Source organism: Bos javanicus, chromosome 7, assembly GCF_032452875.1.
Source record: "Bos javanicus breed banteng chromosome 7, ARS-OSU_banteng_1.0, whole genome shotgun sequence".
Lineage (NCBI taxonomy): Eukaryota > Metazoa > Chordata > Mammalia > Artiodactyla > Bovidae > Bos > Bos javanicus.
The window spans coordinates 11,382,055-11,496,061 of NC_083874.1; the positions used below are offsets into that span (position 1 = coordinate 11,382,055).

The 114,007-nt window shown below is 55.0% G+C and overlaps 5 protein-coding genes and 1 long non-coding RNA gene across 15 annotated transcripts; 3 read left to right on the forward strand and 3 right to left on the reverse strand.

Annotated features, from left to right (window-relative positions):
- The first annotated feature begins 1,795 nt into the window (after window positions 1–1,795).
- On the forward strand, window positions 1,796–8,499 carry PODNL1 (podocan like 1). 2 transcript variants are annotated; one of them, XM_061421913.1, is made up of 11 exons: window positions 1,796–2,937; window positions 3,063–3,111; window positions 3,250–3,477; window positions 4,185–4,278; window positions 4,567–4,631; window positions 4,785–4,894; window positions 5,482–5,551; window positions 5,803–5,918; window positions 6,575–7,232; window positions 7,815–7,963; window positions 8,084–8,499. In XM_061421913.1, the coding sequence occupies exons 1-11, from the start codon at window positions 2,468–2,470 to the stop codon at window positions 8,232–8,234; spliced, it is 2,160 nt and encodes a 719-aa protein (XP_061277897.1). In that variant the 5' UTR covers window positions 1,796–2,467; the 3' UTR covers window positions 8,235–8,499. The 2 variants fall into 2 exon arrangements, with proteins under 2 accessions (XP_061277897.1, XP_061277896.1); XM_061421912.1 differs by having other exon boundaries at window positions 1,797–2,937; window positions 5,395–5,551.
- Window positions 8,500–9,094: 595 nt separating this feature from the next.
- Window positions 9,095–27,148, reverse strand: CC2D1A (coiled-coil and C2 domain containing 1A). Of its 2 annotated transcripts, none has more exons than XM_061421907.1 (29): window positions 27,059–27,148; window positions 25,536–25,671; window positions 23,917–24,032; window positions 23,759–23,824; window positions 23,381–23,515; window positions 23,050–23,284; window positions 18,394–18,518; window positions 17,872–17,944; window positions 17,618–17,689; window positions 17,395–17,525; window positions 17,242–17,314; window positions 15,828–15,961; window positions 15,344–15,455; window positions 15,089–15,261; window positions 14,244–14,366; window positions 14,102–14,160; window positions 13,893–14,009; window positions 12,488–12,561; window positions 12,353–12,411; window positions 12,181–12,232; window positions 11,978–12,077; window positions 11,799–11,889; window positions 10,981–11,118; window positions 10,825–10,886; window positions 10,190–10,253; window positions 9,972–10,098; window positions 9,812–9,888; window positions 9,691–9,738; window positions 9,095–9,609 (listed from the first exon to the last, which is right to left on the reverse strand). In XM_061421907.1, the coding sequence occupies exons 1-29, from the start codon at window positions 27,116–27,118 to the stop codon at window positions 9,589–9,591; spliced, it is 2,853 nt and encodes a 950-aa protein (XP_061277891.1). In that variant the 5' UTR covers window positions 27,119–27,148; the 3' UTR covers window positions 9,095–9,588. The 2 variants fall into 2 exon arrangements, with proteins under 2 accessions (XP_061277891.1, XP_061277889.1); XM_061421905.1 differs by having other exon boundaries at window positions 10,825–10,889.
- A 39-nt stretch (window positions 27,149–27,187) lies between these two features.
- On the forward strand, window positions 27,188–48,274 carry BRME1 (break repair meiotic recombinase recruitment factor 1). 4 transcript variants are annotated; one of them, XM_061421909.1, is made up of 10 exons: window positions 27,443–27,529; window positions 27,797–27,860; window positions 28,390–28,441; window positions 33,621–33,801; window positions 37,596–37,677; window positions 37,893–37,997; window positions 39,373–40,653; window positions 44,509–44,597; window positions 47,172–47,264; window positions 47,611–48,274. In XM_061421909.1, the coding sequence occupies exons 3-10, from the start codon at window positions 28,411–28,413 to the stop codon at window positions 47,762–47,764; spliced, it is 2,016 nt and encodes a 671-aa protein (XP_061277893.1). In that variant the 5' UTR covers window positions 27,443–27,529; window positions 27,797–27,860; window positions 28,390–28,410; the 3' UTR covers window positions 47,765–48,274. The 4 variants fall into 4 exon arrangements, with proteins under 4 accessions (XP_061277892.1, XP_061277895.1, XP_061277893.1 ...); XM_061421910.1 differs by having other exon boundaries at window positions 27,466–27,529; window positions 27,794–27,860; XM_061421908.1 differs by lacking the exon at window positions 27,797–27,860 and having other exon boundaries at window positions 27,188–27,529.
- A 1,898-nt stretch (window positions 48,275–50,172) lies between these two features.
- Window positions 50,173–61,632, reverse strand: NANOS3 (nanos C2HC-type zinc finger 3). 4 transcript variants are annotated; one of them, XR_009737344.1, is made up of 2 exons: window positions 52,079–52,319; window positions 50,173–50,508 (listed from the first exon to the last, which is right to left on the reverse strand). XR_009737344.1 is itself a non-coding variant. In XM_061421916.1 (2 exons), the coding sequence occupies exons 1-2, from the start codon at window positions 61,084–61,086 to the stop codon at window positions 50,418–50,420; spliced, it is 804 nt and encodes a 267-aa protein (XP_061277900.1). In that variant the 5' UTR covers window positions 61,087–61,632; the 3' UTR covers window positions 50,173–50,417. The 4 variants fall into 4 exon arrangements, 3 of the variants coding, with proteins under 3 accessions (XP_061277900.1, XP_061277902.1, XP_061277901.1); XM_061421916.1 differs by lacking the exon at window positions 52,079–52,319 and adding an exon at window positions 60,374–61,632; XM_061421918.1 differs by lacking the exon at window positions 52,079–52,319 and adding an exon at window positions 52,348–59,668.
- Window positions 61,633–75,775: 14,143 nt separating this feature from the next.
- Window positions 75,776–82,812, forward strand: LOC133250560 (uncharacterized). Its single transcript, XR_009737349.1, has 2 exons — window positions 75,776–76,227; window positions 81,526–82,812. It is a non-coding gene; the product is annotated as an uncharacterized LOC133250560 (long non-coding RNA).
- A 1,952-nt stretch (window positions 82,813–84,764) lies between these two features.
- ZSWIM4 (zinc finger SWIM-type containing 4) lies at window positions 84,765–109,398 on the reverse strand. Of its 2 annotated transcripts, XM_061421919.1 has the most exons (14): window positions 107,376–109,382; window positions 104,972–105,173; window positions 102,961–103,317; window positions 101,488–101,636; window positions 101,254–101,404; window positions 99,933–100,100; window positions 98,772–99,122; window positions 97,335–97,472; window positions 96,748–97,002; window positions 95,927–96,062; window positions 91,278–91,432; window positions 89,238–89,401; window positions 87,256–87,337; window positions 84,765–86,821 (listed from the first exon to the last, which is right to left on the reverse strand). In XM_061421919.1, the coding sequence occupies exons 1-14, from the start codon at window positions 107,526–107,528 to the stop codon at window positions 85,962–85,964; spliced, it is 3,321 nt and encodes a 1,106-aa protein (XP_061277903.1). In that variant the 5' UTR covers window positions 107,529–109,382; the 3' UTR covers window positions 84,765–85,961. The 2 variants fall into 2 exon arrangements, with proteins under 2 accessions (XP_061277903.1, XP_061277904.1); XM_061421920.1 differs by lacking the exon at window positions 98,772–99,122 and having other exon boundaries at window positions 107,376–109,398.
- Window positions 109,399–114,007: the final 4,609 nt, after the last annotated feature.

The window sequence follows — 114,007 nt, forward strand, 5'->3', positions numbered from 1 at the left end:
TTATCAGGATCTCCTGTCATAAAACAACTCAAGCAAATGGTTACTATGGTGCCTGGCCAGGGTGGGCGGTTTCAATCAGTGTGCTACACCTAACACCTGGACCCAGCTATGCCTGAAGGACACCCCTTCAACATTTCTGTTCATGAGCTAATAAATACCCTGGTTTGTATTCGTCAGTTTGGCTTGATTCTCTTACTCCTTTGCATCTTTAAGTTTCTTGCCAGAAGCTCACATATTAATAGTTTGGGCCTCATTGTCACGTCCTTGTGGCTAGGATCAGTTCAGTAGTTCTTCAACTCCCTGGGGCTTTATTTACTCTATTACTCTCTAATTACTCTGTTACAGAGACTAAGAAGCTGCTACACAATGTCCAAGCTAGTGCTTGTCAGTCCCACATGGAGAACTTGGAGGCCTGTTGTTCTCTTCTGGTCGAAGCTAAGTCCTGTCTTCTAGCCCTGAGCGTCCCATTTCCGGAGGTCACACAGTTCTAGGAAACATGGTTAAATGACTACCTCTTTGGGTCCAAGTTTCTTCTTCTGTAAAAGAGGGATTAATACATACAGACACCCTCTCTCTCTCCATCATTCTTCCACATCGTGGTCCTTTCTTCCCACTGACCTGATGCACTTCACTTCCATCACCCCATGGCTTGACGACCCCTCCCCCCAAACCCTCCGTAGTTGGTTCTGTCTGGGGCTTACCATGCCCTCCTCGGGCCACACCAGCAAACATCTCATATCTCTTTATTTAAAAAAATATTTATTTATTTATTTATTTATATTCGGCTGCTTTGGATCTTGTTGCCCCACAAGGGAGTTTCACTGTGTCATGTGGGATCTCTCCTCATGGCCCTAGAGTGCTTGTGCTCAGTAGTTCTGGCTCATTGGCTTTGCTGCCCTGTGGCATGTGGGATCTTAGTACCCTGACCAGGGATCGAACCTGTGTCCCCTGCATTGCAAGGCGGATTCTTAACCACCAGATCAGATATTAGGGAAGTCCCTAATATATCTTTAGGAGTGGAACATGCTCTACCCAAACTGCCAGGGAATTCAGGTCCCTTGGGGGTAGCCCTCAACCAGTGACCAATGGAGGGAGTTGGAGGATCAATACCTCAGCTCTCTCACCCCTGGTGTGGGATGACTCTGATCTCCCAGGGCTCCCTTGCAGGACTGAGCTCCAGCTGCCTGCAGTGAAAATTTGCTTGATTATGGGAATGACCAACCATCCCAGTGTGCCCAGGACTGAGTGTTCCTGGGATGCAGGATTTTGAGAGCTAAAGTTGACAAGTTCCAGGGCAAGTTGCTTACTCCAGTGATATCTCATCAATTACTGACTGCTCCCTTCCTTCCTTCTGCCACATCCCTGCTCCCCTACAGCTGCTATCTCTGAGGCAATGGCACTAAATCTTCATCTCCGTCTGTTTTGGAGAGACCCCAACCTCCATCATGCCCTTTAAGCGGCCCATCAGCCACTCCCACCCAAGCTGAGCACTTTTGGGGCAGTTGCTTAGTTTTTTCTTCCCACTATCTGGTTTTCGTCTTGTGACAGCCTCTTTTCTTAAAAATAAATAAATAAATAAATTTAATTTATGTGGCTGCTCCAGGTCTTAGTTGTGGCGTGTGAACTCTCAGTTGCGGCACATGGGACCCAGTTTCCCGATCAGGAAGCAAATGTGGGCCCTGCGCATTGGGAGCTCAGAGTCTCAGACGCTGGACCGCTACGGAAGTCCCTGTCTGGTGACAGTCTTTTGAAAAAGGATCTTCTGTCATCTTCATGTTATGTGGGGGAAAGCAGAGGTTTGGGCAGGGAAATGACTTGTCTGAAGTCTTGCCGTTAAGTGGCACGTCTCGGGGGATGGGACCTGGGGCAGAGATGGGCTTCCTCACCCCTCGGCACACACTGCCACTCTGCTGTTGAGGGCCTGGTATGTGCTAGGTGCTATCTTACCTTTGTCTTTTTTTTTTTTTTTTTAAATTCATGCATTTGGATTTCCCTGGTGGCTCAGTGGCAAAGAACCCGCCTGCCAATGCAGGAGATGCAGGTTCGATCCCTGGGTTGGGAAGATCCCCAGTATTCTTGCCTGGAGAACCCCATGGACAGAGGAGCCTGGCGGGCTCCAGTTCGTAGAGTCACAAAGAGTCGGACATGCCCAAGCGACCAAGCACGCGAACACATTCAAGCGTTTGGCTGAGCTGGGTCTCAGTTGCGGCACATGGGATCTAGTTCCCTGACCGGTAATCCAGCCCACTCCCTGCGTTGACAGCACAGAGTCTTAGCCACTGGACCACCAGGGAAGTCACCTCTCTCACGTCCTTCTTATGCATTATCTCATTTAATCCTTACCCCACTCAGGAGGGCAAGACAATCACTCCCCCACTTTGCAGAGTGGGAAACCAAGGCCAGGAGAGGTGGCAGAGCCCAGGTTCAAGCCCAGGCAGGCTGCCCCTGAGCACACATCCTTAACCACATGGCTGGTGCCTCAATACTTGTAATTTCCTCTTGGCTGAGGCGGCCGTGGCCATTTGGGTACAGGGGGAGTCTAGCTGCCAGTGAGTCCAGCTGGCAGAGGGGAGGAGGGGCCCAGATGGCAGGCCTGACTGGGAGCGCCCCAGGCTGGTGTCTGGACCGGCAGGCTGAGTCTGGGCCTGCCCTGGCACTTGCTCCCAGCCCCGGCTCCTTGGGGACCCTCCTGTGCCCTGAAGTGTCCTCCACTCTTCTGTCCCCACCCCTACTCCTGCGGTCGGCCCAAATACCAGACAGGGCGAATCTCAGCTTTCCCCCAAGCATTCCTCACTCCTGTGGCCCGGCCCAGGCTGGCCGAGGTTACGCAAGCGGAGCTGGGGTGGTTGGGGGAGGCGGGTGGGACCAAGGGGATGGGCTGGCCGGTCCTCACCACCCCATCCGGCGCCTGCCCGCCCTCCGCAGGGCGGGGAAAGGGTGGGCCAGCTCCCCTGAGCCCCTGGGGGAACGGGCTGGGGGGGGAGGAGGGAGGTTTGTGTGAGATGGGGGGCAGTGGCGGCCACAGCACAACCTCCAGAGGTGACCGCCTGGTTTCCATTAAGGAACCCTGGTCAGCAGTTCGGGCGAGACGGCAGAGCGCGGCTGGCTATGGTAAGGTGGGGCGGGGGTGGGTCTGAGGGTGGGGTCTGCCCGCCTGCTGCACACCCCGCACCAGGCGGGGATGCTTCCGTTGCCATGGTGACCCGGTGCCCAGTCTGGGGACACCCTGACCTGTCCCTCAACTCCCAGCGACTGAGCCTATTGCTGCTGCTCCTGCTGCTGCCTGGCCCCCAACCCACCCTTGGCATGGAGGATGACGCCTCCTTCCCCCACCTGGGGGAGAGCTCCCAGCCCCCACCCCGGGCCTGCCCCCCACGCTGCTCCTGCCCCCGGCCCGACACGGTGGACTGCGACGGCCTGGACCTCCAGGTGTTCCCGGACAACATCACCAGGGCTGCTCAGCACCTCTCCCTGCAGGTGGGGCCGGCGTCTGGGTGCAGGGAGGCTCCCAGGGTGGACGGGGAAGCCTGCAGAGTGCTGGGGTTGGGGGTGCAGGGTCCCCGTGCAGGGGTGAGGAGCTGAGCGTGTGGGTTGTGTTGGTCTTGATGAGCACACAGGGGTCTGTGCAGGAGTCAGGTGAGAGGAGGTGGGGGGCACAGATGCTGAAAGTGGGAGGGGCTAAGGGGTGTCGGAGGGGTCAATGTCTGCTGATTACAGGGTTGCTTGAGGTCAAGTGTAACGAGGCATCCGGGGTCAATTGTGGGGGTGGATGGAGCGTTGGGGGTCAGTGTCTTTTTGTTACAGGTTTGTTACGAAGTAATGCCTTTGGGATCAAGTACAGGGTGAAGGTTCAGTGGTAAAGAACCCTCCTGCCAAGCAGGAGACGGGAGTTCAATCCCTGGGTCAGGAAGATCCCCTGGAGGAGGGCATGGCAACCCACTTCAGTATTCTTGCCTGGAGAAGCCCATGGACAGAGAGACGTGGTGGGCTACAGCCCATGGGGTCAGAAAAAAGTCGGATATGACTGAGCGACTCAACAACAAACAACAGGGTGAAAGGGTGTCGGGGCTTCCTGCTTAGGCTGACAGGAAGCTGAGAAGCAGGGCTTGGGGCCATCTGTTGAGGGCCCAGGGCCTCGGGGGTCAGGGTGTGAATGTCGCCCCCCACCCCGGCCTGCCCTGCAGAACAACCAGCTCCAGGAGCTCCCCTACAACGAGCTGTCACGTCTCAGCGGGCTGCGGACCCTCAACCTCCACAACAACCTCATCTCCTCTGAGGGTGAGTTGGGGGGACAACAGGAGGAGGCCCCTCCACAGCCCGGTCCCCGCTGCCCTCTCCCTCCCCAGCTGGGTCTGTGGGCAGCTCTGTGGCAGTTCCCAGAACTGCCCTTTGCTGAGCAGGATGGAAACTCAGGGGATGGGGGGCGGGGGCTGTGGCTTTTGAGGACACAGCGGGGGCGGGGCCTGGAGGAGCCTCTGCCAGCCTCCAGGCTGGATGGGAACACAGGCTGCCCCCTGCCCTTGCCACCCGCCAGGAGGGTCCCCTCACTGCCCACCTCATGCACAGGCCTGCCCGACGAGGCCTTCGAGTCGCTCACACAGTTGCAGCACATCTATGTGGCCCACAACAAGGTGAGCACCCCACCGTGCCCCCACCCCCGCCCCAGGCCGGGCCCAGCAAGGGTGCAGCCAGCTGGGGTCACACAGCGCTGAGTGGAGGTGGGCGGCAGGTGGGAGGGGCAGGATGGGCGTGCCACCGGGACCACTGCGGCTCTGCTCCCGCAGCTCTCTGTGGCCCCCCAGTTTCTGCCCCGCTCCCTCCGGGTGGCTGATCTGGCTGCCAACGAAGTGACTGAGATCTTCCCGCTCACGTTTGGAGAGAAGCCAGCGCTCAGGTATAGCCCCTGGCCCAGCCCAGGCCCCGCTGGGTCTTGTGTAGGCCTGGGGTCACTCTGCACCCTGGGTTCTGACCGGGGTCATGAGCCAACCCTGGGAAGCTCTGGGTGGCGGGGGAGACAGGGCCCCGGATGCTCTGTCTGGAGAATTTCAGACTGGAGGAGGGTGCACACACTCACACATACACTCCACACACATATACACTCACATACATACACCCACACATTCGCACAGGCATTCACACACACACTCATTCACACACGTTCACTCAACCCACCCACCCACTCACACACACCATACACTCAACACACTCACACATTCACATACTCACACTCAAACTCACACACACACTCAACACACACTCACAGCCACACCCACCCACCCATACAAATCACACCCACACCACTCCCACACACACTCTGAAGCCTGCCCTGAGCTCGGGCATGGGGTGGCAGGGAGGCTGGGGCCGGGCTGGTGGCAGGAGCCTGGCTCCCCTCAGGTCCGTGTACCTCCACAACAACCAGCTGAGCAACGCCGGCCTGCCCCCTGACGCCTTCCGCGGCTCTGAGGCAGTGGCCACCCTCAGTCTCTCCAGCAACCAACTCAGCTACGTGCCCCCCAGCCTGCCGCCTTCGCTGGAGCGGCTCCACCTACAGGTGCCCCTCTCCGCCCGACCACCCCCACGTCCCCACTCCCCTCAGGGCCCTGCACCTCGGTCCTGGGGGACCCCTTGTCATCCCAGCAGTCAAAAGTGCCTTTGGGTCCTTTCCTCCGGCATGGGTAGCTCACAGGCTCTCTCTGAGCAGCCTTGCTCAAAAGAACACCTGTCCCTTACTCAGGAGCCCCCTGTGGCTCCCTATTGCCCTCTGCCCTGGACCCGCAGTCTCATTCTCTCCTCCCTTCCCAGAACAACCTCATCTCCAAGGTGCCCCGAGGAGCCCTGAGCCGCCAGACCCACCTCCGTGAGCTTTACCTTCAGCACAACCAGCTGACAGACAGTGGCCTGGATGCTACCACGTTCAGGTGGGGCCTGGAACAGGGCTTTGGTGGGGTGTAGGCTCATGCTGGCAGTAGGGTCTGAGGACTTAGAATCTGGGAGCCCCAGCCTTCCATTTCACCACCCCCCTTTATGGCCAATTCAAAGCCTCATTTGGTGTGTGCCTGTCGTGTACCAGGCGTGGCCAAGCACCTGGCCTCCAACCAGCTGGTGCCTTGGTCTTATTACCCAACATCAAGATGCCACATGAAGATCTCAGACCCAGAACTCTGACCTAGTCACCCCAGACTTACTTCCTGCCCAGATCTCTCAGCTCGTCACCCCTAAATTGAAATCTCCTCCTTACATTTCTCAGGTGTGTGCTTGCATGCTCGGTCATGTCTGATTCTTTGCAACCCTGTGGACTATAGCTCACCAGGCTCCTCTGTCCATGGGATCTCCCAGACAAGAATACTAGAGTAGGTTGCCATTTCCTTCTCCAGGGGATCTTCCTGATCCAGAGATTGAACCTCCATCTCCTCCTCCCCTGGCAGGCAGGTTCTTGATCACTGAGCTCCCTGGAAAGCCCAGACATTTCACAGGACAGCTCCTCAACTGTCCCACCCCAACCTGCCCTGCAGTATCCATCAGGGGCCTCCACTCTGGATGCCCAGCCCGACGCCACCTCTCTCTCTCCTGTCAGCAAGTTGCACCGCCTGGAGTACCTGGACCTGTCCCACAACCAGCTGGCTGCGGTGCCCGCTGGCCTGCCTCGCACCCTGGCTGTGCTGCATTTGGGCCGCAATCGCATCCGCTGGGTGGAGGCAGCCCGGCTGGGCGGCCTGCGGGGCCTGCGCTACCTGCTACTGCAGCACAACCAACTGGGGGCCACGGGGCTGCCAGCCGGAGCGCTGCGGCCACTGCGGGGCCTACACACGCTGCACCTCTACGGCAACAGGCTGGACCGAGTGCCCCAGGCGCTGCCCCGCCGCCTGCGGGCCCTGGTGCTGCCCCACAACCGTGTGGCCGCGCTGGGCGCCCGTGACCTGGCCTCCACGCCCCGACTGGCCGAGCTCAACCTGGCCTACAACTGCCTGGCCAGCGCCCGCGTGCACCTCCGGGCCTTCCGCCGGCTGCGGGCCCTGCGCAGCCTCGACCTGGCTGGCAACCAGCTGACCCAGCTGCCCTCCGGCCTGCCCGCTGGCCTGCACACCCTTCGGCTACAGCGCAACCAGCTGCGGACCCTTGAGCCGGAGCCGCTGGCTGGCCTGCACCAGCTTCAGGAGCTCAGTCTGGCACATAACCGACTGCGTGTGGGTGGCATTGGGCCTGGCACCTGGCATGAGCTGCAAGCCCTGCAGGTCAGGGGCAGGCTAGTTGGCCATACTATCCACAGGGCAGCTCCTTCACCCCTCTGTCTGCTTGCCCAGCTCCTCCCCTGGAAAGCCTTGAAATGCTAGAGAGCCCCCACTGTATGTAGGCTAGCCCTGGGATGCCACGCCCTCCTCCAGGAGATCTCTGACCCAGGGATGGAACCCGGGTCTCCTGCACTGCAGGCAGATTCTTACCATCAGAGCCACCAGGGAAGAATGGGGTTGGCCCCAAAGTTCATTAGGCTTTTCCGTAAGATGTTACGGCAAAACCTGAAAGAACTTTTGGGTCAACCCAATACTGTCTTTGTGAGTGATGAGCTGCATCAGTGGCTCCCATGGCAGGGACCCTATCTGGGCCCCCATCACCTAGAATGAGGCCTGCCCCAGAAGGGACTCAGTTTACCTCTGTGGAGGGCAGGACTTGGCAGCCATGAAGTAGGTGGGGGGAGGGGGCAGAAGAACCAGGTTGGGTATACAGGAGGACCTGGGAGGGGAGCAGGTTGGGGCTTGGCTGAACAGGTGGCCCAGGGCCTGGGGCCACCACGGCGCCATCTCTGCTTGCCTGCCCAGGTGCTGGACCTTAGCCACAATGAGCTGTCCTTCGTGCCCCCTGACCTACCCGAGGCCCTGGAGGAGCTGCACCTGCAGGGCAACCGCATCGGCCACGTGGGCCCTGAAGCCTTTCTCAGCACACCACGCCTGCGTGCCCTCTTCCTCAGGTACCCTGCGTGTGGCCGGGTTAGGCAACTCCAGGTAGACAGGGCAGGGCTGTGGGCTGTTAGAGGGCCTAGGTGGGCCTGTCCCCTGGAACATGCCCTCACACCCATCTTCTGGTCCAGGGCCAACAGGCTTCACATGACCAGCATTGCACCTGAGGCCTTCCTGGGCCTCCTGCACCTACGCGTAGTGGACACGACGGGGAACCCCGAGCCAGTCTTGGTCCGCCTGCCGCCCACAGCCCCACATCAGCCACGGGCGGCAGGCCCCTGAGCCCAGAGGAGCCCGGTAGAGCTATGGACTAAGGAGACAGTGCCCACCTGGGGTCTTGACCTGGCTCTCCTGGGCCTGGAGGGCTGGGCCTGCCCATCCTGTGCTGGCGGGGATACTGGGACGGGCCACCACCCAGACACCCAGGGAGCCCAGGAGACTGGAGCAGCCAAGCGCACACTGGGTGTACAGGCAACCCGGGCCCTGCTGGATGCTCCCCAACTGCCTGTGCAGATGGAGACAACAATAAAGCCTAGACCCGGCCTTCCCTGGTGGTCCAGTGGTCAAGATTCCACACTTCCACTGCAGGAGGTGTGGGTTCAATGCTTGGTTGGGGAACTAAGATCCTGCATGCCTTGCAGCGTGACCAAAAAACAAACAGAAAAACACCCCTAGCGCTTTCAAGTGCTCACTGCAGACCAGGTGCCCTTCCGCTTGTGGCAGGGGCTCTCATTGTATCGTATCCAGCAGCGGAAGCTGAAGCTCTGGGACGCTAAGTGCGTCCGGCAGTCTAGTCCAGGTCCTGGGGCCCCCGAGCGGCAGGGCTGCCTTGCAAGGCCCTGAGACGCACATGGGTCACCAAGCACCACCACGTATGACCTGACCTTGTGTGTAAACCCAGATACGCCCAAGGCCACCAGCTGGAGAGACGCACGCAGATGCCCTCAGGTGCACTGCAGACCCCAAGGACACACGCACGGGCCTTCACACACATCCCTGCAAAGAGTGTGTGCACAGACCATGTCCTTCACGGGCACGCTCCCTGCCAGCCTGCTCCTCTCGCAGGCACCTCTTCATCAGCCCCCTGGGGTGGGGCAGCCCAGCCCAGGCACGGGGGGCAGGAACAAGAAACAAGGGCAGGACAGAGTGAGCCAGGTGCGGCCCTGGCTGTTTATTCCATGTCTGCCCTGGGGGCCCAGCTGGGCCAGAGCAACCCTCTGGGGAGCCTGGCTGACCCTGGCTCGCCTCAGCGGCTTCTTTGGGGTGTGGGTGGGCATCAGGGTTAAGGCTGGGGAGGGACAGGAAGTAAAGTGCTTGCAAGGGCCCTGGGGGCTTGGTCCCAGCCACCCTCCCGCTTTGGAGGCCGGCAAGGGGCTGTGCACCCCTGGGCTGTGCAAACGGACTTTCTGGGGCCCACCCAGCTGCGCCTGGGTGAGGGGCACACATAGGCTGGCAGGCCCTGCCGACGCCCCCCTGCCAGGGGAGGCTCCAGCCGGGCCAGGTGGGCCCAGTGGGGGATGTGTCCGTCCAGAGTTGACTGTCCACTGATTGTCTGCTTGTCTGGTCTGAGGTTGTGGTAGTATTGGGGCCGCAGGCCCGCTCCCAGCTCTCCGGGGGCCGCCTGTCCCTTTGCCCCTCACCGGCGGAGCCGCTGCAGCTGCGGGGAGAAATGGCCTGGGTCAGGATGGGGGACACGACCACACTTGCCCACCTGGCTCTCAATGCCTAAGCTGCTCACCTCACTCTCGACCAGGTTCCGTCTATACAGTGCCTCCTTGGCGGCCTCCTAGTGGGTGAAGAAGGAGTCAGCAGGCAGCCCCTGGTGGCCCTGGCCATGCCCCCACGCCCGCCCGGCTCACCCTGCTGCCATCATTGCCCAGACGCCGGGCGGCCTCCGTGTAGAACTGTAGCTGGCGCTCCAGCTGGGCCATGTACTCTGAGGGATGGAGGTGGCGAGGGGCATCAGGATGGGGCCTGCAGCCCCCACCCCTCCCCCGACACCCATCCCTGAGCTCCTACCCCGCCGCATGCCCGGGCCTCCCTGCTCCAGCTGCGCCCGCTGCCACTGGCTGCGCTGCATGATGTCCTGGTACTGCTGCGCCACCTCGGGGGGCACTGGCCGCCGCGCCTGCCTGAGGCCCAGGATCTGAGGTCGGGGGAGAGGATGCAGAGGGAGCTGTGAGGGACCTGCGGACCCCCCAGTCCTGCCCCACTGAGCCTCGCAGGGCAGTACCCACCTTCCGCTCCAGACGCTCTTGGTCGAAGGCCAGCACACTGAGACTATGCAGGGGCCGTGCTGATCTATGGGGTTGGGGAGGGGTGAGGGGCTGCAGGGAACTCCCATTCCCAACCCTGTTAATTCAACAAACATACTGGGCCCCGGGGAACAGTGGGAATCAAGCCAGGCCCACCCCTGTATTGCTGAATCCACAACCTGACAGGGACAAGGGGTGTACACCCAGGCAACTGTGATGCCAGGTGTCAGGGAGGGCTTCCTGGAGGAGGTGACGGCCAAGCTGGGAATCAAAGGAGTCAGAGTTGGGCAGAGGAGCAAGGAGCAAGTGTGGCGATAGGGGTGCTCAGGGTATTATAACACAGAGTAGCCAAGAGGCTCGTAAAAACTAAATGTAGCCATGAACCAACAGGAAGAAGTAGGGGAAAAAAGGCTGGATTATTGACAGTGGTCTGATCACAAAAGGTCTTAAAGATCAAGCTGAGGAGTTTAAACCAGATGCTCTAGGAGAAGAGGAGCCAGGAAAGGTTTTGAAGCAGGTGAGAGACATGCTTTAATTTGTGCTTGATGATAAGTCATCCAGGAGCGGCTGAGATAAGAGGGGCATTCTCTCCAGCACAGCTGGGCCCAGTCACCTACCTGTTCCCTGGCTCCCTCGTAGGAGCAGGTATGGGAGGAGCCTTCCCTTTGGGCCCAACAACCTGCTTCAGAGAACAGAACTAGTCTTGTGAGTCTCGGCCACCTTGACACAAGCCCCACCTTCCCCCCAGGGCTGCTGGCAGGCAGGGGTCTCACTGTGGGCACGGATGCTGGCACGGGGTCGATGACCAGCCACCTCTCAGTCGTGGTCTCCAACTGCTGGGCCGTCAGTGGCTCGCGAATCCGAACCATCACCTCCAGCCGCCCGCCTGTGGGTCTGCGACCATCTAAGACCTGGGGGGAGTGAGGGGAGGCTGTTAAGAAGCAGGCAGTGGGGATTCCCTGGTGGCTCAGTGGTAAAGAATCCACCTGCCAATGCAGGAGACGTGGGTTCGATCCCTGGTGTGGGAAGATCCCACATGCTGCTGAGCAACTGAGCCCATGTGCCACAACTATAGAGCCTGTGCTCTAGAGCCCGGGAGCTGCAAGTACTGAGCCCCCGTGCCGAAACCACTGAAGCCTGTGGACCCTAGAGCCCGTGCTCACAACAAAAGAAGCTACCGCAACGGGAAACCTGCGTACCACAACTAGAGAGTGGCCCCCGTTTGCCACAACTCGAGGAAAGCCTCTGCAGCAACGAAGACCCAGCACAGCCAAAATAAATAAAATTACCAAAATAAAGAAATAAATAAAAGCAGCAGCAGGCTGTGGCTGGAGGCTCAGGGCTGGGCTCCAGGACAACCAGGGAAATTTCCAAAATATGAGCCCCTGGGTATGGCTGAGACACCAGCTGCTCTTAATGGAGCAGGGTGCAGAGGGTACTTAGGGCTGGGTAGTGGGGAAGCCTGGTATTTCCAGGGAGGGGCTGTGCCAGCAGAGAGGACCTTTGGGAGGCTCAGGGCAGGGAGCATCTGGTTGATGTTCGTGAGTGGCATGGCTATACCCAAGTGTTCAGACCAATGTCCACCTCTCACCTCAAGGACCTCTCGGACCTCACATGCCGTCTCCAGGGCATCCAGTTTCAGCTGGGCTGTGCCCAGGACCCGGTCGGTCTTAAAGAGCCCCCTGTGTGTGTGAGAGGGGACAGGACGGTTGGCCCTGGGCAGCTCCCCCTCCTCTGGAGGCCCAGACAGCACCTGTGGCCCCAGCTCACCCCTTGTGGACCACTTCGAACTTGATGCCTTTGGTCTGGATGGCCCTTCGGAAGCCACGGTGGCTGCGGTTGATGCAAAGCTTGAACTGCTCCTTGAACTCTGCCAGGGGAAGGAGGGAGAGAGGAGGCGCAGGGTCAGCTTATGGTCTCATGGGCTTTCTGCGGGGAGGGGAGGCGGGGGACTGCTTCCTGCCAGGGCTCACCAGGGGAGTCTGTGTTTTTGATCACGCTGGTCTTGTCTTTCTGAGCTTCTTCCTGTGACCAGACAGGAGGTGAAAAAGCTCAGGGCTGGGGCCTGCCCTTGAACCCCTGCCGGAACCACACCCTCCAGGCCTGAGGGGGCTGGAGCCCATCCCCCCTGAGCTCCCCATGTACCACGTTGGGATAGGGGAAGTCGAACCGAACAAAGACATCCAGGTCACCAGGAGACAGCCCTGTGGGAAGACAAGGGTCAGAGTTGGGCAGACGGGTGGACCCCACAGCCCTGCCCCTTGCCTGGTGCCCCCTCACCTGGCGGTGTGGGCAAGCTGATGCCCTTCACGATGAATAGGAGCATGTCGTTGCTGCTGAGGTCAGGGAAGATCCTTCCGGGAGGGAGGGCGGGAGACAGGCACCTCAGTGCCACCGCCCTGCCCGCCTTCTCGGCCCTCCCCCGAGTCTCTTGAGGGTGTCTCAGGTCCTAGGCTTGAGTTTTAGAACCAGACAGACTACAATTCTCTATTGAGGTCTGCCACTGGCTACTTGTTTAGTCCTTTCATAAATATGCACATATTTATTTGGAACCAGCTCTGCACCAGTCAGTGGCCTCACCTCTGTGGGACCTCTTCCCTTGAATAAGATTTCTGGAACCTTCTAGAATTTTCTGGAATCTTCTAGAATTCACCAAGTGCCCTAGCTGCTGTGGGACCTTCTCTTTCTCTGACAAGGTTTTTTGAGCATCTACTATATGCCAGCCAGTGTCCTCACTGCTGAAAATACAGAGGTAAATGAGGCAGACCATGCCTGTGTTCAGGGAGCCCTGGCTAGCTGAGTGAACAGATGACCCCTGAATATATAAACAAACAAAACAAAAACAACTCTGCAGAGGATTAAAACATGGGAGTGTGCTTGGGAGGTGCTGCTCTAGACAGAGCCATCAAGGAGGGCTTCTCAGGAGAAGTAACATCATAGGTGACTCAATGTCAAGAAGAGGCTGCTACAGGGACTTCCCCTAACAGTCCAGTGGTTAAGACTTCGAGTTTCCACTGCAGGGGGCATGGGCTTGATCCCTGGTCACGGAATTAGGATCCTACAGGCCATGCAGTGCAGCCAAAAAAAACTTTTAAAAAAGAAAAAGAAGAGGCTGCTACATGGTAATCTGCTTAAGAGGGTCTAAGCAGAGGAGACAGCCGATGCAAAGGTCCTGAGTGGGAACACGGCTGATGTGTCTGATTGACCAAAAAGAAGTCTGTGTGGCTGGGGGTGAGAGAAGTGGGGTCAGTGAGAGGAGATGAGGGGGTGACAGGGAGCCAGGCTCTGGAAATGTCGGGGAGCCAGGGTGAGGGGTGCAGGTTATCCTAAGTGGTGATGTTAGGTTACCCCAGTGGCCACCCCTAACCTCGTGTACAAGTGGGAAAAATGATCCCAACTCCCTGGAGTGTGAGATGATGCAACAGGAGCAGGACCCACCTCACCACTCCATGAGCTTGCCCAGGCCTTTGCATTCACTAGACTGTCCCCATTTCCAAACGTGTCACTGTCAACGCTCCATTGCCATCCTTTACTTACATGGCATGTCTGCCTCAGGACACTTGCACATGCTCTGCTCCCACCAGACCACCCAAACTCTCCTCCAGAAGCAAGTCCTCTGCTGGCTTCTGGGGAGTGTGAACCCCTCTCTCCAAAAGGGCCAGTGGCAGGGTATAGGGGGCCTTACTTGATGACGCTGAAGGTTCTCTGTTCAAAGCGAGCAGTGGGTGTGGGGAGACCCCGGGCAAAGGCCTGCTTCAGAATCTCCATGCTCCGCTTACAGTCCTCCGCCAGCTTCTCAAATCTGCCAGCGAGAGGGCCCTGCTCAGGTCCCTGGTCCCAGGGGCAGGCTGCGGGGTGCAGAAGTTAGTGGGGCATGGGGGCTGGGCTTCTTACTTGCTGGTTTCAGCGATGTTGCCTAGCTGAGTAAACTGGTTGGAGTGGTTCAGGCACATCTGGGGGAGCAGAAGAGAGTGAGGGGAGGGTTGGAGGGGCACCGTGTGCCTGGTGATGACCTGGGCAGGGAAGCCCCCTTCACCTCGTGCTGCTGCCTTATGAGTTTGGTGAGTTCGCCGTAGCGTCGGGCAGACTCCTGAGACAGACCCGGGCCAGGACGCTGGACCAGGGCAAAATCATCCTTGTTGACGGGGGCAGGCGGCACCTGGGGAGGACAAGGCTTGTGAGGGAGGGGCCTGCTGGACAACCATGAGCAGACCCTCCCAGGGCTCTGTGGAAACATCACACCTCCTTCAAGAGGCCTTCCCTGACTACAGCTTCATCCACAGGCCCTGTTCTTCTTTCCCAAGGAGAAAAGTTATCCTCAAAGAGAAGTGGATGGTCTGTCCCACATGGCACAATTTGTTACCCTGATCTCCAACTCCTCTTCTCTAGTAATGGAGTTCTGGCTGGACACACAGCAGCCCAGCAAGAGACTACATGTCCCAGCCTCCCCTGCAGCTAAGTGTGGCCACATGACTCAATTCTGGCCAATGGGAGGCAAGTAGAAGTGATGGTAACTCCACATCACTGCCCCATAGCCCGGATGAAGATAAGGCATCACTTATCTGGTCAAAGGTCAATCCACTTTGACCACAAGGACAAGAATGACCTCCTAAGGTGTCACAGAGTAGCCAGATGGAAAGAATCTGGGCCCTGAAGGGCTTTTTTAGAGGTCTCTTTTAGAGACCAGAATGCCCTAAGTGTTACATACAGGAAACATAAATGTCTGTCTTATTTCAGCCACTGTCTTGGGCCGGGAAGAGGAGTTTGTTACAGCAGTTTAACCTGGACCCTGATGAATACATTCTAAGTCATGTGACTGCTAAGTGGCAGAAGTCTGAAGGGTGAGTGCCTGGGAAGGTCCAGAAGGCCTAGAGGGTTCACCTTGGTGATGTCCACAGGTAGCCCGTTGCGTGAGGCCTCCAGCATGGGCTCCAGCCCCTTGGCCTGGCGCAGGTGCATCTTGGCGCCCTCCACGTCGTTCTTCTGCTTGGCTCGCAGTGCAGCCTGCAGGAGCTGCTTCTTGCGGCCCTCCAGGAAGGCCAGCTGCTGCTGGGCTGTGGGTACAGGGGTGTCTGCAGGTGCTGCCCCACCCACAGCCAGGCAATTGGCTGCCCAGGTGGGGAGGGCTGTACCTACCTCTGGTGGATGTGCCTTTGGGGGCTGCTTTGGCTATGGGGGCGGATCCCGATGGGGGTGCCTTTGAAGGTGGGGCTTTGGGCTGGGCTGTGGGGGCTGCAGGGCTGCTAAGCTGCAGAGGGATGGAGAGCAAGTCAGAGCTTTCCCAGCACCTGTGATGAGTCTGCTGCCCACAGGGTCGAGGCCTGACAGCGACAACACTGACCATCTCAGTTTCTATTTCCTCAGCACTGAACACAACATGTGATCTTGTTCACACTAACCCTTGGCAACAGCCCCTGGAGGTAGGGACTAGTACTGTGCTCACTGTACAGAGGAGCCCGAAGTTCAGAGGGCAAGATGACTTGCCCATGGCCTCATGGCCAGGAAGTAGCAGGCCCGGATGTGCAGCCGGTTTTTCCTGGCTCACGGCCAGGACTACTGGGGCTTTGCTTTGCTGCCCTGCCACTCCCCTGCCTCACCCCAAGGCCCTGGCCCTTCACACCTTTTTAGGCTCCTCGTCCTCTTCGTCCTCAGGGCCTTCATCCTGGTTGGCCAGCTTCATGGCGGTCTCCAGGACCCCCACCAGGCTCTGCTGGGTGGGCTCGGTGGCCTCCAGGCCCTGGATCGGGGGGAAGCCTAGGTGGCCAGTTGGGACCCGGTCAGGAGGGTGAGGCCCACACTATAATGGTTGAGACACAGGGTCTTCCCCTGCTAAGGAGCTTCAGGCCTTTGAATCTATGTGGGTTGGCCAAAAAGTCTGTTCTGATTTTTAAACCCTGAACAAACTTTTTGGCCAACACAATACTTTGCGTTTTCTTGGTTCTTTCTTTTTTTTGTAGAAGGGCGGGGTGGGCTGCACCGCAAGGCATGTGGGATCTTACTTCCCCAACCAGGGATCGAACTCACGCCCCCTGTAGTGGAAGCACGGAGCCTTAACCACTGGACTGCCAGGGAAGTCCCTGAATCTATTTTGAATGCAAGGAAGGAGCTGCCGCTGGTTTGGTGGAGATGTCAGACCATTCTAACCTCCCTCTTTGCTCTTGGCTCCTCTTGCCTGACCCTGGCTGGGTCTTGGCCAGACTCCATCAAGCAAGCACCATGTGAGGTGGCGTGCTGGGCATAAGAGGTGGCCCTGGGCCTGGAGGGACTCCCAGGGGACCAACGTGCAGAACTGTAATTGCTCTCGTGGTGGACAGACAGGCAACTCTGAGATCCCAGAAGACACCTCCAACCCATTGGCAGGGGTGATGGGAGTCTGGGAAGATCTCTGTAAAACTGAAAGCTGATGACTAGGAAGGAGTGAGTCAAAGAAGAAATGACCAGGGGCTTCCCTGGTGACTCAGTGGTAAAGAATCCGTCTGCCAAAGCAAAAGACATGGGTTTGATCCCTGATCCAGGAAGATGCCACATGCTGCGAAGAAACTCAGCCCCAGAGCCACAGCGTCTGAGCCTGGGTTCTAGAGTTCAAGCCGCACTACTGAAGCCCACGTGCCTTAGAGTCTGTGCTCTGCAACAGGAGAAGCGACCGCAATGAGGCCTGCGTACCACAACTAGAGGGTAGCCCCTGCTTGCTGCAACTAGAGAAAAGCCTATGCAGCAATAAAGACCCAGCACACTCAAAAATAAACATATAATGTTTTAAAATAAATAAATGACCAGACAGTGATGGGATGGTGAACAGAATCTTCAGATAAAAACCTCCTAATTTTTAGTGTTTGCCAATTTCTGTGGTGTAAACATTCCCGTGGTAAATGATTTTAGGGTACCCACTGTCTAACAAGCTTACAGAATTTCTGAAGGTGCAGCCATCAGCTCCCTGGGACTGGAGAGCTGGAGGGAACAGCACCTGTGAAGGCTCAGAGGTGGAGCCTCTGAGTGGAGCCCACTGGTGGAGTGGGGCTGGGGGCAGGGCCTACCTGGAGGCACAGGCAGCTCCGCCACGTCCACCACTCGGCCAGCCTTGTGGGCTCGAATGGCATCTTGGTATTGCTGCAGGGAACACAGGTGTCAGGGCTTCCTGGGCAAGGTCTCTAGGGGTGGCCGACCTGCCTACTTGGGTCTCCACGCACCTTGACGATGCGCTCATGCATGCGAGCCTTCCGCTGGTCCCCCTTGGTCTTGGCTTGAGCCGCAGCCACGTGGTACCGCTCCATCCGCTGCTCTAGTGCCTCCAGGAGAGTCTTTGGGGGTGGAGGAGCCTCTGGGCCAGACCAGACGGTAGAGTTAAGGGTCTTGGTGAGGGGAGATTGTCTTGCTCTGGCCGGCCTACCCCACAGGGTCCCAGGAGCCTACCTGGTGTGGAGGGCACCACAGCAGGAGTTGGAGGCTGCACAGGTGGTGATGGTGGGCCCTGGGGCAGCTGGTCTATGGGTAGAGAGGTCCAGTCCAGTGTGGGGCTTACTTGCGGCTGCCCTTCCCCCGACCAGGCTAGTCTGGCCTGAGGCTGGGGTCCCTGGGGTCCCCCTGACCAAAGGGGTGGCAGCATCAGCAAGAACGTCCTGGAGACCTCCAGCAGTCCTGGAGGATGGGCAGGGTGGGGTCCTCACCAGGTGGAGGGGGCAGGCGCGACAGGTCCACAGGCTCCCCCCGACTCAGGGCCTCCAAGACAGCATCAAAGCTCTGGGAGAAGGAAGATCAGGGGAGGAGGCTGCAGCTGGAGGCTAGGACCCCATGGGGAGCCTCCACGACCTGCCACGTGGCAGATGACTCCCCACTCTGTCCCTTCCTTTGCAGCAAGCATCTTTTTAAAATTTTTATTTTTGGCTGTTCTGTGACCAGGGATTGAACCTGCTCCCCTTGCAGTGGAAGTGCAGACTGACCTGGTGGTCAGTCTCTGGACCACCATGGAAGTCCCTTTGCAGTATTTTGCTCAAGCCTCCTCCAAACATTTATGCCCATTTCACAGAGAGGGTAAACTGAGGCTTCAGGAGGTGCAGGAAACTATAGTCACGGAGTGACCAGGATTCAAATCTGGGTCTGTCTTAACTCCAGAGCCCCTGTTCTTTGCTATCACACAATGTTAGAAGCATCCTGTCCTCTACCTCCAACCCTGACCCCTCTGGACGCACCTTGGCCACACGAAAGTGCTTGGCAGCAGCGGCGGTGTCTCCCTGCTGCTTGGCGTGGAGGGCAGCCAGCTTGTACTCACGCTGGCGGCTCTGCAACTGAGCCAGGGGGCCAGGGCTGCAAGGACCTGCGAGAGGGAATGGTGCACAAACTATTTCTACTTAATTCTCACAACAAAGGCCCACCTTAGAGATTTGAGAACTGAGGCTCAAAGAGGGGATGCTGTTTCCCCAAACCACACAGCCTGAAGGCATAGTGAGGACTCAACCCTATGACTGTCAGTCTCTACAGCCAATGCTATTTTGCCCCCAAGAGAATTCTGGAAAACTTTCTGTACTCTAACACATTTTTAAGTCGACATCTAAAACTTCATTTTGAGTTGAGACAGTGGCAATGGCTGTTGTCCCTAGTGTCTTCAAACACTGACATTTGATAAAGAAAATCATCACACTACTCTTTTAAATCAAATGTATCCTAACTACCATGGTGATCTGAAACTCACCAATATTTCCCTTTTATTTTTTCAGATTGTGGTAAAATACACACAAGATAAAATTTACCATCTTAACCCTTTATAAGAATACAGTTCAATGGCATTAAGGACATTCACATTGTTGTACAACCATCACCACCATCCAACTCCAGCACTCTTTCCATCTTTCCCAACTGAAACTCTGTCCTCATTAAACACTAACTCCCCACCCCCCTCCCCCAGCCCCTGGCACCCACTGGTCTACTTTTTGTCTCTGGGAATCTGCCTCCCCTAGGGACCCCCTATAAGTGAAATCATACAGTATTTCTCCTTTTGTGACTGGCTTATTTCACGCAGCATAATGTCTTCAAGGTTCATCCGTGGTGTAGCATGTGTCAGAATTTCCTTCCCTTTTCAGGGTGAATAATATTCCATTATATGGATGGACCACATTTGTTTATCCATTTACAGGCATAAATTAGACAGTGTAGGTCTGGTTCCAGATCACCTCAATAAAGCAAACATTGTAATGAAGTGAGTCACTCAGTTTTTTGGTGTCCCGGTACATACAAAAGTTACTATACTATACTGTAGTCTGTGAAGCATGCAATACCATTATGACTAAAACAATGTACATACTTTAACATAAGAAAATGTCATTGTTCCACAGGGTAACTAAGCCCACGAACTGCAACTACGGAGCCTGAACACCCTACAGCCCGTGCTCTGCAACAAGAGTCGCCACTGCGACGAGAAGCCTGCTCACCGCAACTAGGGAAAGCCCGCGTGTAGCAGCGAAGGCAGCCAAAGATAAACAACTCATTGGATTTAAAAAAATGTATTGTTAAAAAACGCTAACTACCACCTGAGCCTTCAGCAAATTGTAGCAGTAAAACCGAAAATCACGGATCACAGATCCCCATAACAAGTATAGCAATAATGAAAACCCTTGGAATCCTTCGAGAATTGCCAAAATGTGACAGATAGACACAAAGTGAGCAAATGCTGTTGGAAAAATGGTGCCAACAGACTTGCTCAGAGTACAGTTATCACAAACTGATTTGTAAAAAAAAAAAAAAAAATCACAGTAATCTGTGAATTGCAATAAAGCAAAGCTGAAGAAATCCAGGTGTGCTTTATCTGTCAACAGAAACTGGACACGTGGAAGCTTCTGGGATCGACCAGGGATTGAACACGTGTCCTCTGCATTGGCCAACGGATTTCCAACCACAGGACCATGAAGTCCTACTTTTTAAATATACGCCAGGGTTCACAGCGAGCAATTGGGAACTTCAGATCTTCCCTTATTTACATACACGTTTCCGGCAGAATTGTATCGTAACATGATGCATTTGGGTACTCGAGAGTCTTTAACACCTTACTGTACATTTAAATGTACCTTTCTGCAGTGTATCAGCAAAGTTGGGAAACAGGATTAAATGGCTTTTAAAACACTATGTTAGATACAGATTCAAATAATATACCTAATATGTTCTTAGGAAGTGTTCTTAAATTGAAATCAATAAGTACAATTGTTGGTATTAAAAATAAAATACAATAGATACACCACCCACCACCCAGATATACATCCTAGAAACACCTGGAAAACAGTACAAAGTACCTGTTGTACTTTTTCAGACTGATAACTGGACTCACTGCTTTGTTTTGGTGGACTTGCCTGAGAAGGTGTCCAACTTGAAGCAAAACAACTTGACATTTTTTTTTTTAATTGAGGTATAATTAATTTACAATGTGTTAATTTCAGGTGTATAGAAACCTGATTCATTTATGTATATATATAAATAAGTGTTCTTTCTCAACATATAACTAAGTGTTCTTTCTTAAGTTCTTTTCCGTTATATATATATAAAATATATAAATCCACTGTATAGCATAAGTTCCCTGGGCTATACAGTAGATACTTGGTTTTTTTGGAACTATTTAAAATATAATAAGGTGTATCTGTTAATCCCAAACTCCTAATTTATCTCCCCCTGCCCAATATCGGAGAAGGCAATGGCACCCCACTCCAGTACTCTTGCCTGGAAAATCCCATGGACGGAGGAGCCTGGTGGGCTGCAGTCCATGGGGTCGCTAAGAGTCGGACACGACTGAGCGACTTCATTTTCACTTTTCACTTTTATGCATTGGAGAAGGAAATGGCAACCCACTCCAGTGTTCTTGCCTGGAGAATCCCAGGGACGGGGAAGCCTGGTGAGCTGCCGTCTATGGGGTGGCACAGAGTCGGACACGACTGAAGCGACTTAGCAGCACCAGCAGCAGCCCAATATCTTGACATTTCTTAATGTGGACCATTTTTAAAGTCTTTATTGAACTTGTTACAATATTGCTTCTGTTTTACGTTCTACTTTTTTGGTCCCGAGGTATGTGGGATCTTAGATCCCCGAGCTGAGATTGAACCTGCACCCCCTGCATTGGAAGGCAAAGTCTTAACCACTGGACCACCAGGGAAGTCCTGTAACACCCTGACATTTCATTGGCTTTATCTCCTGCCACTGAAAGTCCCTCTTAGTGTTAAAATTTTTTTTATTTTGGGGCAGAATTACTGTTGGAATTATTTTTTGCACAAAACTGAGCAAAGCTTAACTATATTGAGCTTTTTTGATAAATAATTTTGATATAGTAAGAGTAAAACTGTACTGGCGAGGCAGCTCTTGTTGACAAGGTGGGGGCCGGGTCCACCCACTAGCACGTAGCTCCTGTTTCCTTGTTCATTCTTTTCCTACTTTCCTTTTTTGTCTTTAATGTGCAAAGAAACCTGCTTCACATCATCAAATAGATGAGAAGAGACAGAGTCTTACAGATGTCACATGATTCTCAGGGTCCCTGCACAGCTATATACAAAAAACCCCATTATGAAAAACTGTTGGTGATTTCAGCTGAGAATCTCAGGTTACGACTTCCAATAGTCATCCTTGAGCTTTATTAAAAACAAAAGCTTAGAAACCAGCTTGGCTGAAGCACTCAGAGACTAGGGGTTCACTTTCTGAACCTCAGGGCAGCATTTGGAGTATCTCCTTTGGTTTGCCCCATTTTCTTTTCTTAAGGCGGGGGAAGGGGAGGTTAGGGGAAAGAAAACTTCTTGGGAGGTGTGTTCTCCAGCAAGTGAGTTTTAGGAACGATGGACAAGCTGATGGCTTGGGAACTACTCACTTAACACTCTATGGGTGGGGGCCTTCCCTGGTCATCCGGTGGTCAAGAATCTGCCTGCCAGTGCAGGAGACATGGGGTCGATCCCTGGTCTCGGGAAGATCCCACATGCCATGGAGCAACTACGCATGTAAGCCACAAATATGGAGCCTGTGTTTTAGAGTCCTCGAGGCGCAACTACTGAGCCTGTGCACTCAGAGCCCATCCTCTGCAACAAAAGAAGCCACCACAATAAGAAGTCTGTGCACCACAATGAAGAGTAGCCCTCGATGCAACTAGAGAAAGCCCGCAAGCAGCAATGAAGACCCAACACAGCCATAAATGAATAAAAATAAACAAATCTTAAAAAAAGAAAAAACTCTATGGGGAATTCCCTGGTGGTCCAGTGGTTAGGACTTTGCACTTTCACTGCCGGGACCTGGGTTCAGTCTCTGGTCAGGAAACTAAGATTCTGCAAGCCACCTGGCACACCCAAACCAAAACAAAACCAAAAAACCATAATGCTGTTCAGTTCTAAAAAGGAATGGCGTTCTGACACATGCTGCAGCATTTTGCTAAGTGAAGGAAGCCAGACACAGGAGGACAAACACTGGATGATTCTATTCCTGTAAAATATCTATAAGAGGCAAATCCAGAGACAGAAAATAGAACAGAGGTTCCTAGGGACTGGGCAATGGAGAATGGGGAGTTAATGCTGAATAGGGGAGATGAAAAAGTTTTGGAAACTGATAGAGGTGGTGTTGCACAATATTGTGAGAGTGACAAATATCACTCAATTGCATGTTGAAAAATAGTTAAATGGCGAATGTTTTGTTAAATATATTTTACAGCTACTACAGACAGAAAACCTCTCCTGTGAGCCTGTGTTTCCCTTGGAAAGTAGGATCTGGGGAGGGAAAGGTGTTAACAAATATCTAAATATCAGGGCAGGCCCTGTACCCCCCCACCAAAGGGGCAGCCACTAAATGAATACCCCCTCATCAGCCCACATCAGCCAGCCCTGCCTGTGGCCTACCTGGCGGCAGCTGGGGCTTAGCTGAGGCCAGGGACGAGGATGGAGCAGCGGAAGGAGGACTCTCCACGATGACCCGGGGATCTGGGGCCAGTGGGTTCAGAGGGGCTGGCTGGGTGGGGGCAGGTGTGTGGCTGGGTGTGGCCACTGGACCCTTCCCCACAGCCACAGGCGGCGGGATGTCCCCTTCGTCGATGGCTTTGCCCTTCCGGACCGAGGCCAGCAGGTTTTCAAGTGTCTGGGAGAAGGTGTGAACGTAGGTTTGGGAGGAGCCTGGAGCTGGGTGCAGGGGGCAGTGGTGAGGACCTGGTCACCCTCTTGTCTGCCCACTCACCTTAAGTCCCCGGTCGTAGCGCCGCATCTTGGCACTGTCTCCGGCTTGCCTAGCGCTTTCGATCGCGGTCTGGTAGAGGGCCAGCCTCTCCTGCAAGGTGGCCTCCAGCCCTGGGCTGGGGGTTGTGGCCTTTGGCTGCGGGAGGGGCCAGGTGCACAGTCTGGGTGGTGACCCCTCTCTTCCTGGGTTGAGTACCTACTGTATACCAGGTGTGTTGCCCCCTCTAACCCCAAAGGGGCAGAAATCATCACCCATCTCCCAGGGTGGAGAACTAGGGATCAGAGGCACCCCACCACCTGTGCGAGGTTCTGTGGTTGAGAGGGGAGGAGGGAGCCCTTGAACCCTGGGCTGCACAGACCAGTGTTGTCAGGGGTATACCTGGGCCACAGGAGGGTGGGACTCTGAAGCCTTCTGCTCCTCCCCAAGGACCTCATTCAGTTCCGCCTGCAGGGACACACGGCCGGGGGCCAGTCGTGAGGGCCTGCTGGGTGGACACCAATGGGAGGGAAGTCTCCTGCTCCGCCCCGGGTGCTCACCAGCAGGTCATCATCAGCCTCCACGTCCTCCTCGTCTGTTCCCTCCTCTTCATCCTCATCTGGGTCTCTCATGCATAAGCTGGCCATCTTCTCAATGGCTTCCATGGGTAGGGGACCTGGAGGCAACGGGAGGCCCCAGTTGAACCAGGATCCTTCAAGAGTCCCCAGCCTCTTGTCCCATTCACCCATGGCCGTGAAAATTAGGGTAGCAGGCAGTGGTCAGTATGTCTCCCTCTCCTGGGTCTTCCATGGCACCCCAGTGTCCTTGGGCCAGCAGGCACGATCCTACTCCCTGTCGATCTCCCTGGCCTCATCTCTTCCTCGACAAGCCTGAGTTGGAACCCCAGATCTGCAACTTTCTCACTGTGGGACCTTGAGCAAGTCGCTTCACCTCCCTGGGCCTTAGTCTTCCCATCTGTTAGATGGGGACAATAACAGTTTCTCCCTCACCATAGACTGCAGGGACTAAAGGTAAATGCAGCTCTTAGAACAGCACACTGTCAGCATTTTGTTGTTCATGTAACTCTTGTTATTCACGGCACCCATGTTCTATAAAGTTGGAATTAGTGAATAATGAACCAATTGGCCCTGAAGGAAATACAGCATTAGGTTCCCATGAGCCTCTGGGCACAACACTATTGTCAAACAGGCAATATATATCCTTGTTTTATGTGTGTTTCTACTTAAAGACACCTTCTTTAATATATATTGTTGATTCATTAACACGGAACTCGAGGCCAACAGCACTATAACTGATGCCTGAACGAAGCTTATCTACAAGGTACATCCTAGTCTTCTCATGCTAAGGAATAGGAGACAGCACTCTGGCACTACGCTTGGGGACCGTGTGGATCCACAAAATCAACAAAAAGCACAAACATGAGAAAAGCGTGACATTCAACAGACCAAGAAAAGGACACTATTTGTGCGCTGAGACAAGAAGGCAGAGTGTCGCCTCAGCAGGGAACAGGCACACTGGGTGACTCAAACTTTTGGCAGCTCCATGCATGTCTGTGAATGACTGCAAAAGCGCGACAAGCAACTGATTTGGAGGTTACAAATAAATTTAAACCAATAGATGAATTTACAAATTTGGACTCTGTAGCTAACAAGGATCAACTGCATTAGCTATAAAGTGTAAAGGTTCCATGTGCCCCAGCTCCAGCCCCACTTGAGTCCCCTGCCCCCTGCCACCTCTTCCAGGGCCTGTGCACAAACTGTGATTCACCCCCTCCCCCACTCTTCACCTGGCCCTCCCCATTGCAGGTGCCTCCTCCTGGAATCCCAGTCCAGCTCACAGGTCTCCCCTGATCCCAGCCCTGATCACAGAACCATGGGTTGGAAGACATGCCACATCCATTATTGGTGATTATTGCCATTTTACAGACAGGGAAACTGAGCCCCATATAGTTGCTGAAACTCAGCAAGTCACACAGCCAGTTAGTTGCAGAAGTGGGACTTGAATCCTCATTTGGGGCCAGAGCCGATCGCTTAACTCTTCCCCAGAATTAGGCTGCCAGGCGGACAGGGACCTTCTCTGTCTCCATATTCTCATCACCTCAGTGCCCAGCTTCAAACAGGAGCTCAGAAAATGTTCAGGGGTGTACTGAGAGTCTCACCTTTGCCTTTAAGCTTCTCCAAGGCTTGGGGCTGGCCTCCCACCAAGGCCAAGAACTCAGCCTCCAGTTCCTCATCGTTAACTCCATCTTCGGGGATCATCAGGCCATCTGGGGAGAGGTCAACTAGCAGGCCCAGCTGTGGGAACAATGGGGGTTCAGTCATACCATGGGATGCACCCTGGCTAGCTGGAGGCAGCTATGATGGACCTGGAATCCCCTGGGGAGGAACCCAGGCCTCCTGGGGAAAGCCAGTCAGCTGGAACAGGCCCCAGACACAACAGGTGTCCCAAGATGGGCCAAGTCACTCCTCTGGCACAGATCAACATGGGGCAAAGGGCAGGTAGAGAGAGACCCAACTGCCTGCTCTGAGCCCACACCCGTGATGTATTGCTAGCCAAGTTCAGTGGTGAAATAAGGCCCTACACCCTGCCCCAAAGCAAAGTCACTCTGCACAACTGGGTTTTTCCATTCCAGCATCTTCAGCAGAGGGAGCTGTGCAGGAAGACTGGAGGTGTCAAGAGTAAAAGGAAGCACAGACAGCGCTGAAGTTGGAAGTAAGGTCTTGGCTGTGTGAAATACCTGTCTTCTTATCCTATCCTTATTAATGACCAACCATGATGTGATAATATTAGGCTGAAGTACACAAATTACCCCCCTTTCTTTGGGTCAAAAATGGCCAAGTATCAGCAATCATACGCGCTCCATCTAATGGTAATGATGATGACACCATTTATTGAGCGCTATGTTCTAGCACCCTCTGTAAACTATCACAGATAGTTGTGAATTAAGAGTGTTGTGAATTTTCACAACTATCCTGTGACATACACTCTTAAGGTCTCCATTGTACAGATGAGAAGACTGAGGCTTAGAGGTGAGAAGACTGAGGCTTAGAGGTGTGAAGCCAAGTATCCAATATGCAGAAGCCCGGAGGGAACTTCAGGTCAGCCAGACTAATACCTGGGCACTAAGTTTTGGCCTGAGCTCCTTCCATCAAAGAAAAATCAAACTCTCCCAGTGCCTAGGAAAAAGGTAATGAGGGAGGGAGACAGGGCCCAACCACAATTCTGTGGGCTCACGGCAGGCAGTCTGGATTTGCCCTTAGCTCTGGCCAAGCAGTTGATCCCTATGACCTTGGACAGGTGTCTTCGCCTCTCTGGGCCTCAGTGTCCTCATCTGTACAATGGGGATAAAAAAGTATGACCTGGCCAAGCTGACGCCAGGGTTCCACGAGTGCTCAGTCCAGGAAAGCCATAACTGTCTTTCTTATCCCAGGTTCGAGGCCTTCTCCTCCCGGACTGGAGCTGCTACTGCAACAGGTGGCCCTGAGCCCTGGGCGGGGCGCCAGGAGCTGGGGAGCCCGGGCCAACAGGCCTTACTGTGGGGGTCGAACCTAACCTAGGGGGCGGGGACGTGGGCTCACCTGGGAGTGGAGAGCCGGTTCCCCCGGGGGGTGGGGCCCTCCCTCGAACGTGTGACAAGGGTGGGATGGGATACCTCGGCGGGGCCATGGGATACAGACTCACCTGGCGGGCGGTGGAGGCGCCTCGACCCGGGGGTCCCGGGGGTCCCTTCTTCTTGTGCATCTTCCAGGCTGGCTACTCGGACCACTGGACCCCTGGCCTGGCCTTGCCCTGCCTCCTCCCCCGGGGCCTATGGCAGCGCACACGCCCTTCCTGAGTCCTACGCCCCTTGTCGGCGCCCGGAGACCGCCGACCCCACGCCCTCGGCCCCCAGGTGGCTGCCCCACTTCCGCCTTGGCCCTCGGGCGCCGCGGTACCGGAGCTCAGCCCCTGGACTTGCCGGGCCCACAACACAGAAACTACAATTCCCGGCAGGCAGTGCGCGAGTGCGCAGGCGCGTTGCCGGCGATGGGCGGTGCCGGCAGGTTGCGCGGGAAAGAGGCGGAGCGTGCGCAAGTGGAGAAGCGAGGTTCCGCCATAGCGCGTGCGCGGCAGGGCCTCGTAGTGCGCGGGAAAGAGGCGGAGCGATTGCAGGTGTGAGGGGTGGTGGCGGCCTCTGGGTTCACGGTGTGGCCGGTTCACCTGCGAGCTCTGGTCTTTCCTGGTTTAGGCAGTTCTCACTTTCGGCGCCCAGGGTAGGGTTAGGATGGGCCTGGTCACCAGAAGCCAGGTCCGCAGCACTCGGGCCTCAGACCTCGAGGTGCCCGGCCTCCGTGAGGGACAACTTTGCCTTTAATTGTTTAAAAAAAAAAAACAAACAAAACAAAACCTTACAGAAATAACCGAATTATCCCCCAGCAGGTCCAGGTAGACCTTCCCAGTTCCTGGTAACGACAGAGGGACCTCAACATCTTCTCTGGCCCAGGTCAGTTTGGGCTTGTCTGGCTCCTAGGCTGGAAGGAATGGACCTGTGGTGGCGACTCCGGCCTCCCCCAAGGCCCCAGGCATCCTCCAAAGGGCCTTCCCATCCCTTGAAAGGTCCCCAAGTGTCCCCTCTAAAGCCTTCAGATTACCTTGCAGGCCCCATGTGTCACCTCGAAAATCCTGGGGTGTCCCTGGAAGGGTCCCAAGTACCCCAGCCTGGAGGAAGGGAGCTTCACATAGGCTGCCCCATCTTAGAGACTAGAGGGGCCATACCCCGGCCCAGGTGCTCTCAGATCCTGGGCAGAAAATAGGCAGTTCCCTCTCTGCAGCGTGGAGAAGTTTAAATTCTCACCCCGAGATAGCCTAAGGTAGCTATGATTCCCATCCTCTGCCCTACTGGGGCTCTGTTGACCCCTGGGGCAGCCAGATAGGTCTAGGTGGAGGAGAGGTGGCCTCAGCCAAGGCCACTGGGTCCTGTAACCCAGAGATAGGAACTGCTTGTAATGATGAGGTTTGCTCCTTGTTTTCAGATTTCTCTAGGGAGAGAGAAAATGAGTAAGAGGAAGAAGCTTCGGACCTCAGGTATTTGGATGATCAAATTGACACATTTTTATTGCTGCTTCTGCTTTTAGGAGGAATGTGGGCTTATTGCAGAAATGCTAAGGTGACCACACCAAGCTCCTTAAAATAACAACAATGATTTAATACACATGATGACTTAGTGCAAGTGTAAGTTATGGAGAAGTGCTTATAGTAAAAAGTGAAAGCTTTATGGAGCTTCCTCCAGCCTATAGTGGGATCCCACAGCCTAGGGGAGGCCTGCAGGCTTCAGGGAGGGGTACAGCTTCTATACAGGTCCACTCTCAGAGATGACCTGTGAATAGAGCTTGATGTGCTGGTATGTGGCTTGAGCAAAAAACCTAGATTCATCTCCCTGTGTGATGGCAGATAACTTACTCTTTGTCTCACTTTCCTCCTGTAAGTAGGGGATAATAAAGAGCACATACCATTTTCTTTTTAAAATATTTTAAAATTTATCTTTAATTGGAGGATAATTGCTTTACAATATTGTGTTAGTTTCTGCCACATATCAACATGAGTCAGCCATAAGTATAAGTATGTCCCCTCCCTCTAGAACCTCCCTCCCACCTCCCTACCTTGTCCTTTAGAACAGTGATTCTCATCCTGTTGCGGGGAGCAGTTTGATTCCAGAGGACATTTGGCAATATCTAGAGACATTTTTTTTTAAGTATTGATTCATTTATTTGGCTATGCCAAGTCCTAATTGTGGCATGTGGAATCTTTCAGTTGTGGCCGGTGGGATCTAGTTCTCTGACCAGAGATTGAACCCCCTGCATTGGGAGCAGGAGTCTTAACCACTGGACCACCAAGGAAGTCCCTAGAGACACTGTGGGGTTTTACAACTGGTGTGTTTGTTTGGGTGGGTGAGAGGTACTGGCATTTCATGGGTCGAGAGCAGAGATGCTGCTCAAAATCATAGCATGCAGAGGACAGCACCCCCAGCCCAGAATGACCTGGCCCCAAATGCCAGTAGTACCCCAAATGTCAATAGTACCAAAGCTGAGAAGTTTGCCCTAGAGCTCACATGTGGATTAGTATTTGTAAAGCACTGAAAGTAGATGCATGGCGGGACACAAATATATGCTGCTGTTACGATTGTCCTTTCAGATTATTATTTTTTTCATTTTGAAACAATTTTGAGCTTACAGAAAGGTTGTAAAAATATTTCAGAGTTCAGTCTACCCTTTGCTCACCTTCCGCTAATGTTAAAGCCGCCCATAACCATAGGATGATGGTCAACCACGTTGTTGTTTAGTCACTCAGTTGTGTCCAACTCTTTTGCGACCCCATGGACTGTAGCCCCCCCAGGCTCTTCTGTCCATGGGATTTCTCAGGCAAGAATGCTGGAGTGGGTTGCCATTTCCTTTTCCAGGGTATCTTCCTGACCCAGGGATCAAACCCGTGTCTTGTGCATTGGCACTCAGATTCTTTACCACTGAGCCACTAAGGAAGCCTGGATCAACCACATCGTGTAGCATAAAAAACAGGAAATAAATCTCAGTACCCTACTTCCAGATTTTTCTTTATATACACAAATACAGTGTTTTTACTGGGTGAATATAATCATCAACATACTGATCTGCAACCTCTGATTTTCAGCTTCATGGGTTTTGAAGATCATCTTTACCTCTCAGTACACATAGAGAATTGCCTCGTTCAGAAGGAAAACATCCAGTATTATGTGGTATAGCTCCATTCTGCTGTCATTGGCTAAGGAATTTAAATTTCTTAAAAATTTAAGAATGATCCCTTCACCTAGTGGCTAATGAACTTCAAGAGTAGGATGTAGGGCAGGAAAGAAATCAACAGATCAAAGATGTTTGGTGTAAGGGCTTCCCTGGTGGCTCAGTGGTAAAGAATCCACCTGTCAGTGCAAGAGACAGGGGTTCGAGCCCTGGTCTGGGAAGATCCCACATGCCATGGAGCAAGTAAGCCCCTGCACCAGAACTACTGAGCCTGCACTCTAGAGCCTCAAAGCCCAAACTACTGAAGCCTGTGTGCCCTAGAGCTTGTGCTTCGCAAAAAGGGAAGCCACTGCAGTGAGAAGCTTTCATACCACAGCTAGAAAAAAGCTTGAGCTGGGACAAAGACCCAGCACAGCCAAAAATAAATAAATAGAATTATTAAAAAAAAAAAAAAAGATGTTTGTGCAGAGATGAGTAACAAGCTGCTTGGAGGCACAGGAATTTCTGTGACACTGGAGGAGGAAGCTGGGGCCAGCCAGGCCCACCCACAGCAGGTCATTTGGGGCCTCTCTTGGCAGTGGACTCCTCAGCTCAGTGGACCCTGGGCTGGCCCAGGAAAGTTCTTTCTGTGTGTCCTGGATGGGTGGGGAAAAAGAAAAACGATTCTGGCAGGTGGTGAAAAAACCCTTTCCCTCCTGATGTCTTTGGCCTTTAGTGTTGAACACAAGGTTCTGCTTTCGTTTTTCTTAAATTAATCCTGTGGGGATGGATCACAGGAAGAAAATGGGAGCCTCTTCACTCCTGTTGGTATTTTTGCTTTTTATTTGGTACTAATAAATGTCCATTGGATGAGCAAAGCAAGCTAGTGTTTGGACTTCTTAAGAAACTAAACAAATGAAGCGGCTATATTTTTGCATTTCCTGGCAGACCACAAAATGGAAATGTGTTTGTATAAGAAGCATTCATTGGAGCTTTGCTCTGGGTGCAGTGCCAGGGTGGGTCCATAAGGTGGGCAGGAGTGGGAAGCACGGTGAAGATGAGATCAAGATGAGATTTAGATCCTGCAGTTGATACCTTCAAAGTCTAGTCAAGGGTAAAGGAAAAATGCTTCTGACCAAGGGAGCTAATCAAATACACAGCAGTGGGGTAGAGTTCTAAATTGGCCTGTGTGAACTGTAACGGACAGAATTAGGAGAAATTACAGGAAAGTCACTGTGGTCTAGTGGAACCCAAAAAGCCAAATGGACGCTGAGGAGGCCCCTAGCATTCAGTGTTGGAGGAAAGGAGCTCATTCAATGGATTTGTTGTTTTACTTGTGTCTGACTCTGCAACCTCATGGACTATAGCCCTCCAGGCGCTTCTGTCCATGAGATTTCCCAGGCAAGAAGTACTTGAGTGGGTTGCCATTTCCTTCTCTAGGGGATCTTCCTGACCCAGAGATCAAACCAGGGTCTCCTGCATTGGCAGGCGGATTCTTTACCACTGAGCTACCTGGGAAACTCTCAGTGGGTTTACTTCAAGATATATAAGGAGGATAAGGGGACAACAGAGGATGAGATGGTTGGATGGCGTGACTGACTCAATGGACATGGGTTTGAGCAAGCTCCAGGAGATGGTGAAGGACAAGGAAACCTGGCATGCTCCAGGCCATGGGGGTCACAAAGAGTCGGACACAACTGAACAACAATATAAGGAGCTGAGTTTGGAAAGGTCTTTGTGACAACCTCCAGAAAAATCAGACCTGAGTTTGGTTTATCTTTTTGTTCTCACTGCCTGGTCAGAGGAGATGCAGTATATAGTAAGTGTTCAGTAAGTGTTTGGGTACACTTAAGTGTGAAGGCTCTGGAGCTGGACTGCGTGAATCCCATTTCAGAGTCTTTGATCTCTCCAGGCCTCAGCTTGCTCATCCGTAACATGGGCATAACATGAAGACTCTACCTCGAAGTTTTATCATAACATACCTGACTCCTCAGGACAGTGTCTGGCATGGAACTGAACTAGAGTCAACCCTTATTATTTGTTCATTGAATAAATGGTTCATTTGGGGCCAGATTTTGGAGCATTCTGCCAAGTCAGCCACTACTGGCAATTTCTATATAAGGGAATTCCCTTCATTAAACAAATAGAAGTTAATAAGCACCTTTAGGCTCTGAATTGCTTTCAGTGATGGGAAAGGTATTTTTAGGAATGTAGCAGGGACCAAGAGGCAACCGAGCTGAGAAGTCAGCTCCTTACCGCTCGATGACTCTGGGTCCCAGTTTTCCCAGGTTGGATATTCTGCAAGTGTCATGGAAAACCAGAGTGGTACATAAAATTTAATGTCATCCGCATTTTCTGGGAGGTGATCTGGATTTTCTCATGCGTTTACTCAGTCATCTTCCAAGTATTTATTGAGCGGTTCTCGACCCAGGAATGAAACCAGGGTCTCCTGTATTGCAGGCGGATTCTTTACCAACTGATCTGTCAGGGAAGCCCCATTTATTGAGCACGAACAGTTTATTAGGTGCTCATCTAGCCACTAATAAATGAGGCCCCTCTTTGCATGGACATGTTGTAGTGGAGGAGACAGTAAATGACCTAGTACATCGGACGCTTGCAGAAAAGATGTAAAGTGAATATGACAGAGCATGGGTTCTAGAGGAGTTGCTCTATAGAAAGGGCAAGAATGGCTCCTCCAGGGATGTCTCTGGTGGTCCAGTAGTTAAGACTCTTGTGTTTCCACAGGGGGCACAGGTTTGAGCCCTGGTTGGGGAACTAAGATCCCACATGCCCTCTCACCAAAAAAAAAAAAACAAAAAAATGGCCCCTCTGTAGGGACAATTTGAGCTGAGATCCAAGGGAACCAGCACACACCTCTCACCACTTCCCCAGAGAAACAGTCAGCTGGACAGGTTGTCTTGTGATTCTGAGCCAGGCCAGGTCACCTCAGGATTCAGCATCTGTCATGACTAGACCACAAGTTAAAAGCCTTTGAATCCCATGGCCCCATAAGTTCGTGGGTCCCACCTGGATGACAGTCCATCCCATCTCTCACTCTCCAAGCAAGCATCAGAGCAGGAATTTCCTGCCCTTTGCACAAGCCTGCTCATGTTGCATCAGCGACCCAGATGTGTTTGGTTGTTGGTCATGGCAGTGTGTGCTCCCACTGTCCCCCACCCCTTCAATTCTTTTTTTTTTCTTTTCATTTGTTTATTTTTGGCTGTGCTGGGGCTTCACTGATGAGTGAGGGCTTTGGTCTAGTTGCAGCGAGCAGTGTCTGCTCTTCATCGCGGGGCACAGGCTTGTCATTGTGGTGGCTTCTCTTGTTGGGTTCCACTAGACAACACTGACTTTCCTGTAATTTATCCTAATTGTGTCAGTAGTGGCCACGTGACACGTAGGATCTTCCCAAAGCAGGGATTGAACCTGTGTCCCCCCTCATTAGCAGGCAGATTCTTAACCACTGGACCACCATGAAGGGAAGCCTTCTTAATCTTCTTTTGTCTCCAAACCAGGAAGGGAAGGACTCCATCTTCCGAAACTTCCAAAGAACCCAAGGATAGAAGACTCTGATGGGGCCACCAGCCAGAGTTCCCTGTTAGACTCTTGGCGTCACCCTGAAGAATCAGAAGGTGGATCAGGACTCACTCCTTCTGCAGAGCAGAGTAGGGAGGAACCAGGACAGGCAGCCTCCAGGTAGGTGGCTCAGAACATCCAGCAAGCCTCTCCGCTGATGGTGGGCACAGCACAGTGACCTAGTGGACAGGATGCAAAGGACGGGGAACCAGCCAAGATGACCCAGCCAGTGCTATGCCTCCCCGACAGGGGTCAGGGCCCTTGGATTGAGGTTCTTGAAGTTTTGCTTTAGAGACTCCTCTCTAGTGAGAAAAGTATATATATATATATATATTTTTAAATTAAATTTTATTTATTTCTTGTTTACTTATTTATTTTTGGCTGAACTGAGTCTTTGTTGCTGCGTATGGGCTTTCTCCAGTTGCAGACAGCGGAAGCTACACTTCGTTGCAGTACATAGGCTTTTCATTGCAGCGCCTTTTGTTGTGGAGCACAGGCTCTAGGCATGTGGGCATAAGTAGTTGTAGCACACAGGCTCAGTAGTCGTGGTGCACAAGCTTAGTTGCCCCATGGCAGGTGAAATCTTCCTGGACCAAAGGTTGAACCTGTGTCCCCTGCATTGGCAGGCAAATTCTTATCCAGTGTGCCACCAGGGAAGTCCTCCCATATTCCTTCTTAATGGGACTGAAGGAGTTGTGGGTCTGTGAAATAATAACCTATAGGAGAGGATTAAGCATCTTTATGTTCCAGGAAGTGTGCTAATAATAAATACTTTACACACATCCATTTATTTAATCCTCATGGCACTGTGACACAGGTTTTTAACCCCATTTGACTGATGAAGACTCTGAGGGTTCAAGCAATCAAATGACTTACCCAGGGCCACTAAGCTCATACAGGGTGGGCTGTGGTTCTGGCTTCGTCTGGTTCCTGTGCCTTCACTACTATGGCTTCCCAGTTCCCATATATTTTCAAGAAATATGTAATTAAACACGGTGGGAAGAAAGGAAATCTCTGGCGAACCATTTAGTCTCCATGGGGGTAAGCCATATGTAACTGCAGCAAAGTAGAAAGGGTTATTAGGAGTTGGGAGAAGGAAAGTTCCTGCTTTCCGAAGTCTTCAGAGAAAGCACTGTGGATTGGTATAGCACATTTTCTGCATGAAAAAGTAAGGCATGCGGTCAGGCTGACAGGACCATTTTCTGGGGTGCATGTCTGATCTCAGGACTTGGCAGTCTTAGGGCTAAAGCTGCATGTGTGATAGGAAGAGAGGGGCCACATGTCACAGCTAAGCCACTCTCCCAGACACACACGATGGTGTCACCATGTCCCTCACCCCAGAGAGGCCATCAGGTCTGATGGGGTCATGGCTGCTGCCCACCCTGCTGTCTGAGTCCAAAAGAATAATCAGAACCCGCAGAAGTGGGTTCCAATCCCTTTGTTTCTGTTTTTTTAATGTTTTATTAAGAAATACCGCCTGTGCGGAAATGTAGCAGAAAAAAAGCAACATGAATCAATCAGCCTAGCACATTTATGTTGAGAAATGAAACCTTGCCAGTACCCCAGAAGCCGCCCAAACAACCCATCCCAATTAAAAAATTTTGAGCAGACGGTTGCTCTCAGTATCTAGACTTATTCTGTCTCCATAACCTCCCTTGGCACGATCCAAGCCCATTAGCGTAGCTTCGTGCTTTATCCTGCTCTACTTCTAAAGTTGAAATCATGAAGTTTCAGTTCCAGATTCTGATTTTTTTTTTTTTACAATATATATATCCACATTTGTTTGGATATAACCGTAAGTCTCACCAGTTTTTAAAAAAGACTTTATTTTTTTAGAGCAGTTTTAGGTTTACAATAAAATTGAGAGGAAGATGCAGTGATTTCTGATATACCCTCTGCCCTCCCACATCCCTCGTGACCGCCATCACTCACCAGAATGGTACATTTTTTTTACCAAGGATGAAGCCACAGTAATGTGGCTTGTAGCATGTGGACAGGGAAGCCTGGCGTGTTGCAGTCCACGGGGTCGCAAAGAGTCGGACACGACTGAATGACTGAACTGAACCTACACTGACACATGTTAATCACCCACAGTCCATTGTTTACTTCAGATTTTTTTTTTATTGTTTAATTTTGGTTGTGCTGGGTCTTTGTTGCTGCACTGGCTTTTTGCTAGTTGTGGCAAGTAGAGGCTCCTCTGTAGTTGCGGTGCATGGGCTTCTCATTGCAGTGGCTTCTCTTGTTGCAGAGCGTGTTCTCTAAGGCATGAGGGCTTCTGTAGTTGCAGCTCCCCGGCTCTAGAGCACAGGCTCAGAAGCTGCGGCACTCACACTAAGTTGCCACGCAGCATGTGGGATCTTCCTGGACCAGGGACTGATCCCGGGTCTCCTGCATTGGCAAGTGGATTCTTATCCATTGGACCAGCAGAGAAGCCCCAAAGTTTACGTTCTGTGTGTTGTACACTCTGTGGGTTTGACTAGAGGAATAATAACAGGTATCATTACAACATCATGCATAGTTCTTTCACAGCCATAAAAATCCTAGTCTACTCATCTTCCCTTCACCACACCCTGGGTAACCACTGGTCTTTTTCATTGTCTTCATAGTTTGCCCTTTCCAGAATATCGTATAATTGGGATCATACGATACATAGCCTTTTCAGATCAGCTTCTTTCACATGGTAACATGCATTTAAGGTATCTCCACGTGTCTTCATGGCTTGAGAGCTCGTTTATTTTTTTTAATTTTATTTTAAAAAGCAGATAGCATAATTTTGTTTGTTTATTTTTAAAAAGTTTGGACTTACTGGTGATCCAGTGGTTAAGACTCCACCCTTCCAGTGCAGGGAATACCAGTTCGATCCTTAGTTTAGGAAGTTCTGCATTCCTTGGGGTGTGGTCAAAAATTCAAATTTTTTTATTGGAGTCTAATTGATTTACAGTGTTGTGTTAGTTTCAGGTGTACAGCAAAGTGAATCAGTTGTACACACGTGTACTCTTTTTTAGGTTCTTTTCCCATATAGGCCATTACAGAGCACTGAGTAGAGGAGAGCTTGTTTCTTAGCACTGCATGCTGTCCCACTTCATGTACCAGAGTTTATTTATTTTGAAAATTATTTTATTTATTTATCTATCTTTGGCCATGCTGGATTGGGTCTTTGTTACTGTGTGTAGGCTTTCTCTGGTTGTGGAGAGCAGGGCCTCCTCTCTGGTTGTGGTGTGGGCTTCTCATTGCTGTGGCTTCTCATGTTGCGGATCACAGGCTCTAGGACCCATGGGCTTCAGTACTTGCAACGCATGGGCTCAGTAATCAGGCTTTAAATCAGGGGCTCAGTAGCTATGGCACATGGGCTTCTTGTCCCCTTCGGTATGTGGGATCTTCCCAGACCAGAACTTGAACCAGTGTCCCCTGCACTGGCAGGCAGATTCTTTACCACTGGACCATCAGGAAAGGCCTACCACAGTTTAGTTATCCAGTCACCCGCTGAGGGCCTCTCAATTGCTTCCACATTTTGGCAATTATGAATACACCCGTGTTTTTAGACACTGCATGTTTTTTTTTGTTTTTTTTTTTTTGTATCTGCAACTTTTTAGCATTTGTAGAATTGGGGGCTGGGATGTCAGTCCAAATGAGAATCCCTGTTCTTATTCCAGGAGCCAGTTACTGGGATTAGAAGAGTAAAGTGCTGCCAGAGAAGGCAGCTTGGCTTCTAGGCATGGGACTCTGAATGGCTTCTTGGCAGTCATGCGTCCCTTCTCCACCCCGCCCTTTCTCAGCAGGTGCTCCAGGGCAGCCCTCTTTGGAGACTCTGAGCACTCCTCTGCCTTTGGATTCCATTGTTTGTCTCGCTACACAAGTTAACGGCGGGGTAGGAGGACTTGAGAACCTCCCCTGTTTTGTCTTTCTCCTTCCAGCTCTCCTGATAATGAAGCAGACGCTCCCTCCGGGCTCCTTGGGCAGCCAGAAAGGGAGCCAGTTCCCCTTCCTCCTTCCCAGGTGAGCCTGCTCTGTAGCCTCACATAGGCACAGAAGATGCTGGGGAGCTGGTTTGTGTCCAGCAGCAGCAGCTGCTGGTGGGAGTGTGCACTGGGGCTGGAAGGCACAGACTGCAAGACAGAAACCGGTTTGGGGATTTTCGCGCTTGATTTCCAAGACCTCATTCCTCCTTTATCTTTACTGCTGTTTTGTTCTTGTTGTTATCTGCTTCACAGAACTCAGTGGGGAAGTTTGTCCCCCAGTTTGCAAAACCCAGGAAGACAGTGACGAGACAAGCAGAGAGGAGGGAAGAGGGCCTCAGGATGGGGGTGTTCAGCTCGGTAAGGTCCTACCATCAGCCAGGCTGAGCTCTGTAGGTGTACCACCTCTTGGCCCCACCTCAGCAGCCAAGTTCAACCTTGGTTTCCTTTGACAAATGACTAGGCTTCCCAGGTGGCTCAGTGGTAAAGAACCTGCCTGCCAGTGCAGGAGATGCAGGAGACACGTGTTTGATTCCTGGGTCAGGAAGATCTCCTGGAGAAGGAAATGGCAACCCACTCCAGTATTCTTGCCTGGGAAATCCTACGGATGGAGGAGCCTGGCGGGCTACAGTCCATGGGGTCGCAAAGAATCAGACACGATTGAGCATGCACACAGCCCTGCACCTCTCCACAGCCCCACCACCACCATATTTAGCACTAAAGGCATCTGTGGACAGCAGGGGCTGTGTCAGCAGCCTGCAGGCCTGTGAGAGGCACTCGGGGCAGCGTGCCTGCACTGAAACTGTGGAGGCCAGAGCTCTGTGCCCCAAATTGGGTGAAAGTAGCGAAACTCAGAAAGGCAGCCCGGGCATAGCACAGGGAGCTCACCTCAGGGTTCTGTGATGACCTAGAGGGCTGGGGTGGGGGACGAGGTAGGAGGGAAGGGATTTTATATATGTATATAGATAAAATTACAGCTGATTCACATTGTTGTATGGCAGAAACCAACACAATATTATAAAGTAATTATCCTCCAATTAAAAATGAATTAAGAAAGGCAGCCTGAATTTCTGTCCCTAAACCCCTTTGCCTCTCAGAAGCTTTTGCATGAGCCGAGGGGGCTTTTACAGCATGCTGTCTTGTCCTTACCCCTGTGAGCTCCAGGGGTCACGTTCGCTGTCTCTGGAACACACTCCCCTAAAAAGTGATTGGTAGGCGTTCCCAGCAGCTGTGTTTGTAATTTCCCCAGACCAGAAACACTCCACGTATCTTTCAGCGGGTGAATGGTTGAACAAATCGTGGTTCATTGACACCACAGAACACAATTTCCAAAAAAAAGGAGCAAACTAGTGTGATACGCATAACCACTTGGATGGATCTCCAGGGCATTAAGTAGACTCAGAGGAAGGTGTAAAAACCATATGGCCACAAGTGTCTGTTGATGGATGAATGAATTAAACAAAACATGGGTAACATCCATAAACAGAACAGATATTTGTGTATCCATGTTCACTGCAGTATTATTCACCTTGAACTTAGGTCTCCTGCGTTGGCAGGCAGATTCTCTACCGCTGAGCCACCAGGGAAACCCACCCAGGATCCACACAGATCCCTGTTTGGGGGCACTGTCAGCCTCGTGGCATCTGAGGCTTCATACAGGGGCAGTGATGGCTAGAAAAGTCTTCAGAGCAGTTGATTATTAAAGGCCCAAGGCTGAGTCTTTCTCTCTCTACAGGGAACACTGCCAGAACCCAGTGCACAGCAGACCAGGAGCCAGCCTCAGAAAGAGTCCCCAGGACTTGCCCTCCAGGAGGCCAGGGACCCAGGACACCAGACCCAGGCAGATGGCACCTGCACCGAGCCCAGTGGCCTAAGCCCCATGACCCCTGGGCCCAGTGATGCAGATCCTCAGCCCTCCTTCTCCACCAACGCCTCCCCAGAGTCGGGGACGGTGCCCTCGGCCTCAGAGAGAGCTGGCCAGGACTACCTGTCAGAGCCTGGGACCAATGTGCCCAAGAGTGGAAGCACGGAGGAGGGTTGGGCTCCAGGCAATCAGGGCCAGAAAGGGCCCCTGCCAGGCAGTGACTCTGGAGAGATGGGGCCAGAGCGAGGAGCCCCCCAGCAGGGAGGTGCCCAAGGACTAGCAGGTGCTGACCAACTTGAGGGGCTCCGGGAAGAAGGAGGTAGCCTCCTGAGCCCAGAGCCCCCATCTGCAGCCCTGGGCCCTCCTCTCCCCCTGCAAACCCTTGGCAGGGAAGCAGAATGGAGCTGGAGCGGCCCTCGGTGCCCACCACTTGGGGCCATTGTTATCGCAGATGTGAACACAGACCCCGCTGAGCCAGAACACAGGGCTCTGAGGGTGGCTGGGTCAGACGGGGAGGTCAGCACCAGGGTGCCCGCCTCTCCCAGTGGGAAGGCTCCTGACGCAGGCTGCAGCGGGGCACTGCTCAGCAGCACACCTCTCACTGGGGTGACCAGTGGAGGCAGAGGGGAGGCACAGTGGGAAGACGAGCCCCCTGGTGACATCCTGGGGTGCTTTGCAGCCTCCCTGCCTCTGCCTCATGAGACCCAAGAACCCACACTAGGAGCTGGGGATCCCAGCCCTTCAGCCTTAGAAACGGGCCCAGATGTTGGTCAGACCCAGGTGCCAGGCCCGGATCAGGAAGGGTTGGGAGGTGTGTGCTCGCAGCCTGGGCTGTCACAACCTGCAGCTGAAAAGGCAGCTGAGCTAGGGAGCCCGAGCCGCAAACAAGACCTCCAGGGGCTCGGTTTGTCCCTCAGAGCCTCTGCTATACTGATGTACCAAGAAGCAGTGGGCGGCCCTCCCCAGGATGCTGGGGCAGGCCAGAACAGCCCAGACACCCCCACAGGCCCTGTAGGCCAGCCCTGGCGCCCCGCTGACTCTTCCAAGCAGGCCATCTGGGAGGGGTCACCAGCCTTGGAACTCGACTTCCTGCCAGACAGTGAAATACAGGATGCCCTGGAAGCCCCTGGCTTTGAAGCCCCACCGGAGCAGGTAAGAACTTCCCTGATTTACAGCCACATGCCCCAGGGCAGGCGCCAGACGGCCACGAGCCCTCCCAAAGTGTCCAATAGTTGGGGGAAAAGGGGCACGTGGTGACCTGTTTATACAGCAGGTGAGTCCTGGGGTCTGAGTCACAGCTTCAGTGGGTGTGGAGCCAGTGATGTCCTGGGAAGGTTAACCTGCCTTTCTCTGAGGGGCCTGTCCATCTGGGAGCTGAGGAGCCCCAGGGCGTGATACACACATGTTTTGTCGGCCCAGGCAGCGCCCCCGGTGTACCTGCGTCCTGCACACCTCAGTGCCCGGCTCTGCATGGAGATTCCTTGGGTGTCTAGAGGGCGCCAGACCACAAGGGGCTACCTGAAGAAGCGAGGGACCTCAGAACTGGGCCCATGGGAGGGGACCTCACCCCACTGCTGGGAAGAACCTCTGTCCATCTTTAGGGTCGCCTGATACCATTCTTTTTCAAACATACACATGGACTTTCGTTTGTCTGCTGGAGTTTTTGTTTGTTTTTCACTTACTGTGCTTTGCAGTTTGTTTTTTGTTTTTTATTTTACAAATTGAAGATTTGGGGCAACTCTGCTGTCAGATGATGGTTAGCATCTTTTTATTTATTTATATATTTTGCTGTGCTGGGTCTTCGCTGCTGTTGCGCGGCCTTTCTCTCGTTCTCAGTGAGTGGGGGCTACTCTTTCGCTGTTGCAGTGTGAGGGCTTCTCGCTGCGGTAACTTCTCTTGTTGCGGAGCATGGGCTCTAGGGCTTGAGGGCTTCAGTAGTTGTGGAGCAGGGCCTCAGCTGCCCCGGGGCATGTGGGGTCTTCCTGGACCAGGGATTGAACCCATGTCCCCTGCATTGGCAGGCAGATTCTTATCTACCAGGGAGGTCCTGTCTGCTGGCATTTGCAAGGGCTTCCCTTTGGGGATCTGCCCACCTGAGCCTCAGTGTTTTGTGGCCTCACACTCAGAGGTGGGCGGTTCTCTTTCCACACACGGGGTGCGGCTGAAAGGCTGAGGAAGGTGGGGCACCTGCCCGCCATGAGGCAGCCAGGAGGGAATCACAACCAGGTGGCCTGATTCTACGGCTGTGCCTCAACCGTTCTGACCTGGAACCAACACAGAGCCCATGTCACTTCACAAACGTGGCCTCCATCTTTGGCCATCCTTGTTTTAAAACTTTATTTTTGGGGTGTTTGAAAAAATTTTTTTCAACTTTTATTAATTTATTCTTTATTTTGGTTGCTCTGGGTCTTTGTTGTGGCATGCGGGCTCTCTAGTTGGGGTGCTCAGGCTTAGTTGCAGCATGTGGGATCTTAGTTCCCCGACCAGGGATCGAACCTGGGCCCCCTGCATTGGAAGCGTGGAGTCTTATCCGCCAGACCACCAGGCAAGTCCCCTGTTTGAAAATGTTTTTGAGGTTTGAGAGCCTGCTCTGTGGCAGGAGTGAACAGATCTGGATGGCCTCTGCCCCCATGAGGTTTTCAGTAGCGCCATTCCATCTGCCTCTCCCAGAGTGAGCATTTTGTACCCTGTCATTTCTGCCCTTAAAAAGTCTCTTCCTAAGATACAGCCCCCAAACAAGCAAAGGACATCATCTGGTGCCCAGCTGGAGGAAGCCAGCTGTTCCAGCCGTGGAGGGAAACCATGTCTGGGTCGAGGAAATGTGGGTCTCAGGTGCTGCCTTCCCAAGGGATGGCCAGGGGTCGTTTGTGACACGGGCCTCCCTGCCCTGGCTCCAATTCTTTGTACTGTGCATCGCACGTTGCTGTGATCACCAGACAATCAAGATTACAGAAGGCGAGTCACAGTGTGGCTAGATCGTAGCCTTTAAACACAGACGCCCGGGAGAGGTAGGCACTCAGGTTCTGGACAGAGCTGAAACGTTGTAATTAAAGCCCCAGCCCTTGAAAAATGCACACCCCTCTCTTGGAAAGAAGAGCTTGGTCATTCCCAGTCTCTGCCCTCTTGGGCCGTGGCTGAGGGAGAGGGCTGGGGAAGCAGCTGGAACCTTGGGCGCGTCTAGCAGGCCAAGGAGAGCCCTGCTGAATGTGCCGCCAGCGAGCACACTCAAATCACCACCGAGCCGGGAGCGCCAGGAACCCAGCAGCGCCCAGGGTGGACGGGCCCGCTGCAGGAGGCACTGCCCTGGCAGGGCCGCGGATGCCCAGGCACGCTCTGTTTTGACGCCGGGCCTTCCTGAACAAGTCTGGGCAACCCGAGCACAGGTTCCCGTGGGGAGGTTCCAGAAGGCAGGAACCCTCCCTGGCAGGAAGGCCCTGTGGGAACAGAGTGCCGGTGGGTGGCGTCTCGGCCTGCAACCTCAGCGTGCTCAGCTGTGAGCTCCACTGCTGAGGGGGGGCCCTGGGGACTCGCAGCAGTGACAGGCTGGCTGCACACCCAGCTGCCCTCTTATCGTGGCTCCCTGGGGACATGATGCTCACCCCAGGGCCAGTGGAGCCCCCTCTACTCGTAAGGAGGGCCTCATTTAAAACCCTGACTTCCACGTCCCTCTCATGGCCCCCGTGGGTGGCCTCCGAAGGGGGACGGTGCACTACTGTCCTTTCAGGACAAGCACTACCTTTGTCATGACAAACTCCTACACAGCCCTTGTAGGAGCCGTGGTCCCTGTTGGGAAGGAGAACATTTCTTATGACCAAACTTAAGTGAATCCATGGCATCGAGTTTTTTTTTTTTAATTTGGCTGTGCTGGGTCTTAGTTGCACCATGCAGAATCTAGTTCCCTGATCAGGGATCGGACCCGGGACCCCCTGCATTGGGAGCGAAGAGTCTTAACCTCTGGACCATGAGGGAAGTCCCTGAATTGTATTTTAAGTCACAGAGTTGCCTCCGTGAGAGTCGGCTGTGTGCATGGGAGAAACCACTGCCTAGAACAGTCGTGCCAACCTTGGCACTGCTGGCGTTGGGGGCCTGGCCGCCATCCTGTACATGGAAGGGGGTTGAACAGCATCCCTGGCCTCCAGCCCCCACCCTCTGAACACGAGGAGCACCTTCTTGCAAAGGCGTGACAACCCAAAATGTTTGCAGACACTATGATGTGTCTTGGGGCTGGAGTCATCCGAGTGAAAGCTGCTGGGCTGCAGACAGTTCCTCATGTCCATTCCTTTGTATCCCGGGACCCTTGGCAGGTTGTGCTCAAACCCTTCACGGCATCCCCCACCCAGGACTTGTGTCTCCTCAGAAGAACAGACAGCCCTGGGCCAGCGGCTCCAAAGAGGCAAAGAGCCGTCACCTGCGCCGCTGAGCCACTGAGCCTGACATTTTCCATGAAAATTAAACCACCGTTGACCTTTAGAAATTTAAGCTGCTCAGGGTTATCTGGCTCTCTCTCCCCCGTTAATTATGAATGTTCCCTTCAAAATATATTTGCAAAATCTTTTCCTTGACATGAAACTCGGGGCTTATCTGGCCGACTCTGCCCCTCCATGCCAGCCGCCCACCTCACCACAGTCAGCACCCCCGGGGTCCTCTCTGACCCCTCCTAGATACCGCAGGACAGGCCTGAGACCACACCAGGCCTCAGGGGTCAGGGACAGAGAATATGGGATGGAACCACCCGCCGGTGGCTCAGATCAGCTTGTCCGAAGACTGGGGCCCAGGAGAGGACCCCAGGGTCAGGCCTAGTATCGAGGAGGGAGGGCGAGAGCAGCCGGACTGGTGGCCTGCAGGTCTGGCTGTCACGGCATCTGTCCCCCACACCACTTTTCCTCCTCTGCAGGAGGAAAGCACGCCTCAGCCTTCCGAGTGTGGTGGAGGAGAAGCCAGACCTGTGTGGCTCCTCTCCTTCTCCCAGCCGGGTCACTCACATGTGTGCGCACTCTCCTTTTCCAGTTGTTTCCTGCAGGAGGCGAGCTGGACCCCTGCCAGCCTGGCACCGGCCCGTGTGCAGACAGAGGCCCCCGTGCTGAGGCCCAGCCGAGGTAGGCAGAGTGGGAGGCACCGTGGGACCTTGCCTTGGCCGGAGTCCTCCTCTTGTCTCTCGAAGGGGGAGCGTGGCTGCTTTCCTGGGGCTCCAGCCCCCACCTCTCCCCTACCCCTGCCTTTTGAGCTCCCACTTTGTGAATGAGGGTGATGGAGGTGACCCTGGCTCTCCCTCGAGGGGCCTCACTTTTCTCTGTCTAATAAGGTTGCTAAGCCCTGAATTTCTTACTTATGTGGCTGCTCGGGGTTGTAGTTGCAACGTGCTGGATCTAGTTCCCTGAGCAGGGATCAAATCCAGGCCCCCTGCACTGGGAGCACAGAGTCTTAACCATTGGGCCACTAGGGAAGTCCCCAAATTTTTTCATTTTCGCTTTTCGGCCATGCCACTTGGCATGGGATCCTAGTCCCCACCAGGGTTCGAAGCCAGGTCCCCTGCGTTGCAATGCAGTCTTAATCACTGGACCGCCAGGAAGGTTCCCACTCCCACTTGCAAACTTCCCATGCCCCCTGCTCCCTGGGAGTGGAGAACTCCCAGTCAGCACCCTGTACCCAAGCTGGCATCTCTCCCTAGGTCCCTTGGGATGGTGCCCCCAGCTCTGTGGTGGTTTGAATGCATGTTGTGCGTTTTATTGGAGAGACAGCCCAGAGCTTTCCTTGAATCTCCATGGAGGGAGTAAGGACCCAGTCAGAGCTCGGAGCCACTGGCCTGCGTGACCTCGGGGCCACCCCTGCTCTGGCACCCTCGGCCTTCCAGAGTCCCCAGTCTGTCCCGTCTTCTTTCCTGCTTGGTTCTGTTCCCCAAGGCAGCCACCTTCTCTCCCTCCTATAGGCACCGGGTGTGCTCCTCCAGCCCATGGAGGTGTGTGTTGGGAGGGTCCTCTCCCCCCACCCCAGAGCTTCCCTCTCCCAGTCCATCACCTCTGTTCATGTCCTTTCTCCCAGCCTTGCTGACCACCAGCACAGGGCGACAGTCCTCTCCTGTTACCTTGTACTTAAACTGCAGAGCGGTGGCCGATTGATTATTTATGGCCAAGTTTCTGTTTCTGTCTGGCAGGCGTGGAGGAGAGATGAGGCATGCAACCCTTGGCGCAATTTGTCTCCTTTCTCTTCCTCCTGCTCCTCCTCCTCAGGGAAGAGGGGGGCCTCCCACCCCCTGCCCTTGCACACATCTGTGTATAGTACCTGTGGTACCACATGTTGCTTCCCCTGACAGACACACACACCCGCTCCCTGCCTGGGGACCAGAGGCAGTTTAATCAACGTGGCCCCACTGTTGTTTTTTTTAACATTTATTTTTGTTGTGCTGGGTCCTTGTTGCTGCTCACAGATTTTCTCCAGTTGCAGAGAGCACGGGCTCCTCTTTGTTACAGTGCACAGGCTTCTCACTGTGGCGGCTTCTCTGACTGCAGAGCATAGGCTCTAAAGCATGGGCTTAGTGGCTCCGCAGCATGTCGAATCTTCCCAGACCAGAGATCAAACCCATGTCCCCTGCACTGGCAGGCAGACTCTTAGCCTCTGAACCACCAGAGAAGGCCCCTACTATTGCTTAAGCAAAAAGGAGGGAGATTCGTGTGTGAATCTCTGACGGCCTCAATGCAACCCCACGTGGATGGCTGGAAGCCCCCAGGTGGGTCCTGGGGTCTGCTTCTATGGCCCTTGGCCAAGAGAGAAAAGGCAAGAAACTGAGGCCCAGGCTGACCAGTCATCTCAGGGTGACTAAAGCAGGGGGAGCAGAACCACAGTTCCTCTAGTGACAGCCCAGGAATCTGCTAAGCTGTATGACCCTCTGCTCCCTCCCCACAGGCTATACCTATTAGATACGGTGGTGCCCCGCCTGTCTACCCCTTCTATAGGCACTGATGCCCTCCAATGCCAGGTCTTCCAGGACCTGCTCTGGGCACTGGGGAGAAACACAGCTTCTCCCTAGTTGGGTGGGAGCTCGGGGGGTGGTGGTGAGCAACAGACAAATTATTAGCTGGTCAGATGGCAGAGTGGTGGGGAGAAAAAGATAGCAGGGAAGGGGTTAAGATTTTAACCTGTGGTGGATGGGGAGGGAGAGGGAGGGTCCCCCTCCCAGCTTCTCCCTCCCCCACCCCCACGGAGGAGACATTCTGGAAAGAACATTTCAGAGCCCTAAGAAGTGCTACGGGAATGGCCAGGAATTCAGTGTGGCTGCAACAGGGGGAAGAGGGACAAGAGGGAGTGGGTGGGTCTAGAGGCACGGCGGATGGTGTAGGGCTGCGGGGAGAGATTTGGGCTGGGTTTCCATTTCCACAGCCCCCCCCACCAAGCCACTTGAGGGGACAGGATATAAGGGCAGGAGGTGGGGGCCGAGGAGGGTGTTGCAACTGCCCCACAGGAGCCACCTGGTGGGGGAAGGGGCTAGATTCTGGGTGTATTTTCAGCGGTAGAGCCATGGGGCTGGCCATCAGGACCCTGCCTGGTGGGAGGGGGCGTCATGGCTGTCAAAGGTGTTCATCTCTGGAGAGATGGCTCAAGGCTCAGCAGAGCGCCCCCAGTGGAGGCTGGTGGGGCTCTCCAGTGAGCTCTCCTCCTGCCTCCCTTCCCGCCAGGACACGAGTGGGGATCAAGACTTGCGAGGCCGCCAGCATAGAGGACGCGACGGACACCGTGAGGGGCCTGGTCATGGAGCTCTCCAACCTGAAGTAAGGGCTGGGCTGGCACCGAGGACCCACAGTTCCTGGGACAGGCAGAGGGAATGGAGCCGGGGGTGGGTGATGGAGGCCCCAGTGTACCAGTGATCTGGGGGAGCCAGGCTGGGCCCAGCCCCCCCGTGAGGGGCCTCTGGGAAGCTTCTCCTTCACAGAGTTGTCAGGCTCTAAGGAGGGGCTAGAAGGGTCACAGCCTGCCTGCAGCAGGCTGATGCGGACTGTGCACATGCCTGTGTTTATGCGGGTGTGACCCGAGTACCCATGAGCGAGTGAGCCGATGTGAACAGCCCAGTGTGCCCGAGTGTGAGGTGGGGCACAGCCCAGGCCTGTTTCCACCCAGCCGGCTGATTATGAGCACCCACCGGGACCTGGAGACCTTCAAGCGCCTCAACTACTACCGGAAAGCAAAGCCGGCCGGGAAGGCCCCCACACCCTACACCGCAAAGGGGGCCGGAACCCTCCCCCGAGGGGAGCAGTCCTGGAGGGATCTGTAGCTGGTTCCAAACTGCCTGGGGTTGTGGTGTGTTCTGCAAGCTCACTGGCTCCCAGAAATGTCCTGCCCAACAATGGGGAACAATCCCTCTGCAGACCCTGTGTGCTCGCTCCCCCCACCCTGCTATCTTGACCTTCTGACGTGCCGGTTCTGGGGGCCCCAGAAACCGTCCCTCAGCTGACGGGGAAGTCAGCTTCCCACGGGAAACACGAGAGGCCCTGCCTCTGTCATCGGCCTCCCCTGGGAGCTGCGTGGGGCGGGAACCTGCTCCTCCCTGTGGCAGGCCTTCTGGGGCCCCAGGAAGCCAGCTGCTTCTGAGCCAGGGGCCCGGGGCCACCCAGATGTTTATCTGAGTTTGCAAATTTCAGCTCCTTAGCTGAGGTTACTGAAGGTTCAGAATTTGTTTCTTTCCTGGAGGAGAAAAGGGCTTGCTTTGTTGGTCATACCCTTGTTTTTCACCGGATTTCCATTTCTTCTGGGAAGCCCATTAATAAATGATGCCTTAGCCAGACCTCAGACCGTGTGACCGACCTGTTTGCGGTTGGAGGTGTTTTCAGTTCCTTGATGGCCTGCCCACAAACCTCCCTAATACCACCTCGTTCTCCTTCTGTTTCTCATGCTCTTTGTGAAGACAAGTTGGTGTACTGCTGGGGGCCCCCACTCCCAGATGGAGTCTAGGGGTCCCCATGCGTTAGCAAGTGTCAGACTCTCCTGGAGCAGGTGGATATGTGCAGAGATGTGCATGTGTACAAATTCCAGCACACAAGTATCTGTGGACCAATCAGCCCACTGAGACATCTTGACTGTCCAAGCTGGAGTTCAGTGCTGAGTTGGCCTTGCCTCTCCTCTGTGGGACAAGCTGCCGAGAAGCCCTGGTCTAGGAAGCAACCCTGGGTGGGAATTATAACTGATGCAGACACAGCTAATGCCTGGAGGGTGCCGAGGGCAAGCGTGCACACACCCTGCCCCACCAAGCCTCACCACAGCCCCAGTGAGGTCACATTGTCACTAGCAGTCCCAAGTGCTGCTGTCAAACCCGTTTTGCAGAAGACATTGCTTCTGTTAAATAGGTCACCACTAGGTGGACCAGACCCAAGACTAATTTGTTGCTCTGCCTGTCGCCCCTGCACCCTAACTCCTAGGGCCAAGGCAGGGAGGGCCCTCCTGCCACCACCTTCTTATACCTGGGACATCCCATTCAGGTGGCTCAGAGTCCCCCAGCCTTTTTACCCTGCAGAATGTACAGCCCCTTCCTTGAACCCACCAGAATGTGCCCAGTCACCCTGTTCCCTGGGTCTCAAGCCCCAGTGGCTCTGGCTTATATAATTAGCATTTGTATGTAGCTGAGAGTTGCTAGGGTACTGTGTCCCCTGACTCCATGTGAAACTCTTGGCACTGCTGAGGAGGCCTCCCTCATGTCTTCTTTCTCCTCCTTCCCTTTTCTCTCCAAGCCTGGGCAGTAGGCTGTCTTCAAGGGCCGTTTCTGATCCCTGGCTCACCGCAGCCCTCCTCAGGTGGCCTCAGGTCCCAGATCAAATGGCAAAGCCAAGGGCAAATTCTGGGAAGTCCAAATTCTGCCCTGACTCAACCCCAGGAGACCTTGTAGGCTGGGGGTGGAGACCAGGCTCAGGCCAGCCCTCAGACTGGAGAAGGAATGTGGACTGGCACTTCTTACCTGCTGCCCCATCAAGGCTGGTGGAACAAGATCTGGGGGTGGAGACATGGGGTGGGGATCCCCCCAAGCCAAGCCCCCCAGGAGAACCAGATCACACTACCAGGGTGGGGATGGACCTCTGTCCCCTCCCACTCCTGAAGAAGTACAGCCTCCACAGTGCCCCTTGCCCAAGCTGTTGTCTGGCACAACTGACCAGGACATATTCCCATTCCTTATGGCCCCCAACCCTCACCCTGCCCCAACCCAGAAGTCCTTCCCTTGTTCTGAAGGGCCTGGCATGTGACTCTGGCCCCCAGTTTCTGGGGCATCGATGGTAACCTAAACATTCACTGAGGGCTTCTGAGGTGAGGACAACGATGGGGGAACCTCTAATTGTTTCTCCATTGCCCCCTCAAATCAGGCCCCCGCCTCCAGTGTGCTGGATCTACCCATCTGACGTGTCAATATGCAAGAGGTGGCCAGAAAAGTCTGCAAACACAAAAGTCACAGAAACAAGATTCATGGCACTAACTCCACTGCAAATGTCTGCTCAGAAGTGCCGGGCTGGGGCGACCCCCCAGCTGCCATTTCTCGGCCCAAAGCACCTCACCCCAGCGCCCCAGGGCGAAAAGAAATCCAAATAGCAGTTGAGGAAACCGGAGATCAGAGTAACATGTGGAGGCTGAGGGACGCGACAGCCCCAGCGGCGCAGTTCACGATGCCTTGTCCCAAGACCGGGCTTCGTATGACGCTGATCCATTCATAAACATTTATTGAGCGCTGACTGGTTGCCCAGCGTTGGGGAAGAAGGGCAGGGGTGCCTGAGGACCACCCCCTTCAGTGACGGGGGCGGGCGCGCTTTGGGCGGTGGTCCCAGACCCGGCTCCTTTGCCAAGCCCCCAGGCTGGAGGCACCGTCTGGGGGGCGGATCCTCGGAGGGTGGGTCTTCCCTGAAACCCAGCCTCCACTGAGCCTGGGTCCCCATCCCCAGGTGAAGGCGTCATCCTGCCCACGCCAGTCTCCTTAGGCAGAAGTTGAGGGGCAGCAGGAAGAGGGAGGAGTTCCAGAAGACTTCCTGGCACCTTTGGAACCTAGATTTTAAAAGCAGAGTTGGGGGAGGGGAAAAGCATTTAGTAAGGATGATTCGATGATCCGGAAGTTCCGACTCAACCTGCAGAGCTGCCGGGGCTCTGGCTCCACCTGCAGGCTCCTTCCGGACTAGCACCCCTGTGCTATTCGCAGCCCCGGGCAGTCCCAGGTGGGACCCAGAGCCAGACACAAAGCAACGGAAACTCCCAACTCTGTCCTGCCGTACTGCCCCCTCGCGGCCGCAGGGCTCCGGGAACCCCGGATTTGTTACACTCAGAAAGTTTCCTGGGAGGACAGCCTCAGGCAGCCTTTCCGTGCCAATATCGTAGTGAGGGCTCCCTGACCCCACCCCACCCCTGAGTCAAGTTTTCCTGTTCCCTCGGGCTTAAGGGGAAAAAAGAAGATTCTGAGACCATCGTCTCTGTGTCGCTTCCGCTTCCTCCCTCTCCCAGTTGGACCTTGTCAGACCTCACAGGAATACTATCCTCTCCCGCAGGCAGTCTCACAACCCTTCTAACGTGTTCCCCGCACAGCCGCCGGGATGGGAAGGGGTCCTCCCTTCTGGTGACTTTCCGAGGGGCCCCCAGTCTGAGAGAGGCAGTAATGGGGTACCGCCCCGTCAAACCGGTCCCTCTGCTGGCTGACTTCCCCAAAGTTGCTAAAACGGATTTCTCTTATAAACCTGCAGAAGCGGAGGTGTTTCGAGTCTGTAATAGTAACTGCTGATACGTAAGCCTAGCTTACTCAAAGCCTGCCGGCTACGGAGGTCAAGGGGATCTAGTTAGAAGTACAGATGCTCTGGCCTCACTCAGGCCTGCAAAACTGGACTCCGAATTTGATGAGCAAGATGGAGGGAACCCTCTGTGGCTGTGCAGACCTTAGGGAGCCTCCAGCCACCCTCCCGGGGGGTGACCCACACACAGCAAACTCATGGTTCTTTCCCTCCAAACTGATGCCAACTCGAACACCTCTGCCTGGAGGACCAACTTCTTCCAACCCCCTCAAATCCACCCCCACAGCCCAACGGTCTAACACACGCACAGTCTAACACACCCTTAATACACAGACCTACTCGTGTCCCCTTCTCAGCTCCCTAGTACTCAAGTCCAAACTCTTCAAGGCGATCAGCAAGCAGCCTTTCCCGAAATTTCTGACACCTTCCCCTCCATCCTTCATGCACGCATACTCCCATCCCAGACGCACGGAATTTAACCAAGTTCCCTAGTGAGCCCCAGTGCCCAGACCCCCTTCAGCATTTCACCAAACTGAATGAGGTTTCCAGGAGTCACTTCCTCCAGGAAGCCCTCCTGGACCGCTTTGTCTAGCTTGAGTGCTCCCTTTAGACTCCCCCGTTTCTGTTATAACTGTCACTGTCCCATCTACCACTGAAGGCCAAGCCCAGCCCAGTGCTTGGCACAGGACAAGCCTCACAAACCACCTGGCAAATGAGTGGACAAGTGAGGCTGTTTCCCTCTGGTCACGTGGCACCTGCATTCCGCACAAGATTGCAGCCCCTGCTGTACCTGTTGCCAGACCCCATCACTAGTCCCCACGGCCTCCCTGCTAGCTCACCCTGCGCCTGAAAACAATGTTCCCTCTGTGGGCCCAGAGAAGGAGAGTGTCTTGCCCAAGGTCACACAGGGAACCCCAGCCCCAGCTTACCCACTAGGGCAACAGTTCTAGAACACGGTTCTAAGCCTTCTATTGTGTATGGATTCTCTCCCCCACCCAACCCTCTGAAGTGGGTCAGCCCAGGGGTTAACCCACTTCTCAGAGGCTCTAAGTCAGCCCAGGGCAGACCCCCCTCTGCAGCGAGTCCCCCCAGCCACCTGCACAGGCACCTCCTCCTCGGCGCGGTCCGTGTCCAGGGTCCTGCGTCCTCGCCTTGTCCGAGCGGACCAGCTTCTTGCCGGCCGAGTTCCGGGTGGTGTAGCTGTAGACGGAGGTGTAGCCCTGGCCGGTGAGCGGGCAGAAGCGGCGGGTGTGGGCGCGCTCGCGGGTGGCCCCGCACTGGGGGCACACATAGTCGCGGAGGATGGGGCATAGCACCCGGCCCGCTTCATCCTTGAGCACGTGGGACTGGTAGATGGCCCGGGACTCGCCGTTGTGTTTGCAGAAAGAACACAGGCGCTCGGGAGCTGGTGAGGATTCAGGGCTGGGTCGCTGACCCCCCGGTTCGGGCACTGCTTCTGGCTGGCGATCCAGCCTGGTCTCCGGCTCCTCTTCTTCACGCTGAGCCCCAACCAGGCGTGCCAAACCCAAGTAGTCTGTCCACAGGTTGAAGGTCCCCATGGCTGGGCCCCGTGTGCCAGGTGGAGGGGCAGAAGACAGGAGAAACCCAGCCGCCCCCAAGCTGGTCTCTCTACTTCTGCCTAATCTCCCTTCCCTTCCCCTCTCTGGAGCTGAGGAGTCTGGGCTGTCAGTTCCCTCCTTATACTCCAAGGGGGTGTGAAGAGGGAGGAGCAGGCTGTAGGAGGTTCCCTATTGCCACAGGGGGCTTGCTGCAGCTCCCCCCAGAAATGCACCTGCCACGGGGCTGCATGGCCTCTGGGTAGGCTAAGGGTGAGGGGGCGTGACAAGACCCAGGCTGCAGGGGGTACCAGCAATAAGCAGCCACACACCCCACCCAGAGGGCACTGAGAGGGCTGCCCTTGTCTACTCCTCCAGAAGAACCAGAGTGATGCAGGTGGGGGCATTGGAAGCCCCACCCCAAAGACTAGCAGTGCTGTAGTCAGTAACTTAGTAACTTCTTTCTTCCTTCTCCAGGACTGGGGGAGGGGGGAGGGGGAGCCACTGACCTTCCAGCTGACTTTGGAAGGAGGATGGGCCTGTCTTATGGTGGGGGGGGGGGGGACAAGGACCAAGGCCCCTACCTCTGGTCACCCTCAGGGAGCTTTCACACCCCTTGTCAGTGGAACCTCCTTTTAGCTGATGAACAAACGGGTTTGAAGTCACCTGCCCTGGGGTTATTCACGAAGGCAAACAAAGCCTGCCTCCCCCACCAGTTACAGGAGCCTTAGGTGTTGTGGAGTCAGTCTCTCCAGGTCCTGGGGTGGAAAAGGGTTTGAGACTGAGGATTATGGGGAAGAGAGCACAGGCACAGGTGGGGCTAACGGGGCAGAGGGGAGACCCCTAGATTGGCCAGGACCTTGATTGCCCTCTCAAATGAGACCTGCGCTCCATCTCAGGAGGATGCGGTGTGCCCCCGAGTCACCCAGGTGGGACACAGACTGGCAGGTGATCAACGGGCATCAGGTGCTAGGTGGGCAACTGAAGGTAAAGGAGGGGTCTGCAGGTACCAGGTAAGAAGGGTGAGAAAGCAGGGCCCGAGACTGGAACTCAGAGAAGAGGTGACGTGCCGCCTACACACCTCATTCATTCATTCATTCAAGAAAGCTTCACTGAGCCGTCTGGAAGCAGGGCCCCCTAATCCCTTTCAGAAAGGTTTTTCAGCTGCCCAGTCCTAAACTTGTAATTCCTGTCCACAGCCCTCCAGGATTGATGCCCCCAAATCTAGCCTGTGTCTTTAAGTACCCCAGACACCAGCCCTCCTCGAGGGGTGAAAGGCCAGGGTCAGGGTCAGGTTCTGGCTGAGCAGTTTTGGGGGGCGGGAGCGGGGGAGTCCAGGATTGTGTCTGGCCCAGCCACAGTGACATTCATCCCTCGGTGGGTCTGGTCTCTGTCACAACCCACCGACAACAATGAATGTTGATTGTGACCTTCGCTGTGGCCTAAGGGAGGGGATGTGTTCGGGATCCCCTGCCCCTGCCCCAGATCTGAAAGTTGGGGGTCGTGATGGGTGGGTGGGTGGACGGCAGTTCCAGGCCTCGGGGTCCACTCAACGGTCGATGGTTTGCCTGAGCTGCCCAAACTCACCGACAGGTTGAATGTTCCCCCAAACCCTTGGCAACTCCTTGGGGGGCAGGGAGTGGAGGCTGGCGGGGGGGGGGGGGTCAAGGAACCGGGTAGGGTGAGGGAGGGGAAGGGAATGAGAGACTTAGAGAATCTATTAACTCAGGGAACAGATAGCAGGAAGGAGCCAACTCTGCTCCAGGACAGGGAAAAAGGAGATAAATCTAAGTAATAATATCAGCAGATACTTCTGTCACCTTTGCTATGCAAATATAGCAGCAGCGGGCGCTGGGCTTCTAACCCATTTAGTCAAAGCATTCTCAAAAGGGCCCTCAAAGGTGCATATTTCTTCCAATTATCAGTTTGGGAGACAGGCCAGAACAGAGGGCACCCTTAGCTAGAGGCAGAGGAGGGATTCCGAGAGGCCCCAAGAGGTCTGGAGGCCAAGTGGTTCTGGCCCCGGGGGCATGGATGCAACGGAGAGATAAACAAGTCATTTTAATACAATGTAATACCTAAGTGAGCTTCACCGTGTTCCGGACACAATGGTTTATGAATCACAACAACCCAAGGTGGTTGGGGGGAGGGTTGTCTGAGTCTGCACTTTGCAAATTCGAGCCCCGAGGTGGGGCCGCTGCCTAGCCCGCCTTGTGGGTCCACCTGCTGGTTGGACAAGGGCGAAGCTAGAGGATCGCAGAGGGTCCCGGGCTTCCAAACTCGGGCCCTTGTCGGATCAGACGGGGGCCCAAGCGCATAACTACACGAGGCTTACCCCGTTAATGCTCTTCCCCATTTCTTCACCCTCAAACCCGGTCCCCAGTCCCTCCCTCCAGGGGCGGCTGTGGAGTTAGCCGCCCTCCCCCTCGGGTGCCCCCACGCACAGTCTCAGAGAAGGCTGCTCCCCACCTCCCTGGGTCTGGGAGGTCTGGGACCCCCTCCCCCCAAGAGAATGGCCTAGACTTCAAATTTCCAGTCCCCTTCCATTTCACTGACGGCAATATCGAGCCCCAAAGGATAAACCGCTTGCCGTAACACTTAAGGCAAATCAGATCCCCTAGGTGTGCTGATCTTGAGTGAACCCAAAAATGACCTTCCGCGGAGGCGGCCAGAGGAAGCACGGCGCTCGGAGCCCCACCCTCGAAATCCCCACCTAGAGCCAGCCTCCAGAGACCTGCCCCTCGCAAGCCACCGACTCCAGTCCGACCCCTCAAGGCCCGCCCCCTCGAAGCCCACCCACAAATTGCACATCCCTAGGACCCTCCCTCTAGAGCCCGCCCAGATAGACTCCCATGTAGCCCGCCCCCAAACTCAATCTCCATAAAACACGCCTTCTAAGCCGGTCCTCCAAGAGCCCACCCAGCTCCTCTAAGGCCCGCCCCGGGGCCTCGCTCTCTGAGCTCACCTCCGCTGGCCTCCCATCTACAGCTGTCTCCGGGAGCCCCCGCTAGGGCCTCTCAAATCCTCCTGCCCAGACCCCCAGAGACCTCGTCCCTACGCGTCCCCAAGGTCGTTCCCAGGGATCTCAACTCCGCGAAGGTCCGCCGGGGACCCCCTCGGAGCCCGACTCCCGTAAGACCCGCCCCTCCCCGCCCCGGATTGCGTTCCCCAGAGCCCGCCCTCTCGCCCACCCGGGACCAGTCCGGTTCCCACCCCTGTCTGGAGCTCCGCGCGGAGACTCCTCTCCCAAGGACCATCCACCCGCCCTGCAGAGCCCTCCCCCATTCAGGCACAGGGTATCCAGGCCTTTCTTAGGGCGCGTGTTGGGAGAGGCGATCACCTGCAGGGAGGACAGCGGTCCTAACAAGCAGAATGCTGGGAGAGGAGGGTAGGTTAGGAGGGCAGGGGTATTAACAACAATGACAGTAATTCTAATAATGATGCTTTACATAATCACCCTGTTATTAGGATACACTGAGGAAGGTGAGGTTTTATCAATGAGGAAGGTGAGGTTCTGAGAGTTTGGACCAGAACTCTCTCAGCGGTTCTTAACAACCAAGAGGTTAGAATGCCAGGTCATGGAGAGGCACCGTGGCCACAGTGCGCTGGGGGTGGGAGAGGGGTCTTCCGGGGACCACTGCTCCTTTCCCTGAGGGCTTTAACTTTGACCTACCTCAGGTAGGTCCTAGTAAGGGGTCTCCCCAACTCAGGAAGGCAGGGCTGGGGCCAAAGGATGGGCCTTGGGATCAAAGAGAGGTGCCCCAGGCCCGCAGGCCCCAGCACCCCCCTATGGGGGAAGGGCTGTCCGGACATAACCTGGGGTCTGACTCTCTCCCTTTGTCTGTCGTGGTGGGTATAGGCTTCCCACCCTGCTGTGTGTTTGGGTCCTCCTGTCTGGGTCTGACTGTGCCCCTCAAAGGCTGGTATCAGTCTGGGTCCCCAGCCTTGCTGTGTGCGCCCCTCCCTGGCTGTCTGGGGTCATCCGTGTCTGGCCCTTGCCACCTGATCTCCCCTATATCCGTCCGCCTGTTCCCTCCATGTCTGGAGCTGCCCTTTGATGAAAGGCGGCCTTGGATCTGTCTCCCTTCTCTCTGTCTGCACCTGGGGCCCTTCAGCAGGTGGCTGAGTGTTTCTCCCGCCAAGTGTCCTGAGGCCTCCGGGGATGAAGGGGCCTCCAGTCTGACTTTGAAGCCCAGCAGGGTGGGAGGCAGGGAGCTGTCTCCTCCCACCCCCAATCTGGGGCCCTGCCTCTTTCTCCTCCTTATCCCTGGGACCCCACACTACAGCTGGGAGGGCCTGTCTGGGCTGGGAATGACTGGGTGGGGGGCAGCCTTTCCGCAGCCAGGCTGACCCAGAGCCTATCCCCACCCCCACCCTCATCCTAAGCTCAGGAAGGCAGAGCAGCTGGCATGGGGTCTGGGGGTCAGGGGTCAGAGGTGAGAGGTTCCAGTGAAGCCAGATGGTCAGGCAATGGGTGGAGGCAGCTCTGCTGTCAAGTTGAAGAACAAGGTGCTGGTGTGGAGGTGGGAGTGGGGAGGAGCACGAGGTTCGAGATGCAGGGCTTCCGGGGTATCTAGTGGCTTGTGTGCCCCTCCTGTGTCCCAATGTGCATATGTCCCTGTGTCTGTGCCCTTGTGTGTGTGTGCACAGGACCTGGCGGCGGGGAACACGCGGAGGAGGAGGTACTCAGGGCCTGGCAGACAAAGAGCCCATTATGGAATGTGCAGTGGCAGTGTACACAGGAGTCCCCATGTGGGGTCTCATTGATGGCCCAGGCTGTCTAGACTGGCAGGCAGCAGGCCCCTCATTTCCATGATACCTACATGGCCTCTCAGGTTGCCACCCCGCCCTCCCCAGGCTTCCTCTCCACTTGCTGGCTGCTCAGGCTTTTGACTCCACGTCCTCAGACAAGGGGCTTGTCTGTCCTGCTCAGGACCCTGAGGGCAGCCAGTTCAGCCAGGAACCTGAGTTTCCTTCTCAAGCCCACCAGATGTGGGGCCAGGGCTGGGGGAGGCGAGAAGCCTCCCTGGAGTTGGGGTTGGGGGCCGTGGAGGGGCCTGGGAGAGGCTGATGAGAAATTCAGACACTTCTACCAAGGCTTGTAGCGCAGAGTGACCATAGGTCTGGGTCAGGATGGGCCCCATCTGCAAAAATGTAGGCAGCAACTGCCTATGGGCCTGTTACTTGGAGGCTGTGATGGGCTTGAGGGTCCAAAAGCTACTTTGGTGGGCTATTTTAGGGGGTTTGTGGGTGTCCGTTAGTTAAGGTAGGCATGTGCCATAATGGGTGGCTGGCTGTCTCTACACCAGTTGTCTGTGTTGGCACTCCCATGGGCTTCTGTTTGTGTGTGGATGTCAGTGTGACTGTGGGTATGTGTCAGGCTAATTGTGGGTAATTGCAGGTCCATGTGTGAGCCGGTGTACATGGGTGTCTGGTGTCTGTCAATGTCACTGTGGGTGACTGTGGTCTGTCATCTGATGATGGTGCCCCCCTGACCCCTCCTCACTAAAAATTCAGCTCCAGGAGGATAGGGATCTTCATCTCTTATAACCTCAGGAGAGAACAGTCCCTGGTACCTAACAGATGCTCAGTAAACAAGGGCTGGATTTGTGGGCATTCAGGTGACTGTGGATTTCTACATGTCTCTATGTCCTTTTCCTGTATGTCATTTTCACTGCAAATGTGTTACTGTGTCTGTAGATCAGTGTTTTGTTTTGTTTTTTTGCTGCACTGGATCTTAGTTGTGACATGTGGGATTTTCAGTCTTTGTTGCAGCATGCGGGATCTTTCATTTTAGCGTGTGGGATCTATTTCCCTGACCAGGGATTGAACCCAGGTCCCCCTGCATTGGGAGCATGGATTCTTAGCCGCGGGAGCACCAGGGAAGTCCCAGGGGTGTCTAAGGGTATAATCAAGTGTCAGGGCGGGTGACTATGGGTGTTGGTACTATTGGACTGTTCATATCTGTCTGTGGGTGACAGTGATGTAATGGTTGTCTGGGAGGGTCAGTTTAACTGTATGTGTGTAGATTAAGATTACTATAACCTGATGTCAAAATCTCAATCATCTGTGCAGGCCTTTACCGTCTGTGTGTGTGTGTGTCAGTTTGCCTGGGTGACTGGGTGTGTCCTTGCCTGGGCAGGCACACAGAGATCTATGTGTGCATGTCCAAGTTCTTGAGAATAATGGTGTCCATGTGTCCCTGTGTTGGGACATTTACCTAGCTTCGGTTGTCAGATTACTCTGATGACTGTGGGCACCTGTGGGTGCCCATGGGACAGTGAGCATAGAAGTGTCTGTGTGTGCAACAGAAAACTATGTGTGTGTGTCAGTGTTATGTGCAAGGATATGTCTACCCCGGTTGGTGGCAGCTTCGTTTCTCTGTGGCAATGTTTTCCCAGGTGTCAGCCCTGGGTGTTCTTGTCATTGTGGGTGATGTGTGCCCACGTGGCAGTGTTATGATGGGTGACTGTGTGTGTACATCAGCGTTCTGGCAGGTGATGTGAATAACAATGGGGATGATTTATGCGGGAGTATAGAGTGTAGATTTGGGGTCTTCATCTAATTGTGACTCTGTAAGTGTATCTGTGAGCAGTCCAGGGAGGTGGAGAATCGGTGGGAAAGGAGATGGGGGAACTGAAATGTAGTGGGATGCAGGGTGTATCTCAGATCCCATCAGCCAATAAGGGGTCTTCTCCGTCCCCTCCCCCCGCCCCCAATGCATGTCCTCCAGGGTGAGGTCCCTGTGAAAGGCGCCTTGTCGCTTTAAAAGGGTTCCCCAGTAGTGGGATTCCCGGCCAATTTTTCCTTTTTACGGCCTCTTTTTGAGGGCGTGTTCCTGTTAGCAAACCTTGGCCCGGGTAAATACTCTGCATCCGGCGGTAATGACAAGCGGGGGCAGCGGCGGGGGGCTGGCTGCGGAGGGCCCCGGGGCTCCGGCAGGCGGCGCCGCTGTCGCCCCTGGCCCGCCGCCGCAGCCAGGCCCGAGCGGGAAGCCCCCGCCGGGATCCGTCTCCGCAGGGCCCGCACAGGCCTGCACGCCCGTGAACTTGGCCGGGAGCGCCTACTCGAACGCGCGCGCCGGCTCAGAGCCTCTCCCGGTCCGGGATATCCGAGGCCCCCATCCGCCCTGCTCCCCCAAGAACAAAGCTGGCCGCCGCCCGGCTCCAGGGCCTCCTACGGTCAGGTGTCAGGAGGCCCGGCACCCATGCCCCTCCGACCCTCAGCCTGCGTCCCCTCCCCACAGGGGCATCTCGGCCCGCCCTCCCCCCGGCGGCCCCCAGCTGGCCTGGGACTTCTGGGTCTGTCCCCTCTGGAGTGGGGGTCTGGTCCTCCGGGGGCCCCTCTCGGGGAAAGCGAGACACAGAGAAGCCGCCAGGGCCTCCCCGCCCCCCTTCCCCAGCCGCCGCAACAATGGAGGGCCGGGCTGCAGAGGCCGGGGCGCCCGCCCCCCGGCCGCGAGCAGGTGCGCGAGGGGGCTGCGGCGGGTCCCGCTGCCGCCCCGCCCCGCCGCGCCCCCTCCCCGCGGGCGGCCCCCGCCCCGCTCGCGCCCCGGGCCCGCCCGGCGCCCGCGCTCACCTCGTTTTGGGGCCGCCGCCTTGTTTCCCCCTCTTCTGTCCAAAACCCGCCCGGAAAAGCCCCCCGAGCCGCGAGGCGCCGGCACGGGAAATTGCATTTTGGCGGCTCCGGGGCTGGGCGGGGGCTCCCCAGGCCGCGGGCAGGGGGAGGGGACCGCGGGGCTCCGGCGCCGGCTCGAACCCGCGGCCGCCGCCTCCCACCCGCCCGCCCGCCTGTCTGTCTCGGTGACGTGCCCGCGCTCCCCGCCGCCACCGCCCCCTCCCACCTCCCAGCTCCTGCCGGGCGGTGGGTCCAGCCGCGGCCGTGTGTGCCCCGAGGCCTCCCGCCAGGCGCACCAGGATGCAAGCGGGGATGCCCACGGGACTCCAGGACGCAGCTCCCGGCCTCCGCGCAGGGGACACGGGGACACGGGGGCGCGAGCGGGCACACGCTGGAGCCCAGATGCACGCAGACCTCAAAGGCGCACGGGGAGCAGACGCGCACAAAGGCACGCGGACCACAAACACAGGGAAGGGTGTGCGAGGGACTTCCAGACACAAACCCAGCCGAGGGAATGGTAGGACACGGGGCACCCGCCACACAACCTTGTTCATAAAACCCACTACACACGTAGGGGCACCTGGGGCCACACAGACACATGCAAGATACAGACACGCACCACATCCAGCGACAAGAAGAATGTCTTCAGAACTGAAACAGAGTACACAGAGCATCCCAGGGGCATACACAGAAAATCCTGGCACAGAAACAGACAGACTCGCAGGAATGGCCCCAAAACACGTACACACACGCCCAGGGTCTCACACAAGGTACACAGACATACCGGTGTAAACATAGAACCAGCACACCTCCCCACTCATCAAGTGCACAGCCATGGGAACACCCTGACACACAACAGTTCAGCACACGTGGATGGATACACAGACACAACACGCGGTTATATACACAGAACAGAAATACACCCATAAGACATGTCAGGTACACAATCTCAGGGGTACACACAGACACACAAAGTCCCCCCTTCCCCCGGCAGGTCCTAGGGTTACAGGGTCCACGTGTGCGTGCTAAGTCGCTTCAGTCGTGTGTGACTGAAGCGTGACCCTATGGACCATAGCCTGCCAGTCTCCACCGTCCTTGGGATTCTCCAGGCAAGAGTACTGGAGTGGGTTGCCATGCTCTCCTCCAGAGGATCTTCCCAACCATGGGATCACACCTGCAGCTCTTTTATCTCTGCGTTGGCAGGCGAGTTCTTTACCACTAGTGCCACCCGGGAAGCCCAAAGGGTCCATAAAGACACACAAGATACAGGGATGCTTGGGGCCATGTGTACCTGGGACCATCCAGTGTAAATACACAGACAGGCCAGGTACAGAGATCACATACAGGAGATGGACTCAGAAGTTGTGCATGGGGTGGGGCTCCCCTGATCCCCCCGAGATGCTTACACGGAGCCCCCGTGGTCACACACACACACACCAGGTACGTGGCACACACAGCAGCAACAGTACACCGCTGGAGGATTCCTCCAGGAATTTGCACAGGTCCTCCCCTTATACTTCCCATCAATACACACAATGCTGGCCTGCCGTGGCCACCTCGACTGGCAGAAAGAAGTCACCTCAGGGGAGTCTGTGGTGCCCGCTGAACTTCATGGCCCAGGACTGAGCTGACCAATTTCTCATTTTGTGTATTTCTTCCCTGCTCCAGTCTAAGCCGGGGTAAAGGAAACCTTCGAGCCCCTCACCTCCCCAAAACCCAGGCCTTAACCCTTTTGGGATCAGGGCCCTGCTCCACCAGGCAACAGCCCTCCCCTTCATCCCCCTCAATGTCCTGCCTCAGTTTCTCCTTGATAAGTCTCCTTTTCCCACACCTTCCTTCTTTCCTCAGGTCTCAGCCCAGAAAGCCAAGCTCCAGCAGGCCCAGGAGGGTGGATATTCCCTTGGGAGTCCCCCAGAGGCCTTTGGGGTTCAGCCCTACTCTGTACCTGACTTCCCTGCAAATAGAGGCTAATTCCTTGGAGGAGAAGGAAGAGGATGTGAGTAAACAGTAATTGGGCCTCAGCAGTTGGAGACAGCTTTGTGGATGTCCCTTATGCACCCTCCCCATTCTAACTGAAAAAGATTGCATTGAAATGATGTCTTCATTCAATCCCAGCTATCGCAGACTCTTCCCAGCAAGCCAATGAAGCGCATATTGTGATTTTTACATACAGGCAACTGAGGACCAGAAAGGGACTGCTGTTTGCCCAGTAAGGCACAGCCATAGGCTGCAGAGCTGGGATTCTGTGCAAGGTCTTTCCCCATCTCCCAGGATCCTTTTGAAGAAGCACTCAGGCCCGCTAAACTTCCCACAGCCAGCAGCAGGGGGCAGCAGACTCCAGAGCCCTCGGGCTGCCGGAGTGCGCTGGCTCTCAATTCCCTCTTCCTCCTAGCCGCTGAGGACTCTGCATAGACAACCTCCCGCCCCCCCCCCGCCCCGCCGCACGTGGTCCCTCTTAAGGTCTAGCTCTGCTCCTTCTTGCTGCAACACAAGCTGGGTGGGCAGCCTCAGCATTCCTGAGCTGGGTCAGATCAGGAGAGAGGACTCCTGGATCCTGGCCCAGTGGTTAGTCCCACCCCCTACCCCAAAGTCCTCTGAATATCCCTCGGAGCCCATTGCAGGATGGGAGGGGCAGAGAGGGAAGCCCCAGTGCCCAAGCTGCCTGGTTCCTTCTGGCGTGGGAACTGCCTGCCCCACCCCAGACCCTAGTTCTGGGGCCCCTGCCAGTGCTGACTCATAGGGGACCCACGGCTGTGACTCAGCCAGCGGTCCTTCCTGAACCTCTCCCTGAGAGATTTTCCACCCCATATCACCTCCTGTCCCCTGGGGGGGTCGCCTTAGGGACCCAGATGTAGCCCTGGTGGGTGTGTCAACCAGAAGGGTCTTCTCAACTCCCATCAGTCCCCGAGCCCCAGTCCCCAAGGACCCCCCTGCAAGGTTGTGGCCATGACTGGGTGTGCCGGGCTGTGGGGGTCTTGGGCGGTGTCCGTATGTGCCCAAATGTGTGCCTAGGCAAGGCTCAGGCTGTGAACACACCTTCCTCCACATCCCACTGGAGTCCGGGCAGCGACTCTCCAAGTCCATGTGAGGCCTGGGCTGGGAGCTAGTTCACTCAACCACAAACCAGCTTCTCCAGCCATGTTCCCTGTCTCCGGAAATGGCAGCTCCATTCTTCCAGCTGCTTCAGCCAAAACCCTTCTTAACAAATGCAATCCATTAACAAGTTCAGTTACTGTCTCTTCTAAAGGCATCCTCCCCTCTCCAGAGTTCCCACCCAGGGCCACCCCACCGTAATCTCTCCCCTGGACCTACGCAGTTGCCACCTCCTTCTCCGTGTGCTCCAACCTCACACAGTCTGTTCTACCATGGCCCAACAGCACCAGTGAATGCCTTAGTCCCTTCCCTGCTCAAAACTTTCCATGGTTCCCATTTCATTCATACCAAAAGCCCAAGTCCTCCCCACAGCCCTGCACACTATATCTATCTTGTCCCCTCCCTGCCTCACCTCCTTTCCTCCTTCCCTCATTCCCTCTGCGCCAGCCACATGGGCCTCCTCACTGTTCCACAAACACACAGGGTATTGTCCGGCCTCAGGACCTTTGCACTGGCCATTCCCTCTGCTCAGGACTCTCTTCCCCCAGGTACCCACAAGGCTGCCTCCCTCACTTCCTTCAAGTCTCTACTTAAATATCATGTCCTCAGTGAGACCTTCCCAGATGCCCCTCGTTAAAATCCCACCCCCTTGCTTTAGCTTGTTCTTTTTTTCATAACTCTATTTTTTTTTATTTTTTGGTTGCGCTGTGTCTTCTTTGCTATGCGCAGGCTTTCACTAGATGCGGCAAGCAGGGGCTACTCTTTGTGGTGGGTGGTGTGCAGGCCTCTCATTGCAGTGGCTTCTCTTGTTGCAGAGCACAGGCTCCGGTAGTTGCAGCACGTGGTCTCAAGGGCTACTGGAGCTCAGGCTCATTAGTTGTGGCACATGGGCTTAGTTGCCCCATAGCATGTGGCATCTTCCCAGGATCAAAGCCATGTCTCTTGCATTGCAAGGCGGATTCTTAGCCACTGTACTACCAGGGAAGTCCACCCTATCACCTTTGAACATTATATGTTGGAGCACCGAGAGCAGAGTCTCAGACTGTTGTCTGGACGTATTGATGATCACTACATTTCTGACGTGTTGAAGAACAAAATGACGTGGCACCTGCCTGCCTGCCACTGGCAGGTGAGGCAGTCACGTAGCTAGCCAAGAGTTTCCAGAGCTGAAAGCCAGAAGCATAAGGGAGTACTGGGGAGGCGTGGGGCCAGTCTGGAGGATGAGGTGCAATCAGGGAAGGCTTCTGGAGTGGGTGAGGTCATGCAGGGCCTTGGTGGTCAATGAGGGGTTTGGATATAAGTATAGGGTGGGAAGATTTGGAAAGTTTTATTTGTTTTAATTTAGTTTTTTATGGCTGTGCTGGGTCTTCATTGCTGTGCATGGGCTTTCTGCAGCTGTGGTGAGTGGGGGCTACTCCCCAGTTGCAGTGCTCGAGCTTCTCATCTCAGTGGCTTCTCTTGTTACAGAGCCCAGGCTCTAGGACACGTGGTCTTCAGTGGTTTCGGCACATGGGCTTAGTTGCCCTGCAGCATGTGGAATACTTACTCCCCGATCAGGGACTGAACTCGTGTCCCCTGCATTTGCAGGCAGATTCTTTATCTTTGAATCACCAGGGAAGCCTGGGTTTCTATTTTTAGTTAAATATATTGAGTTATTATTTACACAGAGTAAAATTCTGCCTTTACATGGTTCTTTGAGTTTTGACATATGCATACAAGTTGTGTAACCATTGTCTGAAATCACGATGTAGCAGATTTAGTGGGAGGTGATCAGCAGGTCCACCAGGGCAAGCACACAGCAACCAGGACATGAGTGGAAGCAGAGGGCCAACGAGGAGACCCATGTGGCTGGCTGTCCACCAGCTTGAATTAGGACGGAGGCCCCGGGGAACAGGTGGAAACAGGCAGCTTCAGGAGGCAGACGGGTCTCAGGGGTGGACCAAGTGTGGGGGCCAAGGAACCACGGAGGAAGGATGAGCAGACAGAGTCGGAGACACCTGAGGGCCCCCTCGAGGAGATGATTGGAGAGGAAGGTCGTCAACACGTAGTGACCAAAGCTCTGCCTGGGGAGGAGAGCGTTTGAGAGGCATTTCAAAAGACTGAGGAGGAGCAGGAGGAGGAGAAAGGCCAGCAGGAGAATGTAGTGTCCTGCGGCCAAGGAGGAAGTAGGCAAAGGTAACAGATTCTTTTGTGGGTTTTTTTGCCACACCGTGCGTCATGTGGGATATTAGTGCTCTGACCAGGGATCCAACCCTTGCCCCCTGCGGTGGAAGCATGGAGTCCTGACCCCTGAACTGCAAGGGAGCTCCCCAAAGTTGACAGATTCTGTACAGAGGTCGAGGACAGAGGTGACTGGGAGCATTGGCCTGACTCACCACTTAGTGTGATCAGGCACCCCCTTGAGAAGTAAGGAAGAGAAAGAAACAGGCAACAAGCCCACCACTCTCCAAGAAAAGTGCTGTATACTTTTAAAGCCACGAATGGGCTTCCCTGGTGGTTCAGCAATAAAGAATCCACCTGCCAATGCAGGAGATTTGGGTTTGATCCCTGGGTCAGACCTTGGGAAGATCCTTGGGAAGATCCCCTGGAGGAGGAAATGGCAACCCACTCCAGTACTCTTGAGCCTGGGAAATCCCAATGACAGAAGAGCCTGGTGGGCTACTGTCTATGGGGTTGCAAAGGAGTCAGACACGACTGAGCCACTAAACAATAACAACAGAGCCACAAATGTGACCTGCCACGTGTGTAATAAAACAATTTTTAGTAGCCCCATTACCGGTTTGCTTGTTTTTGTTTGGGGGGGGGGTCTTATGGCCACAGTGAGTGGCATGTGGCATCTTAGTTCCCCATCCTGGTATGGAACCAGTATCCCCTGCAGTGGAAGCTCAGAATCTTAGCTGCTAGACCACCAGAAAAGTCCCCTAGTAGCCTCATTACAAAAAGTAAAAAGAAACAGGTGAAATGAATGTTGATAATATATGCAATTTAACCTGACATATGCAAAATAGCATGGTTTCAACATGTAATCAAGATTTTTTAAAAAAATTCTTGAGATATTTCACATTCCTGAAAACAAGCTTTATATTTACAACATATCTCAGTCTGGAATAGCCAGGTTTCAGCTGCCCAGTAGCCAAGTGACAAGTGGCAACCTCACTGGTAAAGCACAAATCTAGACAGGACTCAATTTTGCCCTCTGATGACTCACCTCACTCACATTTCCCTAATCCCCACCCTATCAAACCCTGTCTATTATTTGATTTCCCACACAAAAGTGTGTACATGAATGTTCATAGCAACATTATTCTTGTTTGCTAAAAAGTGAAAAACACCCAAATGTCCATTAACTGATGAATGGATTTTAAAAAATGTGGCGTATCTATACCACATATGATTTAGCAATCAATAGGAATGAAGTTGCGATACATGCCACAACTTGAGCACATCTTGAAAAGTGAATGAAGCTAGTCATTAAGTCACATTGTATGAGTCCATTCGTATATAGAGACAGAAAGGAGTGTGGGGGTACAGTGGGTGGGGGAGATGGGGGCATCTGGGGAGTGATCGCGTATGGGTACTGAGTTTCTTTGGGGGGTTAATGAAAATGTGAAAGTTACACAATTCTATGAATATACTAAAAACATTGAATTATTTACTTTAAATAGGTTCGTTGGGGACTGCTCTGGCAGATCAGTGGTTTGAGACTCCATGCTTCCACTGCAGGGGGTGTGGGTTCAATCTCTGATTGGGGAACAAAGATCCTGCAAACCAAACATTGTGGCCAAAAAAATAATAAAAATTGTACATAAAAAAGGTTAATTTATGATACATGAATTTTATATCAATAAAGTTGTTATAAAAAATATTTAATCTTGATGTTTTAGTAAGTAGGTGGCATTACTGGTAAAGAACCTGCTTGCCAGTGCAGGAGACATAAGAGATGTGTGTTCAGTCCCTGGGTTGGGAAGATCCTCTGGAGGAGGGCACAGCAACCCACTCCAGTATTCTTGCCTGGAGAATCTCCATGGACAGAGGAGCCTGCCAGACTACAGTCCAAGGGGTGGCAAAGAGTCGGACACGACTGAGCAACTGAGCACCCACACACTGAGTAAAGTTTTGGTGTCCCCATAAATTTTGCCTTCAGTGGATCTCTGCTCTCAGCCTAGTCCAGGCCCTGCTGTCCTTCCCACACCAAGCTTAAGAAGGACAACTGGGACTTCCCTGGCCATTCAGTGGTTAAGACTTTGCACTTCCTCTGCAGGAGGGGCAGGTTCAATCCCTGGTCTGGGAACTAAGACCCTGGATGCTACACTATGTGGCCAAACCCCACCCTCCCACCCCCCTACCACACCCGCCCCCCCCAAAAAAACACAGAGGGACTGCAAGGAGAGGATGCCTAGGTGGAGGGCTAGCAAAGTCAGGGAGATATGCTGAGACGTTTCGCCAGTACCCTTGTTTCCTACCAAAGTCATGGGCTTCCTGAGTTGCAGGCTCTCCCGGGGTGGGAAGAATGATGTCTTCAAAGCCTGATTCCAAGGGCCCTGGCCTACACGCCCAACCAGACAGCCTGACTCAACTTTACCCACTGTATGCGTGTGACCCTCCACTGTCCCCCTAATGACTCAGGCAACCTAAAAGCCCCCTCTCTGGGAACGCTCTGCTGCCCACGGTGACTCTTCACAGACATTGCAGAAGCAAGCTGGCGCCTCCCCGGCCTAGGCGGGGGTCCTGGGGGCAGCCCACTAGGGCCTTGGCCCCACAGCACAGTCTCCCCCAGAGGGCCCAGAGTCTGGGGGAGGGGGGTGGGGAACTTTCTCAAAGGGCCTTTGTGGGAGCGGCTGGGACGCTGGGGTGGGGGGGCTGCCGGGGGACCACGCCCTGCGTGAGTCACTCCTCATTGCTGGGCAGTGACTCACGCTCAGGCCTCCCTCCTGCCCCCTTGCAGCAGGTGCTGCCAGCGCCAACTTCAGGATTGGGGCCCCAGCAGCCAGGTTCATGGCACCCTACCCTGGGCCTGTGATTCACACTCATTTATTTCCAGGGGCGCCTACCCTCCCCTCTCTACATGGTTCGGACCACGAAGAAAACTTCCCACAGTCCCTCTGGTCCTTGGTGGGGCGGAGGGCAGACCCCTGGTACTAAGATACGCCAGCTATTGTCTCACTACTGATTCGTGGAATCTCCAAACCACCGGAGAGGTGAGACGTCCTTGCTACTTTAACAGATGGGGAAACTGAGTCTCGGTGAGATTATGAAGTTTGCTCAAAGATACAAGATCAAACCGAGTCAGAGCACAAAGTGATGCCCGACAGTGTAAATATGTAATGACCCCAGCTGCTTTGTAGCCCAGTAATGGGTTACTGCAGCCTGTAATGTGGCGTCCATTTTACTGATGACCAAACTGAGGCAAGGAGCGCCTAAGTCACACCCGAGAGTGAGAGGCTGGGCAGAAATTCGAACCGATGTCGGCAGCTGGGGCTTGTTCTGCCACTTCCCAGCCGGCCTTGGGCACCCACTTGGAGGCTGGGGCGCCCCCGCCGCCCGGCCCCTCCAGCCGCCGGGGCCAGCCTGGGCCGGGCCGCCCGCCAGGCTGCCGGGCGCCGCGCCCGCCAGCATCACGCCGCTGTGAGTCACCCCGCGCGCCGGCCCCGCCCCCCGCGCCAACAAACAGCGCGTTACCCGGCAACTGCCGCCGGTTCCGCCCCGGGTCTGCGCTCGAGGACACGGGTTCGAGCCTCTAGCCGGGTGGGAGCTGTGAGAGGCTCCGGGACCCGGTGGCTTTATTCAGACTAGGGATTCAGATCAGGTCTACAGTCCTGGTTGACACAGAGATGAGGGCGAAGGAGTTGGTGGTTCACTGGCAGCGGGATTGGGGATGGGGGAGAACAGAGGGTCCTCAAACAGACCTGTCTCTGGTTCTCAGGAGGCCGATACCAGAGCCAGGGGATGGCACTAGGGACTCTCTGTGGGGTGAGACGAACCCTGAGAAGTTAGGTTAGAGCTACTGTCAAGAGGTCGAAGCCATTTTCCTATAGGGATTTGGGGAGCCGATCTGGGGGTGGGGGTCAGGAGGGCTGTGATCATGGCTTCTGACTTTTCACCATCCGCCCCCCCCCCCCCCCCACCGAGTAGCTAACAGTGAGCACGTTCTATGTTCCAAGCTGTGTTCTACACGCGTGCTCAGTCGTTCAGTGGTGTCTGACTTTTTGTGATTCCATGGACTATAGCCCTCCAGGCTCCTCTGTCCATGGAATTTTCCAAGCAAGGATACTGGAGTAGATTGCCATTTCTTCCTCCAGGGTATCTTCCTGACCCAGGGATGGAACTGGTGTCTCTTGCATCTCCTGCATTGGCAGGTAGGTTCTTTACCACTATGGACATTATCTAATGTTCACAATAGCCCTCTGACAGTCCACTGGTATTCCCATTTGACACACGGGGAAACTGAGTCACAGAGAGGCACAATCCTTCGCCAGAGGAGGCAGGACACCAAACTTGAAACCAGGCAGGGTGACTTGGGCTCCTACGCTCCTCTCAGGGGGGTGCATGCCTCCTCTTGGGGGCGGTTGTATCTGTGGGAGTTTCCAGCAAGGCTATGAATCCACACTGGAGCTTAGATGGGCCAGGTAGGCTCCTTGGGGCTGTTGATGCAAGGCTGTGCCAGGTGCCCTCCCAGGCTTCCAGGCTACTTGAGGGCAGGAGAGAGTCCCCCAAGAGCCAGCATCACTTAACTCTAGGCGCCCAGGACCCATACTAGCCGCCATCCAGCTGCCCACAGGACCCCTAAGGGGGCTGCTTGAGGGGTTTCCTAGGGCCTGGATCCCATGGGGTGGGGAAGAGAGTAGGTAACAACACTGAGGCCAGGTGGACAGGTACATCCCCCACCCCCAACCCCAGTTACCTTTATTTTCTTGACTGTATCATTCAAATGGTTGACTGGGGAGACAGAAGTGTTTAGAGTCAGAGTATAAAGTCAGAGGGTCATGGCAGGAGGTGAGGAAGGGTTCCTGGAGGAGGTGGTGGCCTAGGATCTAAACAAGTTGGCAGTTGACAGGTTGGTGTGAAAGGCAGGTTGGAAAGAAGGTGGGAACCTGACAAGCAAGGTCTTGTAGGTGACAAGGGGGACCACAGAGGAACTTTTGCAGTGGACGGTAGGGAAATGTGATTGGATTTAATTGGCTCTCTCTGGAGAATGGATGGAGTAAGTAAGGCTGGAAGCAAGGAGACAAGGGAGACCAGAGTTGGAGTGGTTTCATGCCAGAGATGATGGCTCAGAAATACAGTTGCCAGATTTAGCAAATAAAAATACAGGAGATCCAGATAGATTTGATTTTCAGTTATAGAGCAAGTAAAAAAAAATTTTTTTAATAGAAAGATGGCCCAACTAACTATTGCATAGGACATACTGATATGAAATGATTTAAATAAAATCAGATTTAATTGGGTGTCCTGTATTTTATCTGGCAAGAGTACTTGAGGGTCTTAGGGGACTCTGGGCATGGGGAAATAATATAACAAAGATGAAGCAAATACCCTTTGAAGTAGGTACTACTATCATCCCTGCTCTACAGACAGGTAAACCGAGGCCCAGAGGTTTTTGGTTTTTTGTTTTTTTTCCCCTCTCCCTGTATGGTTGGGTAGCATCACTGACATGAGTTTGAGTAAACTCCTGGAGTTGGTGATGGACAGGGAAGCCTGGTGTGCTGCAGTTCATGGGGTTGCAAAGAGTCGGACACGACTGAGCAACTGGACTGAACTGAACTGAACATATCTATACAGTTAATAAGTGGGTGACCCCCAGTTGGAACCTAAGATGTTGCTTACAGTTCTGCGGCGGAATAGAGGTGACCTGTAATGGGGTAGGGGATGGGACTCAGGCCAGAGTTTCTTCTGTTTCTTGGTGGCCCAGGTGAGGGCCTTCTTAAGGCAATAGACTCCTCAGCCCTCTTGCATCCTGGGATCTGTGCCACCTCCTTTGCGCCCCTCCTCCCAGGACACCGAGGCAGTGGGAGGGACGGGAGTCGGCCTCAGGGGGGCTCCTCTCCCCCGCTGCGGCTGGGCCTCGGCCTCCTCCAAGCCAGGAGGATCCGCCGTCTGTGCCCGCCGGCAGGAGGAGGGGGAGGGTTATTTTTACCTCCCTCCAGGCAGCCAGGGCGACAGGAAGTGAGCGCGCAGCCCGCCAGATGTGGGGAGCCAGGCAGCTGGGAGCAGCCACAGCTGGACTGGCCGCCGGCTGGGGGTTGGTGGGGCGGGAGGCAGGGTGTGCAGAGGGCGGAGCGCAGGCCTCAGGTCCCTCCTTTGTTCCCCCGCCGCCCCAGCCTCCCTTCTGAGGTCCCCCGTCCTCATCTCGGCGGTGACCCCGCTGTCCCTCGTCTGTGCACCAGTGCCCCGGGTGCTCGTGGGCTCTCGGGACCCGGTCGGGGAGGGGACCCTCCTCCTCGCCCTGGGGAACCCCCCCTGGTCCCAGCAGAATGAGGAGTGGGAGGGGGAGACAGCCCCTCTCCGGCCCCGCCTGCCACCGCCATTGTTTACCCGTCTGCTGCCTCCTAGGAAACTTAACCCGCCCGCGGTAATTTTATTTGGGAACTTCGGGCAGTTGCCATAGCAACCCCCAGTGACGTCAGAGGGGCTGGGGCCCGAAATCCCCGGGAAAAAGGGGGGGGGGTGAGATGGGGGGAGACCCCCAGGAGGGCCCCTCCTTAACCCTGCGCCTGCCGGGCCCCAGTCAGAGGGGAGAAGGCAGCCTTCTGTGACACTTCTGGGGCACCCCCATTCTGGCCCGGTGCCAAGACAGGGTGGCCCGCCAGACCCTGATGTCATCTGGTGCTGGGTAGGTGGTGAATCAGTTCCCGGGTGGGGGCTGGGCTAGGCCTGGGGGGCTATTCCTATCTGACTCACCCCTCCCCTGCCCCAGGAGCTGGCAGGTATCCTGATGGACCCTGCCCTGGGGATTTCAGGCCCCCGGCTGGGGGACCCCATAGGTCCCGGGGGCCTCTCTGGCCCTCTGAACTGGTGGATAGACCAGAGCTTTCCTGCTGCTCCCAATGCCAATTTGGGGCAGTTGAATGAAAGGGTTAGTGGCAGGGAACTGGGTCCACTGCATAATGTCCTCCGGATGTGGGGAGTGACTAGTGCCCTAGTGAGGGGGCAGGTGGTGGGATCCCAGCTCAGTCCATAACACAGCCTGTCACCAGGGTGACAGGAGGCAGGGGCCCTGACTGGCAAGGAGGAGCGCAGCGCCAGCCGGAGGCTGGGCTGGGAGGAGCCACTCTAACCACAGTGACGTGGGACTTCCTCGGCAGGGCTTGTTTGATGTCTCTGTGTGCCGCGTTGCCATGGGGCCCGGCAGGCGGCCCTGCATATGAGCCAGGGTGACCTACAGGGCCACTGAGTCTGTCAGGATCCCTTGACCCATCCTCCCCATCCCAGGTCTGAATGGCTACGTAAAGTGGTGTACCTATGTCCTTAATGCTTGTCCAGCTTTTACCCTGCCTCAAGCCCTGGGCTGGGACAAAGTGCAGCTCATCTCAGAGTCTCTTAACAACCCTAAAAATTACATTTTCAGGTCCATTCCACGAATGAAGAAACTGGAGCTCAGAGAGGTGTGATCACTTAGCAAAAGTTATTCAGCTAGGAATTGGGGAGCAAGAATTGGAAACTCAGTTCTGCCACTCTGCTCCCCTCCCCACTCTACCACACTGGTTCCTTGCCGTTTCTCAAATACACCAGGAACTTCCTGCCTCAGGGCCTTTGTACTGGCTGTTCCCTCTCTACCGAAACTCTGTTCCTCTAGCTGTCTGCGTGGCTTCTCCCCACCTCTTATAATCTTTGTTCAAATGTCACCTCCTCCTTCTCAGGGTAGCCTTTCTTGATCTGGCCCCCAACCCCTCACTCCTCATCTCCCTGCATACTAAGTCGTTTCAATTGTGTCAGACTCTGCGACCTATGGACTGTAGCCTACCAGCCTCCTCTGTTCATGGGGTTCTCCAGGCAAGAATACTGGAATGGGTTGCCATTTTCTCCTCCAGGGGATCTTTGCAACCCACGGATCCAACCTGCGTCTCTTATATCTCCTGCATTGGCAGGCAGGTTCTTTACTATTAGTGCACCTGGGAAGCCCCTTCCCCTCATCTTCTTAGCCTCCTTCTAGTCTCCCCTAATACATACCACCCAACACATTCTATATCTTTATACCTGTCTGTTTACTGCCTGTATTTCCCCCATTGATGTGGACTCCATGAGGGCAGGGTTTTTTTTCTGGCTTGTTCTCTGCTATGTCCCCAGTGCCCAGAACAGCACCTGGCACCCAGCAGGCACTCAATGAATGTTTGAAGAATGAACAAATGGGTGTGTGTGTGCCCTGTGCCACTTGACCGCTTGGCCTGGTCTCACCCTGGCCCTGTCCTCTCACCCGTCCCCGTCATTACAAAGAATCAGTTGGCCGGTTTGGAGAGCTCTGATCCCTCTTGGCTGCTGTCCCTGGGTAAATTGGCCAGCTTAGGACCAGGGTGGAGGGGGTTGGTGGGGGCAAATGTTCAGAATCCAGATGGAGGGCTGAGGACACTGGGAAGACCCTCCCAAGTTTGGGCTGAGGGATGCTGAGCTGCTGTGGCCCAAACTACATGCAGGGTAATGGCAGAAGGCACAGTTGGCATAGTTATCCCTGGAGGCCAGCCTGGAGCAGGCATTTCCCCCACATGTATGCCTGATTGGATTAATAAGAATAGGAGGATGGTTCTCGATGGAGACCTTGTCCCAGGGCATGAAAGGGCATGAAGGGAGTGTTCTGGAGAGGTGGTGTGGAGGAGGTGCCCTATTGTAATTTGGTCACTTTATACTTCTAGAATGGGTTGTGTGTGTGTGTGTGTGCAAGCACGCACATGCACGAATGTGTCCACAGTAAGACCCTGGACCCTGGGAACTCCATTCCCCTGTTTGTAGCTGCTCAGGAGGTCCTGTGGTGAGTGCCCCACCCCCTCAGGGCCCCGCCCTGAGTTGGGGAATTCTGTGCCACCCCAAATCTTCCCCTGGGGCCCCACAGGCAGCTCTGCCCCCTCCTGCCCCAACCTGCCAGATCCTGCAGCCTGGGCCAGCCTGCCCCTTGGGCCCCACAGAGAAGACAGACCCGGGAGCCCCCAGGGCTGGGCCCCATGGGATAGTAGCTAGGTGTGGCTTCTGCTCCTCTCTCCCCAATCCCACTGAGATCCAAAGTGGGGAACCTGTTGAGCTGAACGGGGGAAATGAGGGAGCCTGGAAGAATTCTGGGGGAGCGAGGTGACCCACAAGGCATCCAACCAGCCCTTCCAGTCTTCTGTCTGGGCCCTCCTGCTGGGTACCCTCCTATCCCAGCTTTAGTCTTACTGCCCAGGAGGTGGGTTATGAAGAATCTGAGCACCCCCCCCCCACCAAGCCCCAATTATATGACTTTGGAAATATTGGAGGTGGATGGGAGGAAACCTGTCTCCCAAAGCAGTGCCCACACAGGTCTGGGAAGGGTCCTCAAGCCATAGAACCTTGCTGCGGCATCATGGTGGTGGTGATGGTGGTCTGCGGGCCACTGACTCCCATCCCATCTTGGAGAGGGCAAAGTGGCATCCGGGCCTGCCCAAGGAGGCTGGCTTGGCGGCACAGGGCACCCCGCCCCTCCTTCGCTGAGTTTTGTTCCCGGCCCCCCACCTGGGCACTGGGCCAGGCCCCAAGGCAGGGCCCCGTACTGGTGAACAATGCCTCCGTGTTCCTCCTCCCGGTTGAGGGGAGGTCCGCGGAGGATGAGGTGGGACAGACAGGCTCGCAGGGAAGGCGGGAGGGATGCAGGGAGGGGCTCTCTCTCAGGGATACTCCAGGAGCTGGGAGTTTCCCAGAGGCCCTGGGTAGATGGGGGGTGGGGATGCCGGGAAGCCTGGCGGGGAGGGGCGGGGGGAGGGGACCTAGACCAGGGACCACCTGGACTGGGGTCAGCAGGTCTTCAATGGCAGCAGGAGAGGGTTGGGTGGGATAAAAGGAGGGACTTCCTGAGGCTAAAGAACGCACTGTGTAAATGCATAGAGTGGGGATTCGTAATTGGCCGAACCCCAGAATTCCCCGGGCCCATGCCCCCCAGGGCAGGGAGGGGTCTACAGTGGCAGTGTGGCACTGTGCCCCCACCATCTACCCTCTCCTTGTCCATGGCCTCCTGGGTTTCTCTCCGGGCGCAGGGGAGCAGAACTTAGGCCAAGAGGGGTTTCGGGTGCGATATGGATTAGGAACCACCGCCTCCCCACCTCCCCCCCCCCGCCGCCAACATCTCAGCAGGAAGGGCGTTCGTTGAAGAACTGGGGCTGGATCCCCGAGCCCAGGACCCAGAGGGGGAAGCTGAGCTAAGTCTCAGGCTCAGGAAGAGTTGGGACAAGGGAGGGAAAAGTTAGGGCTGAGTTGGGGACGGGACCGAGTTGGGGGACCTGAGAGAGAAAGTGGGGGCGGACCGGCTCCGGGGGCACATGACGGCGGCGCCCGCCCCGCCCCGCGCCCGCCCCCGCCCCCTGCCCGGCCCGGGAGGGGAGGAGACGAGGAGGTTTTAAAAGCGATTCGGCCCCGCGGCGGGCCGGCCAGTGAGTGGGATGGAGCGCGGCCGGCGACCGCCCCCGGCCCCTCTCGGGCCCGCCGCCCGCCTGCCCGGCCGGGTGTCGGCCGGCCGGGCCGGGGCGGCGGCCGGAGCCCCGAGTGCCGGCTCCCCTCCCCCGCGGGTGAGTCGGGGAAGCAACCGGGAGGGAGACTGCGGCGCCGTGGTGGCGGCGACAACTTTTCCGCGCTGGACTCGTGGGCGGAGTGGGGGGTGCGCCTGGCGGGTCCCCCACCCCTGGGCGAGGGGGAGGGCGCCGCCCCGCCGCCGGTGGTTGAGGGGACGGCGGGGCCGGTCTGATGGTGGCGGCCGCGGAGTCCCGCGGCGCCCCCTGCGGAGCTGGGAAAGGGCGGCCCACCTCTACCCCGTCCCCAAGGGCCCTCCGCGGCCTCCCCAGCCACTCCCCCGACCCAGGAGATTCGTGAGAGCGTGCTGGGGAGGGCGGGTCCCAACGCGAATCGGGGCAGGTCAAGGTGGGTCGGAGTTGGGCGCAGGGTGGGAGAGTATGCGCCCCCCTCGGGGTGGAGGGAATGGACATGGTGTCTTGGCCCCGGGAGTGGGAAGGTAGGTGCCTGTCTGGACTGTGTAAGTGAGGATCTCCCAGAGTTCTGTGGATGCGGGTGGAGGACAGTGCTTCAAGTTCTTGACATGTCAGCCAGTGTGGGGGTGGGGAGGCCCTCCAGAGGAGAGAAGTGGGGACCCAGCAGTCCAACCTGGGTTTAAAAGAGGACTAGGGGGACCCCTCTCCTCCCTTCTCACTCCTTCTGGCCCAACTAAGAAGACTCATTCATAGAAAGGGGGCCCACATCTGGGAGATTCCTGGAGGGCTGACTCCTCTGCCCTGTGTAGCTTGGGGTTCCCGTGCCCTTGGGGTGCAAAAAGAGGGTGAAAGGGCTCAGACTGAACCTGGACCCCCTTCATCCTAGCGCCAGACTGACCTCTGCCCCCAGTGCTGGGCTCCACGGCTACCAAAGCCCCTCAGCCCTACACTGCCTGTCGGGTGCAAGCCAGCCAGGCCCAGACCCAGTGGCTTCCTGAATGTCTTGGAGGTGCGGTTGGCTGTGTCACCTATCCTTTCTGCCCCAGCCCCAACCAACTGCCTGCTCCTGATGGGTGGTCTTTGAGGGGGAAGCTGGGACCCTTGGCATAAGGGTGTTCTCTGGCAGCCCTGCTGATGCCAGCCTGAGCCGGAGGGCAGTCCCCAACAGGTGCCCGAGCTTAGAGGCGAGGTGATGGAGGGCACACCCTGTCCGCTCACCCACGCACCGTGCCTGGGCCAGCCCATGCGCATGTGTTCACATGCCGCCGTCCTGGGAAGGCACGGGCCCTAGGGCTCTGTGCCAGCTCTCTTCTAGCGCCCCAGGGGCACCCACTGCCCTCTGTCCTTGCAGGATGTCCTCTGGGAGCTCCCTCAAGACCCCAGTGGGCAAGTCTTGTCTCTATGGATCTGGAGGGGGCCCCTAACATAGCTGCTGACCTGGCTCTGGGTTGGCACGCGGAGCACATGCGTGACAGGGCGTGTCCAGGGGGGTCGGGCCTGTCTGTGCCGGCCCGGCCTCTGACTCTCCGCAGACCCTTGCTCAGTGGAAAGAAACAACAGGGACGGATGCTCCAAGGGTCCTCCGCGGGACCCCCCCACCAACCCCTACCTGTTGCAAGTGAAGGCCAGATGTATGCGGGCCGCAGCTGCAGGGAAGACCCCTGGCCCCCTGGAAGTCTGAGGAACACTGGCCCAAAGAGTACAGTGGGAGGATCTGCTCACCAAGGGCCTAGGTGATTCTTTGATATACCATAAGATTTTTCAGCGTTTGCCCTTTACCTTGGGAAGCTGGGTGGGGGAGTCAGTTCGAAGCGAAGGACGCTGCCAGGAACCCTGGGCGGTCCGGAGAAAATTCCTTCCGGCCCCTCTCTCGGCTGGCTGGCCAGCCCTTTCCCGCTCTGCGTGCACTTGAAGCCAGGATCAGGCCTTGGCTTTTCCTTAGACTTCTCGCATGACCTTGGGCCTGGCTCTGAATCCTCTGGGTCTCAGCTTCTCCATCTGTATATGGGAAGCATTGGGAAAGCGAGCGGAGAGATATGTCCGCTTCCCCTCCCTGTCCAAGGCCCTCGCCTTCAGATCCCTTTAGGGGGCGGCCCTCTGACCACCTTCCCTCCTGCCATCGGGTGTCCTGGGTGATCATGGAAGTGTGTCTGGGGAAGACTGGTCCCCTGGGAAGGACGTACTCGGAAGCCAATGGGTGTGGGCGTGTGAGAATCCTTGGGCAGAGAAGGACGCCGCCATACTGGGCACGGCTGAGTCATGCTCTAGCGGCGCCTTGCCCCAGGGTGCTGGAGCTGGCGCCACCCTGGGTGTGGTCACCAAGCTGTGGCCCTGGGCAGAGCAGGCCTGGGTGGTCTGGGTTGGGGTCCTGGGTTGGGCCAGGGAACCGACTTGGGCGATGCTAAGCCCCTCAGCCTCCTCCTGTCCTTGGTCTGGTGTCAGCGTCCAGGACCGTGGTCACCCACACCTTGGGAATGGTTTGGGGAGCCCAGGAACCTAGAGCTTTGGGCCTGGGAATTGTCAGGGTGCCGTAGGAGGGGGACAGGGCCTGGAAGCCAGCGACTATCCTCGAGGCCAGCGGCCCCCAAAATGCAGGCCAGATGGCTGGGACAGGGACCTGTTTGGGGATAAGGCAGAAGTGAATGTGGTCTAGCATGTACCCCTCAGTAAAGGGCTCACCGTGTGGACGTTAGGGGTCCCCTGGGAATTCTGTGATTGGTCTGAGGGTCATCAGAGTTGAAGGCAGGGGCTGGAGCGTGGTGTGGCTGGGCACCATGGGGGCTGAGATGTGACTTGCACGGTTCCCCTATTTATAACAAGTGATTCACTCCTCACTTACTCACCCCTTCCTGAGCCTGCCCCACTCCCTCAGCCCTGGATGGGCAGTGGGGGCCCACCCACTTGCCAGTGGCCTGCCTTCCTTCAGCTGGGTGCCGACCTCCGAGGGCTGCCCTGTCAGTTGGGCTGGTGGTAATGGTGGCCTCGTTGGGATGGGGGTGACGGGTAAGGGGGCGGGTGGCCCTGGTGGTCAGGCGGCACTTGGCTGGAAGGCCCAGGTTAGCGGCTGGCTCAGGGCCTGGCCCAGGGAGCCTCTGCGGAGAGTCTGGGCCCATTAGGCAAAGCGTTAGTGACAGGCTCGGAGGGCGGGGCCAGCGGCCCTTGGTATTTTCCGATCCCAGCTGCTCTGAGAGGGTGGAAAGTATTTGGGGACCAGGCTTGGGGGCGGCGGCGGCGGTGGTGGTGGCGCCCCCGGCGGAAGCTGCCCCTGATTCATTCTTGGAGCATGGGGTTTGGGGGGGGTGGGTAGGCTTGCGGAGCATGTCTCTCAAGTCCACGCCCTGTCTGCAGAGCAGACTTAGACACCCATCTATCTATCCATCCATGGTGTGACCTGGGGCCTGCCCTACTCTCCTGGCCCAAGGGCCCTCCGCCCGCCCCCCCCCCCCACGCCCCCCGCAGATGCCTCCAGCTGCCAGGAGCTTGTCCTCCCTGGACACTGTCTCCCCTGAGCCTGAGGGGCACGCCTACGGTAATGGGGGTCATCCTGCTCCTGGGCACCTGCCTGGTAGTGCCCCCTCCACTGGAGACCCAGACCTTTTGTGCCTGCAGGGATTGGGGAGTGGCCTTGGCCCCGGCCTGGGGCTCTGTGCAGGGGAAACCCCACAGGAAACGGGCCTGGCCAAATGGCCGCCCTTCCCGTTTCGTCCCTGGGACACGAATGTGCTGTCTCACTTCCGGAGGCGGCCCAGGGAGGCTGGCCGCCCTGCGGGGCCTCGTCTGCTCCCAGTTGGTGCCCCTAGACCTTGAGGAGTCAGGGCTGGGCTGGGGCCCCGCCGTAAAGTGGGTGGCCAGCGTATGTAATGTGTGTATGGCGGGGTTGGCGCAGAACAGGACACCTCCCTCCACCTGTCTCCCGGGGGTGGCCACCCCCTATCATATCTGGGTGCCGAGGTCCTACCCATGTGCAGTTCCTGAATGCCATCCTCCTTCCTGTTTCTGCCTGGGGAATGATGACAGCGTAGCCCCGTCCCAATTATACACAGCACTCAACGAGTTCCTCACCACAGCATTGCCCCTGCTTTGCCAATGGGGAAACGGAGGCCCAGAGAGGTTGAGTTCCCTGCCCAGTGTCGCCCAGCTGGTGCGCTGCAAAGCCAGGGTTCAAATGCAACTGGACTGGCTCCAGAGTTCAGGGCTCCTAGCCACAGGGCTCTCATCCTCCGGGAGGTCTCTGTTTACTGAATACAGGGCTGGCTTCACCGGCTGGTGACCTGTGCGGTTCACAGGGTGTTTCCCCACTGAGAAGGACCCCGAGATTTCATTTTTTTTTTTCCCCACCTGAGTATTCATTTTGCACTGAGTCCCATAAATTCTGTAGGGAGTCCTGGTGCTGGGTAGTTGCTACATACTGTTGGTGAAACCTCACTGTGTTACGTGGTAGAGGCTCTTGGTGCCACTGTACAGATGGAGAGACTGAGGCTTGGATGGTATCTTGGAAACCATGGAGCTGGGATTTGCACCTGGAGCCTGGGTCTGGTGCTCTGGGTGGGTGCGTGCCTGGGGGAAGAGCGGGGCGCCCGCTGTCGGCATCCGCTCTGGTGGGGCGCAGGCTGAGGCCTGGCCGCTGAGGAGACAGGGCCATGGGGGGAGGCCCTAGTGGTTTCCTCCTGCCCTTCAGGCTTCTAGGAAGTGGCGCCAGCTGGGGTGAGATCACTTCCTCAGCCGCCTGCCCGCCACCCCCTCAGCTTCCTCTCCCCATGGCCCCATTTAGCCTGCCCAGGGCTCCGTGTTGCGGGCGGGGGTGGGGGGGTGGGGGCTCGGCCAAGGAAAGGAGGGGAGGCTCACTCTGGGAGTTCCTACAGCCTCCTTGGCCGAAAGTGACCCTCTGGGTATCTCTACCTCTCTGGGTCTGGGAAGCATGGCTGGGGGTGTCCAGCCTGGTGGTATCTTTAGCTGCTGCCGCACCCAGGGATGAGGGAGCCCGGTGGGCTGCCGTCTATGGGGTCGCACAGAGTCGGACACGACTGAAGCGACTTAGCAGCAGCAGCACTTGCAGAAGGGCTTCCCAGGTGGCGCTAGTGGTAAAGAACCCGCCTGCCAATGCAGGAGACAAGAGAACGAGGGTTCGATCCCTGGGTGGCGAAGATCCCCTGGAGGAGGGCATGGCAACCCACTCCAGTATTCTTGCCTGGAGAATCCCAAGGACAGGGGAGCCTGACGGACTACAGTCCATGGGGTCACAAGAGTCAGGCACCACTGAAGCGACAGCATAGACGCACGTGGGGAAAACGGCTTCTCTGCTAGACCTCAAAGGATGGCGGCAAGGGGGGACATGGAGGGCAGGTGTCCTCAAATCTCACGACCTCCTTTCGTCTCTCCTAGGTGCCAGCTGCTGGCCCTGCCCGGCGCCCTGCCCCTTGACCCTGGTGCCATGGCCGGCTGGGGTTCCTGGGGATGGGATTTGCTGCCTGTCACAAATCACATTGCCAGGGATTTCCAACCGACCCTGAGCCCTGTCTCCGGGCCGCCATTGTCACTGCCACTGCTGAGGACGCTGACCCTGGGGATGGGGATGGGGTGGCAGCGAGGCCCCCACTGCTCACATCTGGCCTGGGGAGCAGGGCTTAGCTGCTTGTGAGCAGGTCCACATCAAATCGTGTTCACAGTGGCTAAGTTCCGCCCCCCCAAGGGCCCTGCCGCTGCCTCTGGCCCTGCCACCTCTCCCCCTCTGCTGCCTGGCCAACCTCGGGGCCTCCCTGGGCTCTGCCTCCCGTGCCTACTGAGCTGAAACACAGTTGATTTGTGCACACTGGCTCAGTTCAGCAGGAACAGGAGTCAAGCCCCCTTGGAGTCTGCTGTGGCCCCTGCCCTCCTGGGTGGGCCAGTCGCTGCCCGGGGGGAAGAAATGAGGACCCTGCTGGCCTGGGACCTGGGTCCGGAGGAGGAACCTGGGGATGGGTGGAGCCTGGAATGGGGTGGGTGAACCCAGCTGTTTGCTGCAGGCCCCCTCCTCCAATTTCTGCACTTGGGGACTGCCCCTGCGCCCCCCAGTCCCAACTCAAGACTGGGCTGTGCTCCCAGGGAGGATGAGCAGACAGGCAGGTGGCTGGCTGGCTGGCCTTTCCATGAAGAAAGGAAGCCAGATGTGTCCTTGCCTGGCCGACCCTCGGCCCCTCCTCGTCCAAGCTTGGTGGGGGCTTGGCTGGCCTGCATCTTCCCAGCAGCCAGTTACCAAAGAGGAAGCTGCCTTGGGCCCCCCAGACCGTTAAATGCCAACTCCGGGCTTCCGGAACCAGGCTGGCCTGACCTGAACCTGCCTGGCCCCTTCTCCCTGGGCCCTGTGGCTTCCTAACTTGGGGGGAGGGGCCATGGCACCCTCATGGCACATGGGGTGGGGAATGAGGTCCCTGTGGGCCCAGAGGACGCAAGCAGGCCTGCTCAGTTCTTGGGTGGGTCCAGGGCATGGAAGAGTTAAGACTGTATCCATCATCAGATGGAATAGGGCTCTTCTAGGCGTGAAACTAGGTATGTAGAGTGAAGCCCCCCAAGCTGTCAAGAGTTGGCTCAGTGCCCCTCCTCCATCGAAGCAGCAGCAGACATCAGCTTGGGGAAGTCTCTGCTGTGTCTTGAGCCTGCTGTCCAGTTAAATAAAAGCTTCCCCCTGCCTTATGCCTGGTCTGCTGGTTGTGATGTATTCTATTCTAGTCTGCAACCCTGGAGTCCTGGCTTTTTGTCTGGGGAGGGTTGATGGGTCTGAATTTATTTTCCTGGCCTCCTGGGCTCCTGACCTCACAGGATCCCGAGCCCTACCCTGCCCACTCTGGAGACGATAAAAATTTAGTCATTTGGGTGCCCTTTAGTCATAAAGGGTGCCCTTATCATGGAAAGGTGAACTTGAAGAGTGCCCTGGGGTTCAGGGGTGGGTTAGAGGGACAGACATTCAGGGTTGGTGTGGTAACAAGAACTGGAACCTAGACGGGAGGATGATAAGGAATGCCCCATGTCCAGGGGTGAGGTGGAAGGGAATGGGACCCAATCTAAGCTGGTGGTTGAGGGTGACCCAGAAGAAAACACTGGACATTTGAAGATAACTGGTACCGGAAGGTGTTGATCTAATGACATTTACGGGTGACTTAGACATAAGGGACAACTTGGATTGGGGTTAAGATTTGAGATGTCTGGTATCTGAGAACCGTGATGGGGAAATTATGTGTGTGGGCTCAAGGGGGACATTTGGCTGTGACTGGGACCTGAGTGGCACCCTAGGTGTGTGGGGACATCTGCAGATGATTTGGAGAGCCGAGGGGCACAGTAAGGGGTGCCCCAAAGTCTGAGAACATTTGAAGGCAGCCGGGAACCCCAAGGGCCAAAGCTGAGATAGGGCCCTCAGGACCGCCGCCTCTACCCTGCCAGGCCTCCAGGCGGCGCTAAGGAGCTTGTGGGTCCGCTGGGGTCTCCCCTCACATACCTGCAGGAATGTGTGAGGCGGGGCAGAAGGTGGGGTCATCTCCAACTGGTTCCCTCCAGCGCAGGGCGGTGCCAAGAGCCAATCGCCTTGCCCAGCGCCAGGGACGGCCCGCCCACGCCTGCGCGCAGGCCCTTGGTGTCCTCCAGCTGCTGGCCCCGCCCAGCCTCGCTCTGAACCCCGCCTCTCCGGGAAGCCTGTCCTCGCCTGCCCCGGCCCTGACGCTGACCCAGTCAGTCTCTAAAGGCAGGAAACCAGTAAAGGCAACTAAAGGCCTTCTCGCCATCACCCAGGTCCCTCATCCGCGGGGTAGGAGCCCAGACACGCCCTAGGCGCGCCCGGCATTGACCATGCCCACGTCATCTCGGCAAGAACCTCGCCCACCAAGGCCTAGTCTAAACCGCGTTCCACTTTTGGGGGCTGTGTCTTCCCCACCCAGCTGCACCCAGCACCTGACAGGCACCCTCCCACCCCTGCCACGTGCTTCAGTTCAGTCGCTCAGTCGTGTCTGCAAATCACCCCAATAGCGAGGCTTCCCAGGTGGTAAAAAATCCACCTGCCAATGCAGGAGACTTGGGTTCGATCCTAGTTGAGGAAAGTCCTCTAGAGTAAGAATTGGCAACCCAATCCAGTATTCTTGCCAGGAAATCCCATGGACAGAGGAGCCCTAACGGCTAGTCCATGGGGTCGCAGAGTCAGACAGGACTGAGCAACCGAGAACGCACACAGGGAACTTCAATAGTGAGTGTCTGGAGCCAGGGCACCCTCTAGTGGCCACTCCCATCACTGCATGGACCAAGCAGCTTGGGGTGAGCAGTGTCCCCAGCCCAGCAAGGAACTAAATCTAGAGCTATCACTTTCTAAAATTCCATGCCCTTTCCTTAAACTTTGGAGCCTCAGCTTTCTCCTCAGACAGGTGTCGTAACAGATGACAGGTGTAAAGCACAGATCTAAACACTAGGCTTGCTCACAGTGAGCTCTCCATCCTGTCCACTATCATCCATACTCTTCCCACTGGATGTAACCAACAGTGGCTCCCATTGCACCCGTCGCTTGAAACTATTCCCAGAGAAGAGGCTGGAGATTTTCTACGGGGGGGAAAGGGGGCCCTGGCAGGGGCCACACTGGGGGAGGAGAACACACTTTAGTCTCAAACTAAAATTTAAAAGAACAAGCTGTGTTCAATCTTAAAAAAAAAAAAAAAAAAAAAGTAAATACAATATGTGGCTCAATAAATAGAAAAAAAAGTTACAAAATTCGGTGATCTTTGTCCTTAATTACAAGAGGAGAAAAGACAGAGGTGGATGATTGGGAGTGGGACTCTTTCTTCTTCTCCCTAGGCCAAGGTGGGGAGAGGGAGGCCAGAGAGACAACAGCTGGGAATGCAAATAGAAAGGCTAGATGGAAATATGGGAAGAGGGAATAAGATGAAGGACAGAGCCGGGAGGCAGAGGAGGAGAAAAGGAGAGACACACAGCCAGCCAAAAAATGCGAAGATGTTAGCTCCTTTCCTTTCTAGATTGGGGGGTTTGGGGGGGTCTCTGGCTTGCCTGCGCTTGTCTCCCCCCACACCAGGTTCGGAGGACAGTGTGAGTCTGGCTCGGTTCCTGAGTTGTATGTCCAGTGACTAGTAGGTAGGGGGAGGGGCAATAATGACCCCCCCAGCCTGCCCTGGGACCCTGGCACCCAACGGAATCCTGGCAGGATGAGAGGGTGAGGTATGTGGCCGAGGCCTGAAGCCTCTTCAAATCCTTCAGTGGGGGTGAACCATTGATTCCCGTTTGGCAGCCTGGAGGGTGTAGGGGCTGCCCGTGGGGCCCCTGAGGCGGGGGTGGGGGTGAGGGGGTATTACAAAAGGAGTTTAGATGCCCTAACACAAGCCCTCCACCCACCCACAGTTGGGCACAGGGAGGGTCTGTCTGCTACTTTGACTTCGAAAACCAGTGTCTGGAGAGTCCTGCTTCCCAGCACTCCCCGCTGCCCCCTCAGCACCAGACAGAGAGCTTGACTATTGCTTCTGGGGTGCTCACAATGGGGTCATACCAGCTGCACAAGCACACACCCCCTTCTAGGCCTCTGGGTGCTGGTATGGCTTCTGATCCTCGCGTCTCGCACACTCGCTTGCACGCTCCTAGGCACGCACGTGGCAGGATGCCACCTCCTGCCTCCCACCTCCTTTGGGGCTTGGGGGGTGGGGGATGGCAGGCAAGACCACCCAGCTTCAGCCGGGCTCCTTCCCTGACTTAATACTGAAACGCCACACGGGCCTTCAGCGTCGAGGCCCCTGATGGAGAGCGGGTGCCACAGGGGCAGGGGCGAAGGGAGGATGCCCCCACCGTCTGCCTCTTGCCCCTCAGCCGAAACGCTCCCGCACCAGGAGCATGAGCTTCTTCTTGCCCTTGTAGGTCTGTTTGAGGTTCTCCAGAAACTGGGCGAACTGCAGGTGCCCATCGGGCGCCAGCAGGAAAGTCTCACGAGCTTTGCCCAAGAACTCGATGAAGTCGCTGTAGTGACGCGGGCTGATGTGCGTCAGGCGCGAGTGGCTGGTGGTGATGTAGGCTGCCACAGCCGCGTCCAGCAGCTGGCAAAGCGGTGCCCGGTCGGCGCCCAGAGGCTTGGCAGCCCGGCGAGCCCCAAGGGGCCCCAGGCCGGGTGCCGAGAGGGTCCAGCGGCGCAGGATGTCGGAGAGCATGGGGGCGCAGTGGATGCTGCGGATGATAAGGGGGACGATGGCCGAGAGCTCGTGCCGGCCCAGGGAGTGGCTGAGCGAGCAGGCCCAGAGAACGTCATTGACTGCCGGGTGGCTGTCCTGGTTGAAGGCGATGCTGAGCTGCGCCAGGGCCAGCGTCGCCAGCTTGTAGGCCCGCAGTGGCAGGCCGCGGTGCTCCATGTAGCGCGCCACGGTGAAGAGGTGGGCGTGGCCCAGGCCGCCAGCGGCCGCATCCAGCACGATCTGGTAGGCCGCCTCGAAGGCCGCCTGGTTCTTCTCACACAGGGTGAGGGCAGGCAGGGCGCAGTTCTGCGGGTCTTTCATGGCGCACTGCAAGGCCAGGGTGCGGGCGCAGGCCCAGAGCTCCTCCCGCCGGGCTGCATCCAGCTGTAGCCGCAACAGCGTGGCATGGGTGGTGCCTGTTACTGCCACGATGGTGGCCGCCTCCACCGGGGTGAATAAGGAGTACCAGTTCTGCATGATGTTCATCAGGGCTTGCGGGCCTGCGGGAAACGAGAGGGTGACACTGGCTGGGCACGGGGCAGGGATTCACCTGTGCATGGGTGTACCTATGTGTATAAGTTTACCCTGACCTAGAGTTCCCACCAGGCAAGAATAAAGCTGTATCCCCTCTACCTCCACTCCAGGCTTGATAGAAACTTCACTTTACTTTTCTAAGGGAGCAGAGGGCAGCTGGGCTGGGTAGGAACTGGGAAGGTGGGTGCTAAGCACTGGAAGGATTGTCCGTTCTCCAAGCCTCTTTAGCTTGGCCAGCCTCCAGGCTCAGCTGGACACACCCTGCCCTCCCCCATGCCCATCACTCCCTCCTGGCCCAGCCCAGACCATGGGCTGGGGTCCGGGAAGTGGCTCTGCTTCTCCCTCCTGCCTGCCTGGTTCTGCATGGAGGTGAGCCGTGAGTCCCCTTTGGGGCTCTCACCGATTTCTGTGGCACAGCTGACCAGCCAGCGCACCATCTCCCTCCGACGCCAGGTCATGGTGTTCAGGGTCATCCGCATCACCTGCAGCCGGGACACAGGGAGAGAAGGGGGTCACCCAAGGGAGGCCTACGGAAGGGGGCGGAAGACTCTGAGGGACCCCAGGAAACTCAGAAGCTAAGGACTGAATCAAAGCCGTACAGTGTGGGCAAGGGGTTTCACCTGTCTGGACCTCAGCTTCCTCATCTGTAAAATGGAGATAAAAATAGTATCTACCTCACCCAGTTGTGAGAATCAAGCGAGAGTGTGTAGTAAGTAAGGCTTTTTGTACAGTGCCTACCGCTTTAATGTGCCCAGCCATTACTGTTGGTGTTATTCTAAGGTCCCATGGATTCTATCTGGGACAACTAACCAACCTGTCACTTTTCTCTGGAAAGTTCTGTGCTTCCTGTCAGATTTCCTCCTGAGGCCCCACACAAGCACCTGCCATTACAGGTCCCACCCCCAATAAGCACCATCCTTGCTGGCCTTTCTCCTGAGGCTCCAACCCCAGGTCCTACCTAGAAGCTCCTAAATAGTGGGGTCACCACCCTACAGCACCACCCTTGGGGACTTCCCTGATGGTCCCCAAGACTCCATGCTCCCAGTGCACAGGGCCCAGGTTCGATTCCTGGTCAGGGAACTAGATCCCACATGCTGCAATTAAAAAAAAAAAAAAATCCTGCATGCTGCAACTAAAGGTCCTGCATGGAACAACAAAGATCGAAGATCCTGTGTGCTATGACTAGGACCTAACACAGCCAAAAAACCCCCCAAAGCACCGCCTTTATCCCAACCCCCGTATTCCCCCACAATAGCTCCGCCCTCTTCATGGCGTTGTTCAGAGGCCAATTCTGCCACTTGTGTGCCCTTTGCTGGCCAGTTCTACACTGGGAAGATGTCACCTGAATCTGTACCTTATTCTCTAATTCTACTTTTGCCACTGAGACCCTGCCCCCATGAGCCCCATACCTGTCTATGCCCTCAAGCTGCGCCCATGCCTCTGCCCTGCCCTTACAGCACTGTCCCTCGTCCGGGTCCCTGAGGAGGACCTGGACACTCACCTGCAGGTCTTCTACCTCCACGACTTTCAACCACAGACCCCACCCCCAGAGGTGGCTCTTCACTCACAGGACCCTCCCTAAGCCCCGCCCCTCAGTAGAGACGCCTCCTTCTCACGGCAGTCTCCTGCAGGCCCTTTCCCCAAGAAAGCTCCTAGTAGGCAGGCTCTGGATAAGGCAATGGCACCCCACTCCAGTACTCTTGCCTGGAAAATCCCATGGACGGAGGAGCCTGGTAGGCCGCAGTCCATGGGGTCGCTAAGAGTCGGACACGACTGAGCGACTTCACTTTCACTTTTCACTTTCATGCATTGGAGGAGGAAATGGCAACCCACTCCAGTGTTCTTGCCTGGAGAATCCCAGGGACGGCGGACCCTGGTGGGCTGCCGTCTATGGGGTCGCACAGAGTCGGACACGACTGAAGCGACTTAGCAGCAGCAGCAGCAGCAGCAGGCAGGCTCTTCAGTTTCAGCCCCGCCCACTCATGGTCCTTATGGCACATCAACCACAGGCCAACACACGTAGGTTCTGCTCCCTCTTGTGGCCACCTGCATGCTCCATGATCCCCTTCCGTGTCCTCAGCCACACCTCCAGAAGTAGATTCTCACCTTCAGGTTCTGCAACTGAGTCACTCATTCATAGGTCCCACCCTCACTGGTGACTTCAGGCCCTCTCTCTCAGGACTCCTCTGCCTGACCCTGTTCCTCTGTAGCCCCGCCCAGAGATGCCATTCACATCCAGGCCCCGCCCCTAAAGGATGCGAGGTTTACCCTTAGGTCCCTCCTCCAGAAAGACCTTGAACTCAGGCCCCGCCCCCAAATGGGCCCTTGCCCCACCCTCATGCCCACCCGGCCTGCCCTCATCCTAGCTCCCGTGGCTCGCACCTGAAGGCCCAGCTCCAGCGCAATGCCCAGCAGCGTGGTGTCCGGTGGGGCGCTGGCCGGGGTGGCAGTCTTGCAGGCATCCTGAGCCAGCTTGAAAAGCAAGGCTGGAGAGTGGATGTTCTGCTGGATGGAGCCCAGTACTGCGTGCAGCCACTTGGGGTCTCCTAGAGTTGGGGGAGGGACAGAGGATATCACGGGCATACCCTGCACCAGCTGGATGCTGCCGGACCTGCTCACACAGTTTCTTCCACACATGTGCAAATGTGTGAATGTGGATGGTGATCACCTGGCGATGGTTCCATGAAGACCTAGACCACTCTTGGCACTCCCCTTTATCTCTCCTCTGCCCCTTCCCTTTCTGTGGGAGGAAGCCACTGGACCCCTGTCAAGGGCACCAATTCTGGACCCAGCAGATGCCAGATGCCAGGGTTCAAATCACATAAGCTGTGTGATCTTGAGCAAGTCACTTCACCTCTCCGTGCCTTGGCTGCCGCATTTGTACAATGGATAATACTAATGCCACGGTACATGTCACACAGGGCTGCGGTGACCCCATACTTGTAAAGGCCTTAATATGGCAAGACCTATATATGTGAGTGGCTTCCAGGTGGCTCAGTGGTAAAGAATCCACACGCCCATGCTGGAGCTGCAGGGGACATGGGTTCAATCCATGGGTCAGGAAAATCCCTTGGAGGAGGAAATGGCAACCCACTCCAGTATTGTTGCTGGGATAATCCCATGGACAGAGGAGCCTGGCGAGCTAGTCCATGAGGTCACAAAGAGCCTGACATGATTGATCCACTGAGCATGCAAACACATGCACATATGTGAACTTTTATTACTGTTATTATTGTTCACCTAGATCCTACAATTCTGTTACTCAGCTCCAGCCACACCAGCCTCCTCTCTGCTTCTTAAATATAACCAGGCACTCTGTGCTGGCTGTTCCTTCTGCCTGGAATACTCTTCCCATATGCTGGGAACTGAACTGTGCCTCCCAAAATTCATACACTGAAGCCCTAACTCTCTAGAGTGACTGTCTTTAGAGGCAGACCTTTGGGAGGTAATTTGGTTTAGATGAAGTCATGAGGCTAGTGCCCCAGGATGAGATCAGAGTCCTTATATGGACAGGGGGAAACCAGAGATCTCTGTTTCTCTGTCATGTGAGGAGACGGTGAGAAGGCAGTCGTCTGTAAGCCAGGAAGAGAGCCCGCACCAGGAGCTGACTGTCCTGGCTCCCGGATCTTGAACTTCCAGCCTCCAGAACTGTAAGAAAATAACTTTCTGTTGTTTAAACCACCGCATCGATGGTAGTTTGTTACGGCAGCTGAGCTAAGACACCAGATACTGGCATTACTCCACCTTTGCCTTCATGTTGTGGCTTAAATGTCAACTTGCTGTATGCCCCTTCATAGCACTTATTACCTCTCACTGCATAACTATCTTCTTTCCCTTATTTATTGTCCGTCTGCCCTCCCTAGGAATAACACCACAGAGCATGGGATTTGGGACAGTTTTGTTTGCTACTGGGGCTCAGCATCTGGGACTGTGCCTGGTATATACAGAAAGTGCTCAAGAAGGGACTTCCCTGGTGGTCCAGTGATTAAGAATCCACACTTCCTCTGCAGGGGGTGTGGGTTTGACCCCTGGTCGGGGAACTAAGATCCCGCAGGTCAAAAGAAAAAAAGAATGTGCTCAAGGAAAACTGCATAGGTGCACGCTAAGTTGCTTTCAACTCTTTGTAACCCCATGGACTGTAGCTCCCCAGGCTGCTCTGTCCGTGGGATTCTCCAGGCAAGAATACTAGAGTGGGTTGCCATGCTCTCCTCCAGAGGATCTTCCTGACCCAAGGATAGAACCCACATCTCTTATGTCTCTTGCATTGGCAGACAGGTTCTTTATCACTAGCACCATCTGGGAAGCCCCAAGGAAAACTGTGGGATAAGTAAAAGTAAATGGGGGGAATGGAATGAGGGTAAGGAGGGAGAGGAGTAATGTAAAGGGCAGAGGGATGGGGCGGGGGGCAGCCACGGTCCTCACCCTTGGCAGCAGTCAGCATGGCAGAGGCCAGCTCACACTGGCGGGTCTCCAGGTGGCCGAGGATGAACCAGCGGGGGAAGCGGTTGCTCATGATGGAGTCCAGCGGGTTGCTGGGAGGTTCTCCAGCTGGAAACGCTGTCTCCAGGACGGGCAGCCTGGGGTGAGAAGAGAAGCAAGCCTGCTGTGAGACAAGCCTAGACTCTCCATCCTCTCTAGGAGGTGCCTCCTACCTCAGCCAGAACCTACCTTCCAGAGTCAGCAAAGCCCTGGGCACCCAGGAAGATGGAAGATGTGTGTTGAAGATGTTTACTGCATGTATAAAATACATGGGGCTTCCTAGGTGGGGCTAGTGATAAAGAACCTGCCTGCCAATGCAGGAGACATGAGACCCGGGTTCAATCCCTGGGTCGGGAAGATCCCTTGGAGGAAGGCATGGCAACCCACTCCAGCATTCTTGCCTGGAGAATCCCATGGACAGAGGAGCCTGGCGGGCTATAGTCCATAGGGCTGCATAGAGATGGACATGACTGAAGCAACTCAGCATGCACGCATGCATAAAATACATACAGTATAGCACAGGGAACTCTACTCAGTACTCTGCAATGACCTATATGGGGAAAGAATCTCAAAAAGAGTGGGTATATGTATATGTGGGCCTTCCCAGGTGGCACCAGTGGTAAAGAACCTGCTTGTTAATGTGGGAGACAGAAGAGATGTGGGTTCAATCACTGGGTCGGGAAGATCCCCTGGAGGGGGCATGGCCACCCACTCCAGTACTCTTGCCTGGGAAATCCCATGCACAGAGGAGCCTGGTGGGCTGCAGTCCATGGGGTCACAGAGTCAGACACGACTGAAGCGACTTAACATACAGGCACAGAGGGATGCTGCTGTTGCTGCTGAGTCCCTTCAGTTATCTTCACCTCTTTGCAACCCCAATGACTGTAGCCCGCCAGGCTCCTCTGGTCTGTAGGATTCTCCAGGCAGGAATACTGGAGTGGCTTGCCATGCTCTCCTCCAGGGGATCTTCCCGACCCAGGGATCGAAACATGTCTCTTATGTCTCCTGCATTGGCAGGCGGGTCTTCACCACTAGTGGCACCAGGGAAGCCCCACACATAGGTATATGTATAATTAATTCACTTTGGTGTACACCTGAAAGTAACACAACATTGTAAATCAACTATACTGCAGTAAAAATTTAAAAAAAAGATGTTCACTGCAGTTGAAACTGATCAGGGCCTTGTGGGAATCCCAGGCACAGAGGCCTTTCTGTCTGGCATTTCTTGAAGTAAGGACTCCAGTCTCCAGAACTTCCCTGCATTCCAATGGATGGACTCCAACAGTTGCTAATCAAGGGAGGAACAGCCAAGATACCACCTGAAGCAAGATTAAAGGGGCTGGAGAAACTCACCAAGATTAGAAGACCTGACCACCTGAGATGAAGGATCTGTGACCCCTGCTCATATCCTGATCTAGTCAGAGACCATATTTTTGACCCACTGTTAAAACTCTCATCAGGGTTTCCCTGGTGGCGCAGTGGGTAAGAATCCACCTGCCAACGAAGGGAACACGGGTTCGATTTCTGGTCAAGGAAGATTCCACATGGTGTAGAGCAACTAAGCTCGCATGCTTAGTTGCTCGTCACTACTGCGCCTGTGCTCTGGGGTCTGTGAGCTGCAACTACTCAGCTTTCGTGCCACCACTACTGAAGCCAGCTTGCCTAGAGCCTGTGCTCTACAACAAGACAAGCTGCTGCAACGAGAGGCCCACATATAGCAACTAGAGAAAAGCCTGTGCAGCAGTGAAGACCCAGCACAGCCAAAAATAAATCAATCAATAAAATGATTTAAAAAGTGTTTTCAGTGAGCTCTTTGCTGACATGCCCTACACATGGGCAAGTGCAACTTCCCCTCCCAACCCCTTCTACCCGTCTCTTGCATGTCACCATCTGCCATACAACATAGTTTACCTATAAATGTGCATCCTGTCACTCCCTCACTACAATGTCAGCTCCATGAGGGCAGGAATTTTTGACTGTTTGGGTCACCATTGCATCTCCAGCACCAGAACAATGCCTGCCATACAACAGGTAAACAACACGTGTTTCCTGAATGACTCAATGAGGGGCCCCCGTAAGATATTTTGATACTCAGCTCACTGTTTCCATACATTTTGTGTTAAGAAAGTTCTACAAAGCTGTTAAATGTAATCAGAGCATGCAAAAGGAGTCAAGACTATTCTGGTTCCAAATATCTAAAATGACTTTGCTGGACTTCCCTGGTGGTCTAGTGGTTAATACTCCACCTGCCAATGCAGGAGACACGGGTTCAATCCCTGGCCTGTGAAGATCCCACATGCCCCACCAAGTAGCTAAGCCCACAGCTACCGAAGCCTGAGCACTAGAGAGCCCCTGCTCCGTGAAAAAGAAGTCACCACAGTGCGAAGTCTGAGCAGAGCCACGAAGAGTAGGCCCCACTCTCTGCAACTAGAGAAAGCCTGCGGGCAGCAATGAACACCTAACACCGCCAAAAATAAATAAATAAAAATTTAAAGAATAAATAAATGACTTTGCTACGTGACTTGGGACACAGCTTCAGCGTGTCTTTGTGTAAAATGGGTGTAAATATACTTATTTCGCTGGGGTGTTTAGAAGATTATATGGGATAATGTGAGTCAGATTTAGATCAGAAGTTGGCACCTTTTCTTCTGCACTGGTTGGACAGCCAGTATTTTCAGCTTTGTAGGCCATTTGGTCTGTGTCACAACCATCATTGTTGTGTAAAAGCAGACACAGACAATACACAAGCGAGTGAGTGGTGCTCTGGGCCAATAAAACTTAATTTCTAGAAACTGAGATTTGAGTTTCACGTGTTTTTCATGTGTCACAGAATTTTTTTTTTTTTTCTTCCCAACCATCTAAAAATATACAAACCATTCTTATCTCAGGGGCTGCACAAAAGCAGGCAGCTGGCCAAAGTTGGCCCGTGGGTTGTAATTTGCTAGCACTGGTTTAGGAAAAAAGTCCGACACATAAAAGAGTGTTCTCTAAATCATGGCTCTTAACAGATTATTCTTTTCAAATATTCTGGAAAATGCACCTCAAACTTTTTTTTTTTTTTTGCCAGGCCATGTGGCATGTGGGATCCTAGTTCCCCAAGCAGGGATTGAACCCGATCTCCCTGTATTGGAAGCAGAGTCTTAACCACTGGACAGCCAGGGAAGCTCTCAAATTGTTAATAGGTATCTCTGGAGGATACGGAGAAGGCAATGGCACCCCACTCCAGTACTCTTGCCTGGAAAATCCCATGGACGGAGGAGCCTGGTAGGCTGCAGTCCATGGGTTTGCTAAGAGTCGGACACGACTGAGCGACTTCACTTTTACTTTTCACTTTCTTGCATTGGAGAAGGCAATGGCAACCCACTCCAGTGTTCTTGCCTGGAGAATCCCAGGGACGGGGAGCCTGGTGGGCTGCTGTCTATGGGGTCGCACAGAGTGGGACACGACTGAAGTGACTTAGCAGCAGCAGCAGCTGGATGACAGGATCAGAGGGTGGGAGGTGGATTTCACTTAATTGGTTGGGCATGGTTTACTATAGACGGGGCCTTTTACTATTCTGATTCTGTGATCTGCTGGTGCCCATGGGAAATGGTAACCTGGTCATTCACTGCAACATCTAAATGTCTATCAGTTTCACACTGGGTTTTTCATGGTACCACCCTACAGTGGTTCACCTGTTATGTGACAGGATAGAGCCTTTAAGATGCAAAAGTTCAGTGAAAACAAGGTGCAAAGAATAGGTACAGGAGACTTCTTTGGTGGTCCAGTGGCTAAGACTTTGTGCTCCCAATGCAGGGGGCCTGGGTTCCATCCCTAGTCAGGGAACTAGATCCCACATGCCACAGCTAAGAGATCCTGCGTGTCGCAATTAAGGATTCCTCGTGCCTCAACTAAAGAAACTGAGTATGGCAACTAAGATTGCGTGCAGCTAAATAAATAAATATTTAAAAAGATTTACCATCATAAGAAACCATTAGGTTATTAAAAAAAAAAAAAGAATAGGTACCAGAGGTATGGGGCTTCCCTGGTGGCTCAGTGGTAAAGAATCTGCCTGCCAGTGCATGAGACTGAGGTTTGATCCCTGGGTCAGGAGGATCCCCTGGAGAAGGAAATGGCAACCCACTCCAGTATTCTTGCCTGGGAAATCCCATGGACAGAGGAGCCTGGTAGGCTACAGTTCATGGGGTCACAAAAAGAGTCAGACGTGACTTAGCGACTAAACAACAACAGGATGTATCATGGGCGTAAAGGAGAACCAAGTTTTAATTGTCAGATTACGAGTTTGCAGAAATCCGGACTCTTATAGTGTAGGTATGAAAGTGGTAACACTGCTTGCCTCCAGAGCTTTAGGTAGGTTGGGGTAAACCTAGAAAAGGACTCTGAATTCTGTGTCATGTGGAGATTTCTCAAATTCAAAATAATATGACATATTTATGTTTAGTCAGCAAGAGCACCGAGCGGCCTGGAATGCCAGCATGAAGGAGACTGCAGGAACTAAGTTGCGAGAGCAGGCGGAAGGATGGGGCTCCCAGTAGCCTCCCATCCCCTAATCCTTCCCGCCCCGGGGGGAGTCCCCCGCTGCATTTTCTCACCTCATGGCTCGCAGTGCGAGGCGGTAGGCCAGGTCTGGGTCGTGAGGCAGCAGTGCGGTAAACAGGTAGCGGGCACAGGTGTGCATGGGTACGCTCTCCCGGAACAGCACTTCTCCGAAGCCACTGAAAGGACCCCCTGCGGGGGCAACCCAAGCTCAACCCCCAGGTATGGGTGTGTATCGCCTCTCCCCAGGGGTCCCCACATTCCAGTGGGGTATGGGCCGCCCCAAGATAGAGTGGTTGGGGCTAGAGAGGTCCCAGGGGTGGGGAAGCAGGGCTGAAACTAAGACACGTACTGGAAAATCCAAAGGAAAGAGACCCTTGGGACCTCTGGGTAGGGGTAGGACTCAAACGCAGGCTGTTGCCAGAGTGAAGGCAGGGCTGCACTTGTTCTGGGGGCGCGGCCAAACCAGCTTCCCTAAGTGGTAGGGACGGGGCCTCACAAGGATAGGGTTGAGAGGGGGGAGGCCTCATCAATAGCAGCCGTTATTGGCTGGCAGGCTTTCTGGGGGCGGGGCCAAAATTTGGACCTCCCCTTTAGGGAACTGCCAAGGTATGTAATGATGGGATGGTTATCACTGACTCAGTGGACATGAGTTTGAGCAAACTCAGGGAGATAGTGAAGAACCAGGAAGCCTGGCGTGCTGCAGTTATGAGGTCACAAAGAGTAGGACACGACTTTGCGACTGACCAATAAGGTATGTAAGACAATAAGTACCGGAAGGTAGAGGCTGGGTCTCCCAACCCAGCAGCAACCAGACCACTGCAGTGGACTCGACCCTACGTTTCAGGAACAACCCGGCTTAGAAGTGTGGCCTTACCTTCCAGCAGCTGTCCTGCCTGCTTGCGCAGCACCTGCACCAACCGCTCGTCCAGCTCCACTTCCTCCAGCAGGGCCAGCAGCTGCTCCTCATTGCGTACCACCTTGTCCTGGGCATACAGCCCCTCGGGCAGGGCCCGCTGCTGTCCCAGGCCCAGCAGGGCCACCTCTAGCGCCATTGCCAAATAGGACTCCCCAGGGCTCCCCGGCACGGGGACGTGCTGGTAGGCCACCTTCCGCTTCTCAGGGCCCGAGTCTGTGGGAGAAGGGCACCAAGGCTACTGGGGAGGAACCCATTTTCCTGGGACTCCAGTGGTCCCTGACCTTAAACATGGATACTGTAGGGGTGGGGGAGATTTATGGAGAGCCAGCTGTTTCTGCACACACCAGGAGGTAGCGCCCACCTTCCAACAGCAGGTAGGCCTATAGTGGCCTCACTTTCAGAAGCTAAGCCTCTTGGCACCTGGTACTGGCCAAAGGGCAGGCCAAGTGTAGGGGCGTGGCCAAGTAATAGGAATACTAGGCAAAGGAGTATGGCCAAGGGGTGGTGATTCTCCCACCTCCTCCAGGGGTCCCCAGTGTGGATACCTGGGTAAATGGCGAGGGTCTCCTCCTCTAGACGACAGGCCTCCAAGAGTGCCCTGCAGAGGCAGCCAATGGGGTCCAGGGGATGGCCCACCCATCCTTCCATGTTAGTGATGCAGGTGGAACCTTTCTGCAGTAGCTCTGAAGGTAGAAAAAAAGGCTCAAGGCCCACCCCTCTACCAACCCTCCAGGAGGGCTTCCTCTTCCCAAACCCCGAGCCCAGCCTCCAGATGCCCATCCAGCACCTTCATCTCTGCCCCCTTGAGCTCTGCAGTAGGTCTCACCTCCCTGGCCTCCTATCCCACACCCAGGCTCAGGCGTGGCTAAACTGGGTGCTTTTAAAACATCCAACCAGTCTCATTCCTCTCCATAGAACCCTTAATCCTTCTCACTTCTCTCAGGCTCAACCAGCTTTCAGCACTCTCAAGGACGGATCTGAACGCTTCCCCATGACTGTCACGCACCCACCCCATCTGGAAGCACATCCTCTCATCTTCTCACACAAGCTGAGCTCTCCCTTGCCTCTGGGCTCCAGCCCACGCTGTTTCTTCTACCTGGAATATAGTTGCTCCCTCTCTTTTTCCTGGGAACCTCATGTACATCCTTAGGATCTAAGCTTAGCTCTCACCTCCTCTGGTCCTGGGGAAGGGTAGGAGCTTTCCCTATGCTTCCAGGCTAGAGTTCTGCTCAGATACCAAAGCCCCCATCTTCCCTCATTAAACCCTGTGTTCCATTTCCTGGTAACTAACCTATCAACCCAACCTCATCACCCAGAGTATGCAACTGGTGGCTCCCTCCTGCTCCCCATATCTAGTCTATAAACATGTTCTTTTTTGGGTCATACAACATGGAATACAATTTTGAATTTGTTGCCCATATTGGGGGGAAAAAAAACAAAACAGGAAATTACACATCAAAGAATCCAGATTTCTGACCTCTCTTGGAAAAATCTGATCTGGCATGCTGGGTCCATGTTCTTGAAAGGCAAGTGGATGGATGCATAGAAACTACATTTCCCAGACCCCTTTGTGTGAGGTGTGAAAGGTGGGAGAAAATGAGCCCATTACTCTTCTGCAGCAGCTGTGAGTAGGTGTGTGTGTGGCTGTCTGGGGCACAGATGTAAGATTTGCCAGCAGGTTCTGGGTTGTCCTCTTGGGAACTGCCCCCACCCCCCAGTGAGGGCTACAGCCAGCTGAACTCTCTGTGCTTCTGGAGTTCAAGTTTGTGAACCCAGGCAGTGGCTTCCCTGCCTTTCAATATGGCATCCCTTTCACTGGTTCTGTGAGCCCTCAATCCCCTGTATTAAAGTCCTTTCTGCTCAATACACCTTGAGTGGTCTGTTTTCCTGTTGTACCCACAGACCCTCCAGGTTGCCACAGCCCCCAGCAGTTGGCATTTGTGTCTTCAGCCCCAGGACACGATGATAAGATTGGTGCCCACCTTTTTTCTGCTGCTTGTAAATCTGTAGCTGATGTCGCTGCTGCAGCCGGAGGGTGTTGACTATGGCACTTGCCAGCCGCAGGGCCTGGCGGGGGTATCCATGGGCCCTCAGGGTGTCCACACGAGCACAGGTAGTGGGGAAGGGCTCGCCCAGCCAGAGCGGGCGGCCCTGGGGGTCGAAGGTTGGTTTGTCACTGCCCCCGTTGCCTGTGAGGTTGGGGCTGTAGGAGTCACTGGCCAGGATCCTCTGCAGATGGTCATCACTCCAATGCAGTGACCCAGCCTGCAGGGCGCGGCCAAACACGGTGTGGCGGGAACCTGCAGCCATCGCCATCACCTCCTCCTCTGGGCCTGTGGGAGAGGTGCCCAAATGTGGCTCCATGAGGGGGGCCCTAGCAGTTAGGCAATGGACAGTTCTATCCCACCAAATGCCAGCTTGGGCCTAGACTCTGGATACAGTGACGAGTGTGCCATCATTGCCCCCAATTTTTTCAGAAGACTTAAAGTTGTGTGTGTGTCAGGGGAGCTATCATAGTCCTTCATGAAAGTGAAAGTGTCTGACATGAAAAAGTCGTGTCTGATTCTTTGCGACCCCATGGACTATAGCCCGCCAGGCTCCTCTGTCCATGGAATTCTCCAGGCAGGAATACTGGAGTGGGTAGCCATTCCCTTCTCCAGAGGATCCTTCTGACTCAGGGATTGAACCTAGGTCTCTGCTTTGCGGTGGATTCTTTACTGTCTGAGCCACCACAAATGAACAACTGGGTCTGTCCATCTTTCTCCCTCCATACTCAATTTCTTTCTCTCTCCTCCTCTATTTCTCTCCCTCCCTCTCTGCCTGTCTTTACTTGTCTTTCTCTTCTCAATACCTGTATCCTTTTCTTTCTGTTTCCCCTTCCCCCCACCCGATTTCTGCCTCCATGGCCAGGAGGAGACTGAGTCAGCCCAGAACTACAGGTATCTTAAATATTTCACATCACTGTCCCTCAGGCTGCCTGCTGCCCCTGCCCTGGACACTCACTGTCTCCTGGCTAGGAGGCAGGTAAGGGCTCGTCCCCTCCGCCCTGCCTCCATTTTCCCCCAGAGCACCATGATGGGGAGACTAGGCCACAGGCAATAGGGATGGGTTGTTGCGGGGAATGGCAGGGACCCCTCTCCTACCTGGGATGAGGGCTGCAGTGGGCTGCAGGCTGGGCCCATCAAAAGAGTAATTGCCCTCCTCCAGTGGGCACACGTCCAGCTTGTCCCACTTGCTAAGCAGCTGGAGCCAGCTCGTCCGCTCCTCTGGTCTGCAGTGGGGACTCAAGATGACGCACACCCACAGGGCCCCTGGGGAGGGAGGGTAGCCAATGTGGGCATGGAGGAGGCTCAGCACTCATGCCAGCAGGGGCAGCACACTTATGGAGTGCCTGCTGTGTGCTGGGCACTGCTTAACTCTCACCTTGGGCCTCTGAGGCTGCAATTCATCCTCTCTTCACTTTATGGCTCAGAGAGGTAAAGTCACTTGCTCAAAGTCACACAGCTGGGAAGACAGAAGTCAGGACTCAAACCCTGGCTACCAGACTCCTCTTGCAATTTTTTTTTTCTCTATACCACTTATCACTATCAATCACAGGGGTCAGCGAACTACCACCTGTGGAGAAAATAAAACCTGCCTTTTTGTTGTTGTTGTTTGGGAGCTGCACTGCATGTGGGATCTTCGTTCCCCAACCAGAGATCAAACCTGCACCCCTGCCTTGGAAGCACTGGACCACCAGGAAAGTCCCCCACCACCTGTTTTTGAATGGCCTTTGAGCTAAGAGTCACTTTTACATTTTTGAATGGTGGAGGGGGTGAGGAATAAATAAAAATATTTTGTGATTTGTGAAAATGATATGAAATTCAAATAAATAAATAGTGCCCATAAATACAGTTTATTGGAATGCTACCATGCCTACTTTGTTATGTGTTTGTGGTTGCTTTTTTGCTACAACAGATACAATTGAATAGTTGGGACAAAACCCAAATAGCCTGAAAAGCCAAAACTATTAACTGTCTGGCCCTATGGAAAATGTGTGTTGACCCCTGGCCTAATGGGCTTGTGGGATTTTCTCTTCTCTGTCTGCCCTACTAGGTGTCAGGTCTCTGAGAAGAAATGAAAGTCGCTCAGTCGTTCAGAGTTCGACTCTTTGTGACCTCATGGACTATACAGTCCACGGAATTCTCCAGGCCAGAATACTGGAGTGGGTAGCCTATTCTTTCTCTAGCGGATCTTGCAGACCCAGGAATCAAACCGGGGTCTCCTGCATTGCAGGCGGATTCTTTACCAACTGAGCTATCAGGGAAGCCCTGAGGGCAGGTATTTAATCTCTTTTGTTGCCTGTGGTAGCCCCAGCGCTCAGTACAGCCCTTGTATATTGGCGGTGCTACTGAATGAGGACGGATTCAGGGTGGTCGAGCCCAGGAGCTTGCCGTGCTTCCGCTTTTGGGGTCTGGGACTCACCCAGCTCGTCCCACAGCTGGCGGCACTTGTCCGTCATGCCAGCGCCCTGCTGCCGCCACAGGGCCAGGCGCGGGTCCTGCAGGAACTGCTCAGTCATGAGGATCAGCATGCGCGCCCCATTGGAGTCACGCATCCGCAGCATCTCTCGCACCTGTGCCAAGACCTGGTGGTGAGAAGGGGCGGGGCTCTGACTCCGGAGCCTAGCCCCGCCCCCCGTGCTTGCCCACGCAGCACCTTGCAGAACATGGAGCGCAGCTGCTGGCTGGCGCCGTAGTAGCCGCCATTGGACAGCAGCTGTTTCACCTGCTCCTGGATCTGCTCCTCGTCCAGGTGCCAGCAGTTGGCATCCTCGATGCCTGCGCCTGCTGTGGGGTCTGGGGCACCTGTGGGGAGGGAGGGAAAACAGGTGTGCGCTGGGGAAAGGAATATGTCAACCAGTCCTCCAAATCACCCAATCCATCCCCAAATTCCATCCATCCCACCTGAAAACCCACTCACCCACCCATCCATCCTCATCCTACCCAAAGCATCACCTACGCATCCATTCAAACCACTCACCGGTCTATCCACACCCCCATGTCATGCCATGCATCTTTCCATCCACACATCATAACCCTTAGCACACCTACCTACCGCATTAGTCCATCATCCACCCTACCCATAACTCCTATCTGTTCACTGATCTACATACCCATCCCATCAGTCCATCCATCCATCCATCCACCTACCCAACCCTATTTGTCTTTCCAACTCATCTGTACCAAACACTCAAAACACTACTGACCTATTCATCCACTGACCCACACAACCATGCTATCCATGCATCCAGTTACCCAAACTCTCCATCTATTTTTCCCCCACCAACCATCCATTCATTGGTATCTCTCCAAACACCCACCAATCCATTAGTCCATCCATCCATCCCATATCCTTGATCCATCCACTATGTCAGTCTATATATAACAACATTCATGCACCCATCAACTCACCCTCAATCCATGTACCCCTTGGTCCTTCCAATCTTCCACCAACCCCATCTGTCCACTACCTCAAATTCCGCAAGCAAAGCACATCCCATCCAACTCCACTGCCGAGTACCACCAACTCCCCATTCACCTACTGTCCCAGTAAATCACCCATCCACTCATTCCATTCATTTTCCCACACCATCAGTTCACCCCAACACTCCATCATGAACAATTTCTGGCCACCCATCACTACTCTCAAACATCCATTCATGCCTCCACCTGCTACTCATCCATCTATTCACTCTCCATCTTACTCCATCCTCCCACCATTATAGTTAAGCAACACTTGTAGCTCCAAACCACCCCAGAATTCATAACACCTCCGGGTGTATCTCCTAACCATATCCCACCTCTCATAACCACTAAGGTCCACACATACTCCTCATGACCTCCACCCATCCATGATCCCAGGCCTGCTCCTGCGATCTTGGGACACCCCTACCCTGGGGCTGGATCTTCCCATTGGCTGATTTCTGACCATTCGTCTACCCAGGGCCAGATCAAATCCAGGTTCTGCCACTTCCTAGGTGTGTGACCTTGGCCTCAGGTGGTGGTGCTCCACCCTCATTCCTAGATCAAGGCTATCTTTGGATGCTGTGACACATGCCTGCCACATAGCAAGCAAGGTGGCTTTGAGCTGGGGCTTCACCTCTCCCATTAGACCTTGGGGCACCCTTACCATGCACCAGGTTGATCTCAGAGCCCAGGAGGAGGATCTCGTCTGCCAAGCGCTGGGCGGTGGGCAGCACCTCGGTGTGGTGGGCGCTGATGAGGTACTGCACAAACTTCTGCAGCTGGTCCCGGTTCATCTGGGAGAGTGTCTCAGAGATGGGCAGTCTCAACTCCACCTGGTGGGCGTGCCGAATGCGGTGCAGCGACAGGGCCACCACGTGGGCACAGTAGAAGAGATCGCGGTTGTCACAGCCGCAGGTCACAGATGTGATCTTGCAGCGGTCAAAGCTGATGGAGACGTGGTAAAGCCGCTCGGGCTCTCCAGGGCCCCCTGGCTCCCGGACGTTTCCACTCAGGTGGAACCCTAAGACCAAAACCAAGCTGTCACTGCTGCATCACCCCAGAGATGGGTTGTGCTTGACAACGACGCACAGCAAGACCAGATGCAAATTCCAGCTGAGTAACTTAGCACAAGTAACCTAACCTTGCTGGGTCTCAGTGTCTGCATCTGTGAAATGGGAATATTAATGAATAAATGTGGAGGTAGCATCCTCCTCATGCGTTTGTAAAGAGGATGAAATGGGTTAATGTAGAACACTGTTTGCAGACAGTAAGTGCTAAATAAATGCTTGTTCTTATTCTAATTCTGAATAATATTACCATAAGCCCTTGAATCATTATGGATACTGCCCAGGCTCCAGGCACCCTGGAATTTCCTGGGAAGATACCAAAGAATCTTGGGGGCGAAGGGTTGAATCTTGGGGGCCAGCTAGGGGCGAGGTCACCCCATCAACCCCCTGCCCCTCCCTGGCCCCTGGGGAGCCCAGATGCCAGGCTCATCCGACTGGTTGGGCAGCTCAGGCTCCAGCCGGCCCTGTCTGTGTCATGCAGGGACACAGCAGCTTCCTCATACCAGTTGGAGGTGGCCGAGCCTGTGGCTGGCTGGGTCATGTCCAGGCAAGGGGGCCCCCAGGCTGACATGGTTCAGAGACGGTCATCTTGGCTGAGTCCCTGCCTCCAGCTGGGAGATGACGTGACCTGCCACCATGTGAAGTGTGGTATTCCAAGGCTCATCTGCCTTCTGGCTCAGTCTCCACTGGTTCCCATCTGAGCCCTGCTTCCTGAGGTCGAGATTCATCCTTCATCTCCAGCTACACTTCCACCCGCTCCCTTCACCTGGACCCTGCTGTCTGCGCTTTAAGAGCACTCCTTACTGATGATCCTCAGCTTTCACCCTTTGTTCAGTTGCTCAGTCATGTCTGACTCTTTGCAATCCCATGGACAGCAGCATGCCAGGCTTCCCTATCCTTCACCATCTCCCTGAGCTGGTGAACTTTCACCCCAGACCCCACCAAATCCTCGTTGCCTTAGGTCCAAGACCATCCCTAAACCTATGAACCCCACCTCCACCTGAATCTCTCTGCCTGAGGTCTAAGTCTGTCTCTCACCACTGGCTCTAAAACTGCGCCACTTCCCTGGTCCAGTGGTTAGGAATCCTCCTTCCAGTCAGTGTATGGGACATGGGTTCGATCTCTGGTGTCGGGGAACTAAGATCCCACCTGCCTCGTGTGGGCAGCTAAGCTCGTGTGCCACAACCAGAGAGAAGTCCACACGCCCCAACAAAAGATAAATATTAAAAAAATAAACAAAAAAACTTTGCCTCCAACTCTTACCAAGGACCCTGCTGCCTGAAGTCTAGGATCATTCTTACCTCTGGCTCTAAACCCTGGGCCCAGAGGACTCCTGGGCCCCAGTGCCTGAGGTCTGGAACCTCCCCTCACTTCCGGTTTATAATCGCTCCTCAAAACCACTGCCTCCTCCCTGTCTCACACTTCTACCTTCACCCCCAACTAAGATGACTCAAGTCGAGGCAGATCCCTGATCCTGAGCTCAGAATATTTTGTACAACCCTCTGTGGGCATCAAAGCCTGCCTTTTGGAATCTTCCAGCTCCCTGCTCCTCCCCACATGCTCTGGACCCTTGGCCTCACTGGCAGGGCTGGAGGGACAGGCACTCACCTACTTGCAGCACACGATCTACGGCCCCACTCTGCAGCAGGTGCAGCCCACGGGTGAAGGGCACCCGGGTGTCGTGCTCGCCCTCTGGGGGCTGGTACCCAAGTGATGAGTACATACATATCTCCCGCTCGCTGCGTGGAAATGACCAGAACACAATGCGCTTCTGGACTGGCTCCGGCACACGGGAGAACCGCTCCTCAACCTGTGGAAAGAGCTGCTGTGTTAGAGACCCGGGTGCTGGAACCCTGACTTTGCTGCTTACAAGTACCATGACCCTGGGGACTTCCTCCACAGCCCAGTGGCTGGGAATCTGCCTTCCAGTGCAGGGGATGTGGGTTCAAGCCCTGGTCCAGGAACTAGGACCCCACACGCTGTGGGGCAACTAAACCCACCCACCACAACAAAAGATGCCACAGTGAAGATCCTACCTGCCACAGCTAAGACCTACCAAAATAACCAAATAAAACAAGTAGCATGACCTTGGACAAGTCACTTTGCCTCTTTGAGCTTCAGTTTTTCTCAAGTGTAAGAAGGAGATGTTAAGAGCACCCGCCTTTCGGGTGTCATGAGTATTACATATGCATTAATATGTATAGCACTTATAATAACACCTGGCCCATTGTTAGTATTCTAGAACTTTCTGTCACTTCCCTCTTGAATGTCAGGTCCCAGGATCCTAATGGAAGGTAGTCTCACCCCTCAGGCTTGTGGGGTTGGGGTGGGGCAGGAGGAAAGAAGACAAAAGTGATCAGAAGACGAGTGATCAGGCCTACACAGTCTTAGCCCACATTGTGCTATATGTTTTATGTATATTAAATACCCTTAATTCTACCAGCAACAATCCAATATTTTGGCAGCCTGGGGATTCTAAGCTCAGAAATAAGGTGAATTCATTTGTTCAGGATCCCACAGCTGATGAGCTCCAGGTTCCAAGACAGGCTCTCTGTTCCAGCTGCTAAGGGTCCCCAGGAAGGGACAAACGTCCTGCCCACCCCTGGGGGCTCTGGGCAATGAACTGAGCTGGTTGAGCCTACATTCCAGTCCAGGCTTGCTACTCACTGGCTGGGTGTCCTTGGGCAAGTTTCTCAACCTCTCTGTGCCCTTGTTTCTTCAAAGTAAAGAGACCAACTTCCAAAGAGCTGCTTCTGCGTGGTAAGACCTTTACTAGGGCCAGACCTGCCTGAGGCAGGTACATGGGAGCCTTGGAGAAGGTTTTAAGATTGTCCTGGGGGTCTCACACACAGTAAAGGAGCAGGAACCCTTCAGAGTCCCCAGTCCTGGATTTCAAAGGGAAGTGGGAGGACCAGTGATTCGCCCGGGGCCTCGGGGACAGTTGGCAGATGACTAAGGAGGGATTTTCCAGGCCATGAATCAGAGCCCGCCCCATCCACACTTGGCCCAGACCCATTGGTCGAGGCAGACTCCCTAATTCTTTTGAGGCCAGGGAGCAAAGAAAGCCACCCAAAGCCAAAGAGAGGACAGAGCCTGTCGGGGCTGAGGAAGGCTTGGTCAGGTCCTAGCCACAACTCCACTGAGGCTGGGAAAGTTGACTCTAATAGCTTCCGCCCTGGGGCCATCCTGGCAGGGCCCCCAGAAACCATAGGGGCAGGGTTCCAGGTGCACCTGTCCAGGTAGCAAGACCCTGGCCCCGCACTTGCTGCCAAACTCTGGGATGGTTGAGGGTGTGGGGTGGGGAAAAGGGGAGGGTAGGCATGAGGTAATGGGGAGGGAGGACTCTGACAATGGAGTAATCTCTGCAGCCAGTCAGGAGGGGCAGCCCCAGGTGGGAGGTGGTCCCAGAATGACAGGCGGTTGTGTATTAGGGCCTGAGTGAAGGATTCCCAAGAGAAGATGTCCCCATGGGATAAGTGGGTTGTGGAGGCTGGAGGCAGGGATCGGAGACAGAAAGGGGTGTCTTGGGCCTGGGATCTATATATATGGGAGAGTCCTCTAAAGGGGTGTAGGTCAGAAATGTTGGGTCTCTAGGTCCTGAGATCTGCTCTGTTCCCAAGTTGGGGCGGTCCTAAGAGTTGGAGAGAGGACTGAGGATTGAATGGGGTGCCCTAACTGGGGATGAGGATAAGGTGGGACAAGAGAGGTATGCGGTGTCCTAAGAGGACCACGGGTCAGGAGGAGAAAATGGGTCCCGAGTTGGATCTGGGGCACTCAGGTATTCCTGGGTCTTGTGGGCTGAAGAGCAGAGTTGTCCCAGGAAGGGATGGGGGTGGAAGGAGTGAAATGGGAGGATGAGGGGGTGTCTTGGGTAGAATTAAGGATTTTGGAGATCTCTGGAGGTGTCTTCGATGGGGACAGGTCCGGAGGCTGGGGTCTGGGCAGGGAGAGGAAAAGATACGTCTAGGAAGAGGCTAGGAGTGGGTTCCTCCCCACCCCGCCTCTCGCTCACCTGCTCAAAGGCCCAGTTCTCGGCTACTCGCTTGGCGCTGAGGTCCAGCAGAGCTTCGGGCCGGCCCCGGCAGCGCACGGCCCCGGCCCCGGCGTTGCGCTCCTCCGGTCCTGCCGGGCAGCCCCGGCTCCGCTTGGCCGCGGGGGGGTCCATCCGGCCCGGCCGGAGCCGGGGCCGGGGCGGGGCCTGTTGAGGGGGTTCTGCCCGAAGCCCGCTCCCCCTCGCCGGCTCCCACGACTCCTGCCCACCTTCCTGACCTTGGTCTGTGCTCGGTCGCCCCGGGACTCGCGCCGCACCCACCCCTGGGCCACCACGGTGATGCGGCCCCTTTAAGACGCTTCACAACAATGAAGCTGCCTCGGCCGCCGCTTTATCCTACACCGTTGTCCCGCCCCCGCCGCCCATCCCTATTGGCCCCCCCTTCGGCCTCCGAGGCCCTCCTCCGCCGTTGGCTGCACCACCAGATCCGTATCCAAGTCGACGCTGTTCATTCGTTACGTACACTGCCCGTCTTTTCGGGACTACTCAATCAGGACGCTCAGCGAGCTGGGCTGTCAATCACGAAGAGCCGAAGACCAATCACAGTGGGAGGAGACCCCGCAGCGCCGGCCTTAAGCGGAGTTTCGGGGCGGGTCTTGGGTTCATTCACAACATTCCTCCCCCGCCCCCCTCGGGCTGGACAGCGCTCCCAGGGCTGCTGGGGCTGTGCCCACACACAGCTTTGTTTACTGAGGGTCGCTTCCGGGCGCCGCGAGGGGACAATCAACACTGCTCGGCCCGGGAGCGAGACAGAGCGGCGGGATCCCCGGGCAACCTCTCAGCCCATCCTCCCTCTGGGCTGTGTGGCGTGAGAAACAGCCTCTCTGGGCTCCAGGTCAAGTTTTGATGCTTTGCGGAATGGAGGGATCACAGGTCGCTTGGTAGAGCTTATGGGGGCTGCGGGCACCCTCTCTAGAAATAGAGCCAAATTCAAATCCATCCTTGAGCCCCAAGAGAAGTACCCCCAATCCATTCTATGCCTCATATATTGTTGTTGTCTTTTAGTTACTAAGTCGTGTCCGACTCTTTGTGACCCCATGGACTGTAGCCCGCCAGGCTCCTCTGTCCATGGGATTTCTCAGACAGGAATACTGGAGTGGGTTGTCATTTCCTTCTCCATATATTATGTTGAGTCATATGAAATTATTGATTTTCAATCATTTTTGATACACTAAATGACAGTCTCATAAAGTTCAATGTAATAGATGTTAAATCTGACCACTTGTGATTATTTTTTCTGATTCAACTTATCTGGGCCACATCTCTGACCTTGAAGCTGTCGGTGGTGCTCATTGCAGTTCCCCAGCCCAACCCACACCCCCGGCTTCCGCCCACCGTGGCCCCTGCCAGCTCCATGTCCTCAGAGAACCCTGCATTTCCCCTTTGCCACACTTCTCTCCGTCAGCATTACGTTTCTTTATCATTTCAGCAGTTGTTTACCTTCTGTCTCTCCCTGCTCCATGGCGAGCTCCAAGAGGCAGTAGTTTGTCCAGCTGATGCACTGCTTTAAGGCCAGCACCTGAACACCTCAGGACATACAGCAGTGGCTCAATCTATATATAACTTGTTGACTAAACCAACTCATGCCTGTTCCCATTCCACTGAAATGATGTACAGAGCAGGAAAAACTCAAGCTGGCTCTTAATTGGTCTAATTGCTGCCCCCTGCCCCTCCTCATATGGAAACTCTGGCTTTTTCCTTCCAGGAATTTCCAGTTTCACAGCTGCACGTTCTGGCCAGTCCCCAACCCACCATTCAGCAAACTCTCTCTGACCTGCACTGTCCAATATGGTCACCACTGGCCACAAGTGGGCTTTTGAGTCCTTGAAATGGGGTCAGCCTGAATTAGGCTGTGCTGTGGACTTACCTGGTGGCTCAGACAGTAAAGAATCTGCCTACAATGCAGGAGACATAGTTTTGATTGTTGGGTCAAGAAGATCCCCTGGAGAAGAGAATGGCTACTCACTCCAGTATTCTTGCCTGGAGAATCCCATGGGCAGAGGAGCCTGGTGGGCTACAGTCCATGGGGCTACAAAGAGTTGAACATGACCGAGTGACTAAGCATGTCAATGTAAGCACACTGGATTTCAGAGACTTAGTAAGAAAAAAGGCAAAATAACTTAAGAACTTTTTTATATTGATTACATGTTGAAATGATGCTATCTTAGATAAGTTTGTGTTAAGTAAAATACATTATTAAAATTAACTCCACCGGTTTCATTGTGTATTCATTTTATTCTATGGGGTCTCAGGGCATGTCAAGTTATGTATGCAACTTACATGGTCATTTCTATGGGACAGCACTCCATTGTAATTTCTGTGGGTCTTGAGAAACCACAGCTGACCACGATGACAACAAAAGAAACAATAATAATAATACTGTACTGATTGTTTATGGTGTACTGTAGCTGTTCAGACACATGATCAAGTTTAAGCTTTCTGACAGTGCTGCAAAATGGGGATGTTATCTGCATTGCTCAGATGGGGAAACTGAGGCTTAGAGGGGTGGTCTTTGCCTGCCTGGGAAGCCCTAGACTTAGTAAAGCGTGTCTTTCTTGCAAGGATTTGAGGCAGAGACAGACGTATGGGGAAGGGGTAATGGGTGAGGAGAGAAGCAGGCAGAACTTCACCAAAACAAGTCTTTCAGCTGCTCCCCTGGCAAACAGGACCCACGGTCCGGCTGTTCCAAGCGGCTCCCTTCAGCATCTAGTATGTGGCTGGTCCTTCTGACGATGCTTCAGTGGGTGCCCCAAGATGCTGAACCAGAGAAGGCACTCCAAGCCCGTGGAACAGGATGTGTAGAGGAACAGAGAACGGGGCATCAAAAGGTGAGGAGGTTTATTTTATTCTCTTATTAATAAGAGATACTAATAGTGCCACCATCCCCATCTCCTGGATGAGAAAACTGAGGCACAGACAGGTCAGGTGACTTAATCAGGATCCACAGCAGGAAAGGGTAGGGCCAGCATTCAAGCCCTACCTTGACGAGTGGGCTGGTCTTATCACATTGGATGGGGATCAAATGCACCGTTTGGGACACACTAGCATTCCATTCTGATCCCTGATGAGGGGAATGAGGCCCAGAAAGGGTAAGAAAGTTGTCCAAGGCCACATAGCAACCCCAGAATGTGAGAAATCAGAAAGACACCTAGGAAATGTGTCACACCTCCGGGATGCCGTCTCCAAGCCTATTTCAAACCCAGCAACACTTTTAGAAAAGAAGATTGGGGGGTTGGGTTCCAGCCACGGGCAAGTCCTCTCAGGGTAGACAGTGAGTTTGGGCTTCAGGGAATGGAAGCACGTTTATCCTGCCCGCCCTGCTGTGAGCTCACTGTCTAGGCATCCACAACTCCAGACCCCAAACCCACATGTCCTTGAGACCCATGAGAAACGGGGCAACCCTGCAGTCTCACATGAGGGGGGCTGCGCCCCACAACTCTGGCCACCCCATTCTAACTTTCCAAGGGTCCCTCCCTCTGCCAGCACACCCCCACATGGCCCCCACCTACCCACCCACCCAGGCACTCCGAGGCTCCTGAAGACTCAGGCAGGAAACCAGCCAGGGCAGTTTCGCTTCCTGGTCTGGACACAGCCCCTCTGGCCTGCCCAGCTGGCAAGATCTGCTTCTTACATTTCTTTTCTTCCCTTTTGGAACACAAACTCATGGGCAGAGAGTCAGGGCCCTGCCAGGAAAAATGGGCATTCCAGGCAGAGGGGGAAGGTGAAGGCAAGAGAGGAAAAGGCTCCTGCAGGAATAATTGTCTGAAAAAGCTACATTTAATGACTGCGGGGAGGGGTAGGGGGTGGGCAGAGTGGCCAGGGTGGGGGAAGCAGGGAAAGAAGACAGGCTGAGTGGCTGGAACCGGGCTTCCCACCCCACCCAGGACACAAAGGCAGCTGTCACAGCCTTAAGGTTCAGCGAATTCTCCACACTCAGGACGAGGTGTTAGGGTCTCCATTTAACAGATGCGGAAACTGAGGCTCAGAGAGGGACTGAAAAGAACAGGAGGTATGGGGATTTGCCCAAGTTTGGGGCTCTCGGCTGCGACACTAAAAGGGGATTTGCGGGCAGGACCCACGTGCTAGGAAGGAGAGGAGTCCCTCGGGACAGTGACAGGGTGGAGGGTCGGGGAAGACAAAACAGATGGGTTGACAGTCCAGATTCCATATCTGTCACACCTGAATGCCCTTCCTCACCCCTGGGGTCCCCCTCAAAGGGGCTGGCATCAGAGGGACAAAGGGAGCCAGTTTACAAGAGTCCTCGGCCTGCCCTGCGTCATGGGCTTGGCCCAGGGTCGGAGGCGCCCCCTTGTGGCTGAGGGACGCGCCAGATGGCACCCAGAGCCCAGAGAGTCCCAGCCCTCGCCCTTTTGAGATTCCACATAGAAAGTTTAAAAGATAATTTTCAAAAGCGGGTGTAATCATGGCTCTCACTGACAAATAAAGGACACGTATTAAGATTTTTTTTTTCTATTGAACTCCTATGGGAACCAGGCAGATGTTCCACGAGGTTCAAAAGAGTCCAGAAAAACAGGCACTCTTAAGGACAGATCAGACTATTCAGACTATTCGAGTAAATACATGTGCGAATGGAGGCCAATTGGTTTTTCCACAGGGGAGGAGGCTTGTCAATGGGACCTCGGCTGGATGAGCCGGAAGGAGCAGGTAACAGTGGTTTTGAATTGCTATCAGTTGCTGACAATTCACGGAGCTGTGAAGTTCGAAGAGGCTGTTATGAATCAGCTAACCCGGAAGGCAAGCACGTGTTGTATGCAGACAGTGCTTTGAATGGTCAGAAAGATTCACTGAGACGCAAAATGTTCCTTCCTTCCTTCATTCAACAAACACTTGTTCGTGGAGCAACTGCTGTCCATTGTTCCACGTGCTCAAGACATAACAAAGATGCAGAACAGAAAATGGAGGAGAGTGGCACAGTGACCACCTCCTGGGGCGGGGGACAGAGGCGGCTCTCTGCGGGGACACCTGGGAGGGGAGGAGCAATAGGGGCTGAAAAAGGCCAGGAGGCAGCTCAGGGAGGAGGGTGGGGTCTGGAGGGGGTGGCCTGGGACTTCCTGTTTCCTGTTCTCCCCACTAAAATGTCAGCTCTCAGTTCTCCCTTAGCGCAGAGGTTGGTATGCAGTAGGCGCACAATGAATGCCCATCATGGACTTCGCTGGCAGTCCACTGGTTAAGAATCCACTTGCCAATGCAGGAGACACAGATTTGATCCCAGATCAGGGAAGATCCCACAAGCTCAAGAGCAACGGAGCCAGTGCCGCAACTACTGAGCCGTTTGCCCTAGAGCCTGTGAAGTCACCGCAATGAGAAGCCCGCACACTGTAATAAACAGTAGGCCCCTGCTTGCTGCAACTAGAGAAAGCCTGAGCACAGTAACGAAGACTCAACACAGCCATAAATGAATAATTTGAGGAAAAATCCCCATTGTGCAAAGCAATCCCATTTCAAGGGCACAAGTCACTTGCTACCTGCTTAGGGTAGAAAACTGCTGTGAGGTGGGCAGATGGCAGGAGGTCCAGGCCCCTAGGTGGGGTTCAAAGAAGGGTGTGCCCTGGGGGTGTCACAGAGCCCAGCAGCGGTCCTGCCCTCTAGTTAAGGGTCTGTGAGCCATTCACCAGCTCCATCCTCCCCAACAGAAATCCTGAGCCCTGGACTCCAGGTAACTCCCAACTGTGAAGTCTCTATCAAATTAGGGCTCTGCTGCCACAACTCGTTTTTTTGAGATGTAAATTAGGATTTTTTGGGGGGAGGGGGTGTGAAATTTCCCTTCCTGCCTTTTTTTTCCAGTGGTTAAAACCCACAAGGAACATTTATCATTTAGAAGGGTATAATTCAGTGGCATTTAGCACCTCCACAATGTTTGCAACCTCTATCAAGCTGCAAAATCTTATCACTGCCTTCCAAAGCTGAAGCCATACCCATTAGCTGACACTCCCCATTTCCTGGCACCCCAGAGTGCATTCCAGTCTCTGTGGATTTGCCTCTTCTGGACATTTCACATATACGGAATCACGTATTACGTGGCCTTTTGTGTCTGTCTGCTTTCAGACTGTTTTTGAGGTTCACCCATGGTGTAGCCTGTATCGTTCTGTCTTATGGTGACTGATAGCTTAGTCACTTAGTCCTGTCCGGCTCTGCAACCCCATGGACTGTAGCCCAGCAGGCTCCTCTGTCCACGGGGACTCTCCAGGCAAGAATACTGGACAGAGTTGCCATTTCCTCCTCCAGGGGATCTTCCTGACCCCAGGGATCAAACCCCAGTCTCCTGCATTATAGGCGGATTCTTTACCAATGAGCCACCAGAGGCCATTGTTTTATATGGCCAAATAATAAATACTCCATTGTATGGATAATCTACATTTTGTTTATCCAGTTATCTGCTGGGCATTTGGTTGCTGCCACCTTTGGGTGACTGTGACCAGTGCTGCTGTGAATGTAGTGTGTGAGATGCTGTCTGAGTTCAGTCCCTTAAGGTGTGTGCCTGGGAGAAGGGCCGGGTCACGTGGTGGCAACTCCGGGCTAAACTTAGTGAGGAGCCACCGGACTGTTTTCCACAGTGGTTGTTCCCTGCTTTT

Excerpts from the sequence above, each read along its gene's own strand:
- PODNL1 (XM_061421912.1), top strand. The coding sequence starts at position 2,468 with ATGGCTGGTGCCTCAATACTTGTAATTTCCTCTTGGCTGAGGCGGCCG. Across the intron at positions 5,919-6,574 it reads CTGGATGCTACCACGTTCAG|CAAGTTGCACCGCCTGGAGT; the intron begins GTGGGGCCTGGA and ends CTCTCCTGTCAG. Across the intron at positions 7,233-7,814 it reads ATGAGCTGCAAGCCCTGCAG|GTGCTGGACCTTAGCCACAA; the intron begins GTCAGGGGCAGG and ends TTGCCTGCCCAG.
- CC2D1A (XM_061421905.1), bottom strand. The coding sequence starts at position 27,118 with ATGCACAAGAAGAAGGGACCCCCGGGACCCCCGGGTCGAGGCGCCTCC. Across the intron at positions 17,526-17,617 it reads TGTGGTGCCCTCCACACCAG|AGGCTCCTCCACCCCCAAAG; the intron begins GTAGGCTCCTGG and ends GGTCTGGCCCAG. Across the intron at positions 9,739-9,811 it reads TGGGCAATGATGGCAGCAGG|GAGGCCGCCAAGGAGGCACT; the intron begins GTGAGCCGGGCG and ends TTCACCCACTAG.
- BRME1 (XM_061421908.1), top strand. The coding sequence starts at position 27,188 with ATGGCAGCGCACACGCCCTTCCTGAGTCCTACGCCCCTTGTCGGCGCC. Across the intron at positions 27,530-28,389 it reads AAGAGGCGGAGCGATTGCAG|ATTTCTCTAGGGAGAGAGAA; the intron begins GTGTGAGGGGTG and ends CCTTGTTTTCAG. Across the intron at positions 37,678-37,892 it reads TTCCCCTTCCTCCTTCCCAG|AACTCAGTGGGGAAGTTTGT; the intron begins GTGAGCCTGCTC and ends TCTGCTTCACAG.
- NANOS3 (XM_061421916.1), bottom strand. The coding sequence starts at position 61,086 with ATGCTCTGTGTACTCTGTTTCAGTTCTGAAGACATTCTTCTTGTCGCT. Across the intron at positions 50,509-60,373 it reads GGCGGCGGCCCCAAAACGAG|GTTCCAAAGGTGCCAGGAAG; the intron begins GTGAGCGCGGGC and ends TTTAAAATCTAG.
- ZSWIM4 (XM_061421919.1), bottom strand. The coding sequence starts at position 107,528 with ATGGACCCCCCCGCGGCCAAGCGGAGCCGGGGCTGCCCGGCAGGACCG. Across the intron at positions 99,123-99,932 it reads CACTGCAGCCCTCATCCCAG|GCCCAGAGGAGGAGGTGATG; the intron begins GTAGGAGAGGGG and ends CCTCTCCCACAG. Across the intron at positions 97,003-97,334 it reads GACCCTCGCCATTTACCCAG|ACTCGGGCCCTGAGAAGCGG; the intron begins GTATCCACACTG and ends CTTCTCCCACAG.